General features: G+C 35.4%; 2 protein-coding genes and 1 long non-coding RNA gene across 8 annotated transcripts; 1 reads left to right on the top strand and 2 right to left on the bottom strand.

Annotated features, from left to right (window-relative positions):
• Positions 1-29,072: 29,072 nt before the first annotated feature.
• Positions 29,073-93,754, bottom strand: LOC120628608. Of its 3 annotated transcripts, none has more exons than XM_039897073.1 (6): positions 93,535-93,754; positions 38,465-38,585; positions 36,125-37,736; positions 34,914-35,689; positions 33,252-33,378; positions 29,073-32,920 (listed from the first exon to the last, which is right to left on the bottom strand). In XM_039897073.1, the coding sequence occupies exons 2-6, from the start codon at positions 38,550-38,552 to the stop codon at positions 32,872-32,874; spliced, it is 2,652 nt and encodes an 883-aa protein (XP_039753007.1). In that variant the 5' UTR covers positions 38,553-38,585; positions 93,535-93,754; the 3' UTR covers positions 29,073-32,871. The 3 variants fall into 3 exon arrangements, with proteins under 3 accessions (XP_039753007.1, XP_039753014.1, XP_039753022.1); XM_039897080.1 differs by lacking the exon at positions 93,535-93,754 and adding an exon at positions 69,186-69,345; XM_039897088.1 differs by lacking the exon at positions 93,535-93,754 and adding an exon at positions 57,466-57,617.
• Positions 93,755-113,575: 19,821 nt separating this feature from the next.
• LOC120634813 lies at positions 113,576-117,939 on the top strand. 4 transcript variants are annotated; one of them, XR_005659260.1, is made up of 5 exons: positions 114,548-114,668; positions 114,775-114,866; positions 115,762-115,846; positions 116,860-117,004; positions 117,483-117,939. It is a non-coding gene; the product is annotated as an uncharacterized LOC120634813 (long non-coding RNA). The 4 variants fall into 4 exon arrangements; XR_005659258.1 differs by having other exon boundaries at positions 116,860-117,007; XR_005659257.1 differs by lacking the exons at positions 114,548-114,668; positions 117,483-117,939 and adding an exon at positions 113,576-114,062 and having other exon boundaries at positions 116,860-117,095.
• A 2,713-nt stretch (positions 117,940-120,652) lies between these two features.
• On the bottom strand, positions 120,653-124,106 carry LOC120632821. Its single transcript, XM_039902847.1, has one exon. The coding sequence runs from the start codon at positions 123,773-123,775 to the stop codon at positions 122,003-122,005; it is 1,773 nt and encodes a 590-aa protein (XP_039758781.1). The 5' UTR covers positions 123,776-124,106; the 3' UTR covers positions 120,653-122,002.
• Between the last annotated feature and the right edge of the window lie 20,073 nt (positions 124,107-144,179).

Raw genomic sequence — 144,179 nt, 5'->3', positions numbered from 1 at the left:
TTTGGGTTTATTGGACTTCAATTTAGTCCGTACACCCTCGTCAGCGTGGACAAGGCCCAATTTCTGACGTGATCCGGTCACGTCAGAAATGGGGAACCTAGAGTTGATAAATACTTTCACTAGCTGCGCCTTGCGGTGTTCAGTTTGTTCACGTAATTGCAGTAAAAAGTAATAATGTGTTGTACAGACATAAAGTTTCTGTAAACCACCCTAGGGAATTTGATTGTTTTCCAGGACCTAACCTATGTTACTCTCCGTCCTTTTGGCTAACTCTATATTCGCGTTACTTAGTTGGAGTATGATAAAGGACAAACACACTTTGGCATTTATAATATTTGATAGGATTAGGATTAAAATTACAATACCTAATCTGTCTTTATTTTTCAGCAACAAATTGCTCATTGGCTCTTCAAAATTTATGCCCACGCGGCCTGTCAAATTTTCCATATTCATTCCATTTCATTTTTAAATTACATTTTCTAGTCAACATACAGTATCTATAGCCTTACTTACATTAATAGGTAATTTTCAACTTATAAAACTATCCCGTGCCCACAACATAACCTTGATCATACGAGATTGGTTACGATTCCCGTGGGAAGCAAACGACTGTTACAAAAAGTTATTACATATCCCGACTAATATCATAAAAGCGAGTTTGAGCTGTTATACCTTCTTACCTAATTTTTTATTGTATGTATTGTAGAAGCTGCCTTTCAAGGTAAAACAATTTAAGTTACGCAGCCATAAACATCACTTAACTTATTTAATTTGCCTCGTTTAAGATGTCTTTGCAATGCGATACATTTGGATTAATTTTATTTGTAATTTTGCATAGCTTAGCCTAATAAGCTAAGCTTTGCTGCAATCGCACTGTATGGTAAGCGGTGTAAAACCAAAAGAGATTAAAACGAGCCACATACGAGGTCCTTCAGATGTTAGCGAAGTACCTATTTGCAGTGGTCAACAAAGTGCAGATCCTTATATCGAGACACGGAGTTCTATATATTTATAGCTTCAAGGGAAGGACTAGATCAAATGCCTTTTGAGCACACTACCCAAAAAATACCCATAAAACAATAGAACAATCATATTCATTGCATTACATCTACATACTCGTAGATCCTCGCTAGAATGGCAGCCTTAGCGCAATGGTTTCGTGTGCAGACGATTTACGGCAGTTAGAAATTATTCAACCATGGAAAATGCATTAGGGACCTATAACTTTGTGTAACTTACGAGGCTTATGATTAATTTGTGTGGCAACAGTGCCTCCGCGAATTTAGAATTTGTAGTGCGCAAAATAATATAAGTAAATAGTAATGAGACAGGAATTAGTATTACTATAAGACTTCTTTTATTTTTCGTTGATAATAATACTAATTGTTAATTACAAGCAACCGCGCTTGGCTTAGTTAATTTTCCGGTGTGTTTTCCAATAAAAAATATGCCATACAAACCGTGTCTTGACGATCACGAACTCAGAAAAATAGTAATCAAATCGATTGAGCTGTTCTGATGTGATGATCTTTCGTGCTTACGACGGTATATTTTTATTCATACAGTTAGATAATTCATAAGAGGAAACGCAATTGCGTTATCAAACCGAAATAATACATTTGTACGCTGTATACAGATACAGACCCTTTGAAGGTCACACTGTTCAAAGCATAATACCATGCATCATTATCCTCAGTGATTCTGTTCTAATATTTGCGAACGTATACACTGTAATAATTTTAAAATAATTAATAATAACTTTTTTTTTATCTCTATATAATATCGGTTGACTAAATAATAATTTAAAAATAAATCTAAATCAATACTTCTTTATTCGAATTTAACGGATGCTTGCCAATAGCAAAAAACCGGCAAAGTGCGAGTTGAACTCGTGCGCGAAGGAATCCGTACCATTATATATAAAAAAAGGCAATCAAATCAAGCCTGTATTACATATTTATATCAGAGTATTTGTTTGTATTTGCTTGGCGATGGACGGACTGATAGATAGATAGACGGACGGACAAGGGAGTCTTAGTCACATTCTGAGAGGAGAACCCTGCCCTGTAGTGGGCCGGTAATGGGTAAAACAGATAATTTCTACCTATAATATGTTATGTTTATATATTACATAGTTTTAATTATTATGAAATAACGACTCAATATGTGCTCACCTTATTCATGTTCGTAAATAAATAATAACAACGTTCCAACCCAAGTTTCCGTTTAGAAAGTTTATTATAAACGATCTGTTAATGTTGTTTCATTAATTATATCTTCCTGTGAGCAGTTTTGATCGTAAAACACGAATAGGCGAGGGACACACAAAAATAAACCATCTGTTTTTGGTATCAATGGCGGCCATTAGAGCCAGGGCGTCTAATAGCAAAGACTCCGACGTTTCGACGTTACCTTTTCCCCAATTAAATAATAGCAAACTAATTTGCTTCATGACAGCGACTACAATATGTGGTCATATGTTCATGTTTTTGAACTTTTTATAACTACCCTGTTGGTCTTGTGATTCGCATTACATATCAAATACGATGTTCCAGATTTGATTCCCAAGCCAGACTATACATTCTTAAGTACTCGATTTTTATTAGAACAGTTTCTCAGTAAGTAACCAGCCTGGAGTTGTAAACAACCTGCGGAGTAGAAAATTAATATTATCGTTTGATTCACTTGCATTTGTTCTACTACGCACATTGGAGCAGCATGGTGGTTTAACTTCCCTTCTTTTAATAGAATAGGCATAATGACAATAAAAAAGAATCGCTAAAATTTATAATATTATTAAAATAATAATTATTCATCTTTTCGTCAAAAATCCCTCAGTGCCTGAAGACGAAAGTCTTCGAACAGTGCGTGTTGCCAGTGATGACCTATGGCTCTGAAACATGGTCGTTAACTATGGGCCTCATAAGAAGGCTTAGAGTCACTCAGCGGGCGATGGAGAGAGCTATGCTCGGAGTATCTCTACGCGATCGAATCAGAAATGTGGAGATTCGTAGAATAACCAAAGTTACCGACATAGCTCAACGAGTCGCGAAGCTTAAGTGGCAATGGGCCGGGCACATAGTTCGGAGAAAGGATGGACGTTGGGGTCCCAAGGTGCTGGAATGGCAGCCCCGTACTGGTAAGCGCAGCGTTGGTCGACCCCCAACGAGGTGGACAGACGACATTAAGCGCGTCGCAGGTAGCCGTTGGATCCAAGCGGCTCAGAATCGTGGAACTTGGAACTCCCTACAAAAGACCTATGTCCAGCAGTGGACGTCTATCGGTTGATGTGATGAATTATTTATAGTATATGATTAATTTATTATGAAACGTGTATTTATTTATCTACAATAATTATTAAAACCTAACTGCGAATATAAACTCTGCAAAATCTAGCGATCCGCCATGACAGGTGAAACGACGAATTCAAAAAAATTTGGTCACGTCTATATAAACAATTGTACCGCTTGATCCTCTAAAATCGTTGTACTTGTTATTTGCGTCTATCAAGTATTTTGTGAACTATCAGTTGATGAGTTTTTTGTTATCAATAGCAAAATCATAATAAGTAGGTAATTATATAAAAATTATATTATTATGTAATAGCATCCTCGAACTAAAAGTTTTATAATCATTATTGTACTTACCTATTACGAGAGGGTAATATAAAATTGCAATCGCCATGAAAACAATCGACAATATAAGGAAATTGAGTTGGTGTTACGCGTCGATGGTTGCACACCTTTTGTAAGCTTTAGCCATTGCCTATTATAACCTTGCAGTTTGAATTCCATTTGAGTAGTGTGTATTTAATTTTATTTGATAACAGTGACATGTTATCGTTGAGCTACGGTTTCATCTCTACTGGAAACGTCTGTCATTTTCGATTTTTGTTTTGACGTCTGAAATTCAAATTTGTCACTTGAAATGCCAAAGTGAGTCAAAGATTTGATTTTGTCATCAAATATTTGTTGTTATTTAAAATCTAGAATGCTCAATTTTAGAATTCTGTGTTTACATTCCTGTTAGGGGCTCCAGCCCAATCTTGGGCTTGTCTATAAGTATTTGTATAGAAGTTGAGACCGTGGGGAGTTGAAACCATTTTGCAGAACTGACATCAGTAGGGAGCTAGGTCAAGGGATAACTTTTAAAATATTTTAATTTATAAATTCTATTTTTTTTTTCCATTGCATAGTTATTAATGATGAAAAATGTCAAACCCAATTATCAGCAAAGTATGAAGATATGAAATTAGTAAGAAAAAAACTAAGCATTTTTATAACTATTATAATATATAATAATATAAGATAATTTATATTGGACATGTAAGTTTATCTAAACGTGTAAACATACAAGAAAGTGCAAATTTGTACCAGCGAATTTTAAGTCAATGAGCTATCGAAACATATCACCGAAACCGTTACAACGCCGTGCGCCTTGAGTTCCTGTAGTGTATTTAGAATTCTACAGACGACGGGCAGCAGCTGAATTGTGACGTCTCCAACCCGGTAACTAAGTTCCGCAAAGTTCTAAGTTCCGCAAAATCAGAGCCGTTTCAAAATACCTCGGTCTCCCCTATACTTATATTTCGAGAGAATCCACTCATTGTGGAATGCAGGCCATTGTGTTAACCTTTATCCTGATGCTATGATATCCTCGCCACGCCTAGGTTCGCCAGTATCCGAGCATGGATGACATTTAGCCAGTGAAAGGCTGCAATGTATAAGCGTCGCCCTAATCTTGCGTTCACCAGCAAATACTATGCACGCATTCCGCACAGCGTTACGTTACTAGATGATACCATTATCCCTCGTAAGGTCGATGTACTTATCTGTACCACAGAATATATAGTCTGTACTGGTAGTAGGCAGGTAGCACGCCTGCAAAAGATTGAATTAGTTTTTATAAAAAAACAACATTTTTGATTGCAAGTGTTTGTTAGTCCTCTAATATAAAAGTGCGACATTGTGTTTGCTTGTTTATACTTCCTACTCGCTAAAACTAAACAACCAATCAACTTGATTTTTGGCAGACTAACTCTATCTGAGTTGAAAGGACGGAGAGTAACATAGACTTTCATACCCGAAAAACAAACGTTAAGAAACGTTTGTAGGATTTGTAATAAGCACGGATGAAGAATCAGCTAGTAAGGAATATTTAGGAACGGCCCTACGCTATTATAGTCATATAACTCTAGCGTGCCCATTCGCCATTAAATTGAACACATTTCCTTAATACATAAAGTGTCATCATCGGCTTAAGTGTTTTGTTGAAATTATGTATGAATTGTTGTGCTGAAATTTAAATGTTATTTTGTTTATGACGTATTATAAAAACAATTTGCAGAAATGGGATACACTGTCGTAAATCGATATTTTAGTATCCACTACATATAAAAGCGTGCCTACATTATGGCGCATAGTTATAACAGGTCTTCTACTAGATGTTTCCTTAATCTTTGGTTACTTACGCGGTTAAAAAAGTTAATGTTGTGACAAAAACTGTCTTGACATGAAACGGGCCGCATTGAATACATTATCACAGCGGCGTACCGGGACCCCATATCTTGAATGCGCATCATCGACTGTCCACATTACGCGATCATGATACGCGTTTGATACGTGTTGGCGATACGGACAAAGTCATCAGGTCAGACATATCACATACTCGTATCTAGACCTGGTTTATGACTTCATCGTTACGTCAGGTGAAACTACTTCCCACTACTGCATGGCCAGGTAAAAATGTATCTTGTCCTACAGCTTTATCAACTCTCAGAGCACTGGTGTACAAGTGGAATTAATATCTAAATAATAAATATGTGTAATAATAAACGGGGGTAAACTTCTCCTATTCCGTGTCATCCTGCTAAATAACGGGAAAAGGGAATAGGAGAAGTTTACCCCCGTTTAATATCACATATATATTATTGGGATATTATTTCCACTTGTGTGTTAGTGCTCTGAGAGTTGATAAAGCTGTGGGAGAAGATCACTTTTTATCCTTTCCCCGTGGATATAATTGTATTTTTAATCTTGCCCATGCTAGCCGTGCTGGGCGCAGACCCTCTTATGGTTTTAGAGCATAGACCCACCAGGCTGCATCTCTTCTGGTTGTTGGGCTTTAATGAGTATTTTACACACTTATCGTAACCGGGACCGGTCGAACCGCTAATTCCCGAAATCCGACCCCATGCTGCAAATTCTTTAACAGAAAAAAAAAACAAAATACTTTAAGATTTTTGGCGGGACCTAGGATTCGAACCTCCTGAGGTGGCATTCTTTGTGGTGACTCGTATAACATGCTAACCACTACACCAACGACGCAAAATGAAAACAAGGAAACTGCAGTAAGGCACCAAAATTTTCATAGAGAAAAGACGAAATATAAAGTGAATTTACTTCGATGTAGAAGAACTCGATGTTCACCCGTCCAACTTTAATATTTTTACAAAGAAACGTCTTACAATCCCAATTGGTTGCGTCAGACCAATATTAAAGGCTATCATTGTAAATGATTGCTACTCGAAGAGCGGCCTACTTAGCCTTGCCAAATGGAGTTTTACAAAGCTTTTCTCGCTCACCCTGCTTTAATAATACGAATATTGAGCCAAGGCAGTTTATTTATTAAGTTGAAACCCAATAAAGTTTGCTTGATTCATCTGTTCTAGTTACTGTTTTGGTATTGGCATGAAAGGATAGGTTGTGCCTACGTTCGCCTCACTAAGGCATATACATTGGATGTTACTAATCGTTTTGCATTAATTTTGCAATCTCACTTGTATCATGATTATACTTCAATCATTGGAAAGAAGCAAAGGACGAGGTGCCTACTCTCTTATCGAAATGGAGAATTTAGATCTTACAAAACAACCTAATACCCTACACCTACCTCACAATTTTAGTCCCATCCGGACCCAGGATCTTTTGATCCTTCGTTGAACATGCGAACTGCGAGATCAAGTAGGCAGTGAATTCGAATGTGAATTATTTATGTTAACTTAGAATTCAGACAATGATCCAATCGTAAAATAAAAGATCCATAGGAGATATCAACATACCTCAAAAAGTTATTAAGCTAAAGTGGCAATTGGTGGGATACGTAGTAGTCGACCACCCTGGCGCAACGGTGAGCGCTCGGTTTTAAGTTGGAGGTCTCAGTTCGATTACCGGCAGATGAGATTTGGGAATTCATTATTCCAAGGGTGTTGGAGTGCCCCCGGAAAACGCAACGTGGTGCGTTGGTAGAGTCGCAGCAAGCCTCTGGAAGCAAGAAGTGTGGAAATCCCTACAAAATATCAATACCAACAGTGGACTTCCATCAAAATGTCTTAAGCAAAATATTGCTTAAAGAAAACGATGATGAAAATAATATAACCTACTTAAGGTAGTTTAATCAAAGTCATTTCTTAGAGGTATATTGTTACTGTATTATATAAATGAAACATTTTAGGTTGACCTTTAGGTTGTCTGTCATTAAGTCTGGAAAAACCTTGTATCTTTATATATATACAAATAAGAGATAAAAAGTAAACCAATACTGTTGTAGGTACATAAACAGCTCAGAGCGAAAATTAATTAACAGGTCTAGAAGTAGTTCCACCGTTAAAACTTGGTTCTTTATGGAAGAGTATAGCCAACGAGTTCAAATCGATGAGGGTAGCACTATTTTTAGAATTACTGTTTAGTTTAGTTACGAGACTTGTGTCCAAAAGATTCGGCACGAATATCCAAAATAGTTTTATTCATAAGTAAATAAACAAGTGTCTGTTTTCCCTTCGTGACCGTTCGCCCTGAGCGTCGTGTCTGATCGTAACGAGATACGGGTGGAACCGCTGCGGAACTTTAAGAGGGAGTGCCGTTGTTTAGTGTAAAGGGCATCGTTTAATTGTGCACTGATCGAATTATGTGCCCTTGTATTGCATCGTGTTACTCAACTTGTTGGTAGATAGATAGTAAAGTTATACAAGACACTGATAACGTCAATGCTGACGTATGGAATGAGTTGGATTCTATTAAGTCAAGAGTATATCGTCAAGTCAAGTCAATAGCCTATAACAGTCAACTGCTGAAGTAAAGGCGTCGTCCAAGGGGATAGTTTCCATAATCACCACCCTGGGTAGACTGGGTTCGTGATCGCAGTAGTTTGTAGTAGTAGCACAGAGGATTCTGCAGCCCGTTCACGTGTTTATTCCCTTAGTAACCTCGTACAACAAACGTGGGAAGGGGCCCCTCCTCTTGGTGACCCTGTATTCTAATCTGCCGTCACATAGCAAGAACCCTTAGTAAAAGATGCGCTCGCTCGCAATCGACGAGTCGCTATCACGTATCAAAACACAACACCGTCAAATTAAAATGGGCGATACCTACTGCTACCTGAGCGTTAAATCGATGTGACTGAGATAAATTTTAATCTAATGTTATAGTGTTTCGATACTGGAAAACGTTTTTCAATTGCAAAAGAGCGAGAGTTGAGCCGATCAGCAAAAAATATGAATTATATTTGAATGAAAGGTTTTCTGTGGAGCGTTATTTTGAAGGTTTCCTAGGTCCGGCCGAGTCTAATGATTGAGGAAAGAAACTAATTCCTCACCTATTAACGTTAAGTTAATGTAACTGTTGAGTTCAGTCCTCTCAGTTTTTCATAGGAAAGAGGTGTTAAGAGCATAGACCCAACACGCTCATTAGAAGCGGATTGGTGAAGCGTCTATTATCTGGAGTTGTGATAAAAGGCTATTACAATATTATGCCGTTTAACATACGCTTTTGATAAGGTTAGCTAGGAAATTCTCTAACGCCTGACCTAATCGAAAATCTTCTGATGGCTTTCCTGCTGGGTAATATAGAAAAAATCAATCAAGCAACAGAAATTTGCTGATATATATAAATTCCTAAAGCACAAATTGAAAATTGATTATGGAAATGGAATTTTTCACTTTACTATCATAAACTGTTATTTTAATTATACGTTACAGCATCCTTAAGTCTGACATGCTAGACACCGCAGCTATTAGTCGTTTTAATAAGAACTGATAAGAATAGATAAGGCATTAAGTTAATTTAATAATCTCCGTACCGCTTGGCGTGTTCCTTGATTATAAGCGATTTATTTTAATTATGTAAAACAGTTTATAGATTAACGAGTGAATTCATCCGGTGCTTTTAATAAATGTTTATTTTTAAATGGGTAACGTTTTTCATATCATACAATTTTAAATCGTGCTTATATTTTTTTAGAATCGATGACAAGTTAACGCCTGATGGAATCTCACGTCAGGATAACTGACCGTCCTTCAGTTAAATAAACATTGTGAAACATATTTACCTTTCTAATTATAAAAAGTTGCTGATCTTAATAGTTTTCCTACAGATCGTCTTCATTGAAAAACAACTTCACTTGACAGTATTGGTTGTCCACTTAAGAAATGGCAAGTCAAGTCTTCATCGGATAGAAAAGTTATTGAATGGGACAACTGTAATGGGTAAGGGAACTTGCAGCATCGTATTGGAACTCTAAATTTCTTTGCTAGAAGGGTGAAGAGCTGCTGCCGAAGCAAATCGGAGTCAAGGTTGTCTACGTGCTGTCTAAGTCTACCAACTAACTTAGATAAAATAAAATATATTCTTAAATAAAATATTATATGATTAATGCAAAAGGGGTACCTAAAATTTAGTACGTGCGTTTATAAGTATGCGAACGAGTTTTTTAGGTAATTAGGTAGGTGCACGTAAAAATTTTCACATTTTTTCCTGATATCTAATCGACTTACCTAATTTCATTATCATGTAAAAATTACGACAGGCTGTAATGTACCCACTATTCATGTTGATGTCTGCATTCCAGAATAGGTACCTTCGGCCATTCTTGGAACCGCATAAGGTGAACCAACATAGCCCTTATCCCAAAAGCAATAGAGGCTATAACAATTGTCTATTAAAGGCCTACCTATTATTTGATTTCGTCAGTAAGCGGAAGCTATTGCATGGAACAACATACGCGGGCAACATTGCATATTTCCAGTTACGTCGATAGTTAAAAGATAACCGATTTTGTTCGATCAGATGTACCGCAACCATTATTAGAAAAATAATTATTCGGGATCATATCTCCAGTCAAATCTAAGCCGATTTGAACTATTTATATTTATTTTGACTATCCGTTGCCTGAGTTTATTCGGTATTTAAAAAATCTCGTAGAAACCGTTTCTTTCCCAGGCACATAAAGCTATGTTACTCTCCGTCCTTATAACCAGCTCTTTGCCAAAAGTGAAGTCAATTGGTGTCTTATTTAGGGCGTAAAGCGAGGACAAACAAACACATTTCGCAGTAATAATAATAGTAAGGATTTGAGAGGATAAACAGACTAATCCCATCTAAATTTAATGAGTATATGATAACCTTCAAGATGTAGGATGGAACTCGTCGTGTTTATTGAAAATCTTATTATCATTTAACACACAGCATACAATAGGAACATGGCTGGACTAAACCCTTGGTGTCGATGGTTCGATAAAACTTGTAAAGACTTGCAAGCTCTTACGAGCTCTCGGAACAGTAATTAATATTAGTACCGATAAAATTAAATATTTTTGTAAGTTTACGTTCCCATTAACTGTTTATGTGGAATGCCGCATATTAACAGCATGACACATATTATACTTAAAATAAAAGCAATAACATATTTTGACTTATATTATTAAAAAACTATACATCAGAAGAAAAAAATATACCTAAATTTAGTTTTTTTTGAACGACCCTAAATCTATACGAAAAATTAAAATATGATAATGCAAATACAAAATACCACACATTGTGACAAGAACTATAGACAAGTTAGGATATATGAGTTGCCTAGTGAAAATCGATTGGTGAAACGTAATTCTTAGGAATAGTGTTTGATTAGGCGTCACTTACTTAGGCATTGCCTGGTCTTTTGTTGGTAAAAATGGGTATTAGAGTGGTATCTGGGCGATTCATTTTTATTATAATTGGTACAGATAGATAATGTTAAATCTTACACCTACAGAAATGAAACCGGAAAACGCATAATAAACGAAATTACGATATCTGTGAACTATTCTATTATTCGGATTTCAGTTAGCTTGAGCATTTCTAAAGTTAAGAAATGAAGCAATGTTTGCAGATTCTTAGTCATCATCCGCAACCTATTAACGTCCCACTGCTGGGCACTGGCCTTGTCCCTCATAGTAGATACGGTTTTAGAGCTTACGCCCACCACGCTGCTCCGATGCAGGTTAGTGGTTGGTTTATTCTTAGTAATCTTCCTTAAAAGGTTCCGAGTATCAGAGATTCATCTCAGTTTTTTTATTAACGCCTAAAGTAATATATATTTAGTACTAGGCGTAGAAGATCAGTAGTTAATCCTACGGCATCATCGTGTACCTTTTCTACTGATTCTGTTTAAAGCAAATGAGGTTATTTAAAACCGACAAACCAATCATACATCGCGGCGTCTGGTGAATCGTTCAATGCGTATGCACTGAAGCATATGTGTAAATTAACAGCCACGTGTGTGTGATGACACCAAACGACATGCTCTGTTATTTTGGTATGCGTTGAGTAATAACAACTAGATTTCTTTAAATCGATACCGCTATTACGATACAAGAAGTAGGACAAATCTACAATAGTTTTACAATATATATTAGGTGTTATACAAGCGGCGATAGCCCAATGATTTAGACTTCGGCTTCACTTTCGGGGGGATGAGTAGTAGTAATGAGTCTAAGTTACGTGCATATTCATAAGTTCAAAATAAAAGTATTGCACTTGCTTCGACGGTGAATGAAAACATCGTGAGGAAACTTGTATGCCTGAGAGTTCTCCATAAAATATTCTCAAATGCGTGTGGTGTTCACCAATCCGCACTGGGCTAGCGAGGTGGACTACGGAATAAACCCTAAACCCTAATGTAGTGCACCGGTAATGGGTTGATATGATGATTATGAAGTTTAAATAATATACGATTAGTAAGCTAAAGGGGAAAGAACATATATGTTGCAGAATGACCAAGACTGTTGCAGACAAGTGCCACAACGGCTGGTAGTACAGCGTAGGAAGTGTGGTACTCGCAGCGTAGAACTTCCTAGCACGACCGGAAATAATCCATGCTTATTTCTGCCGCCAAGCACCTGAAAAAAAAAATAAAGCTGTAAATTATCTCTTTAAATTTTAACAATCATCCTAGTAAATGATCAGCTTATATATGCATTTTTTATGAACTGTTATTACTCATAAAATAAACCCCATATTCCTATCTAACAACGTTTAATCGTTTAAGGTAAACGTTTAATTACATGGCACATTATAAACCCAAACATCAATCTATCTGAACTTATATCTCACTGATAATTAACTTCAAAGAGACAACTTCTTCAATCTCCCCTTGACACCCCTCTGTACCTCCATTTTCCGACCTTCCTTTTTGATCTGGGTTCCTGTCATTTTGAATTTCTGCTCCAACTTAGACGGACCACAGTTTATGCATATTTTGACCAGTCTGAACGAAGATACCTTTTTATTTTTAACCAAATGTACATACAAAAGCAGATTTGCTAACACTTATTACACAAATCAAGCATTAAATAAATAAATATACTCCGATAATACACACACCGCCATCTAGCCCCAAAGTAAGCGTAGCTTGTGTTATTGGTACTAAGATAGCCGATGAATTTATATATTATATATATTCATCTCAGATATATATATTTATGAATACAATACACATGAATACTTATAATATACAGATAAACACCCAGACACTTTAAAGCATGAATGTTAAACAAACAAACATTTTCCAGTTGTGGGAATCGAACCCACGACCTTGGACTCAGAAAGCAGGGTCGCTGCCCACTGCGCTACTCGGCCGTCTCAAGCATTGTAAACCTTGTTTATTTTCATAAATGTATCTTGAGTGTATAGAGCAACCAACAATGGCACACTTGCCTTACTGGCTAGCAGTAGGTAGTAATATACTATGAATTTCATATTATGTAATGCTCTGTTTCCGTGTGTACGGCGTGGTTGCCGAAATGTACAGGCACATGAGGTTTAACACTTACGCCTCAGAATGATGGTCACAGGGTGGCAAGTTGCTCAACGTTTTTCTTGCATGCCTTACTGTTAAAATGACTGAGTGATCTGATGTATAATAGTGTGCTCTCAGAAAGGTCTACAGTTGACAGTGAGAGTCTTTTCAGTCTGTTGATTGACTGATTGAATACTTACCTACTTAAATATTGGGATGCGGAGTTATGTTGTGAATCTGTTACAGACACCTAAAAACCAAATAGGTTGTGTTAAATATTCACAAGGGGCGCGGATATCGTCAACTCAAAAGTCTGTCATGAATTCCAAGTTGTAACGTTATTTTTTTGCCTTTTTTCTGCATTTCAAAATTTAATATTTATAATGTTACTAGCTGTTGCCCGCGACTTCGTCAGCGTTTGATTTTGTTTTTGATATGGCGTTCAATTAAGTTGTAGTTAAAAAAAAATTAAAGTATTCAGTATCGCTAAATGAGGGGTTTGCTGGCGTCCGTTGAGGAGTTCTGTCCTCTATCTCCAACGACATTCAGATCTACACAAAGTTTGGACAAAATTAAACACATATTATAACCTCTATAGTACAAAAATAATTATTTAAATCGGTTATTATTTTTCGGAGTTATGGTGTAAAATCGTCAAACACTTTCATCCCCTCTCCCAAAGGAACCAAGCCTAATGTCGGGATAAAAAGTATCCTATATTTCTTCTAACACTTCCAAGAATATGTGTACAAAGTTTCATGAGTATCGGTTAAGTAGTTTTTGCGTGAAAGCGTAACAAACAAACTTAAATAAATGAATGCATAACAAATTAAAAGATAATTGAAACAACAAAGCTGATTACCTAAACCAATTCACTAAGTTAATAAACATAAATAATGATTAGACGCAAATCCAAGGATAACACAATAAGTCAATCAAGCACAAGGGTAATTTCGTAAATGAGATGCTTATTACTCTTGATTTTCTGTAGCAGAAGATAATATCTGACCTAGTGTATTGGAGGTCAATGTGAAATCAATATCAATTCGCTTCATCCAATGAATTCCCACTGACACAGATGGTCTAAATTGGGAACTTGAATTATTATGTATTGGATTTCCGTGACTTCCTATTGCTACATTACTTCTTTTCGCTATAAACTCTCTGGCGTACTTTTAATGTGGAAATGTAATAATAATAATTTAATAGCGTAAACAAAACGTTGCTAGTGCGTTAACAGGGAATGGTCTGAGTGTGGTTACTAAAAGACCCTTCGCTAAAGGGTCGAAGAAATCGGAGCGAACGTGAATCTAAGGGCGCGATGTTCGGACCTTACTTACAAACTTAGGGTGAAGCTGGTAATAAAAGGAGATTAAGGAATGCCAGGCAAACATTCCTTTCCCAGGGTATCAAAAAACAGTATCAATAAAAAAAAGACAGATTGTTTTTTGTTATAGTTTCATAATTGCGATTTCACTAGTGGTGATGTTTTATTCAGTCTTAGACTGCATCGAAAACATCTGGAAGCCATCTTAAAAGGAAAGTGCTCGATAGTTTAGTTATTTAATCTTAAACACATATAATCTCATTACACTGATAATCCTTTTATTTCCCACTTCAAGTAATTTGCAATCTCACCTGCTGGAAAGTAATAATGCAGTCTAAGGATGATGATGGGAAAATGTTAGAGGTATGTGATGATTGATAGTACATGACATGATTCTCCATGACATTTGGAACGCTGCATCGCTTAGCGATTCCTACGTCTTTGTCTGAAGGGGGAGTCCTCCCACCAGACAAGCTAATAATTTAATAGCGTAAATCGTGGATAGGCGGGGAACTTGGGACCTCGCACTTAAAATCACAGCGCTCACGCCTACCCATCAAGGTCGTCGCAAAATCTATACAAATGATGGTCTGTCACTATTCCACTGTTTGCTAAAGCCTGGCCTTTAATGTGATCAATCTATTAAAAAATTTCAGATCGCAGATTGAATTTACGTAGCACTACAAAAGTCTACCCGTCATATCAGGATTATCAAATATATTTTACCAATATTGAAACGCGACAATGCTATGCTAGTCGCTATTAATTGTGCCAACGTAAGTTTTATGTGTTTTTTCTAATTTAGGTAATATGAAGTTTTTGACTCTTCCATTACAAATACGTAATACGAAAGGTTTTAATTCATTAAACTTGCTACATAAACAGAAAAGAAATACAACACGGAAAATTAAATAACCAGCTCGAATTACATAATATATCATTACAAAATTTGATTCCAAGATTTTTTTACTGTATTCTTTGTCTTCGGTTAATGGTGTAAAGCCGCAAAAAATATAAAAGACCAATTCATTCTTTCCAGCTGGCTGGCGTGATTCATTTGTACAAGGTCACAACTTTGATATAAAACAGATGCTTCTATCCATATTTCCATACTATTATAAGTGCGAGAGTCTGTTTGTTTGTTACCTATGTTCGCCTCAGTCGTATTACCGATCTTGATGAAATAGCATATTGGCATAAAGGTTGCTTTTTGCAGGGCTGGGTACAATATAATATAAATTTTTATTTTATGAAGTTAATGCCAAACAACAACGAAGAAGGGTGTCATCGTCGTCACCCTAAATCGTTATCTCATATGAAAGAGAACTGTGTTCAGCAAAAGAGCAGCAATACCTTGAGGATAGTGATCAAATACCAAGAATTCGGGATCTACTCACTGGGACTCACTTAGATTTTTTCATCCCACCAGATTTTTACTAGTGTTAGTGATTATACAGCCTAAGATGGTAGCCCTTATGGATGGAGCCTAGGATAGTGCGCTTGCCTAGAAGATGTTCTTTCAATTTTGATTTGAACGTACTCATATTTTAGGTGGTAGGGATAACAGAAGTTGGAAGGTTATTTCAATATTTGGAGGTGAGGAAGCAAAGCGGTGTACGTGTGAGTGAGATATCAATATCGTAACAATGCGCTCACAACGCCTAGCAGTTCGATTTTAAAAAGATGAGATAGAAGCTACATCTCATGTTAAGTACATTCTCCAAAATTCATTTGTAGAATACTAATGCTCCAGAAAGCACAGAGCGTGCTTACCTGGAAAGTATTGCTTTCTGAGTCCAAGGTCGTGGGTTCGTTTCCCACAACTGGAAAATGTTTGTGTGATGAACATAAATGTCTTTCAGTGTCTGTATATTATAAGTCTTTATTGATAAAAATATTCATTAGTCATCTTAATACCCATAACACAAGCTACGCTTACTTTGGGGCTAGATGGCGATGTGTGTATTGTCACAGTATTATTGTGTATTGTTTATTTATTTATTTATATTTTCCACTTATTTTTTCCATTTTATAGATAATTAATATGTCTTGTATCGGCCATTCTTATGATTTTGACATGTTTATTTGTAACACAATTTTGATTAGTTCTTTCCTTTATTTGCTCGGCTAGGATAACATCTTTTGCCAAATTTATTTTCTTTCCCACTCAATAATAACTTAACACAGCGTAGTTCCCACTTTCAAACAAGTGACAACCCTAGACGTAAAAACTCGAATAAGGTCAAATATTATTTACATTTTTTGGCAATTCTATAAATGAAAGACAAAAAGAGAGAATATACCAGTAGCCCAGCTAAGATCTGTTTAAAAAAGGCCAAATGCGTAACGAGGTCTTACATACCTGATGTGCGTTTTAGTCTAAATTTAATAGAAAACATAAATTTGAACTTATGAGGCGCACTTCCCTTAACGTTACCACATGATCTAAATACTTATACTCATAATTTCTCAACAGTTGTTTTTAAGTAGCCCGGGCTCTAATTAGCTGTGTCATTACATTTCAAAGTAGATATGCAGCAACAGTAAACGCGGACATACTAACTGTAAGCCAATTATCTTGATTCCTCAGCTAAAATTATATCTGTGTAATCCTAAAACCGCATTGCGTAAACGTCATAACTGTTTCTGGAAGGAGGGGCGATGTGTCCCTTTTATATTAACGGTTAATGTCGCTCTTAATGCATGACAATTTCCGTTTGCCGCAACCCTGACGACTTCCTCCGATATCAGCATTAGTGTCGCAAAAATATCGCTCAAATATTGACTACGCGAGGTCGTGGAAAATATAATGACTTCGCTACGTTAGCGAAATCAAAGGGAATCGAAATAGAGCGACGGTTACGGTAAAATTTCTGCAAATTCATTTTTCTATGACGTTTTATAAATAGACGGACCATACATCGAAACTGTTTAACTAGAAATACACAAAGGAACGCGCTCCTTGGCAGCAACTCTTAACTTTATCTATCACTGTTAAACAAGAATAAACCACAACTCTCGCTTAATCTATACAGACAACAAGACGCCTGGCAGATATGAAACTTAACTATTTTGTACAGAAATTGTGCCTAAATGGTATTAATGAAACATTTCGATTTTCCTGCAGGAAAAATAACTGTATTTAAAAGTCCAATGAAAGGGAAACTCAATTTTATATCGCCGGTCTGACTCGCGGCATTAGATTTACACATCAAAATTTTTTGCTTTACTTACAATTCAAATAAATTTTGCATGAAAGGAAAATTTTTCATTTCCCTTACCTACGTTATTATAAATCACAAGTCAAACAAAATCCCAGGGAGTCATTTTATCTAAAAAATGAATGGTTACGAAATTCTTCATAATTACATCTAATGTCGAAGCATTTCTTGAATGCCGAGCAATAACCTCAAACTTTTAATATTGCCAATGTAAATCGCAGGCTATTATCATTTACATGGAGCAGCATGGTGGGTCTATGCTCTAATTCCGTATCTCGTATGAGAGAGGAGTCCCGTGACAAACAGTGAGACGTTAAAAGGCTGATTATGAAATAAGGATGGTGATGATTATATTGAGACCGTAGGTAATCTAGTCCTAATAAAATATGGCTCAGAAGAAAAAATGCAACATCCTTGATAACTTTTAACCTTGTCAATAACGCCTTCTATTACTATGGCTTGAGTACATAATATACTACTTAATAAATCTAATTATACGTAATTATACATAATTTTATTAGTTCTAACTTAGAAACCTCATCATAATCGCATCGACAGTAAAATATCAAGTAAATTTTGGAGTCGCAAGATTGTCATATTGAATGACTAACGGTGGCCCTTCAGGATGAATACCTAATTGACGTAGATGTTAAATGAATATGCAATTTTACTTAGGTACACAAGTATTAAGTTATAGTTAAGGAGTAACAAACCAGCTTTTAATATCACCAACTGATGAACTAAAGTACTGAAGAAGACGGTTTCCTTTCCTCGATATTTTTAATAAAAATATTTTTCGTTAAAATTTATGAATATTTATTGAAAATTCGATAAAAGAAAGACGCAATACGTTTTATATTTAAACATAATATACCTACCTTTTATCCTTGAGTTTCTGTTACCCTCATATATTTAAATGAGCTCTTTTGCAGTAGGTACTTGACGTCTATTACATTAAATAGAAAACCTTTTAGAATAAAAGCTTGACTGTTCAATTATGTATAAATGTTCTCTGAAGATATATGTATCTTTATGTACATTTGAACAAACTGTAAGGAGCCCTTTAGATAAAGCGCGGAAACCATTTATAGGAATAGAAAGGAAGATAGAAAGAAATAAGTATCTTTATTATTACATTATGCCACACATTACAATTTACAACACGTGCTCATTATGTAGTTATTTTAGGTCTAACCTACCAGACGCTTCTATTACATGTGTAAGAGAATCGCCAGGATTAAGCATGTAATGTGTGGTACAACCTACAAAAAGGGTCCAGCTCAGCATTGTGCTACTTACCCTGCCCGGCATAAAATAATGCAGCGGTGATTTTTAGCTTAAGCCCTAGTCCAGGTAATGCCACGGAAATATCTAAAACAGTTTCCTAATCTAATCTAATCTAATTTAATGCAATCTTTCTACGAACGTATGTTCTTCTTCTTCTTGCCCTTATATCACGCTATGTTGGGTCGCCGCGACATCATCTTCAAGCTTGAACACAGGTTCAAGAATTTTCGTTCAAAATAGGCACAGAGTGACTCAACGGGCGATGGTGATACGAGACCAAAACAGAAACGAGGAGATCTGTAGAAGAACTAAAGTTACAGACAATAGCTCAACGAGCCGCGAAGCTGAATTGGCAAGAGGCGGGGCAACTACCTCGTAGGACCGAGAGATGTCGGGGTCTCATGTTGGAATGGCGACCCTGCTTCGGTGAACGCAGCGTTGGTCGACCCCCAACGAGGTAAACAGAAGAGATGAAACAAGTAACGGGGAACCGGTGATCACAAGCGGCCCAGGATCGAGGAATTTGTAACGCCCTATAGAAGACCTATGTCCAGCAAGCGTATTATAATTTGTGAAAATTTCATTAGCTGCAATGAGCCATTTTTGTTAGGGGAAGAATTACATATGGGTTCGCGTTAGTGGTGACTTCGTCATGCTCGTGACGTATCGCAATGCGTAGTATAGCAGCCTGTATACTGCATTCGACCATATACCTGTATGACTCTTTTATGGGGTATAATCTTGTGATTTCCCATCGCCGACTGATTCAGGTTTTATTATTGACCTTAATACAATGTTTTTAGGTTTTTTTTTCATTTTTGATGCTGTTTCGGTTCCCCTTATCAGCAACCCTCGCATTTCTTTTACAGTTCTTCTCTTTTGCAATTGCTGATGAACAATATAATTAATAACTGTGTCAGCTACATTAACATTGTCTGTCTCAATTTCCAATTTTTGATTTCATTATTTTATGCATGTTACGAATCAATAGACTATCGACTGTTTCTTACAAAAACTGTCAGTAAACCCACATACGGCAAGTTTATCAGTTTATGTTGGTTTTGGTCATACAAACATCTGGTTGGAAATATCGTACAAGTACATAATATATTCATACATGCCTTCGTTACGTAAATTTGCGTAATCTGTCCCCGTTTCTACCCACTTTTATTAAACGTCGACCTTTGAAAAGTTGAAACTCTATAAAATCCCTGAGGCCTCAATGCTGTGTCATTCTCATTACAGTGTTGGGTAAAAGGTATTTCTGCAGGCCATTACCGCAATGTGCCGCCGCTCGACCCACTTGCTATTGTGCTAGACAATGAGATGATTCGGCCTTTTGTTGTCACTTTCCTTGCTACCGGGCTGAAAGCATCTATTCTAAAACTACGTTAGTAGTGGTTCAACCCTTTTAAACCCCACTGGCAGGTTTGTAGTCTTGGCAGCCCTAGGTTCCAGGCCATCTAGTACCTAAGTATAAGTAGCAGCCGCCGTTTCACATCATAGAGTCCATACGAAAAAGTACGAAATAATAAATTAAATTCAAAATTCATTTATTTCAAGTAGGTCTTGTTTATAAGCTTTTGAAACGTCAAGTCAGTATGTTTAAAGTGACTCTACCACCGAGAAGAGCCGGTAAGAAGCTCAGCAGATTGCTCTTAATATATTTACATTATAATTTATAATACACTAGAACTCATATAGATATGTAATGTATCTGTATTTCATAAATAAAATGTACGAAGGTGAAGAAAAAATATTGTTATAAGTACGATGCCGTGCAGCTATAGTGTTTTGTGAGCGAGCGTTTCGAATATACGTATATTAGGTACTTAATTAGTGTTATATCTTGGTATCATCAGTGAGTTTTTTGAACCCTAACTATGAGAACGCGCTGTAAGGCAAAAAGTTACCGTTTTCTTCTACGATATTCCCAGCCTTTTTATATCCCACTTCTGCGGAGAGGCCTCTTCTTTCATAGGAGAACAGACTGACGATTTTCAAGCTTCATTTTCTCATGTGTTATGATGTTATATCAATAATTTATCACAACCGTTTGATAGTTCCAAATGTTTCCCGAAATTTGCTATCCATTTCCTTCAATCACTTCACTTTACTTAAATTTCAATAGGTAACTATTAAATATTTCGTTAACCTTTACGTGATCTTCAAGACATGGGAGTACATAAAGAAAACCGATTGCTGGGGAATTCTTGGGACGTTTTTTTAAGGAGGTGTAAGGATTTCTTGTTTATTTATGGGTTCAACAGCGTTCCAACACCGTATCAACGCCAGTTCTACTTCATCTTACGATTTCAGGTCAACAATTCGTCCAACGGTCAACGTCCGTTGGACGAATCGTGGCAGAGTGATGAGCGCTATAGTCTAAAAGTAGGCCCCGAGTTCCATCCTCGGCAGGTGAATTTATTATTTCTAAATCGTATCTGGTCTGGTCTGGTCTGGCGGATTGCTTCGGCCGTGGCTAGTTACGACCCTACCGAGAAAGACGTAGATGTAGATGCGGGAGGAGATTAGGGTATGGATTTAACACCTGCCATACCAGGTTAGCCCGTTACTATCTTAGAGTGCGTCACTTACCGCTAGGGGAGATTACTATCAAAGGGTAAAATTTAAATTTAGAAAAAGATTAAAATGCGTGTTTTTCTAAATACACATTTTAATAAGTGGTGGATAACGGCCACTAGTTGTCGATATTTAGTTTAAAACAAATGCAATAAATAAATATAATAATTAATATTAACAAAAAAACATTTTTATAATAATACTTAACCGCTTTTTCAATTTATATCAATAGTGATTTCGACAACCGTATGCTCATAGGAAGCCTACAACTTACTTTATGCAGCACGAAATAAAGCTCACTTTTCCATGTTCTCGTTGAGTTAAGTTGGTGTCGAGTAAGATATGGGAAACGAAGGTCTTAAAAGTGTCCATGCTATTAGTTTTTTAGCATTCACTTCCCATTTTAATGTTCGCCAGCTATTGTGTCGTACGGAAGAGCGCTTCCTCCTATTACTTTAAATTGCAAATCCGTCTTATGTTTGAATACATACATACAAAAATATTTTTAATTAAAAATAACGTGTGTGTACTTATGTACACGCGTTTGAAGTTATACTTTTTTGACGACTTTCGACAAGATAAAAATCTTTTAAATTTTTTTATATTTCGCCTTATTCTACGTATGTAGAAAAAACGACACTAAAAATAGAAAAAAGGTATCATCGAAAATTTTATTATAACGCATTAAAGAAATGGGTTTAATAAACACAATTAAATTTGGAATAAATAGACTCATTATCTGACAACCATGTTTCACTCAACATTAAAATTTGAGATTTTTGTACAATTGAATAAATTGAATGACCCGAAATTCACTATGAAAGTGTACACTGTCAAACCTTATAGCTAACTTCAGAGTGTCGGTTTTTGCGACTGTGTGCGCGCGCATCGTAATTTTTTTTCCCTGACGCGCCAAAAGAAGTAAATCTTAAAAAAAAACTATTTCAAAAGCCGTGTGCACATCAATTTGTACGGCCTGGTTTATTTAATTTTAATAATTGATGGACCAATCAGATGGCCAACCTGTTGGGAAAACAATCGCCTACAAACAGAACAACACTTCGGATACAAGAAACATGTCCATAAAGACGTGCTGGCCTGTGTTCAGTCACCTGAGACCTCATGTGCACGTTGAACCGACAACCACGACCTTCAGTCCAGAACACAATGCTACTTGGCATCAGGAAGAAATATGGTTGTTGTACTTTCCCAGAGAGCTCTACAAATACTGGAAAAGTTCAACTTTATTTTGTTTTACAATATTTAAAAGAAAGGAAAGAAAATACATTGAATCAAGATAAGTGCTACATTTTAATCTTATCTTAATGGTCAAAGCATCCGATGTCTAGCTAAAAAATGTATGTTGGAACATAAGGAAATACCTGTCATGTTATTATTATCAATCTAATTAAAATCTCAATATTGGAATCAGGTCAATCTCACAAATGAGAGCTTAGACCAATCACGCTATTCATATGCGCACCTATTGCCGGGCTTAGATAACGTTCTTCTACTTCTTATCCCCTCATTTTATCAGGAGTTGGTTATATTAATTGGAAACGCTCTCAAATGCACGGAGAACCTAGCCTCTCTTGTGTGCCCCTGAGAGCGATCGAAAAATAGAAATCCAAAGTCTTGCAATCACCGATTAACGGACTTGAATCAACGTTGCTTAGTCAATTCAATCGATCGTCTTACGCTATCTCAACCAGGCAAGCGAGACTATTAATTTATAGCTTTAAAAAAGCTTTTGAAAAATAATTTTGACTGGCTTTTGGTCATTGCAGGTACAATACCTACCCTAAAAAGTTAATTAATAATTCTTCACTGCGCTCTAACTAGACCTTTTTTTTCACGTAGGTACAAGTTGGGTTAACTTGAACGTGAAAAAAAAAGAGTGGTATCTAGTTAGAGCGCAGTGAAGAATAACTATATAAATTGTGGTTGAGTGCAATCTCACTTGCTGAAAATAGATGATGCAGTCTAAGATGGTAATGGATCTGTTAGGGGTTTGGTCGTCATATTATATCCATACCCCTACACTTTACATCAAATCCTTCAATGAATACTTTAATACTATTAGCTATTAATTGTTAACTGACGTTTGGAAACTTCGCGCCTTTAAGTTAATCTATGAATATTTTTATTCGATGTTAGGTTACTGTTATAGTACGAGTATGTAACTGACTCGAGTACGCCAACTTCGGCGTACCTAGTATTTTTATCGCACTTATTATATCTCATAATCTGGCGGTATATAGTAAGTGCACAGCGAAGACCAATCATTAATCTAAGAAAAACCGCATCTGTCTTTTTGCCGTACACGTACAAAGAGATTTATATTTAACTCTCCAATAATAGCAGCAATTACGTACGGTTTTTTTACAGCGTACAAGTAGTACATGTCTCCTTGATTGATATCCTGGAGGCACGCAGGAATCGACGTCGCTCATCGTCACGCATCATTACGCTTGGATAGGAATTTATAAGCATGTCACACGATTTTGTATTTTGAGAAATACAGCTATTATTTTACGCTTATTCTTTTATTTTATCTGGTGACAACTTCGGCCTTTTGAAGTCTACAATATTTTTATTTTTAGTCTGTCACCATTATCAATCCATTACCGGCCCACTACAGGGTACGAGTCTCATCTCAGGATGGATGAGTGTTGGTCGTACTCTACCACTCTTGTCAAATGCGGATTGGTAGAATTTGCAGGATTTCTCACGATGTTTTCCTTTGACGTTAAAGCAAGTAATATTTAATTGCTTTTAACGCATGAAACGAAAAGGTGCGTGCCGGGTATTGAACTCCGTCTACCTAAAAGGGAGGCCGAATAAATTCAGGGAAACCCCCAGGATATCACTGACTTATCTAGCTTTTAGAATATAAGCGTCACAAATTCGATTATTATCAGAATTTTTTAGTAATAATAAGTGTTTGATAGTTAGTTACCACTATAGGGGTTAAACAGAACTACTTTGCAGAATTCTATGATACCTACGGGACCTACGGGATCAAAAACTTTAAAGAGCCTGGTATTTCGTGTGTTGCCGAAGAAATTAGCTGCAACCGAAACCTCGTAACAAACCTTATAAATACCATCGGTGGGATAGCTGATAGGGAAATACTTTTTAATCATTACAATTATCACCCTATTAAATAAATAACTAAATTTGTATTACTAGAAGAATTCTAGATAGAAGAAGAAAAGAACTACTAGTTTAGGAGGGACACTACACTGCCCCCCCCCAATTTAGGTATCTCATTAAAACACATTATTACAAGATAGAGAAATAAAAATTGTTAATGTTGAAAAAGAGCAACTGCTGATTTTCTTTCAGACTTCTTTTCAGTACAATCTACCTTCCCAACCGTTGGTTGAGCCTCTTCAAACAGACAGACTTGACGTTTTGAATTGAATTTAACGCGCTTGACTTAATTTCTCCATTCAGTATGATCTGCTATGTAGACAATCGAGAGCTTTCCTTACGGTTCGTCCAATGCTTCGGGCTAAGTGCTCGTTTCATCTTTTATTCGATCCTTCCTCTAAGCTGTTCACTTTCCTTCGATCTTTTCTGTTAACTTACCTGCGAGCATTGGCGTAGGATGACGACGTCACTGTTAGATAACAGAAGCTTGAGAAATAGGAACGTTAAAAGGTAAACACAAAGCACCAGAGAGGTCGCGCTTTGTTAAATATTTTGTTTGTGAACTAAAAAGTTTCCGTTAATCACTTATGTTTGGGAACACAAAAGTTTACCCGTAAATTACGTACCTTCACAGTAAAATGGTCTAGGTAGCTTTTGAGGTAGGGTAAATATTAAATTTACCTACTCTCAAAGTTATAACTCCCAAGATGACAATACATTGTTCAGGCTGCCAATCTTAGGGACCCGTAAAAGCATTTCCTTGTTATTCTGTTATGAAAGGGGAAACATTAAATCCTTATTATTCATTTACCTACCTACGGAATTACTTATTTACATCAGAATAGGAAGATACCCAGCTGGTGCCCGTGACTTCGTCCGGATGTAATGATATATTAAGTATGATAATTTAAAAAAAAACCCATACTTAGTAATTTCATCACTTTTCGGCATAAAATGAATTCTATGCCTGATTTAAAGGAACCTGTTTAATCTATTCGTCTGTTTGTTCAAACTACTCTTAGCGCAACCGTTAGTGTAAAATAATACACCTACAAATAACAATCTTGTTCGCTGTTTCTGTATCTCGCACTTGTAAGAGATTCTTATCAATGCGGAAGGTAGAGGAATCGATACCTTAGTGATGAAAAACAATAAATCTGAACACCCTCTTTTATCGGTCTGATATACGAAGCTTCCTTTACGGAGTGTTTTATAGACTACGAAATTGCAATTCTGAGATTGATTTGCACGTAGTAAAATCAAATAACGATGGTTACTTTTTGACCGGTGCAGCGGTGTAGTGTAATGCCTAAGCATCAAGTCGCAGGATTTCTGCCGCGGCCTATGTGTTATAATAAATACACGCAAAGCCGATTTAGCGTTCAAGGAACTGGAAATATGAGTTTGATAAAATGCCTAATACCTTCCTTTTATCTACCTACCTCTACCACTGTTAAAGCTGTAACACTGTGGAACTAGCTCCCCTGGGAAATACGTCATTCCTAATCCATTCACCTGTTTAAACATATGTAGCTTAAAAAAATATTACTTATCTATATCTATGTAATTGAGTATTATGTAAGTTTATAATAGCATACATTTATATCGGTATTTTGGTAGTTAATATGTAAATGCAGTATGTATGTATGTTCATGTAAATTTATTTTAATTTTTGTAACATCCTTTGTGAACCACCCACTTTCCACTTTTTTATCGGCTTCGTACGCTCAGGTTGCCTAAAAGATCACTTTTAGTGATAAGGCCGCCTTTGCACCCTAGCGCTAAGTACTATTACTGTTTTCCTTGTATTTTTCCTATTGTGTGTTGCAATACAGTTTTTTTATTCTATTCTATTTTATTCTATACCTTCTAATGAAAATATACAACTGTGTGTGAGTTGATAGTGGATATTAAACGTTTGTATGTAAATAAATAATATCCACCGCTATAAGGATTCATATATGGGTCAATTCCTCAGAATGAAATAACTATAAGTGATAAGGCCGCCTTTGTTCTGTTTTAGTTATTTCTGTTTTGTTCTTGTGCGCAATAAAGTGTTTTGGATTTCATTTGTTTTTATCTGTTCCTCGTGTAGCGTTCACCACATTACATAACTAGATGGCGCTACAAAAATCCTGCATCGCGCTAGCGAAGTGTTCACTAAGAATGCCTATATATACAACTTCCAAAAATAAATGTTCGGACCTCGGTCCCCGAGCACGATCACCCGCTCGGAGGAAGATCTTCCTATTGTTACGGTCAAGCGTATCACCATAGCCCTCGTACACTCGAATTTATTTATTTATTTAAGGGACAATCAACAGGTTACAACAACAACTCTTAAAAAGTAAACAAAAAATGAAAAAACATATAAATGTAATATTGTAGACCCACTTAAAGACTGCCACAATTTGCAAATAAAAACTATATTGTCAGTTAGAAGGGGAAAAAACGATTAAGAAAGACATGAGAGTACTTATAAGCTATAAGATCCATCAGGCTGTGACATAAGCTTGACGAATCTAACACCGCGAACAAAAACATACATTTAGAATAAATTAAAAAAACAAATACCTAAGTTAATTATAAAATAATATTAAAAATGTTGACAATATATACTATAGAACAAAACTAGCTAAACTAACACAAAAAAGAGTAAAGGAAAAAAATAAAAAAAAAAAATATCGAATTCAAATTCAAAGATTATTTATTCATATTGGCCTATCACAGGCTAAGTGCCTGTGAAGCGTTCATACATTATGTTTACATAATATAAATAAATAAGTAAGTATAAATAAATAAGTAAATGTACGTGGATAGTAATAACTACGTTTGCCAACTTAAGCTACGAAGCGTGCTCTGGTCTAAGAAGAGCTCGAAACAAATTTATCACCATCTTACTCTCAATTTTTTGTTATCACCATCTTACATTCAATTAACATTAAGCTATAAACTTAGAGCAATTGATACCCAATCACTATAATAGGACATTTCTGTTAACTGACGTTTAAACTTTGAATTTATTTAAAGACATCTGAAACATTTCATATACAATAATATACAATTTCCCTTGAATTAGCAAATAATTAATATCAAGTTTAAGTCCGGTCATATTATTGATCCTAAATTGAAATTCCTGACACGTCAGCCAATATTGCGATTTGCATTTTAAAATGTGCAGACAAAAACAACAGATAGCTAATAGCGACATCTCATACACTTTTTAAGTACTGTTTGCTTAAAATTCCCTTGCCAAGCGCTTTCCTCATACTAAGAATAATAATGCGAATGGCCGTAGTAGTTCTACGTATTTCCGATAGATGTCACTTTCAACCGTTCCCACCCCGGTTATTACCACGTTTCGTAAAATATTACAAGTTCGTATTCGTTTACCAGATTAATTATTTCAGATTTAATTCTGAATAATAAGTATCACTAATAGAAACGTAACTTATTCTTTGCTTTTAATATATATCTCTCTTCTTCTTGTCCTTATCAGCTATCCCACTACGTGGGTCGGCACATATAGGTATTCTTTAAAATTCAAGATGGACAAGACGTTTTGGGATTTTATATTTTTTACGGGCGAACTCATCCTTTGCATTTAATATAAATTTAAAAAAAACAATCCTATCCGACTAGCCCGTTATAAGAATTTAGTTGCAACTTTTAGTACCTATTGATACGCAGTGCATAGTTTCTCATCATAGTTATCTTATAAGACAGTGTATTTTTTGTGGATAAATAAAAATAATAAATATACTACAACAATACACACATCGCCATCTAGCTCCAAAGTAAGCGTAGCTTGTGTTATGGGTACTAAGATAACTGAAGAATATTTTTATGAATAATAAATACTTATGAAATACAGATAAACACCCAGACACTGAAAACATTCATGCTCATCACACTAACATTTTCCAGTTGTAGGAATCGAACTCACGGCCCCGGACTCAGAAATCAGGGTCGCCGCCCACTGCGCCAATCGGTGTCAATGATGAACACGTTGTTGTTTGTTAAAGTAAATGACATCGTAGTGCAATTTAAGACATGTATTCACTCTATTCGTGAAGCAATATTTAGTAAGCCCAATTATTGGTTGTATCGCGATTATAAGAACAGTGCTTGAAAAAAGTAAAACCGACTCAAGATGGCCGTATTGGAGTTAGTGTTGGAGTCACGTACTAAGCTAGATATTGTCACTCTCCATTACATGCCTTTATATTTTACGAAGATGTTCAAGGACTGTTAGGTAGGAGAAAAATCAAAAACAAGTTAATTTAAAGATATTTTTAAACAATTTCATCATTACAATATATAATATAATGATATGTACAATAATATTAGCTATAATAAACAATCATTTCAAGAATTCTATTCTAACTACAACAGTATCTAAAAGCCTAATAATAAACGCATTGTTTTGAGTTTTATATATTATTACCAATACGATGACGTTATAAATTGACAAAGCGTTCAAACATAATATCAGGGGTTTTTATGGGTATCAGAAATAATATGACTATGACACCACGGGTACTTACTTATAATATATTTTTTTACATTGCTTGAATAGTAATCCTTAGTAAGTAGGTATAACATTTGAACGATTAGTCGAAACTGTAGAGGAACCGAACCGGACTTTTACATAATAATAACCGATAGTCGGTTTCGACCATCAATACTCTGTGACATCAGAGTAAAATAGAATTTTGTTGTAAAGCTCAAATTCGTCCACAATTCTACAGTAAGCGCGTTTTATCAAAATACAAAACAAGATTACAAAGATTGCGCGCAAAAGTAAGTAATATTAGAGGTCAATTTTGCTTTGACGAAATAATTATAATGTCTTCGATACTCAAAATCGACGACAACATTATAAGCATGCAAATCCTATCTTATAATAAGTGTACAGATGGTTGTACCTATACTTAATTTTGACAGCAAAATGTACTTATTTCACGTACTAAATGTTTACAGAAGGTTTATTATTGATTCCTATCTTTATAGCGGAACTGAATACATATTCGTAGGTAATCTAGATTATTTACGCTCGTATAAATCGACTACTAGATTGCTTAATCTTGCCAAAAAATGTTATACACTCATAAATTGTACACACAGCTTCTGAATAATGTTAGTATTACCCAAGTTCATAAATAACGGTACGCAAACATAACTGTACGTCTTTATTTCCCCAATTTTTGTTACCGCTTTGAAAATCTTTGTCTTACACTTGGTGTTAATTTGTTCTTAAACTATCACAGTGATCAGATCATTAATAAAATATTATAAACACTTTTTTGGTGCCTTTGTTCAATATTTGATTGCAGTTTTGAATAACTTTTCTTTAATATTTGTACAAAGTATTTGTTGTCTATTAATTCTAACGTACGACATCTGTCCTCTAAATACAATTTTTAATCTATGTTTTCTTACTTTTTGCAAAGCATGTTTTAAAAATTATAAACAACATTATTTTAACACACTGGTTTGTTTTTCTCACATTAAACTAATAATAAAGAAAGGTCAGATAAACCAGAGGGATTATCCTTTCTATTTAGTCTGTCCCTATCTGTCTCCCGAAAAATAATTCGGGGGGACATATCGGAAAAAAATTGTTTGATCTGTCTCCTCGTCGGGAGCGGGGGGACAGACCGGACTTTTAATTCCCATTCCCTGAGGGGACAGAGCAGGGGGACAATATGAATAATTAAAAAATATGAGAATATGAGAAATTAAGGAACATATATATTAAGGGATAAGTTTCTTTAATTTCAGTAACATACTGAACCAGTTTGGTAAAAAAACTTTTACATTGTTTCAATTTCTATCCGTTTAGTGCAATATAACTGTTAATTTTTCTAACGTATTATTGTGCTCAAAATTTTGTGAGCAGTTTATTTTTATTTGTGGCTTCAGGTAACAGAAAATCTTAGTAGCTGGAGGCACATTTCACATACTTTACTCTCTCTTTAGGTATGTTGACTATGCTGCCTGCCCTAGCGTTACTTATCAAGTGGAAAAACTTAATAAAAATAAACGTTGGAGTTACATTAATCTGTAAAATTTGTATGACGTTCGGGGCCTCCATACAAAAAGGCATTTCGTTTTCATGAAAAATTACTAATGCTACAGCTCTATGCTCGTGTTACCATCTATAAAATTTAGTTTAAAACACAATTACGTATATCTTTGTTCCAAAACAATTTACAAGTAGTATTTTAATAACTTAATATTGACAAATTACGTTAATGAACTTTTCCTATTTTAACCATAAATGGATTAAACATCTTGCGTGACAGTTTTATTCACTTCATAAAATGACTAATTTACAGTAACGCGGATGTTACGTTAGTTTTTTCATTTAAACTTACAACTTAGTAAATAAATAATTGTAAGTTCATCATCAAGTTTGTGCAGGCATCTTCAAAACAACCAAGTTATGAAGTTACCAAACGTGGCACTTGCGTTAATCCGCTTATTTTCCGCTTATAGATCTTTCGTCCGTCCCGTCAAGCAAGTTGAGAGATTTACGCCAATGTTACGTTTAGTTCAAACGCAAATACCGCAGTGTAACTTTTAAAATAAATAAGTATACGTAAAAAGGGCTTTTCAAACATGATTATTAACGTTGTGATAAACAACTTTTTTACATGTTCAATATTTTCGAACTTTCTAATGGGAAGTAGGTTATAAAAATAGTACCTACAATTATCGACATAAAAAGTAGGAATGAAAAATGTATAGGTATAATAATTGATATAACCAGAGATTTTTTAAGGTAATTAAGGTAGGTATACCGATTAATTTAATGTTTTATGACTTTCACTAAGTAAAACTGTAGGACAGGTAGGAAAAAATTTACTTTACACTAATGTTACATTTAAAATTTTACGTAATTCTATCAATTTGTATGGAGTTTACCTTATAATCTGACCGATTAAATTTCAATTCGTCAAGTTGCCGTGAGTCAATAGTAGATAGATTGTGCTACAAGGGCACAAAATGGGTTTTATGTCCTACACACTCTGCTTTTCACTTCGATTGCGAGGAGTTTTGTTCCCGGGTCAGATCTAAAGTTTGGTAAAGTATTATGCCATTCAAATTTGACATATTAACGTAACTACAGTTTGTCGTTTCTTTTAAAGTCTATATTTGCACAGTTATAGAATAACTAATTCTAGGGTTAAACTAATCTAACATGTACCTATGTATGTAACTATTGTATTATAATTTTTACATTATATATAAAACGCAGCACAGTCTTATAAAAGCCCTAAAACGTTACAGGAGATTACGGGGTAGTAAGTAGTAACCTAATTTTATCTTTGGGATTACCTACTCTTAATTTTAAGTGTGCACAAAGGAATTGAGTTTTATTCTTAAAATAAACAAACTAAAGTCAAGTACAGATTTTAAGTTAAATTTGGAGCAAAGAAGCTTAACAGTTTAAGCCTTATATTTTCAGAAACGGCGTGCAATTTATATATTTAATGAATGGCACAATAAAATACCTGAATAATTATCTTAATATAAACATTCCAAGCTTTCACATCCTGCGATACAATTTTGGGAAATGCAGAATACACATTTTTATTTACTTCTTCGATCAGTGGCGATAATAATTTTGCTATTGTAAAATAATGTTTATTACGATATGTTTTCAATACTCTACATTATAATATAACAATAAATGGAAATATTGTACAAAAACATTGTCTCCATGTTTTTCTGTATATTATAGACCAGTTGAAAAATAATATTATGAAAAATGTAATAATGTATGCATAGTATGAAAAAGTTTTTAACAATAGTAAAATTTAAATTACATAAATTTCATTAGATATTTTTTCGAGCAACATTGGACATAAATAAATGTAAGTAGATTTTATATTTCACACATCTAATCTATAGACATGAAAAAAGTATCTTTCGACTTCATCCGCGTGTTAATTAGGCTATGTCTATCTTCGGGCTCTTATGTACTATATCTATGCGAAAAACTTAGTCAACATGTCACTCCCTTGAAAAATGGAGAAACTAACGTACTTTCGTATTAATATGTATGATTTATTGGTAAGGAAAGTAATGAGTTTTATAATATTTTATGGTTAATTTTAAGACTTTTCCAGGGTTGTCGGCAAATAATTTTATATTGAGACAGTAAGTACCGAATCCCTAATAACTTTAAAATCATGATGAGATACCAACGTAAAAGTTTTTCTCTTGCCCCTAAACTTCTCAGTCATCATCGTTGAGTAGATCTGTGCAAGATTTGGCTTTGAAGGATCTGTAAAAAAAAAGCCTTCGTTTACTTTCACGACCACTGGTATCATAGGTATTAGTAGAACATTATCAAAAATTATGAAATATCTAATGATGGTGGGTTGGCATCAGTTGCGTGCACTTCATACATGCACAAAAGCACTGCCTACCCTAAAATTTAAATATAGCTCTTATAAGAGTAGGTTTTTTGGCATTTTAACCAATTTTCCTGCTGTATGAAACCCAGTGCACGCCGCTGGTTGGCATCTGACAGGCGGTTTAAAATAAAAGTAAACCAAAACAACGGGTTTGTTCTCAAGTTACAGCAGACATTTTGATGTTGAAATAATACTTACTGATTTTTTACTCTGCGGCAAACACGGAGCTCGATAGATCCGCTGCGAACCGCTTTAAATAGAGCTAAAGCTTCTACGTGCGCCAGTTCATGGCAAGCTTGTCCATTTACAGCTAACACTTCATCACCTGGAAATTACAGATAATTCATTGCAGTTGTAGAATAATATCTCTATTAAATCAATGTAGAAAATAAAATAAATTTGTCATTCTATTCTCGGGGCTCAAAGTATCTCTTCGATCCGTTGAGTTAACGGTATAGCTCAGCGAATTGCAAAAATTAAATTAGCAATGTCGAAAAAGTTTTACTTCCTAGCGATTGCGCAATTCTGCACGATGTCGCGTAGAAACCAATTAGGGGTATAGGATTAACATAACTATCTCCCACGGCAAAGGATTACCTCATCTTAGTTCCAAATTAACTGTGCCAGGAATCAAACCCGGGACCTACCACGTACTACAGCACTCACCACTGCGCCAAGGAGGTAAATAAATATCGATTATTATGCCAACTAAATTTGAATGTCATTCCTACGAGTAAAACTACAAAAATTATAATATTAAATATGTTATATCGAACGTCAAGTTGTCTTGCTTAAAATAATTTATTCATTACGATAACAATGTTTGAAATTAATATGACAACTGTTCAAACAGAGATCTTATTACGAACCTCTCATATGTACTTATTATGTATCATAAATAAATTATATAATTGTGAACAGAACTGTACTAGTTTTTTAAATGCTTTGATGATTATTGTCACAATATGTAAGAGCTGTACTGGGACTGATGGCTCAACATGCTATTCGATGCAAGAAGATGGAACCCGCCAGTTTCCTAATTTGGGCTGATAGCAAAGTACTGTTTTTTTTTATACAGAAAAATCTGATACAAATTTTTGTTCCGAACTCGAGATTACGAGATCTGAAGTCGACCATCCTAACCACTAGACTAAAGATGATATCCCAGACCATCCTAACGCAGTTTCCATTATGATCATAATATTATGAGTTCGTTGAACAGTAACAATGTACCTTACCCTAGCCTTATCAAATTGAATTCCTCGAAGTGAAATAACGAGTAAGCAGTGGACAATTCGCATGTTGGATAATTTCCATTCTTATATTCATCATATCAATCCTCACAAAATTAAGGGCTTAGTAAGAAGTCCACCACGCTGGCCCAGAGCGGATTAGCGGACACGCTTTTGAGAAGATTTTGGAGAACTCTCAGACATGTAGGTTTACTCACGATATTTTCCTTCACTGTTGTAGCGATGGATAATTTAATTACTAGAAACGCACATAACATAGTTAGAGGTTTGGATTCGTACTCCGCCCCCCGAAAGTTAAACCGATGTCCTAAACACTCGGCTAACGCCGCATCATTATTATATTATTATTGAGAAAATATAATGTGTCTGTTGGATTTAAGTATTCACGGCTAAACAAACTTTCAAATGAAGAATCAGCTTGCTGCCCGGAAACGAATAAATTACTTATGTTCAGGAAAAAAAATTCTCAGGAATAATAAAAAAAATTAATCTTTAAACTCCTTAGCCTTTTTGAGAAAATTTGGCAAATATAGAAATAGTTTGCAGTCTAGAGGCAAGACATAGAATCATTATTAGCTCGAGATAACAAACGGTTGCAGCGACTTACCAGCTTTTAATCTTCCGTCCTCAACAGCTTGGCCCTGTGGAAGGACGCTCTTTATGAAAATTCCTAAGGGACCTCGAGGGGAATCCCGTCCTCCAACAATAGTAAATCCGAGCGGTTTCTTCCCGTGTCCTTTCTCAAACGTGATGGTATGATACGTGTGCGTAGGCGCCCGAGGTCTTCGAGGGAGCGTGCAAAAGTTCGCAGCGTTTTGGTTTTGCATATTATTATCACATTCACTATCATTTTTTTCCGAAGTCCGGGTAACGCCGTCTGGGACATCCACATCAACAATATCACCGGTACAACTGAGCGTTAGTCCTTCTTTATTTGAGCCGCCGTAACTGACGACCTGCCGACGTAATAACTTGTTGTTCATACTGCTGTAACTAGCGTTATGGCCTTTCAGGAAGCGTGTCTGCGTGTCGGCGGCGGCGTCCGCCTCTGTGGACGCTGATAAAGCGACGCGATTACATGTGGGTTCGTCCTGGGAATGACGCTTGCTAGTTCTGATGTCATATTTATCGCCACGTTTTTCCTTGCCTAATATTATTGCGTTCTCGTAATCGACGGAACTTTCCCGCATTAAAACCACATTCTTTGGCGGCAGCTCCCTTTGTCGCACTTCTGGAACAGTTTTCTCACGTTGTCTACAAATTACAATATCGATTTCGGATGAACCAGATCTTAGTGCTTCCTTAGCTTCCGCCATTGTGAGATCGCGCAATCTTCTACCATTTACATTAAGCAGCTCGTCACCTATGCGTAATGTACCTTCCCTGAAAATAGCCAAATAATTTATCAATTTAGTAATTGTTTACTATTAAACAACGAAAGATTGATGTAAAGATTAGCATGTTAAACTACAGATTACCAAAACCAGACTTAATTCCCGGGTTGTATTAAAAATTGTTAGGTAATTTAATTTTTGATTAAAATATTAATAGTATCAGGCCGAAGTTAGAAATATGCGCTGTGCACCCACATGCACTGGAGGACTTTAAGCCGTTGATCCCGGTTATTATTACTAACATATATAAATATAAAACCTGCCAACCCTAAAATCCACCTAAATTGCTCATATAAGAGAGGAGTCTGCGTCCATTGTCTGTGGAACTACTTTGTTCATGAGGGTCTATGTTATTTGCATCAGCGTCTTTTTCCTTAGGTATATATACAAATACAGTACAGACATAATAATAAACGAAACTTACTTATCGGCTAGTCCACCAGGTACAACGTGTGCTACTAGGTAGCCCACATGACCTTCATCCACAAGTTTAGTTTTAGCTATGAAGATTCCTAATTCATCACAAGGATTTCTTCTCATTATTCTAACGACTTTAAATTCTGACTGCACTTTGTTTGAACAAATTTTAGTTGGTTTGCGACAAGGTGGTATAGGAGGTATTCCACAATTTCCCTGAGTAGCATTTCGCTGACGCATTTTTTGTTTCTCAGTTAGCTGAAGATATTGAGGCTCCGTATGTTCAGGATTCTTGGGCATTCGCCTTAGTATTTCTTTACGATCCAAAGATAAAGCTCTCTGATTTTGCCGAGGTCTAGGTTTAGGATGTTCATTCTTTTCTCTACTTCTCCTACAAGATATACGTGATTTTGAGTAAGTTTGATCCCCAGACACGCTTCTACTGTGACAAGGTCCCTGAGGATTAGAATGCGAAGCAGAACTTTCACAGCGTGATGATATTCTATCACTCTCAAATAAAGATGAAGCTGCTGACTCATTGACTAGAATACCTGAATCTGCGTCTTCACAGTCTGGTATTAAAACATTTTCATCATCACAAGATACTTGGTAAACATCATCATGAAATACAGAATTATGGCCTTTTTGAAATTCATCGAGTCCAGGCAAAGCACCGTATGAAAAGCTTCTCAATTTAGCCTTTACTCCACCTCTTTTTTTTCTACTTTTATTTACTGCACTGGTTGATTTTGCTACGGTGTCGTTTCCAACACTTGCGGCGTCTTCGTCCTCTCCACTTTGCTTATATAGTTTTGAAAAAAATTTGTTTGTGGAGGATTTAAGATACCTATCCGACATAGCTCGAAGCTTGGCTGTTAGACAAGAACTAGGACCGATTGTGTCTTTGTCATCTTTCACTTTATCAGTCTTTTTGTGCGATCTGGCGGAAATCGGTGGCTCATGAAAAGATTCATAATCATCATTAAATATTTGGTCACTCGATTTTGACAGCTTCGTTCCAGCTTTTGGTATAACATGGTATCGATCACACTCAGACCCAGAGCTGTAACACCGAGTTCCTCTATTGGTAAATGATTTACCTTCTCGCCAAGTACACTCCACTGGACTCTTGGCATAGAATACATCGTCATCATAATTCGACATTTTAACCCAAGGATTATGATTTTCAAACTCCGTGTGTTCAGGAAAACTCTCCACGTAACGACAATGTGTTTCCTCAACGTGTCCAAATCCACTGCAGTCACTTCCAGATGTCGAGGCAGCGTCGTCTCCATGCCGCATAGGACCATTTGATTTGAAACATGACAGTTTTGTGCTTTTAACTTTATCGAGTAACGGATTACGTTTTTCACGATACACCACGTACTCTTTCTCTAAAGAGCCACCGCGGTGCTTACGACTAGTATTCTGAAAGTCCGAAGGCGGTGTAGTGGGCCCGCTTTGCAACGATATTCGTCGAGTAACTGGGGTTTCGCAACTCCTCTGACATGAATTGGGAGATTTCTCAACAATTATTATTTGGTCGCTTAAATTGTAGAAACTCGTCTCAACTGAACTACTGCTACTTTTTCGATCTGGGTAGCGCACTGGCGACATATCTGAAAAAGAAAAAGAAATGTTTTAAGGATATGTTATGGCAATAAAATGTATTTAAACGGGGTATCCCACTCAAATAAATAAATAAGAGAAGCTGTAAACGTTTACTCAGAAGGGAACCTATTCGTAGGAATCAAAGAGTAAATAAAATCAAAACAGGTGATGTCATTGGAGTATGGGTAATGTCCGTGTGTAATTTCGCTTTGTTAATAAAGGTATTTAGGAGAAGTAATAAAGTGAGGTGGCTTTCGATTCGATGGCCGTAGAGTGAGTGTATCTCTAATGTATTATGTACAATATGTATGTTATACTAGCCAAATTCGTCCACGTACAACTTCACATAAGTACATATTTCACATATCAACAGCTATCCGCAACTACATCAAATACCTCGACACACGCTTCTATCACCCGGACTTTTACTTCATTTACTTGGTTTTCAAAGTATGGATGTTAAATAGTTTTTAACCTTCTTTAAAATTATCTATATATAGGGCTAACGAATGCAAAAAAGATCCAATCGGTAATTTCAGAGATTAGCTCATTCACATGAAAAAAATAATTATTCTTCGCACTGTAAGGCATGTTCTGAAGACAAGCGATTTTAATAATAATATTTATTTAAACTATTTATCTATACATGAGATACGTGAAGGGAGATAAACGCTAGTTCCAAGGACGTGAACTTAATTATAAGTATAGACTATAAAATATAAGTATAGAGTTTTACCTATTCTGGATCTCCGTGAAGACCGAGGTTCTGTTTCAGGAGAGACAGCAAGCAGCCGCGGCGGCTCGCCCTTCCTGAACCACCGCATCTTGCCACTCGTTACTCCATATTTAATTTGTCACTGGAACAAAAAAAAAACACATAGATTATATTATTCATATAAAAAAAAAATAACGAGGACGAGTTTATTTTTTTTTATATCAAAACAACTTATTTATTAGTATATGTCGTAGTATAATAGTTTAGCTCTAAAATGATGCTAGCGCCAAAAAGGATGTTGTATAGAACACCTATGTTTTCAAAGTTGAGGCATTCACATCTGCACAGTTTCAGATACTTAACATACTTCCGAAAACTTAAACTCTTTTCTATCCCTTCAGGGTTCTGAAGGTATAGAACAGCGAGATAAAAGTTTGTGTTTACTGTATTTTACGTACTATGTACTATATTATTAACTTACTTCGGAACAAGTAAGAATGCAATGATCCGACGATAACTTTTGCATGATGATACCACCTTTTTTCTTCTAAGGATTGAGACTCGAGGCGGATATTTTTAATCGACCATCATAGCAATCCATATTTAACTTAAAAGATACCTAGAAACCAAACCAACAATTGCGAAATCAGCATTTTTGATTAGACTCTTGGCCAAACCGGTCGCATTAAAATTACCGAGCAGTGAAGAAACCGAACCTTTTATTAATTCCAAGACACCACCATTCAGAGAACTCCTAAAAAGTTGTTGCCATTGGATATCGCAATGTGGGCGATGGAGTGAATAAAATTGATAAGTATATACATACTGCATTTACTACGAACAAGTTTGGCAACCTTAACTGTAATAGTAAGTCGTACATCACCTTATATGATTGATAGGTTGCAATTAACTTAAAATACACAGAAACTTGCTACCAGGTGATGAGATGATCTACAGAGGAATTCCCAACTGTTCGTTCATTAATAAAGTTTAACAAAGACCAACCACTTAAAAAAACTGATCTAAGAATATGACAACTGGATTATTTTAAAACTAGTGTTTTTATGAGCTACAGTTGGTGGACGAGTCGCGACATATGCACATTAGCAGCATGTTTCAACATCCTTTGCTTTCCAAGCAACAGAAAACAACACTTCTTATCTGTATTAATAATATGAATAGTAAAAATTAATATTAGTAATAATAATTTTTGATTTAAACTTATATTATTATAGTTCTTCGCGTGAAATTGATGTGTGACATACACATTTTATGTCATTCTCTGATCTCGGAACTACCTCTGTTTTTTTCCGTTCACTGCCATTATCCAACCAACAAAAAAGACATTCTTCCTCTGTAAAAAACCAAAAAACCGTAATAATCGTAAATTTAAGATAAATATTGCATATGTGCTATTCAACACATTAATCTATCATTGTCCATAAACCAGAAATCTTTCTGGTATGCTTGAGTACCTATAAATACGTCCAAACTTGCCCATTTATAATATTAGTAAGTATAGATATTGTCTCAACTCAAATTCAAATCTTTATTTGCGTGATTGCAGGTTAACAAATTTGATCTTATAATAAAACATAACAAGTTCTGTGCTACAATCTGCAATTCTATGGCATTCAAATTATAATAACACCTTAATTATAAATTAAGTTTTCCATTTTATACAAATGCTAGAAAATTAAGGTATCAAAACTGTGAAATTAAATAACAATGTCAACTTAAAATTAAATATTATAAAGTAAACCAAAATATATACCCAGAAACACAATAATTTAATCCTTTGATTTAAGATATTCGTCTACTGAATAAAATTGACGAAGCATAAGGCATTCAGTAATTATAATCTTAAATTTAGGCAGAGGTGTGCCAATTAAAGTTTTTAGTAAGAATTTTATAGTTTTTAGTAAGAATTTTATAGTTTTTACATTTTCTATTGGCTCTTGGTCATAATGTATGTTTAGTAACGGAGGATTTGATTTAAAACAAGTTACCTGCTCATTTTATTGCTCTTTCGTATGTTAAGCACTAACACATTGGCTTTTTCAATAGAAATCAAACCTACTCACTTTACCAATTCGTGAGAAGATTCTCAATGCTCCCGGACAGTTTGACGACCGACACATCTAATGCAATTTTGATCAAAGATTCTAGGTGATTTTCTTAGCCATAGGACGATCTAAAGTTTTAGTATTCTAGCATGAACTAGACTGCTAAAAACAGAAATAAACATGCAGACGGGTCTTGTAAAGTAGTTTTATTAATAAATAAAATAAAATAAAAGCTAGTTTTGCAGCAAAAGTAAGTTGTCAGATTCTTCAGTAAAGTAAATTATCTGGTTATGAAATAATCCGAAGAAAAAATTGAGATGATATTATTAATTAGAATGCAGTTCTCAAATTCACTATTTTTAAGATGTTAGATCTAAATAAAATCTGATTTACAGAGATTCTTATACCTTAACTAACAAAAATGAGATATTTCATTTAAATGTCAAAAATAAGATACCTTAAATGTTTACAAAAACGTTAATATAAAGTGTAATGACGAAACCATTTCTAAGCCGTACCTATTACTCTAATAGGTATCTAGCGTAGCTAAAGCTAACATTATACAGAGATTTCTCGGTAACAGTATGATTGAATTACCGTGCAATAGACAAATACCTTTGCTTAAGCTTAATTATGTATCGATTTCATTTCGCAACGGTACACGTACACATTAACATCATAAAAATTATAGATAAATAACTAGAAAAATGATTCATAATCATCATCATCAGCATTGGATAGCTGGAATCAGAGCATTGAGCAACCTCACTTCTCCAAAGCGGTTTGGCCAGCTTTAACGATTGATCAGATGTGAGTGACAGCTTAACGGGCTCTCCAAGCCTCTCGGTTTGTCAATTTCCTAACTTCGGGCTGACACTAAATATTTCTGGATAGAAACACTCAATGTCATATAACAGACCGACCCGGGAATCTAGAACATTGTGATACGTAGACCACGGAGTACATGCGGCACATTTCCCTCTATCATATTATGAGACAGGAATTAAGAGGACGGCACACAGCTCCAATGCGGGAAAATGAATGAGCTGAATAACCGATACAAACCTTCGGCCGTCTACCTATCAGAAGCACGGAAGCCCTGCGGGGGTCCATTCCCGGGACCTCAAACTTTAAACTACAGCCCTCACCACTGCGCCAGGTAGGTCAACAAATAATGCAACAGTAAGCGCACTTGTTAAATACAAAAATTATTAAAGAATTAGCGACACGGAAACTGGTGACGTTAGGTCCCTTTTGTCTTTGAGGTTATGGTGTACTCCAATATGACTTCACGATTGCTAGCGTGCTTATCTAATACTAAGCGTACTTCTTGCGAGCAAATGTGCTCGTGCGACACTTGCTCGCAAACTAAAGTTTTCGAAGCGAATGCTCCAGGTAAATAAACTGTCCATAAGTTTACATTAATATTACAACGTCCTTCAGACATTCAGGACGTCGCGTCGTCGCGTCGGCTATGCCAGCTGAATTACTTGACGGTAAATTTTTGGTTTGGATTTATACTAGAGCATACTGTTTGTGAGACAAACCAGGCAATATTGAATACATACTTTAATTAAAGATTAGGTTAATCGACTTAATTAATACGATTAATTGGTAATTTGTCCAGACTCACATTGCCGATCGTCATTGTCGTATCATTTTAAGTAGGTAGGTATAAAATTACGTAACAACATCTACTGTCGCTCGTGACAAAACGATATTGTGCAATAGATTTTAATATATTTGATGCAATCGATTATGTCGGATGTAAATAATGATTGCGATATTGTTCTTATCGCGCAGATGAACGTCAAAATGTTAAAATGATCATATAACATGCCGTATCTTTGATAATCTCTCTATAAAGCATTATGTATCGTTTATATACAAAATAATAAAGTAAAAAAAATCTTATAGAAATCGTCGTAATTACTACATATTTAGTGACTAGCTTTTTCTAGGAACTTCACCCGCCAAGTTTTTGTTTTTACAGGAATAAAAGTAGTCCTTATCAATGAATAAAATAAAGTCTACCTCTCTGTGTGAATGTCTACCAATCCGCACTTGGCCAGCGTAGTCAGACTATGACCTGAACCCTCCCCATTCTGAGAGGGGACCCGTGCCCTGTAGTGGGCCGCCAATGGTTTGATCATCATAAAATAAAGTTGATCCATCGCTCCGTTGCTGCATGTAAGTCTATACAACTTTTCTTAACAAATAATTAGATGTCACAGATAAAGATGTCCTAGAAAATCAGGCTCCGCAACAGCTCCTAATATACCGAATAAGCTGGATTATAGACATACCTACTAGAAAAACGCGTAAAATTCAGAGCGGGATCTCACGGTATCAACAAAATAGCTGCACCAAAAGTCAAGGACAACAGTTGACCCGTATTTCATGCCGAAGGAATTTTCTATCATCATGTTAAACTTAATTTTATATCCTAACGTAGAATATGTTAGGCCCCAGGAAGGTATCTTATAGCGTGCAGCGTTGTTATCGAAGCATCAGTCGTTCGTTAACCTTTTGAACCAACTTTACTTGAACTGCAATGGTCCTTAGCGTCCGCGTCATACTGCGGTAATTTATGCATTTTGCATATGCGACCACATCGTTAGATCGAGACCGGGTTATCGAATATCGAGTGTCATATGGCGAGATGCAGATGCGTTGCGATTTTAGACTCTCCAAAGTTTCCCAATGCAAATTGAGGACATGAATATTGAATATATTACAATAATATCATTAGGAGTTTTATGCAGGTTTTATATAATAGATTTAATCGTTTGTAGTTTTTAACAAATATAACACTTTATATGCCTCATCCTGACCGTCCACAGGACATTAAAATGTTGTTGATGTTATTCTTGACCCTATTCCTAACTTAGTCTGACGTTGCACTGCAAAAAAATACTAAGTTATAAAACCTAATATAAATACAACTATTTAAAAGGGATTATTGTTTATTTTGGTTATTTTTAATTTTATTGAGACAACTAAAAAATGCAAAAAAATACGTGGAAATGGAAAAGTGCTTAGAGCGTTTTAGGCAATTAGTAACGTATTGAAATCTAATGTGGTCATCACACCCTATTATGTCCCACTGCTAGCACAGACCTCCCTTATGGAACAGAGAATTTCACGCTTTGCATACACGCAACTCCGCCCTCGGGGTTCACTCCAACCGATTATACCTTTACATGAATTAAAAAAAAACGCAAATAACTTCGACAACGTAAGTCTCTACGTATACCTAATAAAATGTTTTAGGAAATGCTCGATAAATCATGTTCCGCCATTTTTACTTACATTTAATTAGGATACTATAGAAGTTGTCTTGCCTTTAACGTGTAGCCTTAAGATTACATAATACCAAGGAAATAAATATTTCCTAATAAGAAGCACACTTTGTACAGCTCGATCTATGTTTATTTATTAGATAAACACTTGTTTTACCACATTTAATACGTTAGGTAAGAGCCGGCGGAGGCGAGGAAAATTTACAAAAATTTAATCGAAATACCTATATTCTGGACTGTTCCATCGGTTGAAATGGTGATGACGTTGTTAGCAAATGGTAAAAAAGTACGCGGATAAAAAGTGTACGTAGTACAGACTTCGCGGACTTTGTTCTCTGAGACTCTAAGGAGTCTATAGTTCTAGAGACTACTAGAGACTACTATAGTTCGACACCTGCTGCTCCAGTGGCGTGCACAGGAATTTGGACCAGGGTTAGCATTACGAAGTAAAATGGCATAAAATGGTAAAATCCTCCTCCGTTGCGAGTTATATGAAAATGTTAGGGTATGCAGTGCTTTCGTGCATGTATGAAGTGCACGCCACTGTGCTGCTTCATTAATAGAACTTAAAAGACAACACATTAAACAGACAAGCCTAGGGTGCTGGGGTATGGCGTAAACACTCTCACTAATGGCATTCAGTATGCAGGTAATGATGTCCTTACGTGTTTTCCGCGTAAACTCCACCCATACAAGTGCGGAAGTTACAAAAGGAAGGAGCCCTGTGAATACTTACAATGAATTTTGCGCAACATCAATTCTTTTGAGAATGAAGACAATTTCGCAATTAGTACAACGCTTGCAGCTAAATTAATGCGAATTATAGTTTATGTGTGAAGAAAAAAGTAGGTAAGTAGTACAAAAGCTTGATAAGTTCCGGAAAATTTACATATACATGTATAGAATAACATAGGTGAACAAACTATTGCCTTACTCTAGATAAATATACTAGTACGTGCCCTATACACATTGCTGTTAAAGATTAGTTTTGTCTATTAACGGCGGTGTATAAATAATGAAGAAATTATAGTTTTTGTATAAAGAAAAAAGTAGGTAACACTAAAGTTTAAATATAGTTCGGAAAATGTACATGTTCAAAATAGAATAGGTGAACAAACTATTGCCCTGCTCTAGATAAAAATTCTTGTAGGTACGTGTCCTATACACATTGCTTTTAAAAATTGCTTTTTGTCTATGGATGGTAATTTATAAATTATAAAGAAACCTTCGACCTTTAAAATACCCTAGACATTTTTTTACAAGCGATAATTACCGACGCGATTCGCGTTATGTATTTGACGTATTTACATGTAGTTCTTATAGAGTTATCTAAGTGTTAATTTGCAAATGTTTGGGACAAGTATTTATTTAAACCTTAGGTACATAACATAGTAAACTTAAAAACAATTGACTCTTAATCTAAATTCTAGCAAGATAGTTGACATATTAGGGCTTAAAGATGAGCCGTTTTGATTTTTAAATAACAATAATGTGTTAAAATTATATTTTCTCTTATGTAATTTTTTCATATCATATTATTTATGTAATTCTTATAATTGCCTTTATCTTAAGGAATGTAATTTTTGTATAATTTTAGCCTTTAAATAGTTTAGCATCTCACAAAGATTAACATCAATAGACTTTAAAACTAAATTTGTAACAAAAACTTTATTTCTCGTAATATTCCATCTTGGAAAGAATAATTACACTAAGTGACCTACAGGCTTCTAGCAAGGTATTTTTAGGGTCGAACTACTAGTTAGGTACTATGTATAAAGGTGGGTACTAACTATATTCAAAAATTTTTCTGAAATGACGTCTAATCGGGTCTCCCGCTTATTACGCCTTAGCGAGACCCATAATTACCGAGAGGTTGAAAAACTTCAAAACCCACCATACTGACAAATAATTTGATCGCCTTCTTCTTTAAAGGGAACCAATGGCGACATGGCACCGCCAGAGATAGGTACATCTCAGGTCCTCAAATAGACTTGGTTACTAAATTAACTTCCGTTTTGTAGGTGTTTACATTTTCCATAAACTCGTCAGGAAAGGAATGTTAATTACGAATTAACGTTGACAATTTCACGACTGCGGACGTGGAGGGCAGTGGAAGAAGCTTCCGCGTTCGTTATTTCTACTATGAATCATCGCACCCATGCGGCTCTGCGCTGTTTATTCAGGGAAGTGAAGGGTTACCACACCTTGGAAAATGGATTTCTTTCCGACCCCTTTTTCTCCGCACTTAGGCTTGTTTCAGAGTTACGGGAAGTTTGTACGAATAGGCGGCCTGCGGGTCGTCCTTACTCGTAGAATGCGTATTAACATAGTGTTGTTTCTTCAAATGAAAAATTACTTATGACTATGCAACGTTCATCAGTCGAGTCGCTAGTGTTTAGTTTAAGGAACACGGGCAGCTTGAAAGGGCTGCATGCGGAATGTTTCCCGTTCGCAGCAATTCGGTTCACTATAAAACTGATTTATCCACCATACCTCATTGATCTAAAACCCACTGCACTGGCGAAGCTCAGAATCGTCAGTCAAGTGTCGATTACTCACAGTGACGAGCGTTTCCTGGAAATAAGTATTTGCCAGCGCAGCCCTACCATCTACATACGGCCATCGCGGTTAGGTAAATGATGCTAACAACACAATTGGCGCGCTCTGAACATTTACTAGCGCATACTATGTGTACGTAACATCGTCAGTCAAGCTCAGGTCAGGCCAAGTCAGAGAAAAATTAGAAATTTTCAATTCCCAAATCCCGTATCGAGGATCCAACCCGGAACTTACCACTTATATGAGTGCCAAGAGATTCTCTACCTACGTTTACTTATTCGATCGCGTGAACGTTAACTACGATTTATAAAATATCTAATGAGCGCCATTCAGTTATAGACGGTTTCCCAGTATTGTAACTGATGATGTATTGCAGGAAAGCCATCCTATAAAAATCTTAATTAACTTTTACATGATCGAATCTAACCTATCACTCTGTTCACAACGCTTACCATTGTTATGCCTACACTACGTACAATTCGTGAGATGCAAGGACGGGCAGAAGGACAGCTGAGGCTTACTAATAGGATCCCATTGGCACATATCGGGTACAGAAACTTAAAAACTAGATTTACATAAATGTCATCATAGACTGAGGATTGTTTTAATGAATGTGCAAGAAAATATTATGTAAGTTTATTCTTTCAGTATAGAAAAATATGAATCGTCTTAAAAACAATGTCTCGCGGAACTAAACAATTGTCGCAAATGGAAAACAAAACGCAAGCAAATGTTTTACGCCCCTATGTATACATGCACTTTATTTCACACACAGTACACTGTATGAAGCTAAGAATAGGCGCACATTGCATCTGTAAACCGAGCTGAAAAACTTTGGTTTGAATCTACTTCCCATTTATTGGAAATAGGTTCGATGAGTTCGAATGATTTATAGTTATGAATTCATGGATATCATCTGTCATCATGTCTTTCAACTTTTAAGAAGAATTTAGTTTAATTGTTAACCATAATATCCACTATATTAATTGCACAAAAGGCGTAGGCCAATAGCATAGATGACATTGTCGTTAGGTACTATAGATAAAGAGTCAGAGAACTTTGATGTTGGGACTTGAATAAACAAAGTCAAATCTCTTCTCACAGGTTTGACGACCTGACTAACACAACGGTACATGTGTCTGTACAAGTGAGAGATACAGTGTCCCATTCTTATCTAGAACTAATTTTGTGAATGTTAAGTATTCACAAAATTATTCATATACAATAAGTAAACATTTTTATATTAAGTTAACATTTTGGTCTGTTTGTTTTAATAACGTGGCTAATAAACGACGTAACAACAACAAAAAAAAACCCCCAAAGACCTGTTGCCAAGCTATTTAGCGTTTTAGCACTATGTCGTGTAAAAACCTAGGAGGTGGACAGGTTTAATATAAGTAACATCTTAAACTGCATCATCACTTACCAATGGGAATGCAGGCAATAGCTAACTAGCTGTAGTGGAATAAAAAAAATTTTTAATAACTGTTACAAAGTTTTATCCAACCCAGGTTCTATTCTATTACATTCTGTTCTGTTCAGTTCTGTTCTGTTCTGATCTGATCTATTCTATCCTATTCCATTTTGTTCTATTCTGTTCTGGTTTGTTCTGTTCTGTTCTATTCTGTTCGTTCTATTGTTCTGTTCTGTTCTCTTCTGTTCATTTCCATTTTACTCTATTCCATTCCATTATATTCTATTCTATTTTATTCTATTTCATTATATTCTATTATATTCTATTCCATTCTATTCTATTCCTTTTTTATTCTATTCTATTCTTTAGAATAGAATGGCGGGCCCAGACTATGAGTCTGCGCCCGCCCTTACAGCATGCATAATCAGCTGCGACCAAGGAGATAACAAGGTTTTGTTTAAGTAAGCTTGGTAAGGTACAATGACGTGTGGGCAGACATTTTGTGCTAACATAAGATCCAGATAATCCTTGCTTCATAATAGAGAACCAGTTCTTGCTTAATGTTATCCATGCATAACCATCAATGGTCGTAAATTAATTGGTTGCTTAGTTTTGATGTAAAGGAAGGACAAACAAACAAAAAACACACTTCTGCATTTATAACAGTCAAGTACCAATGGATTATAAGTATAGCCCATTTTTTGGATAAGGTTATAAGATATAAAATATAATGCTATGACCCTAGGAGCCAAGAAAACGAAGTAACAGCTCGTGCGGGCCATGGGACGAGGTTGGTCGGGATTTGTGTGGATTTGACCTACATAGAAATCGTAATAAAAAGTAAAGTAGTAAATAACAAAGCAAATCACCATTAATCTTGTTACAAAAATTTATATGGTTGTGTAGAATAGCAGATGAAAGCGGTACGCAAGCTAAATCGCGGGAACCGCTAATCTTTGATAACGAGTAAAACGAACTAGAATCAGGTTATATCGAGGATTGAACTGGAAATCATGAGTGTCCACAGGATATTATTCCTTTTATGAAAATTAACCTTAATATGCAATACTCCGCGAAAAGCAGGAGAATCTGTATGGTGTAATTTATAATTTCTTCTTAAGAATTTGGGACTGTTAAACAGGGCCTACAGCTGACTCCAGCTAGCAGCTAGAATAGAATAGTGCTAAGAGGCGTAAATATGAAAACCTGGATAGCAGTTTAATTTTTGTGCATTATGGAGAAGAGACTCTGGGACCGTGGGGTCCGGAGGCACGAGCACTTTTTAAAAAATTATCGAAAAGGGTTATCGAGTCTACCGGTGATCCTAGAGCGGGCAGTAACCTTGGCCAACGAATTAGTTTGGCCATCCAAATGGGCAATGCTGCCAGGATCTTAGGAACTGTGCCTCGTTGTGGTGGTTTCGAAGACGTTTTAGATTTTATACAGTTTTACATAGTTCATTTTAGGTTATATTTATAAAACATTAACCATTAAAAAAAAACTCTTCGCGCAAAATAAACGATAAATGCGTTCACGTTGTTCGCATATTTTTTTTTTATCATTGTTGTATCTCAGCGTTATTTGATCGATGTTATTATTCGCTACAATCGAATGCATTATAATTGGTGGTTGTTGAGTTCAATAGATATAATGCAAGGCAAAGGTAATGTGTTATCTTCGTAATCCTAAACTGAGTTACGAAATCCCTTACGTTGCATGACGCATACATTACTCACGTATGTTTTACTATATGTTATGAGTCATGATCGACATTAACAACAGATATTTGCTCTATTTTTATTATAATGGCTGAGCGTTATCTGTGCGTTGATTTATATTCATTGCACTATTAATGCCTTCCATTGGATTAAAGATTTAATAATGCCACTAATATTATTACATATTCTGTCATTTGGAGGTGAACCAAATTTGAGTCTTGCGCTGAGAGACGGCAGGACGATTGAATTGTCAAAAGAAAGAATTCTAGTTCTGTGCCACGTAAAGATGACAACAGAATTTGGACTATTACATAAACTGCACTGAGCACATAATCTCGCAATCCTTCCTATTTTCAACAATTTTTGAAAAAAAAAAACTGACATATTTGATAATTGGTTCATGGTAGGTACTCAGAATGTTTTTAACTGTCTACTTGTATTTTTTTTTTATTTTTGGCTAAGAAGTCATTTCTTTGATTATTAATTGGTAGGTAGGTATAATATTGTAAACTATACCGTCAAAACTGCTATAATTCTTGCAAAAAGAGCGTACGATTCTACGAGAGAGAAGTTCTATGCCAAGCTGAGGGTCTATAATAAGCTTATGCCATGAGTTATGTACGAGTAGGTAGGTACATGTAGTTTGTACACATATTTTGAAGTGTGACATAACTACTTATGCAGTCCACCCGCTATCTTAATAAATCGTCTACGACCTACGTCTCCGATAAAAAGCAACTTTAGAAACGTCCATAATAAATAGGTACAATAAAAAAACAAAATAATAATATAGGCTACTTGGTATTCTATATTTTCACCGACTGTTATTTCTACTGTTACATACCCGTTAATGGCGATAATGAAAACCAGGTTGACTTTACAATTTTTCTAAAATTACTCTGTAACTGTTGTCCACCGTAACGGCATAGGCCTGACTTGACCACTTCATACAAAACACGTAAATTGAGTAGTTACTGTTACATTTTTATTAGATAAAGTACTCGTAACATTAATGAAGAAAATCACTTGAAAGCAATTATTAAATTTTGTCCATACTCTCACTTTTATTAGATAAAAATAAATTATCTGCCTCGGTGACATTGTGGTTAGCATGTTCGGCTTTCGATCGATCACAAGGTCCTTCGTGAGATGGATTCCTGCATCGAGTTGTGATTTTTGACCAAGAAATTCTAAGTACCAGCCCGCAGTTAGGAAATTGGCTACGTCCGGCTCGGAGACCACGCTAATCCCATGGCTATTATCACTAACATGTGATAATAACAATCGTTAAAGCCCACCAACCTGCAATAAGCGCAGCGTCATGGGACAATGCTCTTATTCTATCTCGTATATGAAAGTGAAGCTATATGCCAAGCAGTAGGACTTTTATAAGCTTAGAAACATGATGAAGATACGTTCTTAGACAAAGTAGTGTGTCTGGTTACCTCAGCGAAAACACCAAAAAAAGACATTCCGCAACGCGATTAAATTATAGGAGAGTTCGATTCTTTATACTATGTGTCTAAATTCAAACATATGTTACTAATGCGAAAGTATGTGTTCTTTTAACAATGTAGTCCGTACATTATAGTCTGGAAAAACCAGCAGTTCCCGTGGAATTCTGTAAAATACCGTAGCAATGGCGGACGATGTGGTGAGGTAACTAAGTATTTTCAATTAATTCGGACAATTGCAGTAAATTAAATTGAAAAATAATGTTACATTCATAAATACTACATAAATTTAACAATTCTTAACGTAGGATATTCCGTATCGTATCCTAAAACGTAGGATATTCCAGTACCAAATCATCGTATAGTTTTTCTTCCAGACGGATGTTATGGGCTATATTTGCATTTGAATCCCTCATTTGGCTCAAATCCAGGAATAAAACTGAGAGCATAGCTTCCTGTGCCCCACCATTAGGAGAACGCTGAGCGAAGCAAACGGTATGTTCAAGGATAATATGAAAAATGGAAATACGATCACGTGATATGCTTTCCATAATGCATTTTCGTGGATATTTTTAGGTAACTATCATCACGGGATATTTTTAGCCGACGCAAAAAAACTTCGTCTCCAATGTCCTATTACTAAGCTGTAAGATACTACAGAGTAACATAAAAATCGGGCTACGTTTGATGTGGACTTAGTACGGAACCGAACCTGTTCATAGTAATAAATTATAAGATTAGAGCAAAACATAGGGCACGATTCGCCTCTCAGAATGAAAATGATCAAGGCCGTAGTCCACCACGCTGACCAAGGAAAAATTGATCAGGTTTTCTCACGAACGGGAGGCCTTAGCCCTGACCACCTAGGCTTGTATTTTTATTTTTTGTTTTTTGAGGAGAAATCTACGCTGTCGCGTATGTAACTTACTCCTTTTAGGGAGGGAGGGAGGTTAGCTAGGCGGATAATCTGCAACACCTGTACAGCATTTTCTGTAGAATTACTGATAAAAAATCAACATGGCCATCCGAACATGATTCAACCGGCCCGATGGAGACGAAACACGAAGTCTTAATAAACCCTGGTGGATTCTCCCTAGTCGTTACTTCTGTATACGCTACATTTACAGTTGGTTGACGGCCAACAAATAATGCCGAATTCGCGTAGGATGTAAACTACCCCAAATTAGCACATTTCTCAATATCCATGTTGCTTAGGTATATAAAGATGCTTATATAGAGTTACAGCGACATGCAACTTCCTTTAAATTGATTCAATGTTTCAATCTTAATTTCTCAGTCATTCAGCTATAATACTATATTTTATTATGAGCAACCAATGCCAGTTTATTAACATCTTACAAGATAATATCTTATCTATATGTTATACTGATATTAATATTCATTTGCCGTGTTCATAGAAAATATTACATTACTGGACCTTTAGTTTTTAAAATGCCATGTTGTAGGCGGAAGCCCAATCATATCTGTTAATATGATGTAACTGTCAGGGATAACTTTTTTGGAATAACAGAATGTAAGAGAAACTTCCTTATTTGGTATAGATCACGTAGGTAGGTACCTACGCCTGCGATCAAGTATTGGTGTCGCGATGAGGTACGATTTCGAAAAGCAACGTGGAAAAAATACGTGTACCTATATAGACCGTGCAAGACGTGAGATAAATCTGTAATCCTTTTTATTACTATAAATAGTCGTAGGTATATAAACTTAGCATATAATGTAAATTAAAACATTCAATAACAGGAATTTTTTTTTATAGACTAATTTATTATGGAATTTCTATATAAAAAGCATACAAATTACCGATTCTAGTTACAAATCACAATTCAACACTTATTAATAGGCGTATTTTAGCGTTTTGAAATAACCTTGAAGGTATAACATATTTTTGGACAGAACTCCGAGAGTACAATATCTCCTGTCTATACCGGGCAAATACTTCACGCTGACGAAAGCGCAGTAAAACCTAGTATTTTATAGATAGTTAATCAACTTGTCAAGTTAAAAAATAACAAATTATTAAGTGTTTGCGTGTTTAGTGATAAGCCGATTTATCAATGTGCCTGACCTACTTTATAAATTCACTGTTTCAATCTTTTTCAATATAATATCTTTATTAATACCAATCTTAAGCGATTGCGGTTTTTGCAAGACTGTAATTTATAATTTTATATAAGTAGGTATTTGGTCATAATATAATTCGCAACTTCCCCTAAAACCATTTTAATAACATTGTCACATAATGTTATACAAGTTTAGTATTCCTTTGTTGCGAGTTATTGAATTATCTCAAAGTTGTCTCAAGGTTGTCTCTACAAAAGGAAAATTATTTATTCGGTTACACTGTTAGTAAACGTAGTAATAATTAAATAAATTCAGTACGCATAAAGAATCACTTTGTGATTGAGAAAAATGGCTAAATCGGTCTAGCGGTAGTACATTTATTGGCTGATGATGATAATATCAGAACCAAATAGGAAAGGGCCTTAGCGAGGTTTCTAACCAAATTACCTATTGTTAAACCGGTCGTCGAGTACCTAATTGAAAGATGTATTCAGGCCGCTTAATCCGTTAACTTGGTCTTTTCACCTTAGAACTATTGAGTTGTAAGGAATCAATGTTCGACGTAGGTACGCCGACAGAATTCCTAAGAGCCGCGTTCCCCGACGCACGGCGGTGATCCGACCGCAGAATAACAGAGTTATGTCCGGTGGTCGTGGTTACCTTTTACCAACTTTACCTACATTATATTCTGTAGAGTAAATAAATCTTTATTTTAATCTTGAAGTCGTTATTTTTTAATTTTTATTAAAGCAGCAATGGGTGGATGATAATCTCGAAAAAAATTACATTCTACAACAAAATAAGTTCTGTAGTCTATACTTAATTGTTGTGCAGTATGTCTATTTATAAAAAAGTTGTGTATTACAATAAGGCAACAAGTTTTTACAACCCAGCTTGCTTACAAGTATTTACATCATATTCCTACAATCCAGCTGGCATTCCAGGTCTGTCTGCTCTTGTTACTGTTCTACAACTTTTTTTGGCTTTTTCGTTTTTAATTGAACGATGTTTTGCATATAAGATCCTAGATTAGCATTTAGGAATAAAGTAGGAACTCTTAATGCCAGTATTGTACAAGAAAGGTTTTCTAGAAAGCAGAATTTTCATACCTAGTTTTGATTTTACTCAAAACTTGTGACACTTGATTTTTTCCAAGAAAACGCGTCATGATTGCAAATAATACAACCACTTATTGGAATTAATCTAAGATTACCATTTCCTTTGTAAAACAAAGGATACCGTTTTTATAGATCTACTAACTAGCTGTACGCTGCCACGCTTTGCTGTGGCACATTGTGATTGAATGGTTGAGAAAAATAGATAAAAATAATCCTTGATAATATATCATGTTAAAATTTCAGCTCGATCTGTGCGGAACTTTTTGAGTTTTCGAAGCGTACGTACACAAACCAACATAACATTTATATATATATAGATATAAACTAACACTTACTTCTTCCTTAAGTGTCCACGTTTCTGATACGTGCCGCTAAGATGTGGAACGCCCTCCCGGCAACTGTGTTTCCTGCCACGTATAATTTGAGTACCTTCAAGGCTAGAGTGAATAGGCTTTTTCTAGGCAAGCATGCTCCAACCTAGACCTCATCATTGCTTTCTAACGGGCATGATTGTCGTCAAACGCTGGCCTATCGTTAATAAAAAAAAAAAAAAGCTCCGTAAATAATTAAATATATATTCAAATCAAAAATTGTTTGAAAAAATTTCTGATTGAAATGCACGTTAATATATACCTAAATCATGTTTGATTTTATTATGCTGTTGTAAAAAATACTTAATCGTTCTAAATCAAGTTCCATCTACACAATCTTATTAAGTTAAACTTGATTGTAATTAACAAACGCTGTTTTGTCCAGAATGCAATCGTGACCGCTTTGAGGTCACAACTCGTCACAGGCCAGTTACGGTCAGCCAAGATTAGAGATGACGCATCGCAACAATGCTTGATGTCTTGAGATTTATTATCTCACATATCTGCTCAAAGCCTCCACAAATCCAGAAATAAGGTTCTGGTTACATTGTCTAAATATACTTGGCCTATATCGACGTTCTGGTTGTTTTAAGTAACACTCGATATTCTATTTTGATCAGTTTTGAGAGTGGCACTGTTATTTAAAACTGTAACTTCTGAGAGTATTTAAATATGAATAAATTCAGATTTCAATCATTTGATATCCATCCATTCCTTGGAAATGTTAAAGAGAAATAAAAAGGCTTTCAATGGCTTTCGATAAAGGCGCTATTTTGTGCCTACCGAGGCGGTTGGCATGTCTTTATTACAGAACCGGGTTAGGCTTTCACGTCGAAACTGGGCTTTTTACTTCCCGGTTAAAGCGGGAGAGCTATTGAGTGTAGCCCACATTGTGCCTTAGATTCAATGAGCTGCAAGCTGGCGGTTAATAAAACGGATTGTGAAAGAAATACGAGTGTATTCTTAAATGCGTTCAAGTGTTCTCAACGGATTTTATTTTTATTTCGTTTCGATTCACTTTATAGAATATTTTTGCTAGTTGCAATTTAATAGAGATAATACAAACTGTATATTAGCTAACTGTTAATAATATTTGTGATTGTTTCGCTTTTTCACAGAAACCGTTTGTTTCCCGGTCAATAAAATATTTTAGAACTGCTTAAAATTTATGCTATCTCTAAGCAAAAATTCTTTAAGAACGTTGATGTTCTTGAGTCGTGCATACTTTAAATTATTAAGGAAATGATCATTTTCTTATCCTACGGAAACGGTTGCCGAATGCTATGCTATAATAAATTCCTTATCTTTAGTGATGACGGCCGGCGTCAACAGCAAGTGTAGGGAAACCTACCCGAATTTCGGAAAAATGAGCTAAGCCGCTGAGCCATGCATATGTAGGTAACAAACAAAAATACACACTTTGCATTCATAATATAAGTATGGATTCGCTGAATGACAGAAATTAACACAAATTCCAATAGTAATCTTACTTCAGACTCTTATGAAATGTCAAGGCAGTTTGTAGTGGCTCTCCTACCGCCTTTGAAGTGCAGACTTTGCTAAAAATTGCGGACAGAAACCAAGCAGTTGATAAATTTTTTAGAATGTTACAAAACATTTTCGTTTGAAAGCGGAACAGCTCGATGCCATGCGCATTTGTGATTTGGAAATCCAAAAATCGGTAGAATAAAAAAAAAACTCAAAAATATAACTTCATAACTAAAAGGTGAAGTGTAACTAGTAATCTTTTGTTTTATAATTCTTTACCGATTTTCTGTGTATGTTATATTCTACCAATTTTTGCACAAATGTACCGATTATTTATTGAGACTAATTGCCGATTTTGCTACAAATGTACAGATTTTAATTTACACCAATAATTAATTATACATACGGATTTTAATCATGTACATTTATTTCGCATTTCGCGACCCTGTGATCGAATGATTGCATTTTAATCCATATATTAAGAATAAGAAGAGGTGACAACATTTAAATAATTAATGATATATATAATCAATAATAAATATAGATAAAATCACCCAGATTCAATCCACCCTTAAATGATTAAACAGAAATAGAAAAGATATAATCACTGGATTGATATTTTTATCTGGGTTACTATAAATAAATTAGCCACCCAAATGGTCACCTCAAGGCGAAGTGCCCAAGGTGCTGGCATTATTACACCTCTAAATTGCAAAGCTTATTCTTTGGGCCAAATAAGAGCCAAGCTCTCGGGTCACAAGACGCTTAAACTTGTTTTTTTTACACAAGGCAAGGCTTTTTTTTCGTTGCTGATGACCATGCGCCTAAAGTTGCAAACGCTAGCACGACAAATAGGTGGTTCTAGCATATGTTGCCTTACTCATTAATATTTTATTTCATTTCTAGTAGATTTTTTATTCCATATTTAAAAATATCACAAAAGCTCGTTTCCACTGCTATGATAAATTCTAAAAACTCTATATTTAAAAAGTAACTGATAAAAATCCTATTCCAAAGTCATAAAAATAAATTTTAATTAAAATTTACAAAGGTAGTAAATATAAAATCTTTAGTACAGAGACGGGTAACAAATTTCGTTTTATGACTTGTTACTTTATGGCTTCGAGATCTTTTTAAAGTTTAGTATATTTTGTCTGGAAATTTAGCATGATGGTGATAAAATGCGTGTGCGTTGCCAGACAACGTAATTACTTGAACGCATTTTTATATTTGCTTCGTATTTGGACTAGCGTCAATTCTAAGGGCTGAATTCAAAATTCGAATGCGATATTAAAATAAGGATGCGCTCTCATGTAATATGTACGAAAAAAAAACGTTATTGCTGGTTCATCTCAGAATGTAAGTACAAGCATTAAAAGCCAGGTCCAGATGAGAAAAAGATCCTACATCTTTTATAGGATGAGATCACCAAAATCATTCGCCGTACCGAATCAAGCGCCGTATCTCATTGTGGACGGCTTTAATCGCGTACCAAATTGTCCAGTTCTGGTCCAGCTCTCCTTTGACGATCTGAAAAAAAGCGACTCGTGGCGAATCGCGTATCGTATCAGAGCAGCATATCGGCGGATACGGATACGGTGATCGGTTAGTTTAAATAATATATAATAATTGCAGGCAATTTTTTTGAAATAGATCGGCTTGTGTCTATTTCAATGTAAAACTGAAAAGTATAGACGATAAAATGTATTGAAGTGTACAAGCCGATAGAGGTGGTCAATCTATTGCCAATAATGGTAGACCGGTCGTGTGAAGCGTGAGCTTTTATAACCATACCACCTAAAGGAATTGGATATTGTCAAAATCACCTATTCTACATGTCTTGTATCACTTCTGAGTAGGCTCTGGGCTTTGGGTTAAGCTGTTTTATAATAAGTTGCAAGCTACGTTTTATAAAAAAAAAAAAATCTATAACCATTTAAGTACCTACCTTAAAATCTACTCAGCCTGTCTCAGTGCAGTTTTTTGCATTAAACAAGCTATAAGGTACGTAATTGTAAAAGGTTGTATATATTTTAAGGTTAAAGGCCACCACGGGCGCTGTGGATGTTTGTTTTCGTGGAGGTTTTTTTAATTTCTTTTTATGACGTAGGTATGTTATCTAACCAGCGGTTTCCTGCAACTTCTTCCGCGTACAACTTTTGATAAGAAAATCGGTCACATACAAAATTGTTTCTACTATTCCATGATCTAAAGCAACGCGAGCTAGCCGTGCCCACCTTTGCTATTCGGTTTCGCTAGGCGTTGGTTTTTATTTCTTATTGCTCGAATCCTGATGGTTGTTGAATTATGTAAAATAGCCTTTAACATCCCCCAAGAATTTGGCTATCAAACACCAAAAATTTCATCGTTCATATCAATATCATTTCGATTGGTAGTTCGAGAGGTTAGGGCGTTCAAACAAACAAATACACAGATATTAAAAAAAATACAAATAGATGAAACATATCAAACGTAAGCTACTGCATTATTTCATATACCAAGTAATTCTAAATGTAAGTTTTAAAATTGCAGCTGCACGCTTAGTTTCACCGGACTTTCATATTCTTTTAATGTCGCCATTCAAGACATTGTAGCACCACTCTTTACAACTTTATGTACCTACACGATGACAAAGTGTTATTCCAGGGGTACTGACACGTGTGAAATGAATATTCATTGTCTCGTAACGTGTCTATTTGGTAAATAACTTTTAAGTTACAGATATATTTTCAACAAAGACATAACCATGAAATATTCACAAGTCGCATTGTTCCGCGAGATTGTGAAACTCAACCGTAAATACGGGCATTTACAAGATAAAAGGTGTTTGTATCTGTAATGAGTTACACAGTTTGCGATAATTAAAGGGACGGTTTAAAAGCTAGTAAATTATTAGTTTGGTTCTGTTTTTGAATACAATAATATTCTGTACTAATAATTATTATTATTATAATCCTAATAACGTCCCTTTCATAGAAGAGCGGGTTTTAGAGCATAGACCCACCACGGTGCTCTAATTTGGACTCGCGGGGCCTTTGACGATTATTATAACATGCTAGTTATAATAACTGGGACTGACATATTCCTAATTTCGGGTTGGCACAGATCGAGCAAAAAATTGTTTTGGGTTTTCTGAAAATAAATTTCAGAAAACCCAAAACAATTGTTTGCTCGATCCCGGATTCGAACCCAGGACCTCGTGATCCGTACCTTTATGTGCTAACCACTAGATTAACGAGGCAGTTACTAATAGTTAAGGCGAAGAATTTGTTTTTTTATTGATTTATTTGTTTCATAACGCTAATCTATAAAAGAAATTAATTAATTTTAGAAAAAACTTTTTGCATTCGTAGCTCATCTCTTTAAGGAATGTTATACTCTATTTAACGTCATACTACAAGTCTTAAAGAGGCAAGCAACGAAATAAATATCGTAGGCGGGCAATGCGTCGCGGTGAGACGCGGTATGCTGCGTTTGAAAAATTTACTTAGCAGTAGTTTTAAGCGGGCCACGGGGAGCAAGAGAACAGATAAGACATACCACTGGTATAGGATGTTTAATCGAATATCACTGCATTCGGATAATCCCGTAGCAGCGAGTCGGAACTAATGCAAAATGAATGGGCAGTGGCGAGGTTCACTGATCGCTTTCCCGTTCCCGCGCGCCGTAGTTACAGGTAACGTTTTGTTGTTTTATTACGTCAGTATGGTAACGTGATTTTAATGGGCTAAGTAAATGGGTCATCAACTCATCACATAACTGCATAATGGCGGAGCCTTATTGGTTATGCGGTTTATCAGCCCGCATGCGGGTTTATTGACTATATTTTCTTTTAATCATATGCATACCTAAAGAATAGCGAATACGCGTATCAATCCGTCAACTAGTCGGTGTTTCGACACACATTAAAGGAGACAATCGAGACAGTGGAAATATAAGGGACCGTTTAAAATTAGCGTTAAGTAAGTAGCGAGCTCGACTACAGATGACGACCTTATACTACGTGTAACAGAATTACGAAATACTGTTGAAGGGTGCATAAGTATATTTCATAAGGAATCACCTATAATATAAATATAATACAAATATATTAAATCTAAAGAAGCATATTGATTTTTCCATACAAAATAATTCAAAACATTCTAAATATTTACTTATGAAAACCCTATTGAGGATAAAAGACCGAAACGTGCATAGTACCTACGCTACGCGTCGCGAACCTAATAGTGACGGGATTCACTTTATTTTACTTTTGCAGGTGACGTTTGGGCTGTATCTGGTTTCATTCAGTAAAAATATGGCAATGGTTTACTTAAAAAGTATAAGCGTTTCAGATTCATAGATAAGTCTCAGAGGTAGTAAATAACGTACCTCTAAAACCTCTAAAGTGTTATTTCGGCTTTCATTTACACGTGTCAATTAAAAATAAAATATATAGATTTCTTAAAAATGTAATGTCAGGTATTGGGTTTTTCGTTTAAGAAATTCTCTTTAACAGTCGTACCTCACAAATAAAAACCACCTAGAATGACCTCGCCAACCTCACGGTTATAATATGAGCCGAATCACGAGCCGGCACTTGACATGCCCCCGGGTCGCCTTCTTGACTCCAACTTTTTTATTTCATTCCTTGTCCCATGATAGAAGGTGTTATTAGGGAAAAATACTTATATATAAGCACCAATGTGTGTCTTTCTATCTGTTTATGGCCATTAAACGGAAAAAAAACTTACGGTTTTCTATTTGGTTCTCATTTCAGTTTACTTCATCTTCATCTCAACCGGAGGTCCTTCGGTTGAGATTTAGATGATAAGTAACGCCTTAAATACAAAAATACCATTTTTACAAGTAGTCTATGCATAGACCATACCATGTTGTAGTACTGGCTGTTGTACTGACTTGTACAACAGCCAGTACTACAACAGTAAACTGAATGTCACGATCGATTAATTGGTTATGAACCAGTGATATTACATTCTTGTGTTCTGTAACTAGTTTTAGAGCAAATATTTCGACACCTGACCGCACACCTGGGCACACCGCTGCAAATATCGAACATCACGTGATAAACTAAGTAATAATTCACCGTGCTTAAAGTTTTCACCAACTATTTTGTAGGCAATGCAGGCATATAAAGTATTTTTGTTAAATGTAAAAACCATGATAGTTTTCAGTACTTTATCCTCCCTTTCGGAGGGACTGATTTTTCAGAGTTATGTGCGTTTGAAATGAAATTTTAGGTAACGCTGGTAAAAATAAATTCCTCAATGTTTTCTAGAACAGAGTACTGGTCGACATTGTACTAAAACACAAAGGTTTTTAAAACTGGATTGTTTGCAGGAAAACGCTTTTACACTCCTTAGGAAGCTGAACCGACCTACCAAAAGTGAAGTACACTCGAAGAAAGTTTTTTACTGAAAAACGTTGGACTAAAATATATGCAGGTCATGATGTAGGCACCTACCAAATCTAGCAAAACCCCAAAAACTATAACTTTTCCACTATTAGCAAATTGTATCTCATAAGTACGACAGAATAGTAAGAATCCTACCTATAGGTTATTTTGTCTTCTTACTATAGGTACTTACTAACCTAATTAAAAAATCTCTGCATCGTTGGTCTAATGGTATCGTAGTTTAAGGTAAGGTTGTAAGGTTTATATTCAATTTTCGAGTCTGGCCAAATAGTGTTGTTAATTTTTTTTATGACATCCCGAAGTTCGATATTCACTGTTGGTAGCCCTGTCGGAAAGAGTAGACAGCCTACGGGCTACGTGATATTTCAACCAACTCCCTTCAATCGTGCTAGCGTGATTGTGTAACAAACATCCTCTAAACTTTCGCATTTAGGGATAATATCAGTTTAGTATGTACTTAGTAAGAGAGAAACTGCCTGTGCTAATCCGTGAAACACTCTAAATAATCACAACTGCTTAGCCGTGGGACATTAATATGCTGGGAACGCCGTTGATGACATTAAAAAAGAACTTTCGGTTTGGGAACATGGCAATGCAAAAACGCACCGCTTCATCAAAAAAGACAGACCCCAAGGCAGTTTTCTGTGTAATAGGTTTCATACAAATTCTGACCACACAAAACATCCCGGCCCCAGAACACTTTCGTCCCAACTCATGTATGTTTAGGTCTTTAAAGTAACGAGTTAGATAATACCCAGTAGAAATGACAGAGAAAGTAAACAGTTATATGTACATTTTCATTTACTCTTTTGCCGTTATGTGCACATGGTGTTCCCTGTTCGACCGAACTGTTATAGTTTATTGATTTGTCATTCGATCAGGCCCCATTCTAACTGCTAATTCACGTAAATTTTCGCAAAGTTATTTATGCTTCTTTTATTCCGTAGGCTGATGAGGGGTCAACAAACTTTTGGGGTGGTTGGTAGACTTCCGGGAGGTATAGGTACAACGGGTTCCCCAGGCGTCTAACAAAGTCAACAATACCCGTCCTGCCCAAGAGTCGGCGGATTCTACGTCTTTGTGAGAACTGTTTTAAACTACCTCTTCACGCAAAAACAAATTATCGTGATGGTATTCGATATCTTACCTAAGGTATCTTTAAGGTTTTAGGCACAAAACATAGGATACTCTCATCGAGATCCTGAAAACCATACTATATAGTAATACAAACATAAAAATACAGTTATATGAAAGGACGGAGAGTAACATAGGTTTTTTATCTCAGGAAATCAAACGGTAGTTATAAAAACCTGTAATAAACGTCGACAAAAACGTAAGCAACAGCTTGTATGCTATAAAGAAACATCAAAAATGCTAAATATGACGTGTATCGTGCACTTCAGTTTATAGCTGGAGACTATACTAAGTAATTACATTTTATAATTAACATGGTATGACATCAGATATAGTTCCGATATTAAGTTTGCGATAGTATCTATAAATAAATTTACAAGGTTCCACAGTAAATCATTATTTCTGCGGATACATCGGCAGGTAGCCTAACATATCGGTATCTCCCTTATATCTAACATACGGATATAGGGCCACAGACAATTGGTATTTTTTTAAGTTACTTAAAAATGAATGGAATCCTTACTAATATTACAAATACTAAAGTTGGAATATGTGTATTTCTTTACGCCTTGACCAAGCAACTAATCAAACCGATTTTAGGATAGGGTTAGTTGAAAGAACGGTGAGTAACATAAGCTATTTTTTATCCCAGGAAAACAAACGGTTCCCGCGGGATTTTTATAAAACCGTTTTAGACGCTGAAGAATATCGCGGAAACAGTTAAAATATAAGTAGTAAGTTTGTAAGAAGAATAGGCTGCCTGCCTAACATGAACACCCTGTGCAGTGCGCAAGCCACTGTGACTTGCCATATTATGGATTGGTTGTAATAAGGTGATTTATATTATAGTTTACTTTCCTTGGATCTATCTGCACGACTTATCCGAAACGATTAGATACGGCTACTATTCCTGCAATGCTGATGACGTGTGCTCAGAGAAAGTAATTGCTTGGACGTAACTGACGGATTATATTAATGCCGATATAATATGTCGCTCGGTGAAATATGAGGTGGGTCTTACGTATACACTGACAGCATATTGGAATTGGATCGGATGGATATTGGGAAGGAAATATATCAATATCTATTAGTTTTCAACCGACTTCCCCAAAGGCAGAGCCGAGGTTTAAATTCGATACTTTTTTATTAATGTGGGTAACAACCAATTTCTAGAATATGTCTTGGGCAATTTGCTTAAAACTTTATATTAAATTTGGCACAGTAGCTTTTAACTCGACCATCGTAAGACCATTAAAATTCGACTGACGGGCATAGGCCTCCTCTGTAGTTGGATAGCAGGTAATTAGAGGGTTCTCGGGTTTTACAATTATTATATAGTCATGTTATAATATTAATTGAGACCGAATGGTTAATTATGGCATCGTACTCTCCAAGGCACGGGGATACAAACTGTCAATTTTCAAACTCCGTATCGGTAATGAATCTAGACAGAAGAACTCTTAACACTTAGATAGGTACTTGTTCGATCTAGCAGAACTTTAAAGGATCCTAGGATCTCACCCCGAAGACCTCGTGATTCGTAGTCGAACATTCTAACCTCTTAAACAACGTGACAGTTAACTCACTTGGCACACTTGCCTTATTTGATTTAGTTGAAAAAATTGTCAAATAGTTTACAGGAGCAAGAATTGAACTTAAAATCAAAAAATCCTGAGAAATATTTTATACCGGCACCACATGACCTCGAAATTCGTCTACAAATAATATTTATTTTATTGCTTTGTAGTGGGTTTTGATGTCGGTTTTCTGTAAAGAATTTTTATCGTTTGCTTTTCCGATCAGCTTGCTATTTACTCGTACATCTGACAATAAAATTCCAATAGATAAGGTAATCTTGACTACCTACCAGGCTACTCGAAAAATTTGTCACGACATTGGCATTTTCTTATCTCCAGATTAATTTGCTTAGTAATTTTTTATTATGCATTATCAATGCAATTTTTCACCTTTGATTTATTTATTTATTTTAATTAGATTAACATTTTCTAGGTAAGAAGGTACAACAATAAAAAAATCCATGTGCTAGTCTGACCCAAACGCTTTTTTTTTTTAATTTGAGCATGGCTTCTTCAAGCCATGCTCAAATTAAAATTTCATATGAATACATCTTAGGTGAAATAATATTATTCGACTGACCCGAAAACACCAAACTGTTGATCTAAGTTTGTCTTAAAGGGATTAAAAATACTTAATCTCAAAATACTACAAATGTGTGAAATAACTATGTATAGGAAGAAATTCAATTCTTGATTTTATGTTTTGTACAGGATCAATATGAAATAGGGATAAACACCCTGAGGAGCAATTTGAATATCCTAAATGAATTTTGATCAAATGCATAAAAAATATACTCTCATAGATTGGTTTAGTTGTCATGGATTAGATATTTATAGAAAATAAGCTGAATATTCATTTCAAAAATCATAGACTTCCGCAAAGTAACGCTGCTTCTACCCAATATTTGATAGTACTAGTAAGAAAACACATTTTTTTCTAACATAACCAGTTTCCTCGAGATGGATTATGAATAATAAATGAGACGCAAAAACATTTATAGCTGTCACGTCAGTGGTCATGCAAGGCCGGTTTTATTAGCAAACATATGACAACATAGATATTTTAGCCACGTGGAATTGTTTATTACGTATTGTAACCACTATGGATTGTGTAAGGCGACCATGAGCTGATATCTTAGAACTCTTCAAAACAAGTAACTGTAAAATGATATTGAAAAAGAGCAATCCGCTGAGTTTCTTGGCTGCTCTTGTCGGTAGAATCTGCTTTCCGAACCAGTGTAGTTAGTATACAGTCCGACTGACTTGACGTTTCAAAAGTGCTTCTATACTATTTGAAATAAAAGTTTTGAATTTGAATTTTTCATGAGATCAAAACCCCTAGTGTATTAAAATTATCAAGTAAAAAAACTTAATCATGGTAACTTAAATCTATGGAGCTGTCAAATTTTGACGTTTGGTTTTCCACATTTAATGACAGATTTAGCTTAAAAAATTCTTATTAGAGAGTTAGTAACCCAAGTAAACACAAAAACTCACACTAAAGATCCCAAGTCTCGTCTGATGGTTATTGAAGAAACAGTCTGAAGTGTTTGAGCAAAAACATTACAATGCCGCTAGCATTCGATTACCAGCCTAATTAACAGGCCTACCACGTCCATTAATGAGATCGCTCAATTGAATCGCATCTCAGTCCATATCCTATATCGTGTATATCAGGTGTTAGCAGATGATAGACTGAAAATAGAAGTGCTATCTTTTCCTTGTCTTCCTGTAAATACGGCTAGCACTTCTAGTTCAATCTGCCTTCGCAGATTTCGGATAAGATTGATCGTAAGTTACTCAAGACGTTCGCGTCATCCTCACGCTACTATAAAAGTTCTGCTAGATCTTCTGTTTCCGGTGGTATAAAGTTGCCTGGAACACTTCTTGCAAATTTCACTTTCGATAACGATTCAAAGATTTTAAATTGGTTCAGTCATACCAAAAGTTTGTTCCGAGCGTTCTTCAGTTCTTTCAGTCACGCATCGGCATTGAACTTTTTTTTTTTTTAAATTAGCGAGCACACCAAGGGACTTTACTAATACGCGATATTTCATAGTAAGTTTATGGAGTTTTAATTAGACTTAAATCAGCGACTTATTACCTAATAAATTTGCTTATGAAGTTGTGATAACCCGAGTATGCCAGTTTTATTACTCCTGTGCCTCCAATGGTTCCTAGGCCGTTTTGTTGTACTACATTACTAGTAGCGGGTAGTAACTAGTTAAGTCTCTCACCTGACTAAACTCTATCGAAATCTTAGCATATTTGGGAAAATATTAAAATATGAAGCCGACCACATCAGAGATGTTATCGCTTATATAGAATCCCTTATCGGATAGACGTTACCTTAGGGTATTCCGTGATATACGATGAAAAATAAACTTAATTTTATATACTCCGCGAAAAGTAGGAGAATCTGTATTGTGTTATTTTTAATTTCTTCAATCTTTATACTCCATACCAAACAGATCTCTAGACAAGTTTCGCTCTGACACAGGAGCATCCTCAGGAGATGTAGACTTTGCAATGTCTTAACAATTATTCATTGCAATCCCTTATCTCCTTTTTACCATCGAACTTCAATTTGCGAAGGAAATTATAGGAAGAAACCCTATAAATACTTAATTGGCAATCCACAGAATAATAATTGTTATCTGTACAGACAAAGCGCTCCGTTTCCTAGTTTCTAATGAGGACGCAATGATGTGGAATAATCTTCCGGAATCCGTCGACCCTGACATCGGATCTTAAGTGCAAGATTAAATACTAATAAAAGTAAGGCTCCATGTAGTATTCACCGATAATAGAACGATCATATGATACCTAGTAGATATGTATTACGCACCTTTGGCGGTCAAAAGTTGAGGGAAGTGGTTAACCGATGAATCAACTAAAATTGAAATTACGAAAGTTCCCGCTTTGAACAATGAACCGGAATAATCTTTCAATGTTTGAACTTTGGGGTTGAATATCCTACATTTTTACAACCTACTGACTTTATTTATTTTTAATTACATCGATAGTTAATTAATTTATATTGTCGTCTTTATTCTTTATTATTTTAATGACAAGTTAGAAATACTGGCTGGTTGCAAATATAAACATTGAGCAACTATGAATTATTAATGGTGAAATGATAAAATACGTATTTAATCTTAAATTGCGTGCGGATTACTTCGCGTGCTATAAGTTCACATTCTCTGATACAGGTTAATATGTAAAATGGAGGCTTTACCTGTAGGTACACTTATGTGCTCGTTCCAATTGGGTCGATGACAAGCCGTATTAAATACCTACAGAAAATGTATTACGGACATATAGGTATATGTCTTGTATGAATCCGTTATGATAACCAATTTTTACTTCACCATTTTGCTTTTCCCAATAAAGTAACCTAAATGTCCCGTAAAAATCCTAGGTATAAAGTTCTCTAAATTGTAGACAATTATACAATGCAGTTATAAAATAAGACCTATCTAGGTCTAATTTTGAGACTAATCACCAAATCTAGATTGAATGGCGTCGTAATTTCTTTTCGTCCTACATCAGTGTTTCTCTCAATGCCATTGATGCCATGACTAATCGCTCTGAAGTATCGTCACGTCGTCGCTAACTTCTTCGTAAAAAAGCAAAGTAACCAATAGATAAATCAATTCAAGCGATGCCGGCTTGATGAAGGTCTTCACGTGATATAAGAAAAAGAGAGGTCCGTGGAAGCTAGAACAGAACAGTGCTTACTTATGGATGTTAGGGTCCCAAGGAATGCAAACCTGTACCGAAAACCGCGACGCTATTAGATATCCCACTAGATGGACAAACTATATCAAGAGACCCGACAGGAGTTGCTGGTGCACAACAAACACAAGACCGTGCAGTCATAAAGTTGTTCTTTTTAAAGCATGCAGTATCGGAATAAAGTGTTTTGTAAGGGACCAAAGTCTACTTATGTTCAGCGGTGGACGTCTATTAGTGCAGATGATATTGAAATGCATTTGAACTGAAAATGAACTCCTAAAAGTCCTAAAGCACTGTTAACGTTTCTTTAATCAGAAAAAATAGGTATTTTGATGTCTTTCAAGTTTCAATGTTAGAACATAGCCTAACTTGTTTTCGGAATTGGTTTGGCGGTTTGTAAATTCTGGTATAAAACTTTATGCTCGACATTTTCCTCATCTAAGGGGGCAGGTACCTAATCTTGTACCAATTATAGTCGTATCTAATCATGCCAGCGTTTTCCATTAATTGTACTTAGCATTAAATCCGGATAGTCCGGACACATTGCGATTATTATAAAAAAATGTGAATCATCCTCAGGAATCATTGGCGGCCGATTGGCGCAGTGGGCAGTGACCCTGCTCTCTGAGTCCAAGGCCTTGGGTTCGATTCCCACAACTGGAAAATGTTTGTGTGATGAACATGAATGTTTTTCAGTGTCAATGCATTGATGAAAAAAAAAAATGCATTGATTTGTCGGCCTTCATTATTGCATCTCGTTCCAATTAATAAGGTACCTAGTTACTTCTACAAAAAGGATTTTAACACGTTGTCATTGCTTTTCTTACCAGGAGTAGCATAAGGTATTTATACTATGTACTCTAAAGGTATCGGATATATAAAGTAATCCAGTTTTAACAAATTAAAATATTTATTAATTTTGCTCGTTAATTAGCAATAAGCACGGTTTCCTGATTTGTTAAGATTTAGCAGAAACTTTCAAATATAAATTACACTATTAAATTAACAGATAGTGATTGTTTCGTTTAACTATTTAAAATTTTATGATAATCAGTTTAAGTAAGAGTTTTGTAATAAATTAAGCAAATCACAAATATTATTTACTAACGAGAAATTTGAATTCCAGTTATAATTAATATTTTAATGGATTTGCTAAACTGATATTTTTTTAGGTTATTGAGGTACAAGTCATGAAAAAAAACTTGCGAGGATTTCATAGTTGCATCAATGTTATCCAAGAACACATGTTCAACCGAAATCCAAAGTGTAATCTTACAAAAATATTATTTAAAAAAAACTGACCTTTTATATAATCAAGCGGGCCTTTATAATCCAGTAAATAATTAATCACAACACTTGATAACAAATATTCAGAAAAGATTCCTTTCTCTAATATATTTGTCACGCATTGAAATCTATTTGTAAAACACCGCAGACATCACAAAAACATTACCGCGCTCACTCGACAAGAACGACAAACTGACTGAAGCTATTCGACGACATTGTGAATTCGTGACTTGTGAGCTACGCGCGAGCATCTTCTCCAGCCCCCTGCGTACCTGTTTATACGTTTATCATTCATTTCCCACACCTTATCTTAGGTAATATCAATTCCAATAAGTTTTTCTTACTTTCACAGCAATGCATGTAAACCTACGAGAAAAAGTCGACGCAGAGTGCCAGTCGGCCGGGAATTCTCACGTAAACAAATTCGATTCACGAATGAGATTATAAAACCCAGGTGAAATTGTCGAGGCGCGTATATTCCTGTGGTTATATCCCGTGTAAATTGTGGGAATCTTTTATAAAATTGCTTTTAAATTTTCATCTTCCTCTGAAATCGCACCTACGTGTACGATTACCAGAATAAGATGAGATTTCTTTAATAGAAAGATCCAATAAGTCCTTCTGGTTTCTTATTTCAAATAAGATCCAAAAAATTAATCCAAAAATCAAAGAATTGAGTTAAGCCATCAACCATTATTGTAGGCAGTGTAATTATTGTGTCCAAAAACAGTGAAAAAGCCCCGCGCATGTCTCACTTAACACCTGCGGAATGTTGCTCACAATTTTTTTTCCGTTTTCCCATTTTATGGCAAAAGTTTAGAACATAAGAGGTAAACTTAAACGTAAAGCTACGAGGGTTCCATACGGGCCCTGGTCTAAGAAGAGCTGACAACGAACTTAGCCTGGTATTTTTCATGTTATCACCATCTCACAGTAAATTGATATTAAGCTATGAAGTTAGACCAATTCATACCCAAGCTTTTTTATCGTTTAAGTAATCTTTAACTAAAATGTCAACGATATTTCTAATAATAGGATTTCTCTGTAAGCTTACGTTTTATACAAACTTTGAAATTATTTATTGAGAGACTTCTCAAAGATTTTATTTGGTATTTTGTTAATCTTCTATATATATAAAAGACAAAGTGTGTATACAAGTACACCCACCCCGGGTATGTTCCGTATAGGCTCCGAAACGGCTGGACCGATTTCAATGAAACTTTCAGGGAATCTCCGGATTGACTTGGCGATTAATCCTGTAAAGTTTGGTGACGATCGGAGCACTTCTATTTTGAACTGTCAAATACAGCTTTTATTTACTATGATGATATTCTATTGTTGGGTGTACATGGGTGTAGATAATGATCTTCACGCGCTCGAGAAGAGAATGAATACGGAGATAAATAAATGATTTCATATATTATGAGACTTAAATTAAAAATGTAATGATGTAAGTTAATTGTTTAAATAAAATAAAGCAAAATCTAGCCCGGCGAAGCGGGCAGGGTACGCTAGTTTGTTATAAAATAATAAAAAATTACCCTTGAATAAATAAGTAATATTTTAATATAATTAAAGAACGGCATTAACGCGGTTATGTTTTCTAGAAGTCCGAAGTCAAAAGCTTTTTTATAGTAAATGACAGACGAAGTAGAGGACTCGCCTCATGGAGTGATATCAAGTGCACGGAGCACGGCCTTTAACGTGCCGACCTACGTCGGTCAACCTGAGTTAAGCCTCAAGTGCCAGTAACTACGCCGGCAACGTCCTTCAGACCGAAACACAGCCATGCTGCTTGGCAGTGGCCATAAACATAGCGGCAGTACTGTCACAATAAGCTCATATAAATAAATAAATAAATATACTACGACAATACACACATCGCCATCTAGCCCTAAAGTAAGCGTAGCTTGTTTTATGGGTACTAAGATGACTGAAGAATATTTTTATGAATAAGATACATAAATACTTACAATATACAGATAAACACCCAGACACTGAAAAACATTTATGATTATCACACAGACTCCAGTTGTGGGAATCGAACCCACGGCCTTGGACTTGAAAGCAGGGTCGCTAGCCACTGCGCCAGTCGGCCGCCAAAGTTACTACTGCTACTTTTAGCTTATTCAGTAGCTAGCTTAATATGGTTCGATCATTATACTGACGAGAGCGAGAGCAATACGTGTGATATGAGACTGGAAGATATAAGATAAACATGTAAGCAGCACAAATTGCAAACACAACACTCACCAAATGTTTTTCTTATTAATTTGAACGATTCTCAGAAAGCGTGTTGAGAGAACAAAATAAGGTTCTTGTTTTACTAAGCACAATGTTGTTTATATAGCTTAAACAAGCCGATGTTAAATACTATGCTACGTTTACATTTTAAGTGAAAAGAACTGGTTAATCATAATTTTCACGGCACGGGTCTCATCAGAATAAGGTTTAGAAGCCTTTGAGAACAATATCGAGCACTCTCAAGTGTGCAGGTTTCCTTCGGCTTTAAAGCAAGTGTTATTTTAATTACTTCAAAAAAAGCACATCACTCCGAAATGTTAGAGGTGCTCGGTGCCCCCGTAAGAGAGGCCAAATCCTAAACACTAGGGTATCACCGCTTCATTGCCTAAATAGCGATGAATTATTTCTAACGATCATCAAAAACATAATCATTTATAGTTATAGAGTTTAATAACTGTAATACGGTATGTCGGCAGTAACATTAATAAATAAATAAATATACTACGACAATAAACACATCGCCATCTAGCCCCAAAGTAAGCGTAGCTTGTGTTATGGGTACTAAGATGACTGATGAATATTTTTATGAATAATATACATAAATACTTAGAATATACATATAAACACCCAGACACTGAAAAACATTCATGCTCAACACACAAACATTTTCCAGTTGTGGGAATCGAACCAACGGCCTTGGACTCCGAAAGCAGGGTCGCTGCAAACTGCGCCAATCGGCCGCCTAATTAAGCACATATTACTCTGAAATTTTAAAGATGCGTTCCAGTGATCGATTCTGCTTCCCAGAAAAGGTAGCTGAAGTCGTACCAGCTATAGGCAATGGCCGCTTAAGGTCTTAAGAAAAATAAATTAAATTGTAGGTTAAAGGTTTTAAATTTCGAATGTTGTTATCGCCATCATCTTACTTCTATGTATTTTACGTTTAATGTACGCATCCAAAATGCCATCTATGTGCCTGTTTAAATAAAAAAATAGTTGACGATTGAAGAAATAAAATTGTACCTTTTAGAGTATTAGAGCATATTTTAGAGAATAAGCTTTTTGTGCCAGAGCTCGCCCGGGAAAGTACTACCACCATGCTTATTCCGCCGGCTTAACAGCATTGCTGTCACACAGGACGTTACTGTTCAGGACAAGTCTCTAGGATACCGTGCGAAGTTGTGCTCTGTTTATAAGTTACCATCAGGTGAGCCAACTGCTTTGTCAATTACAGTTAAAATAACATATTGATGCCGAGCACAGCACTCATCTCGCATTCGTAATAAGTTAGTAGTATTCAGGGATTCGTTTTTTAAACATTGCTGCTACGCATTGTTGTTTATTACAATCGCTCCCACACCGATGTAATACATTTCAATGCTATTTTTTGATTGTAATACATTAAAATAGTTTTAAACATTTTGCAACATTGTTTTAAAATGTAGAGCAATGTTTAGCTTAGCGAACCTAGAGTATACTCGTCTATGGGCACAAGTAAGTAAGTAAGTTGTAAAGATTACAGCGATATCACTTTGGTGGCTCCTCTGCGGTTGCAGATAAATAAAAAAAATATATACTACAACAATACACACATCGCCATCTAGCCCCAAAGTAAGCGTAGCTTGTGTTATGGGTACTAAGGTAGCTGTTGAATATTTTACACATAAATACTTATAATATACAGCTAACCCCAGACACTGAAAAACATCAACATGTTCATCACACAAACATTTTCCAGTTGTGGGAATCGGCCTAGGACTCAGAGAGCAGGGTCGCTGCCCACTGCGCCATTCGGCCGTCAAATTAATAAAATATGAAAGAGCAGCGTTAATTCGTAAAACTCCAACACCGCCATCATCATCATCATCATCATCATCATCATATCAACCCATTACCGGCCCACTACAGGGTACTGGACTCCTCTCACAATGAGAAAGGTTTAGGCCTTCGTCCACAACGCTGGCCCAGTGCAGATTGGTGGAGTCTACACGCCTCTGAGAACATTATGGAGAACTCTCAGATTTAGCGTTCTGGTACGATGTCGCGTAGAACCGATTACGTACCTATGCGATCAATATAACTAACCATTAAGCAGGTTAGCCCGCTACCATCCTAGACTACATAATTACTTACCACAAGGTCAAGGGCTAAATTATAGTGGAATGAAAAAAAAGAATAATTGGTGTTTTGGTTAAAGCAGAACAATATGCTTTAGTTTAGTTCGTGTTAAACTCACCCTATAACAAGTAGGCGTGTACTTATGCGGTATTTAACAATGTTACTTACACATAAACGTCGTTATGTTATTAACACGTTGTACGATATAGAAGTACTTTTGAAACGAGGTTCCTCCGCGATCTCCTTTCCATATACGGAGAACTGATTTCAGATAGGAAATACGGAACGAATGGGGGCAAAAATAAAGGTTCATTGAGTTCGCTTCTCGATTAAGCGGGGTCACTTCCGGGGATGTCGGGGGAATGACCAGTACGCTTAGTACAAGATTTGCTCGCTCGCAATCGAGAAGTCGTTATCGAGTTTCGCAATACTTGAACATCAGAGTAAAATGGATCTTATCCTCATTGTGTTATGCTCAAATTTGCTTACAATTCTTCAGCTTTGGCTGAACTTTTACATACAGTAATGTATGTAAAAACGAGTGAAATTACGCCCATTTTACTTTGACGGTATAGAGTTTAACATGCGAAAACGACTACTCGATTGCGAGCGAGCACAACTCGTACTAAGACTACTGGAATCCTATTACTGACGCCGTGCCCACTCTTCCGTTCAGACCTGTACTACCCTGAATAAATAGAGCTTAAAAAATTTTGACCTCGTAAATACGGGTTCCTCATAATGGAAAACGGTCATAACTGGACTACAAAGTAAACTGGACAACAAAGTTTAGTATTGGCATCCATTCAGTTTCGCCTGTCTGTCCATAAGTTAAGTGAAATCAAATTGAATACTGAGGGCTGGTATTTAAAGTCTGTATAAAAATCTTCAAATTTCTTGACTAAAACATTAAAAAGAAACATATAACTTTTTTTAACTCTACCAACTTCAATGATACTCAACATGTAAATTATTAAAAGATTTCATTTGATTTGAGAGAGTTAAGCAAATACACTGTAGTCTGTAAATGGCTATAAAGTTGAGCATTGCCCTTGGTTTCCATGGGACAATCCAATGGTTATCCTGACCCTGAGTTGGGGATGATGGGACCACCTGGATAGTATGCCCTTTCAACAAAAAAAAGTTTTAAAATTGGTAGAAAATTGACGAATAAACCCGTAAAAAAAATTACAGGGATGAATTTTTACTACACAAACTTATTATTAAGCATTTGTCACTTAAACATGTGTGAGTGTTTAAATTGTTGCCTAAAAGTATTTATTTAGTAAACTTATTTATGTTTATTAAGTTAGTGTCGTAACGTACATCCTACGTACGTTTGTGATAAATATAGTAGCCTCCCGCAACGTTCAATAAGTTTAGTATTCAATATCCGCGCAGTTTAACTAACAATTTCACTTAAAGTTTAACCTGCGTAGTTGAAATTCTGGGAATACTATAGAGGCCACATTTGAAGCGAAATAAAAGAGACTTTTAATTCATTGACAAAAATGAAAAACACTGGAGTGTTTTTTATTTTTGTCGTTTTATTTCGAATAGAAACACACTCAAAAAAACCAAATTGCAACAATGAACAAACGTAAAGCAAATGGGCATCGATCGGTTCGAGCAAAAACAAAACGGGTGTACTATGGTAGTTCAAAATTATTAGCAACAAAATGCTTAATTAGCCAAAAAATTTAAGCTGCTGTTTTAGATAATTACATGATTAAGTAAGTATTTATATCTAAATATTTAAAAGAGAACGCAGAGCGTTAAATCTGTTTTGCGTCTGTTATGATGACCGATTTTGATGTCGGTTTTTTGCCGTACACAGTTAACATCATCACGGACGGATGTCGAATAATTTTTTTCTTAAATTTAATTACTATGACATAAAGATATATTATGAATTGTTGTATTTATATTCATAGTGAAGTATGTTTACATACTTCCAAGCATTACAAGGAAGCAATCTATATTTGGTAGATGTTTTGACACCTGTTCCACGTTGTGCTTGTTAAAATTCTCCGTAGAGATTCTTTAGCACTTAGTAGATCCGACTTCAAACGATCTTACAGATCTTACTGCCTTGCCTGATTTAAATGAAAATTTATTGCTGCGACTTAAATTACAAACTGATAAGCAGGCGGTGGTAGCGCATTGGTTAGTAGCTCGACTTCACCTTAGACAGCCGAGTTCGAATCCCAGCACGCACCTGTAATTTATCTAAGTAATCTAAGTTATGTGCGTTTTAAGTAATTAAAATATCAATTGCTTCAACTATGAAGGAAAACATCGTGAGGAAACCTGCTCGCTTGAGAGTTCTACATAATATGCTCAAAGGAGTGTGGAGTCCACCAAACCGCAGTGGGCCAGCGTGGTTGACTACGGCCTTAACCCCCCTCATTGTGGGAGGAGAACCTTGCTCTGTTGTGGGCTGGTAATTGGTTGATGTGATGATGATGATGAAGCAGGCGTTCTGTGACAATAAAGTACTACAATATTATTATTTATCTAATAATTTATTGAAATATATTAATTATGCTGAAACAACAAGTTTACTTCTGTCAATTGTACTCGTGCGCAGTAGGTATGCGTAGCTAGCTGGTTGTCGATTGTTTAGCCCAACGACAAACTCTAGCCCCCTTATTAATAAACGTGGCGTAACCTCAGAATAGTTATGCAGTTATTTGTCACACTTCAACTGACAGCACCTTTCGAATGACAGAACGTGACAAAACACTGCGTTACTACTCCAACGCTAAACCACTTTTATTAAATAAGGGGGTAGCAATAACTAGAGGCAGTAGAGCCAGAATACCATATTTCAGAGAAACATTTGGCGGCATCTGGCGCTTGTATTTTTTTTGTCTAATATTTCCATGATCATTCAAGAGATAGATTTCTTAAATACAATCAAAAAATCTTATGTTGATGACCTCCCTGACACAGCCGTGATCGATAAGCGATCAGATCGCACACAGCGGTGAGATCTGTGGTTATAAATTAGAGGCCCCGGGTTCTATTCTCGGCCGGGGCAATTTACAAAATTATAATTTCTGAATTTCAGACCAAAGAGTCTGGTCTGGTGGGAAACGTTGGCCGTGGCTAGTTACCGCTAAGCGATTTAGCGTTCCGGTATTATGTTGCGTTGAAACCGATTAGAGGTATGAGTTTAATATAACTGCCATACTCCCTAACAGGTTAGTCCGGTACCATCTTAGACTGCATACTCATACTCATACTCTTACCACCAGGTGAGATTGCAGTCAAGGGATAACTCGTAGTACAAGAAATCTATAGTGACAAAATAGTAGATAGGTATTTAATTAATTCCTATTGCACATGAATTGCTATTACTAGATTCCGAAAAAGTTTTATGTCGTAAATAGGTACGACACGAACCGAGATGTTTTCAAGTTCTGAAATAAGTTGGATTTCATTAGCACGTAAAGCCGTCAAAAGTAAAGCGAAATAAGTAACATCGTAAGTTACAAAAGTCAGTTTCATAATCAAATAAGTCAGAAACTTTTAGGTTTATGGCATGATTAAACGTAACTGATGACTGGTGTAGAGTTACCAGTTATCCTGAGTATCGGGTAAAGTGAAATTTTTACAGGGTGATTGATGATTTTTTTTAACCTTGAAATTGTTAGGTCTAGAAAACTACATGTTTCACGTAAAATATAATTTTTAAAAAAGCTTAAACTAATAAGGTTATGAAATAGTCTCCGTAAGTACTGATTTTAATCATTTCTTCGCTAAAAGAACGCTAAACTATTGAGAAGTGCTATAATTTATTAAAAAAAAAATTAAATTCTGAGGAAAATTAAATAATCTCACCCAAAGCAGCAAAATTTATTACTTGGCGTGCGCTGAGAAAATTGTTGATCTTATATACAAATTATGTGGTATAATAATTAAAGCCAAAAATTCCGGGTGGGCATATATCTATTTATCATAGTTAAGTCGAAAAGCTGCATTTGTGTTCTAAAAAATTATTAGACCGCCGGTAGAAACAATAGTGGGTAACATCAGTGTCGCTGCATTAATTGTTATAAAAAACCCTTTATTATAAATAGCTTTATAATCCTTGATTAAAACAACTTCTCAAGGGAATATAAATGTAAGGTATTTTTATAACCGTAAAATACTTTTTAATTCATACCAATCGGACATTTAATGTAGAAGTTATCGCAAGTTTAAAAATTTAATGACAACCCCTAAACCAAAACGTTATTTTTAGAGATCCACCGAATTGAAAAGTTTAGTTTTATAAAAACTACACCCGAATTATTTTTCCAACAAACCACAACTTAAAAATGTGCTTAAAAAACAAAAAGAAACGCAAAGTTCGCGGGCTACAGCTAGTTTAAAATAAACTAAAGACATTTTTTTTATTCCTGTAGTTAAGGCGTAACAATGGTGTTATTATATATCAAAAAACCACATGTGATCACCATCGCATGGCATACAAAACTTAGTTACAATATAGGAACCTAATCATAGTTATTTTATAGCTTGTAAGAGCTTTATTTTGGCTTGAAAGATTCGTTCTTAACTAAATGCCTTTTTTTTTTAATTTAAGTAATTTAGTTCCTCAATAACTCGGAAGTTATGGCTCTGGCAAGTGGCCAGAGGAATGATAAAGTGCATTCCCAGTAAATGCGGAGACCTCGTTACGGTCGGGCTTTTGTCTTGTCCAGTCTCAAGAAACTTGAAGATGGAGACCCTACAGTGACGAAACCGCGCACCGATGACTAATAAGCCGTCGGTCCTTGACCCTTCAAGGTTGTGGCACTATCAACTATAGCATCCAGACGCAATACGATTACAATCAAATTGATTTCACATTTGGAAGAGGAATGTTTATTGTGCGTGTTATTGCGACGGGCGGTTACTAACAATTTGATGTGACATTAATTTTATTGCGTTACGCGATTGATGGCACGTCTTTCGAGAAACAATCATTGATCCAAAATTAAAGTTTGTATTAATAACTAATTGAAGAATTAAATTCCAAAATGTACTATGTTTGTCTATGGCACAAAGCGATTCATCCGACTTGTTTGCTTGTTTTGTATATTATTTTAAAAAAGATGCACCTATATATATTATTTCCATTAATGTATTTTGTTATTGGCTTGGCAGTTTGTTAAAAGACAAAAATAAATACTTTTACTAATATTTTTTTTAATATACTTTTAGTACTTAATATATTATGATAAGTACTTACAAAATAATAGTTTTTGTATCTTAATTATTTATTTTTATCGCGTTTTATGCCGTTCACTAAACATTAAGTAAAAAGTTGTTATAATTAAACATTCACTTATAATACCACAAGAGCTTCAAAATTATCGGGTATTTCCCGATAGGTTCGTTGCAAACAAATGAAGGATTTAGGAGGACGACTTTATTTGTTTGCAGGGAACCTTGAGGGAAATGCCAGATAATTTTGAAGCTCGTGTGGTATTCGGGGGATTATTTTTCCGTCCCAAATGTCGGCCAATAGAATTGCACCATGAGACGAAATGTACAGTTAACAAATAAGAATTTCATAATGAATAAATATAGCACAATATATATAGCAACTACCAGAGAAAATTTTCAAAAAATTATCAGTATAATACCATGTAGGTTGTACCACGTGACGTCGAATGGTGCAATTCTATTGGCCGATATTTGGGTCGGAAAAATAATCATCTTTAATTTTGTTATTATGAACTAAGTACACTTTGGAAAATAATTTTATCTACATACGGCTACTATTAAGTTCGCCATCATTTATCGAATCCATTGCTTTGTTTATACATATAGCTTTGTTTTTATATATATATATCCTTTGGTTGTAACCAGCTGCTGTCTTCATTTAAAGATGATGGTCGATAGTTTGGTAAGTTGACAATACTGAAAAATTGACGAAAAAATATTTTAGTATTGTAACCTAAATTAAAATCAATTTATTTTAATAATAAAGAAAAAAAGAGCAACTTTTACACAATCCCAAAAAAATTTTGCCCTATTTTGCCTCTCAGTTATGACACGAAAACAGCCTACTACAACTAGTCTATCTAGTTTATGGGTGAGTACCTAGACGTAAGTATACCAGGGCGCCAGACCCAGAAAGTAGTAATTAGTGTGAAAATCCCCCAACAGGAGTCTCAGTGAATTTTCAAGCACTCTCCAGAGGTTACATGTTAAGAGACTCCAGTACTGCGCAATGGTGCTTCGCCCGCCTCTAATGATGGCTATTTATTCGCAAAACCGTGATCATACGAGAGTGCTCAGCCTTTGTGATGGACAAGGTTAATTTTTATGTGCTTAACCCTTTTGCAGTGACTGTTTTGCTGTGAAGAGACGTACTTTTCGAACACATTTCAGTTTAAGTATAGTTCAAAACACTATGGTTTATTTATGTTTTATTTAGGTATGTTAAACTCTGTAATTTATTATATAATTTATGTAATTTTAATATTATTTCTTTATTATGTTGCTATGGACATATTATGTCCATGAACCTGAAGCGTACTACATAATTATAAGAATGTTTAGCGTATTACTTCATTAAAATAGTAGTAAGTTTATTATACTCTACAATGGAATCGCGAAACCGCGTTGGTCGGGCCCCGAGAGACGATGAGACGAGAGAGAGATGTGGAGAGACAACAACAAACGAGTCGCTGGGAGCAGCTGGAATGAAGCGTCCCAGGACCGTGGATTTTGGAACTCCCTACACAAGAACTATATCCAGCAGTGAACTTCAATCGGTTGAGATAACGATGTTGATGCTAATTCTACAATCTGTCTCCTGCGCAGGTCGATTGTCGCAGGTAGTTTAACGTGACACGATAGGATATCTTTCAACAATAATTGCATTGAGATTAAATTTTTGTGTATGTTTATTTTATTATAATTATTCTAAGAAACACCGTACAGTTTAGTTCCGTCTAAATCGTTTGGTATTAAGTTTTCATGACAAAGGTGTCGGCTCTTCGAAGTTTTCCCATAGAAACACGATTAACGAGCCAATCTTCTTCGTTTTTACTGCAGTGACTAGGCTATAAAACTTAAAATTAAATTTCGCTTTACGTTCATCACGGTCTGCGTTGTACAAAAGGACAAGGGGTAAAACGATCTCACGCTCTGCGAATGGTTTGTAAAATGTTACCGCATTAAAAGAAAATACTCGTTAACTACCTGTTAACTACCTATTTAGATAAAGCTTTTTATAGAAAACGCTTAAGAAATATAAAATCGCTGGTTTTTACAATCTAATAAACCGTGAATGATACACATAATATGCAGACGAAACATATGACAGACAGACAAACATAACTATCCTAACCTATTAACTATTTTTACTTACAACCTACCTAATAGCTATTTTTACATAAATAATTATGCTTAATTATTATTATATAATATAACGTAGGTATTATTGGTATATTGATTATTGATATTTTCACAGTTTTGTACGAAACATAATAATTAAAAATTCACAGACAAAATATAGTGAGGATCATTTTGTTCTCAGTCTGCAATTCTGTTTTTTGCCCACTCTACTATCAGTGGTAGTACTACTATATATACTTTTTGACAGAGCTCGTCTTGGGAAAACACCATGCTTATTTCCGTCGGTAAACAGAATTGTTGTAATGCAATGTTCGGTTCTTAAGGGCCGCAGGCAAATGAGCCTTTATACCTACGCCTCAAATTGATGAACCCAGGGTTGCATGTTGCAAGACGTGCTCCTCGCATGCCCTGTGCAAGTACTGCTCTGTTTACAGGCGATGTTTTTCCACTTACCTACCATCAACTGAGTCATCTGCTTGGACAGTAAATTTTTTTATTTTATTTTAATAACGATAGGCCAGCGTTTGACGACAATCATGACCGTTAGAAAGCAATGATGAGGTCTAGGTTGGAGCACGCTTGCCTAGAAAAAGCCTATTCACTCTAGCCTTAAAGGTACTCAAAGTATACGTGGCAGGAAACACAGTTGCCGGGAGGGCGTTCCACATCTTAGCGGCACGTATCAGAAACGTTTAATACCATAAAATTATCTTTCCGTGTGACTTGGGATGGACCATGACCCTTTAATAAAGAGGTTACTTTAAACCACAGCCTAAAAATTACCCACTGCTGAGCGCTTCGTTTGTAAGAGAGAGCATAAAGCGGGATTTGATTCCCGGATCGGGCCAAAAATATTTAAAAAAAATTGACAAAGACGTGCGGTCTAGCGCGTATGGCCTTATAATAAATTCCAAAAATTATCCCGCTATTATTTTAGACTGCATCATCACATAATTCCAAGGATTGAAGTCAAGGCCAATTTGTAGCGAAATAAAACTTGTATTAATTCTGCCAAGAAATTGTGAGTACCAGCGATGACTTATTTATATATAGGCACTTACGAAAGTTGAAATGGCTTCTATTTTCACGATCGTAGCTTAACGCAATCAAAATAAAGAGCATATCAAACATAATATGTATATTTGATTGTCAAGTTTATGTCTCAATAGATAGGCACCTAACGTATCACATTTAAGTCGTGAAACACATTTTTATAATAACATAGATACTCATAGCTACCAGTAAAATCTATGAATATTTAAGTTGTGTGAACTTCCTAGAAACCTTGGGTTACGTCAGAATTTTAATAATAGCCTATTAATGCCACATATAACAATTAAAAGTGCGAACAGGTTCTCATCTTTTAACCCAGTTTCACAACTCCTTTTTGGAATAAAACAATATGTCATAAGCGCGTGATTTCTATCTTAAAACTATAAACGCTCGGAACTAATAGTTGTGTGAGTGAACTTCAGGTGTGGGGAAGAAACCTCGACAAAGTTCACTGCTCCTCCAGACGCTCTTAAAAGATACGACAAGGGCAACTCTACTCTATTGCATAACAATAGGCTTGCTTTTAGATTAACAATGGATTTTTTATTCAGACAAAAGTCTTTAAATCTGATGGAATGAGACCACCGTCAACTATTAGTTATTAAGTACGTAATTAAGAACATAGCCGAGTAGCTACGACGAATCATGGTTGGTTAATAGACGACGTAATTACAAAGTAATAGAATTTAAGGGCTGGGTCAATTAAGTAAATAGTAGGTACTTAGCTGAGTACCGAACTAAAACTAAATTCGTTATAATATAATGTCAGTTTCTCTGTTTAAAATATCCTTTTCCTAGTGCATTTAGTCAAGTTAAAAAAAAACAAGCGTAACGGCACTAGCGTTAGTATAAATCTGACATTTTTTATATGATTCGCGTCGTGTAATAAACTGAAATCTTACGCTTACTTCATCAAACAGCACACGAGCACCCTTTACGAAAGCTGATGGCTTATTCTCTATATGACGGTTATGGAACGTACTTATTTTGACTCCGCAATCTTAAAAATAGACGTAGTAGGTCTACTTTCCAAACACATGTAAGTTCAGCAGAATACTGAATCCCAGTGATCAATTCTTTAATAAGGAGTAAATTAATAAACTTGGTACGTATTAGCACGATGTAATTACTAATGGTAATTACATCGTGCTATCTTCAAAACAGAGCCAACTTAGCAACTACAACGTTAACGTAATCGTCTGTTTCATGGATGCTGTTTTTATGGCAATTAAGGTCATATTAAGATTTAACTATCTTGTTAGTGAATATCTATTACAATAATAAATGTGTATTAAATATCTTCACATGAACGAATCGAACGATTCCTCATACTTCTGAATTACTTACTGCAAGACTTCTCTTAAATTAGTTTTCATAAGGTTGGAGAGGAAATTGGGCGGAAAATCGTGCCGGAAATTTGCTCGCGGGTTTTGTTTATTCATTTATTTAGTAGAGATACTATACAAATAAAATAAATTAAGGGGTTGTCTTTGTTTTATGTATTTTTAAACAAGTGCCCCTTTCTAACCTTGTGGTACTTATTATGATTATTTGAGCCAAAGCATAACCCTCACGTTTTTAAAATCCCGCGAGGGGTTTGCTGCTTTCAGCTGAGGATTTCTGTCCTTTATCTCTAAACACATTCAATAGATCTCAAAACGAAATTAGGCCAATACTAATGCTGATAGTATAACCTGGATTAGGTATAAAAACAATGATTTAAATTGGTTAAAATTTGACAGAGTTATTGTGACAAATTGCCAAACACTTTCATCCCCTCTCCCAAAGGAAATGAGTTGAATTTGGGATAAAAATTATCCTATGTTCTACCTCGTAGTATGACCTCAAATTGTGCAATGGTTCATTTGTATTCATTTAGTAGTTTCAGCGTGTTGCACGGCCGAGATACAGTCAGACAGGCAGATACACAGACAGACAGAGAGAAATAAATAATAAATATAATAAATATACTACGACAATACACACATCGCCATCTAGCCCCAAAGTAAGCGTAGCTTGTGTTATGGGTACTGAGATAGCTGATAATTATTTTTCTATGAATATAATACACATAAATACTTATAATATACAGATAAACACCCAGACACTGAAAAACATTCATGTTCATCACACAAACACTCTCCAGTTGTGGGAATCGAACCCACGGCCTTGGTCACAGAAAGCAGGGTCGCTGCCCACTGCGCCACTCGGCCGTCAAGAAAGACAAGATTACAGAAGTTACAGTTTTTAAAACATCTTCCATTCGACCCGTTACAGTTTTATTATACCTACCTAAGTATAGATAGATATTCAGTTAATTAATTCGATGATTTTTGATTGTTTCAAATTGAGTTTTAGGGTGATTCGCTATGAAAAATGAGTTAGTTTAATCAATGACAACATTATTATCTGGATTATATTGCTTGAACTCTTTTCGTCGCTGAACCTACGTTAGTATTGACATTTCAGCAACTCAATCCAACTTGATTGCCGTCAGAAACTAGAAGCCCGTCTTTTATTAAGAAAAATGCTGTTATTTATGAAAAATTATTATTAGAATATTTAAAACACCCAAAAATCTAAAGCAAACAACTAAAGAACGGACAAAAGATGTGACCGTTCCATGACTTAGCGAATTCAACAGGTGAGGGTCAAATAAAGGATTAAGGTCGGTGCGGCAGCAGGCAGGCGAAATACAAATATTTTGATAGGTGTTTTTACAAAAGCCAAAAGTTAAGTACCTAGTCGCTTTTCAGTATTTGCTTTGTAGTTAAGTTAGATTAGGTAGGTTAGGTTAACGTTTACCCTAAAGTTGTATTATTTACGGAGGTATATCACAACCGTACATAACACAACTTTGGGGTCAACGAGCATCAATAGGTAGGTAAGCTAAGTAAAATCTCTCTTTTTTATTATTCATAAAATTGTAATTACAATTGCTGGTGATGTGATGTGTGAGTAAGTGTTGATGCAGTCTAAGATGCTAACGGGCTAACCTGTTAGGGGGTATGGTAGTTTTATAAAGAGCCATACCCCTAATAGGTTTCTAGGCGACATCGTACCGAAACGCTTAATCGCTTAGCGGCACGGCTTTGTCGGTTGGTGGCTAAATAGCGACACAGCAACAAGAGAAAATTCAGAAATTATAAATTCCCAAATTGCCACTTTCGGGGATCGTGTCGTTGCCAGGAAGACTAGTTGAATCGGTAAATTCGGTAATCCTATCAGCTAGATATTTGATTTGATGTGTGGTTTTGACTCCTCCAGGGCAAAAAAGTATCCACGAGAACTGTCCATCCGCGCGTAAGATGGAGATTTTTTTTATTTCACAAGAAATAAAACAATATACAAAAGCGAACTTTAAAAAAAACAGCGATGGTGGGTTACAAATACCTATTCTGTATCTTAAAAATAAATAGCTTATTGTTATAAGTAAAAAAAAAGGCAAACAATATGATTTTTAACGTATGTAGTATTCGAATACCAGCACAACGACAAAACAAACTGACTAAGCAATTTGTATTTAGCTGTCTATATCGAAGAGGAATCTTGGAAACCGCACACTAAGCCACAGAATTAAGAACATACAGAAACCGTGTACACGACTAATATTGAAGCATCAAAAACCATTCCACTTTAGTAGTGTTTCTCGAACACGCGGCTAGTCACTCCATTCCATTTAGCAGTTGAGAGTTATTACTTTACCGTAAACGTTTGGAACATAAGATGTTCTGAACATTCCATTTAGCAGTTGAGAGTCATTATTTTACCGTAAACGTTTGAACATAAGATGTACTATAAGATGGGAAAATGGGAAAGTTTGTAAGCCAGCTCATTCCGCGGGTATGACGGTAGACGTGCGCAGGGCCTTTTTACTGTTTTTGGACACAATGCCCTTTGGCACGGGATAGTGGCCGAATAAGGGTTCTGTATGTTCTGAATTCTGTGCACTAGGCAATATTCGTCGGGTACAGTTACAGCCCCTTTCTAATTATCTGTGCAGGTGTTCCAACGAATATACGGTAGGAAGGCGGGTACGGTAGAATTCGTTGATTTAAATTCTGGCTGGAGACAATAGTACCATCAAGATTTCCAGATATCTAAGTTCATAAAACCTCAAGAATAAACCTATTTTCAAATGAACAATGAGTTAATAAATGCTAAGAAATAACGGGACATCGATCCTAAATAATAATTTTTCCAAAGAAGTTTACTATTAGTAAAGCTTATTGTGACAGAGGTCATCTAAGGAAGTATTTCCACCATGCATGTTCTTAGGCTTAACACCTACGCCGCTGGTTAATGGGCACAGGGTGGCTCATTGCAGAACATATTTCCCTTCGAATGTCGCTCTTTTTAGGGGTGATGGTTTGAAGTTATCCTTACACCCAGGTGGCCCATCTGCTAGGTCCGTTAACTATGAAAAAAGACTCATCGGTGAAACTAAAATTTTGGAACATCGTCGCGAGGTTACCTGAATATCGATATTCTACTAAATATATTTTGAAGAGTATGAGCATACTCTACAAAATAACTATTTGAATATTGCTCCAATGCCTTTTAACCATCGAACTGCGAGGCATTATAAAGACACACCGCCGTACAACACTGGAACGTACTTGACATCCCATGGACGGGTACGAGGTATTTCGAACACGCACTGTTCGAAATACCTCGTACCCATCCAAACACAAACACAAAAGATCTGAAATGTGAGTCAAGAGCGAACAGGCAATTACTTGTCTAACAGACAACCATGCTCTTTCTTAGGCTGTATATTCTCATAACGTCAGCTTTGACGGCCAAGTTCAGGTCATATAGGTATATCATCATCATCGTATCAACCCATTACCGGCCCACAACAGGGCACGGGTTTCCTCCCACAATGAGAAGGGTTTAAGCCATTGTTCACCAATCTGGCCCAGTGCGGATTGGTGAACTCCACACGCCTTTTGAGAACATAATGGGAAACTCTTAGGCATACATGGTTGCCTCGCGATGTTTTCCTTCACCAAAAATATATAAACCCCTTAAACCGCGATACATCTGTTAGTAGACTAGAAAAGTTAGAGGTGCGAGCTACGATTCGAAATCGGCCCCCGAAAGTATAGTCCTATCACAGCTTCCAAGTTTATACATTTAAAAAAAACTACCAAGATAGGTACTAAACTCTCAGTTCGCGAGTTTAGCTCTCAGTTTGCCGATTTTTTTGTTCGTTAAAAGCTGTGTAAGTTTGACAGTGATAAATCGTGGGTAAACTTGTGGGTAGACCGATCTATTACGTTTTTTGCTTTTGATAATAAGACAGTGAGAGGCATGGGATAGCATCTTAACATTTTAATTACCTCGTCGATAAGTTTTTTCGATTAAGAGCGATGATATCCTTGTGCTTATAAATTCGGCCTCCATTTCGGGGAAACCAAGTTCGATCCCAGGGAGGAACCTCTAACTCATTAGAGGTATATGCTATTTAATTACAGCAATTTAGTATATATCTCACTTACTTTAGCAATGAATTTAAATAAGTGTAAGGAAATATGCATGCCTGAGAGTTCCCCATAATGTTCTCAAACGTCTGTGACGTCTAGGTGGACTATGCCCTTCTCATTCTGAGAGAATAGATACCGTGGGCCGGTAATAGGTTGATGAACGCAGAATATGATGAAGTCGATTCAGACATAATATCATATTCTGTTGTTTCGTCGCAGAGTATTGGCGTAAAACTGATATAAAATGAAGCTCATGTTATGAATATTTGACTAGCACCTACCAGACCGAAATAAATCAGTTTTAAAATGTTTGTCTTTCTGTATGTCTGCTTCTCCGGATAATCTTACAAAATGTTCCATCGAATTCGGCGGGACTTTGTGAACAATGGGTCGAGATATAAGGGACAAGGGGAATCGCAGGGACAAACACATAACCATCATATTAATGATTGACAAACGCCTTCAACTGCTGGACATGGTACTATCGTAAGGTGTTCAAAATACGTTTTTATGATAAGGAATGTAACCGTTTCGGCAGGATTTTTCAACACCAACAAAAAAGATGACGATGTCGCGGGTAGCAGCTAGTTTTAAACAAATCATCTCACCGTTACTTCCTCACTAGTAGTTCTTAAGTTAAGCTACTTACTTTTATATTATTTTATAAAAATAAGTGGGTAAATAAATAATGGATGATACATTGCTAACTTACACGGAATGTAATTAATAAGAACTAAACTAATAAAATACTATGACGTACAGTGGAATGAGAAATGGACTCGCATAATAGCTTGCGTGATACCTATCAAGCTTTAGTGATGCTATTTTACCGTAATTTCTTCACTGGCCAACGAATTATTGTATTATCATAGCATGCTAATTATATTAGAACCGATTTGATGCTTCCTTGATAGAATAAGACCCTATTAGCTACCCTTACTTAATGAATGTGGAAAACTTATTGGTAGACTTAAAAAAAGGCGCATATTAAATTAATCACGTTAAAAATTTCTTTTGATACTTTATTTACTATTTTGATAATAACATCCATTACGATATAATAATTATTCTTATAATCGTTATTATTCCCTTGCCCCCTGCATATGGGATCACGAAACATAAATTTTTGATTAGCATTAGCAATTGGTTTATACTCTGCCTACACTTTTTCCTTTTTTTCCACGACAAGTTAGCTTTTGACTTAAATCCTTCACCTGGTGGTAAGTGATGATTCTGTCTAGGATAGTAACGGGCCAACTCGTATAAATTCTCAAACAGTTTGAGAATAAGAAGCATACCGGTATAAGGGAGTTCGTCAAAACAATCTCCCTGACGATTTTACTTAACTTTAAAAATGCGATAAATATATTTTATTCACGGAATTTTGCAGCACTGATTTAGAGAAATGCTAATCGCATGCTAAAATACCTCAGAATGCTAATTAAAACTACTCGGTCAAGCTAACATATACCATCTAACTAAGCAAGCGTTGGGTACATTCTTAAGGGTCAGGACATTACCCTGTCTTATCAAACCTTTCTCCTGCAATCTCGTTGCCACATAATTTGTTATATTTATTATTTCCTTTGCAGTTAACGGCCGACAGGATGACGTATCTCGCAAGTAAACCTCATCATGAAGATAGTAAACTTGTCAATAGGAAAGATAGTGAAGTTTGTGTTAGATAAGTGGTGCTTGATTTATAATTCCGGCAGCTATGTTTGTTGAGTTATTATTGACATTAAATAAGAAATGTATCGAAGTGTAAGTAGAGGAAATGGGCCGCATAGTGTTTTTATAATAACGTTCCATCCCTTTATAATATAGAAGTGAATAATATTGCAAAAATAAAACTGAGCTAAAAGATAAAAATCAGACATTAATAAAAAGAAAAAGAAGCCCGCATTGGCGCGACGTCTACATTCTTCCCTACGTTGGCAGAAGAGATATGTGCCCTGAAATGGAATATTAATTAAGTTGATGATTAAGCCAGAATCCCGATACGTTGCCATCCTTGTTATCTTTAATCAAACCAATCGCCGAAGCGAAGTCATATTTCTAATTAATACGAGAGTCAATCGTCCCACAGCGCCGCACAGGTAATTAGTCCGAGCGATCCGTTGAGACACGAAATCAATTTTCCTAGCTGTTTAATCTACGGATAAATCCCTAAAGACATTAGATCAACGTGATGATTGATTTGACGATAAAATTTTTACAGTTGGCTGCTTTTATAGTGTGTTCTTTTTATATCTCATTGTTTGAAAAACGTTTCCGGTTGATGGGATTATTTCCATCGACCTGGTATTAATAGTTTTCATATGTTATTTAATAGGACGGCGGCGGCCATTTATTCTGCTTTTTTAATTTCTGTTTTCTCAATTTTGAAGCGATATATAAAGCGATCCTTAAAAACTCTTACCATTATTCTAAGCTTTATCGTTCATCACCCAGCAGGGCTAGCGCAGGTAGGGGACAAAAATTATATCCCCTGACCAGGAATTGGCCATTGGCCTTAGTAGTTATTAAGGTCTCCACCTACTAAAGCTTGGGAGCATGGAGTAGGAGAAGTTTACCTTCGCGTATTATTACAAATATATACTATTTGGAAATTATTTCCACTTGTGCCTTATTTACATTTCTCCCACTGCTTTATCAACGATAATATTATGAAGTTAAATTTTTATAAGGGGAGATAATTGTCTCCTGTACATGCTAGCCGTGCTGAGCTAAAAATCGTTTATCGTACAAGAGAAGAATTAAGCGTTCGGCTCTCCTCGTTGTTCGAATGGGGGTTGGCAGGATTTAGCGATTATGAACATATTTTATTGATAGTAAACGGAGGTAAGCGTGCTCTGCAAGGCACGGAAGTGCATGCGTGCGGCAAAAGTGTGTGGTGTCAAAGGACCCGTATTGGCCTTAGTAGTAGTAAGACACCTCTAGTATAGCCTCAATATCCTGTTGCGACGCCGTCGCCGACGTCGTCTAGTCTTTGTCTGCATCTACTAATATATCAAAGGCGTCGGACTATTGAGTTTATTCCGTCAGTGTGAGATGGTGATAACAAAAGAACACCCGGCTAAGTTTGTTGAGGGCTTCTTCTTAGACCAGGGTGCGTGTGGAACCCTAGTAGCTTTAGTTTTAAGATTACGAATGTGGTTATCACCATCATCTCACTATCATTTACACATTTCTCATGTAATGTACGCAATATATTTTTGTCATAGACATCGACTATTTTAAGTTGAGACTTGTTCGATATAAATACACACACACACACATGCGCGCACACACACACACACATAGTAGATAGTATTTTATATAAAATAATAAACAATGGATTTTAAAATCCTGCATGCATTTAAAAAGGATGTCAAGAGAGATTCGCAATCAACAGATATGTTACCTACCTAACCAATTGACACAATTAAAAGCACGGGCGACTAATTGGATTCTTACTACCTTACCAAGGACTTCAATAGTATAACGTACCCTACTACTGCCTATTTACATCGGCATCACTTGATACATAAATAATAAGTACTCGTGTGTTATTTTCATACTCCCGTTTTATTGTGAAGTAAATAATTAATTTGCTTTGTTTGGTTCGGTTTATTTTGTTATTGTATTCCTACAACCTCTCTGGCGCAACGGTGAGCTCTAAGATTTAAAGGTCTTTGGTTCGATTCCAAGTAGGGGCAATTTGGAAATTTATAAATTTAGAATTTTCTCTGCTCTGGTCTGGTAGGCTTTGGCGATTTAGAGTTCCGGTGCGATGTCGCGTACAAATCGTTTAGGGGTATGACTAAAATACTCCCTAACAGGCAGTAGCGTGCACAGGGTTTGCGACCAGGGTATGCATAAAGCAGGTAAATGGCATAAAATGGAAAATGTTCCCCTTCAATACTAGTTATATAAAATAATTTGGGTATGCAGTGCTTTTGTGCATGTATGAAGTGCACGCCACTGCTAACAGGCAGTGGCGTGCATACAAGGTGTGCAGTAAGCGGGCAGATTGTATAAAATGAAAAAAAAAACTCCAGTACAAGCTATAAAAAACTTAAGGATATGCATTGTAATAGTTATAAAAAGCCTACTCTTAAGTTTTTATAACTCGTACTGGAGATTTGATTGATATGACATCTTGATTTTATAACATCTGAATACCCTATGTATACCCACTCTGCATTCCACAGCTAACAGGCTACCATCTTAGCCTGCATCACACTACCAACAGGTGAGATTGCAGACCTGGGCTAACTTGTGGAATAAAAAGGTGCTATAATTATAAATTAAATTTTTAATGAAAATTTCTCATTATTTGCTTTTCGACTACTTACTGAAACACAGTTCATACTATAGTCGTATTTTTAATTAAACGAAGTCAACTGACGTTTACTGTGTTGTCAGTTTATGATGAAATAAAAATAGTGTTGTGACAAAGTGAATCATTGAAAAAACTCCTGAATGAATGAAGGCGAATGAGTCGCTGCGCCGCGTTTTGTAAGAAGCCGACAAAAAACTGGTTGTAGTAACTTTTATCAGAGCACTTTTATACAATTTTATTATAAAATATATATGTCTTTTATAGTTTTGAAATAATTAACTATTTACACACATTGTTCATTCATCTGATTGAAAGAAAACAGAACGCATCACTATTACTTTAAATATGGCAACATTACTTTACAAAGTGACATTAGCTACTGTCAGTTGGCTTCGTCTAATTAAAAATACGACTATAGTTCAGTAGTCAATGATGAATTGGATGGTTTTATAATTACACATAGGCATTTGTTATGTAAAATGTACCTAATAACTATAATCTATAAGTATTAGGTATGTACATCAAAATAATTTGTGCAGTTTTTACTTATTTGTAGTTTACTTATATGTGCAATTTAAATTAAATAAATAAATAAACAGGTAGTTTTATTATTTATTTTCATCTATCTACACGCCAGCTCTGGACTGCAATGTCGCCTGATGCAGCATAGATTTTAGCGGGTTAACCTGTTAAAGGTATAGCCAATGACTTCAAAAGATTTATTTCGATGGGTAGCAATTATAGTAAAACGATACTCCTGATAGATTTCTATACGTAAAATACCGGAATGAAAGCGTTTTTTGACCCCAATTGTTTTGAAAACTTTAACGTTGTAAAATAGAAGTCGAAAATTGTAATTTTATGGTAAATTCATGAATTTGTACTACTTAATTATTATAATAACTTCCTTAACATAACGGAAGTTTTTAACTTCTCTTCATTGCGATCATAATTTTTTTTCAATAGTGGTTGGCCGTTATGCAACAATCGGACCATGCAGGGTGTTCTTTAAGCTCCACTTGTTACGTCGATATTGTGATGGTGTCGAAGTTTCAACACATAAAGCGCTGCGACAGCGCCAAACCAGGCCAGTGTAATTGCTCAAACACATTTCGTTGAATCGTTGAAAGCGCTTAACTATACAAAAACGCCGTACCGCACTGGTAAGCAAACAATAGGGGGTTAGGTAGGTACCTACTCACATTGCGGATCTTTTTAACAAGTTAACTACAACTCGCGCAAAACACTGAATGGAATCCTTAAGTGTTTTTATTGTCTATTGTGTTTATACTTATATCCATTAAATGAATCTTCGTTATAAATAACGCTTACATACAAGGCAACTAGGTAGGTATGTATAGGAGGTAGTTGCAAAAAATGTAGCTTAGCCAGCAGCTATAATATTTTTATTGGTATTATTTGAATTCCTTGTATCGACTGAAAGCAAAAAATAATAACAAACTATCATCTGTCCAAGAACTGGTTTGTCGGCGGATGAAGCCGCTTACAGACATAACATGCGAAGCTTCCTTTTTATAGCGTGTTGAACACGGATAAAGTTTTAATGGCATAGGTACCTAACTATTTGTATGAACTAGATAGAAAATAGTTTGAAATCAAATAGGTAGGTAGGCGTACTTTATTAATGACTAATGACCTAGATATTTGTAAATAAATTAGGAAGGTATCGTGACAAAGATTAATTTGAAAGAGATAATCTACTAGGACTTCAGCGTCGAAATTAGGTAGATCGACAAAAATAAACTTTGCTTACCTCCGCAAACAGCAATTAGTGCTGTCGCAAACGGGGCCGCCGAAACCAGAATAAAGCTCCGTATGACTCCTTTCTGAATGAACAACACTGTTATATTTGCAAGTTACAATTGTCCAGTCAAATAACGCTTAATTGACACGAGATTCACTCCACTTTTCTGTCACAATTTGCGACGAAGAGAATAAAACTTTGGCAGCTTATGTGAGACGTAAGCACAGAACGCTCGTTCGTTTCCGACTGGCTCTGTAGTCTTTAGTTAGTCGGTTCGGCGAAACTCGGCAATCGTCACCGGCCGGTGTTTCATGTTTGCTTCGAAGCCTCGAGTCCCTACTCCCTAGTAAGCTCGATGAGATAGGGGTGAACTTTCGACTTATAACTTTTTAGCTGCTACGATTGCAGGGTTCACAGCATGGGGACTATTAAGTTTGGATCGGCTAACACTACCTATCTATTACTTTTTACTGTAGTTACTGTATTATGACCTATCACAAAAGCTACTGACAGCATTGTTAAAAAATTTGAATACTAGGCAAAATATTTCTTAAGTCACTTTGAATTCCCAATCGACAAATCATAAAAGATCTATTTATGGAAACCTACAGATTCTCTTACGTTTACTGAATTATAATATGTAGTGTTATAGTAAAATGTACCTACCTACCTATTTTAATACATCGTTCTAAAGTTGTGTTTTCAGTACTTTTCATGCTTAATTATTTTCCAAGAGTGGACAAACTTATACTTAAAATAAGTGCAATAATTAATAATGTCCTTGTTCCGGTGACGTTACAGTTCTGTTTCGACCTACACAGTTTCTGTACACGAAAACGAGACCAACGCAAGTTATAGCGTGCTTTAATGTTTTAGAGGTTTATTATATCTCTAATATATATTACCGAAGCGGAAGCGGTTATAGCCTAGTGGCTAGGACAACGCTTTCACTTTCGGGGGCCCGAGTTCGAATCACAGCACGCACCTCAAAGTTATGTAAGGTTTGTGCGTTTAAGTAATTAAAATACCACTTGCTTCTATTCAATGGTGAAGATAAACATCGTGAGGAAACCTGCATGCCTGAATAATGTTATCATAGGCGTGTGGAGTCCGACAATCCGAACAGGGTGAGCGTTCTGGACTACAGTCTAAACCCTTCTTATTGTGGTAAAACCCCGTGCCCCTATAGTGGGCCGGTAATGGTTTGATGTGATTATGTTGATTTAACCGTTAGTTTAAGATTAACACCGTTTACAAACCTACGGACTATTTTCCGTTTAAAAGTGACAAAGTAGAACATACTAAAACATTATAATAAAAAAGGTAGTATTAGAGTTAAATGGACCTATTTTAATTCCTCGTTACAAAGTTGTACTTTCTTTACTTGTTCCGCTGCCTGCCGAAATGTGGATGAACAGTCTTATCGAGATTTACTTGTTGTGGAATGATGATATATTAGTTATATACTTAAACATAACTGTCGTTTTCAAGGTTTATTAAGAACCGATTTTCAAGTTTTGGAATTCAGATATTTTTTCAGGAGTTGGCAACCCTGAAAATTGGCTGCTTTAACACCCTCATACTGATTTTTACTCGCCCCCGTTGCGTTTGTAGCTAGCTATTCCTTAACTGCCTAACAAGCACTACACGTGTTTAAGTAGCCGTTGATTGTTGAGTGTTGTAGATTGTACTACTTAAACCCATTGTTAACATACTAATATAGTGGTTAAACTTGAACGAAGACGTCGCGTTATAAGGAAAATAATTAACTGAATAAAGCGGGGGTATCTCAGAGTCCACTTCAGGAAGTGGAAGTCTATCATAAAAATCCTACTGTTTGAAAACTTATGAGTACAAGGCAAAAACTTTTGTAAGTAATTAACGTAAGTACTTATTCCGTAGATAGGTATTATTCATACTTATATCAACTTGTTTATATTAACATCAATTGAAAAAGTTCGACCTGACGCACCTCTAGCTTATCGAAGTTATGCGCGTTCTGCGATCGGAAAATATTACTGACAATATTTTTACCCGTACTTCCACTCTTCAATACCCCCCCGCTCGGTTTACACACACAGGCAATATTATTGTCAAAATGCAGAATATTGTCTGTCATATTGTGAGGGCAGAATTAAGCAATTAAATATCACTATAACATCGTAAGGAAATGCATGTTTAAGAGTTTTCCACAATTTTATAATTTTTTAATTGTGTTTTTACATACACTTGCAGGAAATGACAATTTTATAAATATAAAATGCATAAACAATGTTTTTAATCCACAGGAATTTTAATTGAAAGGCGTGTTAAATCGACCAATCTAAAACTTTGATGTTGGAGAAGAGCAAATTTTCTCGGCTTCTTCGGATTCTTCTCGAAATAATCTTTTCCGAGCCGGCGCGAGGTAGTCATTCAGACTTGTTCTTTTATTAGGCCTACTGGAAATATATCAGTATCGCACTTTAATATTTGAGCATTTGAAATTACTAAGAAGCTTCAGCAATTTTTAATTCAGTAGATATAACAAGTACCTACCTACCTACGAAAACTTTAAAACAAAATACCGATCCATCAACCATTATAGCAATTCGCCTCACTTAAACTTTGAAGGAGAAACTTTGTTTGAAGCTTACCTATCCATTTTGTACGTGCTATTTACAAACTGTGCGTGGGGCTGCACTTTGTTGTGTATATGCGCCGGATATTGCACATGTGCGCACGTCGACGCAAATCCTTTGTTTTGACGTCACTACTATCGACCATGTGCATTGCAGACTACAGATACTGATGATAATTGTAGAAATACATCCATCAATGTCAAACAAAGCAAAAAGGGATTTGCTTGGTTGTTTTATTCAGACGTCTCACAAGTATTGTGACTTAAATAAAACCGCCAAGCAGCCAGCAAATCGAAAAAAAATAAATGTTACAAAAAAAGGATTTTTTTTTGTTTGCTAACATATTTATTATTGTGGTAGGTGTACAGCTCTATAAAGCCTATCGTCATCATCATCATATCAACCCATTAACGACTGACTACAGGGCAGATGTCTTCTCAGGGTTAAGGCCGTAGTCCACCACGCTGGCCCAGTGCGGAGTGATAAACTTCACACACCTTTGAGAAAATTATGGGGAACTCTCAGGTATGAAGATTTCCCCATGATTTTTATCACCGTTGTTGCAAGTGATATTACAATTGCTTAGTACGTCAATAACTTATCAAATATCAAAAAGTTAGAGGTGGGATTCGAACACCCCCCCAAGTTCACTTAGAAATAATCTATGCTTATAATAATAATTAATATTATTTTTAGGCAGTCAGTTCTTTTTTCTAGGCCAAAACGGACAAACAATTGCCTCATGCCTCCATGATTGGCACTCGTCACCGAATGAATTACCAGTCCGAGAAGATAAGAAGGTCCAGTGCTGTGTTCCGTTCACTGCAGATATTCGGCGACCACGATTGGTGGATGAAACCCTGGCGGAAGTGCGGTTATCCCGTACTCACGTACAGTTTTTACCACAGCCCCATAACCCACATAACCACTCCATTTCTCCCGACGAAGAAGTATGCGTCAGGCATTTACGGAAAAGTTCTTCGCTTTGATTCCAGTCCACCCCCGTACATTTAGTAACCTTGACATTAACCCTTTAGCGCCATTTTCACCAGCTGGCTTACTATCCTCACAAGGATTTATTGAACCAGTCTTCTACAATGGTCCTTGCCTTGCCATTATAAATAATACTAGCTGACCCGTGCAACTTCGTTGCACCAAATCGGTTATTACCGGAAAACACAAACAAAATGATGTACTAAATTTCATGAAAATCGTTGGAGCCGATTCCGAGATTCCAATATATATACACAAGAATTGCTCGTTTAAAGATATAAGATTGGAATGCAACATGCAGGAATATCACTTCCATCATTGACAAAGTTTAGTCAAGGCGTAAAACCTTAGTTATAAAATCAAGTTAGTAGGTTTTATAAAAAAGGTTTTACCCCTTAGCTATGAGTAGATACTACTGTACTTATAGGTACCTCAGTTTTACCAATTCTGTTCCAATGACAAATAATAACAATTATGTTATTATTAAATGGTTCCATGGTAAACTTGCAAGCTAAATCTAATTTAACTTTTGGGGTAAAACTTAGTCGTTAGTAAGGCACCTATAATATAAAATTATAAAAATCTTTATTTGGAACAGTTACATTGGCATTTAAAAAAAAAAAAAATTGGCAAAATATAGGCAAGGGCAATCTTTGACTTTAAATGTAAAAACTGTCAGTCATAGTGCACTAACTTTACAAGAGTTTCGTAAACGTTGTGCCTGTGTGTGTGTGTGTATGTGTGTGTGTGTGTGCAAGTTCGTGTGTCTGTGTGGGTGTGTGTGCATGGGTTTTTGTGTGTATTCCCGCGCGTGATTGTTGGTACGTGTGTTGGGAGAGCTTGTTTGCATGTGTATTATATATAGGATTATATTGATATTATAGATACGTTATACAGGATGGATTTTGATGTTATATGTTTGATTGAATGAACTGTTACTTTTGATCATAACTCATTTGCAGTAGCCATGTAGTAATTTTTATAATCAGCAAGTACTGGATTTTCGTTTATCAGCAAACTCTTACCCTTATCGAAGATCACGCTCCAATTTGTATGATACCTACTAACATAACTTAAATATAGGTCACAATGTAACCGATAAGATATACCATTAATCATGATATACAAAATATGATATACGTAATAGTACCAAATTTGAAAACCCCCGTCTTTCAATATAGTGTACATTATTCTATTAGGCAAGCCCTTTTATTTGATACCCATGTTGAGGGAGTCTGAAAAAATATGTATCTAATCCACCATTTTGTGGCAGTGGCCATCTTGGACCAATTTTCATCATACATAAGCTAAAATGAATTAGTGAGAGAGAACAAAATCAAAATCTGTTCATCGGTTTGGTCGCTACGATGCCAAAAACAGACACACACACACACACACACACACACACACACACACACACACACACACACACACACACACCCGCGCACACCACCCCGTATAACTTATAACACCCCGGTGTGCGGTGATAAATTAGTTATTAAAGAACGTAGCGTAACCTACGCAACTTTTTATCCTAGGAAAACACAGTTCCAACTGGATTTGGGAAAAACCATGATAAATATGGAGGGAGTAAACGGGTTTTAGTTTCCCAGTACTGTAACTAGATGGCACACCTTTGATACCATATAAATCGTGGTGTACCTACTCTCACGCTATCGAATAAGTAAACGTGGTAGAAAATCTCTCACTTGGCACTCAGTAACGATTTGCATGGGTATATTATTTTGACGGCCGATTGGCGCAGTGGGCAGCGGCCCTGCTTTCTGTGTCCAAGGCCGTGGGTTCGATTCCTACAACTGGCAAATGTTTGTGTGATGAACAGGAATGTTTTTCAGTGTCTCGGTGTTTATAAATATAAATATATTATAAGTATTTATGTATATTATCCATAATAATATTCATCAGTCATCTTAGTACTCATAACACAAGTTACGCTTACATTGGGGCTAGATGGCGATGTGTGTATTGTCGTAGCATATTTATTTATTTATTTATTATTAAACATATTAATAATACATAGATTATCCATAACTTAAAAAAAGAAATGATTTGTGATATTTTAACCTTTCCTTGTTATTCATAGCAGTCAAAGGACAATGGGCTATAGCCTATAGCCATTGCCATTTGACTGCTATGAATAGAAGACGACATAACACGGATGTAACGAGGACAATCAATCAACAAGGTACCTAGGTAGGTTTATTATTAGTCATCGAACACACAAATCAATATCATTCTATGCTGAGATTCTATATAGTCAGGTATTACCTACCTGCTACCTTTGGGTTAACCTTTTAGAGTTATGCTACGACTTCAATTATATCAATTGATATCGATAGGGGTATGGCAGTACTAATAGACGCATACCTAACCCTTGTCGGTTTTTAAGGGAATTCGTACCGCATCGCTAAATCGCTGGGCGGCACGTATTACAATAACTACAGATTTATTTATACTGACATACATATATAGTTTCCAAAAAAGTGTATCATTATCATGATCATCCGATTGCCAGTCCACTACAAAGCACGGGTCGTCTATTAGAATAAGAAGGGTTAAGGCTGTAGTCTACCACGCTGGCCTAGTGCGGATTGATAGACTTCACATGCCGTTGAGAACATTATTGAGATCTATCAGGCATGCAGGTTTTCTCACTATGATTTCCTTCACCGTTAAAGCAATTGATATTTTAATTGCTTAAAACGCACATTCCTTGGAAAAGTTAGAGGTTCGTGCTGCATTCGAACTCGACAGTCATTCCAGTACATTCCAGTATTAGCGATAAAAGAAAATCTTTGCCCTTTGCTTGGGAATTGGAAGGAATATATGATATATATAAATTTGTCACCATTGTGAAGGTTGTGGGTTATGTATTTTGAATTTTCGAATTTGAATTTTGAAAATATAATATATACTTAGGTACATATTATGGAAAAACTACCTATTTGCAATATATGCTTCATAGTAAAAGATTTGTAAAGTATATAATATGTTTTAAATTTTTTATTTATTTCTCCCAATCGCACATCAACTAAGGATTTATTTTAATTTTAAATTGAATGTAGGTACTTTTAATATTCACCTCGTTGACGATATACAGATTGCAACAGAGACCTACATTCTACATAAATCAAGTCCAATCCATAAGAAAACATTTTTTAGGTCAATGGCAGTATTATCGACCTCTGGCAGGGCAGTGCGATAAAATTAACTCCTCTTAAAAAAATACTGCATCGATGGTCTAGTGGTAGGTATACGGATCACGAATTCCTCTCTAAATGTAAGCATTCGATTTTTATCTCTTCTTTTGATATTATAATTATTGAATTATAATTTGATATGGAAATGTAACAGTACAATAATAAATAAATATTTATTTATTTCATATTCATCGTCATCATCATATCCCATTAATAAACAGGTACACTTGTATGCAGTATACGTTTTTTTCCGCGCTGCTTTAATGTAAACAGGTAGGTACCTACATACCTATTATATCAATATTATTGAGAAATAGATTAATTTATGATCGACCTTTATGGTGTAGACGTTGGTAAATCCTCTACTAGGAGAATATATAAACAATGCCACGTGAACGCCGCCGACCCAAATAATATGGTAGCCAATACATCTAAGAGAAAGTGATGTATCGCCGAGGTAACCATTACGCAATCAATAACGTGGGCCTAAGGATGTTATTGACCGGAGCTGTCTCAATTACATAACTGGTCTAATTTCATTCTTTCTCGTCTTTTTAGAACATTTTTGTAGGCAATTGACTTGTTTGCGATGACTCGTTAAATGCACGATTGCTTTGGGCCTTAGGACTCTCACGCACTATGAGGCCATAACCACAGCTAGTTACGTCATAATGTATATTATAATACTTATATTTAAAAAGCGGCAGAAGGCTCAGAAAAGCGGTAAATAGTTTACACCCTCAGTATATATTCATGCGTTGCGATAAGGACGGTTCAGATGACCAATACTTACCATTTTGATTTTCCGTTGTCTCACTATTGTAATTAATATAACAAATTAAAATAATTGAGGTACTAAATTCAGTACTTAATAATGTTCTTATTTATTTATTAATTTCCGAGCGTTTTTGAGCAACTAATCAATATTATTAAGTATTACCATAGGAGAGACGGACAGTGATTCTATACTAGATAACGAGTTTACGAATGCCAGCGTAGGTACCTACTACCTACGGGTTCCCCGGGCGTCTAACAAAGCCAACAAGAGAGACATGCCGTAGTGGTTTTTAGTTTGGGTATACCCCTTTAGAGGGGTGAGTCCCACATAACCTCCGTGATCCGTCCTGCCCAAGGGTCGGAGGTAATGTGGGTCTCCTACTTCTTCGGATTTAGGAGACCTTTCGCACCCACGGACCCAGCCAGTTGCAGGGGCACCTACTTGAAAAAAGTTTTCATTTCATTTTTTGCTATTATGTATTGAAGAATTCTAACATAACTGAAAACATACTCAACTTAATGGTAGTAGAGGTTTCTTTATTAGTAGTAGAGCTGTTTGTGACAGAGTTCGTCCTAGAAAGTATTACCACCATACTTTTTTCTGCCGCTTAACAGCATTGTTGAAATGCTGTGTTTCGGTCTGAAGAGCGCTGTTGCCGGTATAATTACAGGCACATTTGCAGGACGTGTTCCATACATGCCCTGGTGTTCTGTTTATAGGCGCTAGTTTTCCACTGACCGTCAATAATAATAACAATAAATCTAACCTAACCTAACCTAACCAGCCATCCGTCGAACATGTCAGATTTTTTCCCATTTATTTATAACAACAAAATAATAATACTTTATTCAACTTTTAAACAAGAAAAAGCAAGTTTAATAATTTACAAGATTAATGAAAATGAGACGCGGTGGCGGCAGAACAAGATGCGCACAAGTTAGATCGAGCCAGGAGTCGTCTACGTCGTCGTTGAACGAATTTAAAACCCCACCGACGTCTGCAGGGGATGTGACGCCTCCTCCAGCTCGGAGAACACGCAAGGGCGTCACCACGCGACATCAACATCAAAAATACGACGACCAGCCACCATCGCGTCGGCCAGCTTGGGGCAACAGGAGCTACGAGCTCCCGCGAGTGCTCCCGTTGCCGGTGGTGTAGTGCGTCGCATGATATGATCTCAATCCATCAATGAGAGCTACATGCGTGCGTACTATGGGGCGACAGAGGGGGGAACTAACCTCACTTCGTACCGATCAAGGATGCTGTCTATGATAAATCTATAAAAATAGCAGAATATGAGCACCACCACCTACCTATATTTCATGCAACCTATTTTTATGCAAACCTATATTTCATGCTTCTGAAAAATTACTACAAGCAAGGTGCCAACCAATCCGATCTGCCGTTTATATTTATGCATCTTGCATGCGACCAGTCACAGCATTCTTACTCAAGCGGGCGCATATTGTAATTCGTAGCTGGAACGACGTGAGTGCGATTGGTCTATCCTGCGTCCATGCAGGATAGACGATTCGGCCTTGTCTTGGTAATTGAAAGCTTATAACAATGTGAACGAACTTTAGCATTAATATCGGAAAACTGTAATTTCAGAAATACTGAATGTAATGTGTCCTATATTACATTCTAGTAGTCCTGAAATTACAGTTTTCCGATAACCGAAAACGACTAATGCGGCGTATAAATCTTGAACTAAAGGTACTTACTGCCAAGCGGCAATGCTGCCAGCATGCAAAACTTTTTCGAACAAAGTTGGCGTTCTCACCTAGGTTATAGCGTGCGGGGTCCCTTACTAGTTTATTGACTTTCTGATGTATGAGATTCCAATTTTTGTTTTAGTAAGTAGGGCTGTCCTGAATGCCGAATTAGACACGACTTAAAAAACAGTAAACATAATTATTTTATTTTATTTTTGTCAGCTTTTTCATTTGTTTGCCCACACACTATTGCTGTTTAAAGATAATTATATGAAGTCACCATGAATAATTTAATTCATGCATAATTCGCTATACTTAATCCGTGAAAAGTGCTTTTAGAGTATAAACTTTTAATAAAAAGAAAGTAAATAAAAGCAATTGAAATGATTTCCTATCGGTTTATTGATCCTTCCACTTCGATGTGTCTGTCGTACCTACCTACAACTGACAACCCTGTGCTTCATAAGGTGAAAAACATAGTCGTACTGTGTAAATGAGTTTTGAATCCACACTTTCACCGAATGTTGAGTTATGTTTGATAATTAGTATGTAAAGAAAACGCAAATATTACGTTACTGTAATAGACCTTTTGAAGGCAGTTTTGTTGCGATGGGTACAAAACTGCTGACTAGGTAGGTAGGTTAAAAATTTTACGTGATTTAAGAATTAGCCCACAACAAATTTAGCCGGATGTTATTTCAGTTACTGTAGTCTCACATTGTCTCTAGTCAAAACAAAAAATCTTAAAAATAAGTAATTCTTTTTACTGCGGAAGATGTTTTTATAAACTTATGTTGTCTTATTGCATGACCGCTGATAGTGATGTCTTACCGTATTCTGTGTGACAGGAATAAGACAGGAATGCCAATATAAATCTTCGAGTTATCGGAACGACGATTTTTTTCCAATTACCCTTCGACCATCCTTATCAATCCATTACAAGCCCACTATAGGGTCTCCTCTCAGAGAGAGAAGTTTAGATAATGGTTTTTTTCGTAGATCACAAAGTTGGCCTGAATTGTAGACTTCACACGCCTTTGAACGTATGGAGAACTCTCAGGCAGGCAAGGTTTTCTCACGATGTTTCCTTCACTGTTAGAGCAGGTTATGTTTTATTTGCTTAAATTAAACATAACTCATAAAAGGGCGTGCCGAGATTCGAACTTTTTCTCCCGGAAAGGGAGACCGAAGCCTTTGATCATTTTCCTTTTACATATTATAGATACTATTAAATTTCAATTTTTCCTAGTTAATTAAATGACAAACTGATTGCGGATTACTTTCCGGCTAAACACACAAGGGACGCTTTTAGTATGCTTTGGGAAGTTTTGAGTCCCTAACAAAAAATGAAATAATAGGAAACGGTTGTCAATACTTTGACGTTTTTAAAAAGCCGTCGCAGTAATGAATTAAGTATAGAAGTTGCTTCATTTATGGGTTCAACTGATAAAATCAAGAACAAACAAAGAAGCTTGAAATAGAAACCCCGGAAAATATTGAAAATCTTTTTATAAGAGCAGCGTATTCCAGCAGCGCCAGCTATGTCAATACAAGATGACGCAAGTTCAAGACATCAAAGCAGAACGTTCCGACACGAACAAATAGCAGACAGAAGCCTTGCACTTGAGTCAATACTGCAGGGGTTCAAACACCGACTCGGTATGGCTTCAAGAGCGAAACTAAAACTCCTTGCTTCGTCATAGTCCTAAGGATCGGTTTCAGACGACGTGTGTCGCGTTGGATATTAACTGAGTTCCAAAATGGCGGAGCTTCTCATGTGTTGCGGTTTGTTTATAAGTAGCATTCGTAACTATGTCCTACCTAAATCGATATTTTTATTTAGATCAATCTAACTAACCTTAGCTAATTGTAAACAAATATCGAGTTGTCATAATTGCAACATAAGCGTAATATTAATTTCAAATTCATATAAAAATGACAATGGAGGAAATATGGTCCCTTTGCCACACCTAACGAATCGACCCAAATGAAGAACAGCATCGACATGTGAGCTTTAAATGTGACATAAAGTTTAATATGAAGACTATGCGTGACCGACGCGTGGCCAAACCGTAGTCAAAATTCGTACTTAGGTTACTGACACAGTTGCTTTTATAGCCTTAGATAGGTATTATTGGCCACAATGTCACTCTAATTGTATTAACTACAAATGCAATCGTTAAGTTAGAACTTACGTACTAGATAAGGCTTTAAAAAAAATCTTCAAAACTAGATGGAAATGAAAAAAAGGTAATTCTTGTAATATTGGTAAATACCTTAGTTTTATCGTTTATCGGCTCATGATCAGAAATACAGGTTATTTTTGCAAGCGTGCCTTGTTTAACCCAATACTGTCCATTTTCGTATCTAGGTCATCCGATATCAGATATGAATTCTTACGTTTATCTAGAGGATGTACTTACAGTTGAAAGTTGGTGGTTATGTGCTAATTATTTATTAATTATCAAGCAGCAACCGAAAATTCCAAAAAGGAATATGTTCTTAATTCAGTTCTTTTTGTGAAACCCTAAGGGTGCGAAACATCATAATAGAAAACGGAACCCTCGTAGTTAACTAACAACGCTTTGCCGAAGCTGCGTGGTGAACTCTAGGTATGTAATACTAGTTTGTAGGTAATGGTGGCAATTTGTTTTACAATCTGGTGAAATCTGTTTTTAGCCAATGAGTTTCAATGAGAAGATTAAGGTCAATATTAAGATTCATTTTTTACCATCGAACCGCGAGGCACCGTAAGGATCTGCACCCCTACGTTGTTATTAAACCATGGAATTAGACGCGCATAATTGCTTTGCATCCTCGTTTCTGATTCACATTGCATAGATCTGGAATCCATTCCAGCTTCCAATTCCCCATTACCTTTAATTTGAGTACCTTCAAATCAAGAATGAATAGGCATCTTCTAGGCAAGCGCGCTCCACCTTAGGCAGCATTATCACTTCATCGGTTGTCATGCGCTCGTCTATAATATACCTACCTATATAATAATTAAATAGTTCAAACAAACTAAAAAAACACGCTTGGTATAAAAAACTAAACTAATTTCTTTCTTTTAGTTTATTCATAATAGCGATTTTTTTTAGTTTTTCTTGATCTATTATTTTTATTAGAGCAAAATTAATCGGTAACCCATCCACCATTAAAGAGATAAAATATTTTTTTTTTATTCAGTGTGCCCGTCTCTCGAAATGCAAGTTCTAATTATTATTTAATTATTAAAACAGGCCATTAAAAAGTAATAGCTAACGCCCTCTACCATCTAGTAGCTTAATGTTTTCTGTGGAATTTGTTAGGTACGCGAACGCCATAGGTTTTTTACATTTGGGTCTAGATGGCGCTGTAGTAATTAGTAAAAAATCTTATTTTTTATAGTGAAAATTGGAATAATCTTTTCAGATTAGTGTATTGTCATCGGTCCTCGATATGTCTACAAAGTTTGAAAGAAATCTGACCGTTTAAAGTGGGTCAAAATCGCGCCCAAAGAAGTCGGTTACAAACAAACATACAAGTGAAGCTAATATAAAGCGTGTAAAAAGACAGTGATTTGTAGGTCTGAAATTTAAAATAGTTTAAAAACAGTTTAAAGTATTTTAAGTAACCAAAACACAGTATAACCATTCTGTCGGTACACCTAACACGTTAATTTCATCATCCTTCATCATTAACAACCCATTAAACCGACCCACTACAGGACACGGGTCGCGTCCCAAAATGGGAAGGGTATAGGCCGTAGTGCGCCACGCTAGCCCAGTACGGATCGGCGGACTTCACTTGCCTTTAAAAATATTAAGTTTAAACTGCACATAAGTTAGAGTTAGAAAAGTTAGACGTGCGTGCCAGTGTTCGAATTCAATCCCTCGAAAGTGAAGGAGGCCCTCACCACGATGTTATCACCGCTTCCTTACTTTCGTTTATTTGTGAGACCTTCTTAGGTTGGTATGAATTACCTAAGCATTAAGATATTAAGCCCAATGCACTATAGCTATAATTATAGGCATATATATAACCTAGGCACCTATAACAGAATTTTTATTTGATCTAATTACATCACATCTTACGATCCAACTAAGTTAGGTTGATGCGTCCCTTACCGACATAATTGCTATAATCCCAAACAGTTCCTGCCTTCATTACTTCACGAGCTATTACGCGGCTCGTTAGGTTGTCACGTAATTCAAACGTTATTTTATGCTCCAGCAGGAAATAAATTATGGGAAGATCTGAATATAAGGTAGATAATAATAATGTGATATGTCGCTTCCTTGTACATACGTGATCCGCCTCAAGGCGTATCATTAGAGATAATTAAAAAAATGTGTTTTGTTACAGTAAATTTATAAAGTGGGTAAATAATTAAACTTTTGAGAACTATAAATTCATATTTGCCAGATATTTATGTTCATGACATTGAGTTGGTGGGTATTTTTATATAAATACGACTGCATTATCGATGCACCGCAGTCCTAGGTAGGTACATGGATTCGAACGATGCGAAGATACTTCCCGGTGTCTTAGTCGTTTATCAGTTTATTACTTTCATTATTAAATATTTAGGTACTTTATAAATTATCAAGCGGGCTCTTGGCAAAGTTTGATATTTACCTACACCATTAAAATAAATGTTTTAAGTGTATTTTTAATGGAACTTTGAGTCCCAAATAACATCGGCGATGAGTTTGTTTATTTATTTTATTTTATTACACAAATTACTAAAATTAATATTCATCACATCTTGAAACTCACATGAGTTTGTTTGTTTTTGATAGCGACTTAAATCTACTGAACCGCTTTATCATAGATATTTTTATCATACCTAGATAGGTAAAACAATCCCATTTGGGATTACCTACACAACATGGCATAAAAAAGTCCTCCTTTTTTTAACTAGGTTAAAAATTGAGCTATAGCTATGATTTCAGTGACTTGCTCAGATTTTTTGATACAGCGGTAGGATCAGGACACAGTAGTAGTAGTAGTAGCCTCATGAAACATACCGGAAAAATCACTCTTTAAACCGGATATCGTTAGGGTAGGCAGTGCTTTTACGAATATATAAAGTGCATGCCACTGGATATTTCCATAATCACGTTAACTCAACGAACACATGGAAACGTTATACCCGCGTCAGCTTGCTAGCGTTTAAGGTACCCCACATTATAAAATGGCTTCAATAAACATTTATGAGTTGGGAGACGACTTGCCATAACTTTTTAATTAGCTTTACCCCTATACCTTTTATCTTTACGATCAATATTTGTACCGTGTTGTTTAAATCGTTAAAAGTTTCGCATACTTACCTGATATCCTGAGACCAAGAAGTCTCGAGTACCTACCTGACTAAGTCCGAAGTCTTGTGGTGCATTGGTAAAATGGTAAAGGGGAAAATATCGAATAGTTCCTGAGCACACACTTCAAAATAAATCCTTTAAGACTGCAGAGGACAGGCCACCTTACGATCATTAATTTCTGAGAATTGCGTTGTACCTACAGATTAAGGGTAGGATTCTAGATAAAACGCCCTAAATGCCCTCAACGTATAACGGGCAATTTTTCATGAATACAAGCGAGACACCACCGGTGCGTTCTCAGTACTAAGAAGTAACGTGGAGGATCAAGACTTTAATCTTTCTCTCCTATGAATGAAGGGATCCTTGCCTGGTTTTGGAAATAGACTGAGAACAATAAATTGGGTCACTGCTACTTAGCTGCGAAGATTCGTCGCTTCTCTGGGCTACAAAAACTTGATCTTCGTACGTTGGCTAATATCTTTTTCTAACAGGATAAGTATATTTCGAAGAGTGATGTGCTAAGAAGCTATGCGATATTTTTGCCTTTAACCTTTCAACCATTACTACAATAAATCGATTGTGTTTTCATCAGTATATTTTCAATATCCCGAAAACTCGTATAAGTACAGCGGTTTACTAGTTATGTGTGCATAGGGTTTGTGAAAATCAATGTTGTATTTGGTTTGTATTTGGTACCTTTCATTCAAACAATAGTGAATAGGCATCTTCTTATCAAGCGCATCCCATAATGGGCCACATCTACTATTTCCATAAGTTGAAGTGAAATTCAGTGGAAGTCCAGTCTAATTGCCGATCTAGAATGTGCACATGTCAAAGTCTCAGAAGAAAGGTGGACTATGAACAAACTCGCTGAACTTGCAACCTGATGCATTGGCCAATGAGGACGTGACAGCATCCGGCCTCGTATTGTATCGAGAAAGGAGAGACGTGCTTATGTAGGTTAGGTCAGTGATATGTAATTATTTCTAAAGTTATAACAGGCCCATTGATTAACAGGTGATAGAAGGACAGCTAAACTTTACCGCCCCAAGTACCTCAAAGCCTTACCTATAGATTTAATGCGAAAATAGGCTGTGTCAGAAAGACAAAGACGCCAAATATGATCCTCTCGGATCCTTTGTTTCTTCATATCATGTTAAGAGCTACGAGTATACGAGAGTTATGAATGCTCCAAGCATTTATTTCTTCTCGCATCTGACTTTAGTCTGCCGAGAAATACCTACTGTTATAGGTTGAGGCTGTGTCTGGGAACAAGGACATCTATTTCAATGGGTTTGACAATTAACACTCTAAAGTAGTAACATCTTACTGCGTTATGCTTGCAGTTTGACACGTGTCACTGCGGTTAGGGCACGGATAAAGGAGGTATCAGATTCGGTTCTTCTTGAACGCGTCGGTTGGTTAAGGCATGAAAGTTTAGACAATGAAATTTCGAGCAGTTTGTATAGAAAATCTGTCTAATATCCCCCAGTAAGGTTACCTGAAGATTGTTAATAATATCTAAAATATTTTCAACTTGCACGTAATATCTTGGTACCGTGACATTCTTATTTTTCGATTCAAACAATAAGTCGGTACCTACCGTTAAAGTGCTGTAAAATAATCATCGTCTACCCAGAGCACGGGTCTCCTCTCAGTGTGAGAAGGGTTTAGGCCAATTGAGGACTGGCAGACTTTCCACACTTCTGAATACGTTATTGGAAACTCTCAAGCATGCAGTTTTCTCACGATGGTTTCCTGCATGTGATATTTAATTGCTTAAAAGCGCACTTAACTTATAAAAGTTACAGGTGCGTGCCGCGGTTCGAACTCAGCACCCCCAGAAGTGAAGCCTCAGTCAAAACCATTAGGCTATCACCGCTTTCCTGAATTAATACATTCTTGAGTTATTTACAATCGTGAACTAGGTAGCCTAATATAAAAATGTTCAGTAGCTCTTTTTGTATGTAACAAATGAATTAGAAACAAAACACATATCGGCGAGTAATCCAGAAAAATTCCAGGAAGCTAAATCGGGCATCCTGTACTTAAAACAACAAGATGCAATGTTTTTACAAAGGTAGGTACAGCTGCATCCTTTTCTTCAGTCAAGAAATATTTATCTTAAAAGGCTTCGATTAATTTCTAAAAAAAGTAACTCATTTGCATCCGGTCATCGGTCGGTAGATTGTTTATGTCTAGTGTCTACTCAAGGAGTTTTACTTATTGCAATTATTTCATATTCAAGCAGAGATTCCTTCTACCAATGCTGGTTACGCAAAAGACCGTTTGACAATCCAATCCTCCTACTTTTATACGGCTCAGATACCGTTTACAATGTCGACTTTAAATATGATTGGCTTGTTTTGTTGTTACAACAAGACAAGTCAATCATATTTAAAGATATAAGTTTCATCTTAATATATTTTTATATTAAACTAAAGAGTTAAAACATTAAATATTTGGATAAGAATAATTTATAATGGAGTAAGTAATTTAAACAAAAAAAAATATCAATCAAATTTAATATCAATCAAACTTGTAGCGGCGACACAACTTATAACGAAGAAGCCTTAAACTGAAATGTGACAATATTCAAAACATTACTGCTTGCAAATCAATGCTTATTATAATTAATAACTGAAAAACATTACGGAATATCTGTTTAATGGCCCTTTATTATAAACAAGTAAGACTGTCCATCTAAACTCTACAAATAATTGTACAATACTAGTTTTATATATGAAGATTAAAATATACATCAAATAATCCGATAGGGCCGATATTGATACATTTTTATCCTTGACAGTTATATTATAAGATCCAACCTACCATTAAGCAGTTGTTTATCATTTTTTAATGTAATAGTATATGGGGCGCTGGGAAGCCTGGTTTTCGTTCGTAATTTCGTTGGTAAAAAACAATGGGGTTCATAAACTGTTGAAAAAAATTTAAAGTTCTTATGTCAGACTTTCATACGATATTTTTACTGCTATAATAAGTAGCTAATATTACTTCCCCTTTGTTTTTTCTATGTTTCGTAAGGTTCCGTCAAAATCAGTTCAGCAGTTAGAAAGATGAGTCCGGACACAAAGACAGAAAAAAAACATCCGTTTGTGTAGGTCGAGCCATACTATCATCGTTCGTTGGGGTTCTAAATGGGATTGGAACTAAATTGGTAGGAAAACCAAGCAGGGAGGAGACAAAAATTATATACTCCGATTTTATCACCTGCACGGCTAGCATGGGCGACAATTATCTGCCGGTGGAAAGGATATAAATATATCGTCTCCCACAGCTTTATAAACTCTCAGAACATTGGCGCACCAGTGGAAATAATATCGAAATAATATATGTGTAATAATAAACGGGGGTAAACTTCTCCTATTCCATATTCCCTTAATTATATCCCTTGTCTGCTTGTGTATACCAAGAGTTGATAAAGCTGTGGGAGAAAATATTTTTTAACACGCTTTTATTAGCTTCACCTGTATGTATGTTTGTATGTATGTTTGTAACCGACTCCTTTGAGCTCGATTTTGTCCTACTTTGAACGGTCAGATTTCTTTCAAACTTTGTAGACATATCGAGGACCGATGACAATACACTAATCTAAGAAGATTATTCCAATTTTCAATATAAAAAATAAGATTTTTTACTAATTACTACAGCGCCATCTAGACCCAAATGTAAAAAAACCTATGGCGTTACCAACAATGTAAAAAACCTATGGCGTTACCAACAGATTGCGTTCGCGTACCTAACAAATTCCACAGAAAACATTAAGCTACTAGATGGTAGAGGGCGTTAGGACTTTTAAATGGACTGCTTTAAATAATACCCGCGAAGGGACTGTTATGGTAGTTACGTCTTAATATAGATTCCTGAGTGGGTAATGGGGTTCTTACCGTACACATTAATAATTTGGAAAATAATTACAGTTACTTAGAGATATCACGGAATTGATAGTAGATTAAATCAAATAACAGTTTAAGATAAACCAAACTAAAAAGTAGAAAATAAATAATAGTTTAAAAAAAACTAAAAAACAAATATATTTTATTTAAAACAAAGCGTAGGGTGCTTTTTACGATATTATCAAAATAATCATAATTCTACTCATATTTGTTACCACCATGACTTTTGACACCATGCACCCCACGCTTATTTTACAATAAAATATTTTTTTTTATTCACACTATTATTAATTTATATTTATTGAATTTTTTAACACTATTCTTAATTTAAATTTATTTTCTATTTTTAGTTCGGTTTTCTATAAGAAGATTGTTTTTTTAGTTTTTTTTAAACTATTATTTATTTATCCTTTACCCGGGGAGATAATTGTATCCAGCCCATGCTAGCCGTGCAGCAGGGCTGTACCTCAGATGACTCTAAATTTAGTTAACCACTTTGGAAGGTTGTCATCAAATAACGCCCAAACCATTATTATGCATTACGTTTGATACTCAGTTGAAAACTTAAGTTTCAGAAAGCCAAATCGGGATTTATTTAACACGTTATTCGGTGGCAACTTTCCACATTGGCTAGCAAGTTTGGTGGCAACGGAGATACGGAATCAGTCTGCAGTTGTTTTAGATACATAAGACACAATTTTATGTTATTATAATGTACCTATCTACCTATAACATGTCAGTTTACTGTCAATCGACTTTCAGGGTTAGATTTATTATTTTACCATTATACAAGTGCCCGTTTTCACAAAACTTTTACCACACCGATTAAGCAGTGCGTAATGTTTAAAGAACTCGTAAACTGACACTTGACAGATGAAAGGTTTTTTAAATACCTTAAATCCATACGAAAAGTCAAAATTTTATGATACAAACACAAAATATCGCACTTTGTGACAAGAATCAATGATCATAAGAGTTGCCTAGTGAAAATTGATTGGTGAAAGGTAAATGTTTGTCTGGAATCATCTTTGACTACCTACGCATTACTCACTTCGGCATTGCCTTTTTCGGCGTTAGTGAAACCGTAAAAACTGTACCTACTTATATTTTAGGCAAAGCGCTTGCATATTATTTGCATGAAAATTTTACTATGAAGTCAAAAGTAAAATTGGGTTGGTTCCAGGACCAAAAATATCTTTATTCAAATCAAAGATGGCACTTTTGATGCGTACATTGCATCTAAAAGGGTACCTACATGGTGACGAGATGACGGCGATTACTAGGTACATTCGTAAACATCAATAATTCTTAATTTTCGTGACGTGCAATTCATAGTGAAACATGCAATACATGGTGCTAAAGTGCATTGCCAAGCAGTTCACGCGTAAAGTTAAGATGAACGGCGCATATAAATCAGTTATAGAATTAATCTGTGGTCAATATTAATCGCATGTGTATTACTTTTTCTGAAATGCTTTAGAAATTAAAGGCACTTACCTCTTATAAATATAATATTAGTAGTCCAGCGTAATATATTTATAATTACGCTGGACTACTAATAAACGTCTAACTATAGTTTAATAGAGGTCAGTGCAGGGCATAACTGGTCTGTGATTGAGGACTCTATGGCCAAAAAATAAATAAAAAAGTTACAATAAATAAACACTCCAAGAAGAAAATAAATCAAATCGATTAAGAATGAAGTATGAATATCCATAAATCAGGAGCTTTCTGTAAAAAAAATATATTATAAATTATGATTATCTTAAATTAATGGGAAAACGTTTTGTGCCAAATGAGCCCAAATCCTGATTGAAAATTATTTTCTCAACTCATATAACTAACTGACTTTCAATCTACAATCTGCAGAACTAGTTTAAGAGTCAATGATTCTTATTTAATAATGATAGCCAAAATCGCAATCTCCTGCACAGGTGATTGTTTGCAAAAAAATATTCTTTGGATTTTTTGAAAGAACCCAATAAGGTAAATAGAATGTTTACATGCTGATAGATAAATTAAAAAGACTTCGAATCAGTCCAAACGAATCTACAAGGCAAGTAAACGAGCTTTCTTTAATTTGCTTAATTTTTGAGCAATATTTTAATTATTTTAAGCAGACTAAGTAAGTCACAATTTTCCTTTCTGTGTTAATGGAGTGTATTCCACTCTGGTGTGAGTGGAGATGGAATTACATTCACACTTCACACAGTATTAAAATAACTCCTACATACAGTATTCCAAAGATTCACATAAGTTATCTATCATCATGGTCATCATCATCATCATAATATCAACCAATTACTGGCCCACTACCACCCTAAAAGATAACTTATGCATTTTATTTTAAAAATTACGACAAAACCTTTTTTAAAAAAAAAAGATTGAAGCATCAATGATCATCAACAACAGTTGGTCTATTAAGACCAACTTTTGGTATATGCTCATTTAATTTATTTATTTATAATTACAGCTATTTAAAAAAAACATGTTGATCTCTAAAAGAATAATAAATCTATCCTATGGGAACTGTACATGACGGGATGCAACATAGCCTATATGCTATTCCAGACTGTACTTAATCTCATTCAGGTACATTCAACCATTCTGCCTTGCTAAAACCCTTCCAAATTTTGGCATTTATAGTATGAGTGTAGGTTATATTTATCTGCTTAAATATTTCTGTTAAAACTTTCAGAAAATGTTCTCTGACATTGCCTACATGTTTTGAGAGCCTACAAGATGCTGTAGTGAGTTATGTACAAACAATATTTGTATAATAATATGAAGGTAAATATGGTTTATTTAGAACACTTTAAAATTTTATTTAAATATATAACAAATACAAATAGGGTTGCCAGGACCCCATTGCTAATAAATAGCCAGATAAACCTGCCAGTTTGGGTAAAAAGGTGGGGCACTTATTGAGGATTTCATGTCTCAGTATAAAAAGGTAGGACAAAAAAGAATCAAATCAATTTTTTGATTAAATTACCAGTCACAGTTGACTCGTATGGGCATGGGCATGGGCATTCAGCGCTCACTTTTCTGCGAAATGTAAAAAACCTAAGAAAAGCAGGTCAAGCTAGACACAATTTATTTTGGTCGGACACAATAAAAAGCCTAACTATGTCTGCCTTTATCAGGACACCTGGCTATGCTATATACATATATGCCACACCTATAACATTAATTAATTAATAAATATTCTTTTATTGTAACTTTTAACATTAGTATGTTTTTCAAGGTAAAAAGTAACCTGTGTATTAATAATTAATAAACTCATAAATAAGGTTAAAAAATGTAAAAATAAATCCTAAATGTTAATGTGGATTATGGAGTATAAGCTATAGATTCTCAGAATGACACTTAAGTCCATTTAGTTGCTTTTGCCTAATGTGTGTATAGACAGACACACAAAACACAAATTAAATAAAATCTGTTTGTATTCTATATAAATATTTAAGCTTACCCTGATCAACATATTTATCTACAACACTTGGCACGGTCACACAGTTACAGTTACATTATAAATACCTCCGGATTTGTCCCCTCACAGGCTTCCTCTAAAAAGAAAAGAGGCATTTATAATATAGTCTCCACACATGCCTGCTGGCTCAGTTGTGAATTTGAATAGTGTACCTATATTACGAAACAATATAATATTAGTAATGACACTTTTCAGGTCAAGGGTTACAATTCTTCAGCAGTAATGTGTCCAGCAAATGAAGATCTTTAATAATTGTTAATGGTTTTAGAAACTTACAAAGGTTAGAATCATACAACTTTTCTTTAGATTAAGAAAATAACCTCAATAAGTAAATTCATAATGTTAATAAACAAAAATTACAAAATTGAATTTTTCTAGTAAAGTTATCAAAGGTCTCAGGTACCTTTTGATATGTGAAAATTGATGTAAGAAGTTAGATTGTACTTATTTTTTAACTCCATGTATATTATTATTCCTAAAAGGTTTTTTTCTCCATAGATACCTACTTCATCATCATATCAACCCATTACCGGCCCACTACAGGGCAGTAACGTCTACAAAATATTATTGTACAAAAATCTCAATGACCACTAGTAAATAAAAAATATATAAATAAATAAAAATTACAAATTATTACTTTTCACACCTTTTAGTACTGTTATATAATTTTTTCCTTTATTTCACATTAAAGATACTCACATTACATTTAATTTTTGATTTCAGTTTTTCATGTTTATTTATTTCATAATTTTTGATTTTGTTTATTATTTACCTCTTCGATGATTTTGTATTTCTCGATGTAAAAAAGTTTGTGTTAATGTAAAAATATCTTTTGTTTGTTTATATATTATATTCTATGTTATTGTCCTTTTTTATGATTATTTTGTTATTGTCTAGTTGCGAGGATTCAGTGACGACGACGAAGATAATGGGGCTGGCTGAAAACCAGTACTGCGCGTTTTAGTATGCAGCTATACTGAGCCAGCTCCTTTGTCACACATTTTTTTTTGTTTCTATGACACAAATGTGTGACAATAAATACGATTTTTCTTTATTTCTTTTCTTTCTTTGAGGGTCTCATCCCACAATGAGAAGGGCTCACTGACCCAATTGATATGCTTTTTTGAAGATTATTTTCCACCTTTAATGACAAAAGATATAATTTGTGTTTTCAGTATAAATGCATAATGTATTAAACAAATGTGTCATTAAAATTAAACTAACTTTTAAATTTTTTAAGAAATGTTTGTTTTATAATTTCCATAAGCGAATTGGCCTTTTTTTCTCTCGCAGATGCTGTGCCTTGCGATTTCTGTTAGATCTCAGCTCCATGCACAGTCAATATCTAAGGCGAGGTCACTCATCAAGGATATTTATGTTTCATCCCTACCTATATGTGGTGTAGTTTTGACCATATACTCCACAAGCCTTTAATACAGTAGTATAGTCATAAAATTTAGTATAAAGCTTATCATAAATATATTTAAAGACCCACCTGGCACAGCGGTGAGCACTGTAATCTTATAAGATTTTTTTTATTCCACTACAAGTTAGCCCTTGAGTACAATCTCACCTGATAAATTCAAATTAAAAAATGTATTATTAATGTAGACCCTTATTACAAGCACTTATGAAGCGTTCATAATAGAAGATGAAGAATATCGAAGTGATGATGCAGTGAGAATCGAACCTGGAACCTCGTACATAAATTCACAGCGCTCACCGTTGCGCCATTAGTACTGCATCGCTGTCGCTATTTATGTTAATGTTACCACCCGTTACCTTCCTGTTCATGGCTGTAGCCGCTGTTGTGATGCTACGCATTCCGCCTGAAAGACAGAATTGTGCTTACTGAGCGCTTTGGCGATGTTTATTTTCTTTATGTTCTTCTATTTATTTACCTATCTCTTTTTCAGGTTCTCACAACCCTAAGAGATTCGAGCCTATATATATTCCATTTAACCGACTTGCAAAATGGAGGCGGTTCTCAATTCAGTTTTATTAAAAAATGAACCGACTCTGTTATACAGATAAAAATAAATAAATATCTTCTCCAAAATTTTTAAGTTTGCCAACTAAAATGTAGATACTACTGGTTCTTTTCTTGCTTCTATACAAAAGTTACCTATACGAAGTATATGATCTAACATAGTAACTTTCTACATTTTACTTGCTTTTTAGTTTTATAACAAAGTCGGTTCTTCTTTGTTAAATAAATTTTCCTTATCTGTCTTTTTATGTCAGAAATCTTTTACTTTTTTTAATTCTGCCTCATCCTCTGATAGGACCTGGCATTAAATAATATGTATGCGAATATAAAAATTCAGGCATGTAGAAATTATATAGTAAACTATTTTTGTAATAAAGTTCTTATTAAAAAGTTTCATTTTTATTAACCTTTGATGTCACACACCTAAAGATTTCACTCTATTTACTATTATTCAAGTAGGAGAGACCAGGGATGATCATGAATTTTCAATTTTCTATTATTATATGATGACGCCGATGTTCAAGATTTTAAGACAAACGACCAATTAAAAAGGGAATATGTTACTACCGTCCACATGTGCCCAATGTCCATAGCTGAAACTCTAGTTATTGCATTCAATTTTTATTGGATCTGCTGTTCCAAGAGGGTTCCATGCAAGCTAAACAGAAATTCTACGTTGGATTATTTTTATCCTCAGATATTGTTGCTTCTTTTGTTTTTTATTGTTTTATTAAAGTAAAACTTCTTTAGGCGCGACTAGGGAGTAACTTTTCTGACGGAAGTAACTACTTTCCGCTATTTAAAAATAATAATTTTGATTGGTCCTAAGGACCTATATGTCATATACTCCATGCTTCTGACTTCTGACCAGCTAGTGGCTAAAATCATAATCAATTAAGATTATTTATTTCCAATGTTTTTAAACGGATCAATTATGAATAACAAAGTGAATAAACAACAGTTTTAAAAAATATATTTTAAATTGCAAAGTTTTTGATAATCTCTAAATATACTTGTTTATTTATTACTCTTGTTATAAATAAATTTTCGGACGATTGCGACATTCTATAATATTTAATGACAAGGTTATATTAACATGTGCTAACGTTCATTTTTCTGAAATGAAAATATTTATAAAATGTAAATTTTAAATAGAATATAAAATGAAAGTGAATATTAAATGATATGGCGGAGTCCCAGAAACATTTTACTCTTTCAACTTTCTTAAATTTATTTACTCTTTTCGCTTTTTTCTTTTTATTCTTGAATCAGTAAATCAGTATCGGTAAATAGCTGAACAGGTTGATGAATTGTGTAAAATTCTCAAATGATACTGATGGAATACCCACATCTGCCGAAATCGTTGTCGACAGCAAGGCTAGTGCTGCTACAATCCACTCAGGGGTCCTTTGCAATACCTTATGTTTGTAAACAACTATCAATAGTAGTGTTACTGGTGGTAACGGTGATACATTCCCCGATATCATCAACCACAGACTCACACACTCTCTAGGGGCAGCGAATGGGTTGTACAAGTAATGATGATGAAAAGGATTATTCATTGGATTTATTGGACCACTTTGTATCTGGATTGAGTCTGGTTGAGAAGTTGCAATATTTTCTACTTTTGACAAGTAACGAAGCTGGTAGATAAGTCAAAATCTTAAACTGGGATAAAAGTAACAACTTATTACTTTCATCCCTATATAAAATCCTACATATATAATTTACCGAATTTGGGAAACTAAAGCCCATATCTTAAAAATCCGTTAGTAGAATACCGTTTCGAATGCCAAAATAAAAGGATGAATAGTTATGATATGAAAGGTACTGCCACTTGATAAGCAAGCTGTAACCTACCATCTTAAAAACAATCACAGTTGAAAAAAATTGTTAAACCTTTTTTGTTGGTAGTTTTGCGCCACCGACTCATTCAAATTCAAGGGTAATTTTTTTTGTTAACACCATCTCACAGTACATTAATATTAATGGGGGGTTTCAAAATGGATGAGTTTGGTGATACAGGTATCAGTAGGCACAGATAACATAACTTTTTCAATAACTCATTTGTGTTAGCTTTGTAAAATTCATTTGAAATTTTAGGAATTCGATAATTTAAAAGGAATAAAGATTTTAGTTATTTTATTGAATAGTTTAAAGATATAATCATCACAATATTTGACTTGCCGCGAGTGTTTATGTCACGTAACAACTGTGGGTATATTCGTATGAATATCGGAGCGATTTGATACAAACCCCCCCGACGACGTCGTCGAGTCCTAGGGCTCTTCCCATGGCGAGCTCTCACCAGCTCTCACGCTCCCCTCACTCCCCCGATGACGCCGTAACAACCCCGCGGGTGGTTATCGACAAGCATCCGAAAGTTTATTAAAACTTCAGTCTCTTAACACCTTAGAGACTCTGCAACCAGTCAGTGAATAATCTCTGGTATTCAGGATGTAGATTTGATGAGTAGCGTCAATTACGCCCAAAAAATAATGCCTTAGATTATCTAAAAATAAATAAGGTTAATTAATGCTTGTTGTTGTGGCGGATGCCCGCCATCTTGAATATTGACAGCGAATTGCTATTCGCTCTGATATTAAGCTCAGTTTGTGATGTTGTAGGTAATTTTACTTACATTTTAATTACGCGAGTAACATTTGGTTTGAGTTAAATAAAAAGATGTTAAGATCATTTGAGTAATGCATCACTAAATAGGTACAACAACTGATATTTAAGCTGTGACTTTGAGAGTAGGTGATTCAGTTAATTATTGTCTGAATACCTTCAGTTTTAAGATATTGTTTGATAATTGTCAAAAGAGATGACATTTGGTACGTTCATGCTGTGTTACTTTGCCTCCCTGGTGGTATTACTTCCGTTTTCCACTATGTTCACAAAACTTAGAAATGATAATTCCCAAATCATCCCTGCCGGGATTAGAACCTGCTTCTACAACTTATAAAACTCCACCGCTCCAGGGAGGTCATCAACTGTTAAAAACAGAATAGCCATAATAGTCTATGTGAAGAGTCGCACATAGCCTATCATGGTAGGAAGTAGGTAAATAAATTTCAACACATTATGCACAATTATAATCATTATTTAATAGTCAGACTACAATACAATACAAATACAATATAATTTAGGATTAGTACTGCTAGGACCTTATTGGTTGCAGTGTGGTATCAAGTGATAAAAGTACCCAAGTTTTATCAATAGTACCTACCAATATAGTTTAATTTTTTAAACATTAGGCTGGTACCTTCGCTTGGCGGATATCAAACCCAATACATACAATAAAATGAAAATATAATTTATATGAATGAAAGAATACGGTAGAATGACAAGTATTTAAACAATATTATTGTTTGTTACATAAAGCAGAGATATAAGAATATCTTATTTGATTGATTTCACTGCAAAACTAGTTTGCAGTAAAATCAATCAATTGAGATGTAGATCATTAATTTTTCTGACAAACAACACCAAAACTCTTGAATTTTTAATACAATTCTATTATTTGTTAGAGCAGCAATACAAGTACTTACAAACTATTAAAATTTCAACTTGCAAAACTAGTTTGCAGTAAAATCAATCAATTGAGATGTAGATCATTACTTTTTCTGACAAACAACACCAAAACTCTTGAATTTTTAATATAATTCTATTATTTGTTAGAGCAGCAACACAAGTACCTACAAACTATCAAAATTTCAACTTGTATTTCACCAACAACAAGTTCCTACTTTAGAAGACAGTAATAAATAAAAGGATACTAAAATATAAATATTTTTTAATACCACTACTAATGGTACTTTAACATTCACTTTACTTCTTAAATATGAATTTTCTTTAATAAATCAGAAGTTTAATGAAGGATCTAGAGCAGAATAATTGATTGATTGAGTTCAGGCTAACCATTTATTTTTAAATTGTATATAATGCATAAGTAAGCATAGCTCTACAAGTATGCTTTACTAAACAATATTTGTTGGGGAAACACACCAGAAAACACAGCATTGGTGTTCCCCAATACTCCCTAATTAGTCACAATAAGTCTAACAATATGGACTGACAACATTCAATATGTAGCAGGGAATTAGTGGACTTAAGCAGTTTAGATTTGGAATTAGGAAATCCTAAAAATATCTAATATTCTACCAGAGCACATTGTTTGAGATCATGAACTCAACATACAGATAATATAGTATGATACAGATAATAAGGAATTTTTGGTGATTCAATTAGAAGAGGGCAAATTCAAATCCTTGCATGGGTAGTTCCCAAACTGTTCTGTGGAATATAGGACTATGTTTACAGAACACATTATAAATATTAAATATAAAATAGGCCTTCCGCCGAGAGGAAAAAGTAAAAAAAAATAGATACTCATTAAATGATTACATTATGTTTTGTAGAACAAATGATAACTAATTATGCTTACAATAAATTCAAATGAAATACATCAGAAAAAGGATCACATATTAAAAAATTGTTCTTAAGTATCTTTAAAAGTATCTGCCTTCGCCTAGGGCCCCATGGGTCGCTAATAGTTTGCATAATTTTTTTTTTACCACTGCAGGATGAATAGACATACAAATACATACAGTATAAGGTTTTACAGCTATCAAACACAAGATATGGATCAGAAAAATTTTTAGTATCTGTATCTAATATGTGAACATTTTCTAATGTTTTACTGAGACACATCTCTTCAAATAATTCTCGAAAATCAATACTTCTATCAATCAGTTGAAAATTTTTAATAGACTTACTTAAAGCTATAGATTTGGTTATAGAAGCATAACATGAACAACAGGAATTAGCTTTTACTGACAATGTAATAAGTTTATCACAGCTACTAAATAGAATATTAAAAAAATCTACATTATAACGTATGTGACCACTTAAACTTAAATAAGTTAATTTTTTCAAATACTCACAGGATGAAGACAGGGTAACAGCACTTTTGATATTATTTTCAAATAGGAGTGACAATTGTATATTACTTTTTTCTTGGAATGCAATGTCAAAATTAAGTAAACAACTTGGAGCAGCAAGTCTTTTTCTTTTGAAACCCAATGGGGGGCTTTCAGGTTTTCGCTCAATTGCTTGAGGAATGGTAACATAAAGGTCATAACCAGAAGCTACTGGAGTTTCTGGTAAAGAATCAAAGTAACAAGGAAAAAAGGGTTTCAACTTACACCACAAATTTAAGAAGAATTTTTCGTCAAATGTTGTCATGCTTTTGTTCCATAACATTAAACACACATTGCCATATAAGTCAATCATAAAATTATTTGTAATGTTTAACTCAATGTTCTCAAGTAGGTGTGGGTTGGAATATTTTTTTAAAAAACTCTCAAATAAAGGGGAAGCATAACACACAGGTTTTGTTAGGCAATGCTTTCTGATAATTATAATTATTTCATATTCTTTAAAATCCAGTTCATCAAAGGGAGACATATTATTCAGGGAGCCATGGTTTTGAAATTCACCATGTTGATTTGCAAAATGATGTGACATACATGCCGCTGACATTTGAATCATTGTGCTTGAAATATATACTGTAAAGTTTTCAAAATTCATATCATTTGTTTTTTCAGGGTTTCTATCTAATGGGTTACAATCGATTATTGTGTATTTTAAACTTTTTAAATGAGCAAATCTTAAGATAATACTGGGTAGATCGGAATACAACATAATGCGGAGATTACCCACAAAGTGGACATTCACAAAGTTTCTGAACATATCTTGATATTGCCGAAAGTTTTTAAGATACAATGATACCTCGTGTGGCTGAGTTAAGGACTTTCCAAATGAAAAATTAATACTTATGTCTTTTATTGTCGGGCATAATTGGTGTATGTGCAACAAGTCTGTTATATTGATTTTGGTGTGTGTTACATCTAGGGTTTCCAAACACTGCATCCTCTTCACGACCGGTATGAAGACAGTCTTGTAAAGTCCACACATTCCACACAAGTTAAGCTCCTTTAGATTGGTTGATAATTTTTTGAATAATGGCAATTTGAATGTTTCTGGTTTTGCCGCTGCACTCAGACTCAAGTTACAAGATTTTATAACTCCATAGGTAAAAATAATATTCCGTACACGCTCGAAAGCTGTACATATATTGTTTAATGAGCTTATGTCCAATTTTTTGATTATAAAAATAACAATTTCATCTGGCAAGGTTTCCAAAAAGCTCATTTTGTTGAGTAGAAATTCACTAATGTTATTGGATGCACTTTGTCGTAATTCGAATCACAGATTAAGAATCATTAAAATATCAGATACATTAAGATCAACTCCAAATAATAAATATTTATTTACATTTTACTGATTCAATCAGACTAGAATAATCGTGAATGACCTATGGCGGCTGATGCCTTGTCCTTAACCTTTCAACACAAAAACAATCAATCAATAACACTGACAGTCGACAGATCAATACCTATTAAATCATAGGTAAATTGCGCAAAAAGGGATGTTACATGGCAACCCAGAAATCCACCGACTTGATAAAGTTGTAGATAAATAATGGATAGAACAGTCTTCATAAGTCCTTGATATTATAATCCATAATTAGGTAAGTGTATTATAAATCTGTAACTGTACTCTATCTGCACGTTAAATGTAACATACCATAAATTAAAGCAAAGAGTTTGTATATTGGCCTCTCAGATACACGACCGATTTGAGATTTGTAGTATTTGCTGCGACGGCTACGTAGACAAAGAAACTTTATTACGTAAAGCATAAGAAAGAAAGAGATGCCAATTGTATTTTTGGTCCTTACCTCCGTGGCCTTTTTTTGTTGCCCACAAATGTCAAATATGACGTATGTGAGTCAAACAGTTGTCTTCGAAAAAGCTTGTTCATAAATCAAAAGAAGAAGAAGAAAAAGCTTGTTTTTATAATTCACGTGTTTTTCAGTTGTCTGTGATATTTACTTTCATTTTAAGTCAATAAGTTTTGTGGTGTGTGCACTATAGAATAGTTTTTATGGCTGCTAAGGCCCAGCGCACATTAATAAGCTGGTGTAACATGCACTCATAATTTATTTGTGTTCATAATTACTGAATAGAGTTTTTATAACGTTGGAGATATTTTTAGAGATATCAAGGATAGAGACTTCTTTTTGTTGAATATTTTATGTAAATAATTTATATATTTTTTAGATTTCTTGTATTTTGTATCGTCTTCAGGCACTTTTTGCTCCAAGTACGAGTCCGAGTGCGACGGCGCGCAGGGTGGCAACCCTACGCGCCGACGCACTCGGCACGTTTTAGCGACAGATGATTGTCGATAACTTTCAAACTATATTCTCCGATTACTTAGCTCAAAAAGACAAAGTTGTACTTTAGTCAATGTACTTTAAATATGGTGACTCAACCACAAACAGACGGAATTGACGTTTCTGGCGTACTTATGGAGTAATTGTACTTAAATAAGTTTAGATTTATTTTTAATACTTGTAATAAAACAACAAACGGAAGTATTTTTTGTTTTTATTTTTCCTATATCAGATACTATTTTATAATTATGTTGTTTATAATCACATTATAATACAAAATTTTATTATTTATTTTATAAAACGTTTGGCAAGACAACCCAGCACACAGCAACACCTAACTTCCAAGCGAGAACGACTGTACTGGCTACGCGAGTTCGGGACCTGTCATAGAAAATACTTTTGTTTGAACAACTTATGACCATTGAGAAATCTACCAGCTTTGCTGGACTCCCCCTTTCTCCAGTAATAACGAATTTGGGTCTTGATAAACAAACTGTAGAGGCAAAAACTAAATTCAATCAAATAATAAATCAGAATTTGTCAGACTATCTAACTGTTTTGCGTGACACGGATGCGTCCAAGTTGTCTAACGATGGTTGTGTTGGGGCAGTTTGCTGGATTCCCAAATATAGTATAAGCTTAAAATTCAAGTGCCTACCGTAATCCTCGGTTTTCACTATCGCAATCCGAGTCTATAGCAATCCTTAAAGCCATCCTTTTTGTAGAATCTTATAACATTAAGTAATCCATTATATTGACTGACTCCATAAGCTGTATTCAAGCTCTTCAGGCAAACCCTTTTCGAAGGAAAGCACTTATCTCCATCATCTTTCAAATTAGGAATGGACTTCCCATAGGATCCATGCTCTTGCCAGCAAAAAGGTCTATCTGTCACTGTAGCCTGGATACCAGGTCACATGAGTGTAAAAGGTAATGAGACTGTTGATGTGTGTGCGAAACTTGCCATTGAGATGGGTTCTTTAGTCCATTTTAAAAACTTCCCGCAAGATCTACGTTCTCTCGCAAATACTCACCTTCGAGATACCTGAAATGTATGTATGACTTTTAAAGGCAAATTCTATTCATCAGTTCAACCAGATATACCACGCAAACCAAGTGTTTGACGATTTTAAACCAGGCTTAGCTATTCTAAATACATACTGACATATATATCTATACAGTTGTTGTTGGTAGTGGGTTTACTGCAAACCATAGTAGGTACTGTCAGTCGGGAATGGCAGAGCGTTGTTATCAAGTTACTCAATATAAACTGTCAGAACCGCCAGTAACACCCGCTGTCGGCGATGCCCACGCCATCTTCCGCAGGCCATAGTTCCTCATATCGTCGCCGTCGCTATATACGCTGGCGCGTTGTCGCTTCAGCGGGGGTGGTTGTAGCTCTTAAAATATGAAAACACAGCACAGTTTGCGTGTTGGTCCCATAGTTCCACCAAAGTAAACTAGATGGCGCGCAAGTCATTAAAACAAATTGAAATGCATTGTAATATATGCCGCGCATTCGTTTTTAAATATATATTTTCTGTTACTTGTCTATATAATAGTAGATTGTACTACAGGGCATAAAACAACCCATTTTATGACCAAGTTACTCTACTCTTCACTTAGAATGCGAGGAAATTTATTTGAGGTTCATTTTCCGGGTTAGATCAAATGATACTGAAGTGAACGATAAAATGGGTTTCATGACCGGGTTTAAGCACTGCGTTTTCTTTCGATTGTGAAGAAATAAAGTCAAAAAGTCAAAGTCAAAGTCAAACATTTCTTTATTCAAATAGGCACATAGATGGCACTTTTGATGCGTTATTATATACAAAATGTGTACATAGCAGTGAGTAGTGTTGGCGATAACTACAATCGTAAACTTAAAACTAAAGCTAAGAGGGTTCCAATCGCGCCCTGGTCTAAGAAGAAGCCCACAACAAACTTAGCCGGGTGTTCTTTTTGTTATCACCATCTCACATTGTCATCAGAAAACATTTAAGAAGCAACCTGGTCAGAGCAATTGTTTACACCCAAGCTTTATTATCGTTTACGTAATCCTTTATACTATAATATTTGTTAGTAGCTGTTCATAGCTGTTCTTAATACTACAATAACTGATCATTATACGTTAGTTCTGAATTTATCGAATCTCAAAAGGGAATTAAGATGTCCAAAAATTAAAACCATAATCGATTTTAATAAAGCTTTAAATTGTCTGGCCAACAAAAATATTAGTTCTTTACTCTTTTGTGGCGACCCTGAGGTTGTTGTCAACCAGTTAATAAATAAAATTAAGGAATCCCTGGAAGAAAATACTAAAAACATTCCTATCCCCAAGAGTAAACGTATAATCAAACCTTGGATTACTCCAGGAATTTTACGCTGCATTAAACACAGAAATAAATTACAAAAGGACCTTCGTTCAGACCCCACAAACGAAACATCTAAGTATATATATAAAAAGTACCGAAATTATTGCAATAAATTATTAAAAAAACTAAAGCGTAATTATGAAAAAGAGCAATTAACTAAATCAGCTAAAAATTATAAAGATCTTTGGAAAAACATAAAAGGCTTTACTCATTTAAATAGCTTTAATAATAAAAATATGGATCTTCTGAGTGTAAAAGCAACCCCAATTGAGTCAGTTAATCATATTAATAGCTATTTTACTAACGTTGGAAAAGATCTGGCAGAAAAAATCCTACAGAGTAATCCCATGAATCGCTCATATGATCATCTAACAGCACCCTACTCTCATCATTCATCCTTTGGCCTCTTTGACACCGATTCTCATGAAGTCAGTGCCATTCTTATGAACCTAAGATCGGGAAGTGCATCTGGATGGGATAACATCCCAACAAATTATCTGAAAATTACTAAGAAGCTCATTTCTCCAATCATTGCTCATCTTGCTAATCTTTGTTTTAACAGGGGTGTATTTCCTGCTGCGCTGAAAAAGTCAATTGTTACTCCAGTGTATAAGAGTGGGAACAGTGATGATGTGAGCAATTATAGACCCATCTCAGTCTTGCCTGCTATCTCAAAAATATTAGAAAAAATAATTAATAACAGACTCCTTAACTATCTTGATCAACGTTACATCATATCTTATTCCCAATATGGTTTCAGACGTGGAAAATCTACTGAAGATGCTATCCTGGCTCTCAGTGGTTTGATAACAGAGCAGTTAGATAAAAAAAACAAATGTGTCACAGTATTTCTAGACCTCAAAAAGGCCTTCGATACTGTTTCTGTCCCTATTCTTCTACATAAACTTGAATCAATAGGGATTAGAGATACACCATTGTCCTTGTTTCGTAGTTACTTAAGCGAACGTACTCAGAGGGTAAAAATTGGTAATTACTGTAGTAATGATATTGATATCACTTACGGTGTTCCACAGGGAAGTGTTCTTGGACCGACTTTATTTTTAATATATATTAACGAGTTATGTAATCTAAAGCTTCACTGTGGAAAAGTTTTTTCCTTCGCAGATGACACTGCCGTTGTCTTTACTGGTAAATCCTGGAAAGAAGCTCGTAATCATGCTGAAACTGGACTCGGTATAATAGTAAAGTGGCTAAACTGGAACCTCCTGACTTTAAATGCAGCTAAATCGAACTATATGTGCTTTACCCTCTGTGAACGATCTCAGCCGGAACAAGGTTTTGGAATAAAAATTCACACTTGTTCCAAATTGCAGGACGATGGGGTTTGTGAATGCCCCCTTCTAAAACAAGTTTCTACCGTAAAGTATCTCGGTGTAATGTTGGATCATCGACTGACTTGGTTTTCTCAAATCGAGCTAGTATCCAACCGAATAAGAAAGCTCATATGGATATTTAAAAACCTAAGGCATATTTCATCTAAAAAACTACTGAACACCATTTATCTTACACTAGCGCAATCTGTTATCAGCTACTGTATTCCTGCGTGGGGTGGGGCTGCTAAAACAAGGTTTTTAGATCTAGAGAGAGCTCAACGTTCTCTCCTCAAAGTAATGCTTTTTAAAAATTATATGTTTCCCACAACACAGCTGTACAGTTTATCTGGGCTGCTTTCAGTAAGAAGCCTGTACATTTTGCGCACAGTTCTAAAAACGCACAAAACCCTGCCACACTCAATTGACAGTCTTCGTAAACGTCGTAAAGACATTGTAGCCAAAACACATCCTGCCAGGACTAAATTTGCCCGTAATCAATTCCAACGGCAATCTCATTATTTGTATAATTTGATTAATAAGAAACTCAATATAAATCCCTTAAACGTACATGCCTGCAGAAAAATTCTTGTTGAGTACCTCTCATCTCTTAGTTACGAAGATGTGGAAAACCTTTTAAAGCGGATTATATAATCACTTGAAGCACATCTATTATTCGTATTATACACATTCACACTCTCACTCATTACACACACACACAAACACGCAGACACACTCACTCACACACACACACACTCACCCACATATCACATACACACGCGCACACACGCACAACGTTAATTTGCTTAAATATATAATATTTTAATATTTTAAAACGCAACTTACTTCTTTTACGCATACAACGGATATTGTTATGGAAGAGCGGAGTCTTCTGATACAGGTGTAGTACTACTACATCTAAAAGAAGGTTCCAAACTTGCAATCTTGTTAAAACTGTAAAAATTTGGAAAAAAAAAAAAAAAAAAAAAAAAAAAAAAATAAACTATTTATTATTTATTTATATTTTTTTTTTTTTATTTGTTTGAACTTCTTTAGTGACATCCCCAAGATATCTACCGGTAATTTATTGTAAAATTGTATACAATTTCCTTTAAATGAATTGCTTATTTTGTGTAGTCTAGTGTACTGCACTGCAAGTTTAGTTTTGCTTCTAATGTTCAAATAACTAATAATAATTTTAATTCATTTCCGTTGCCTTTTATTGATTCAGGTTTATAGACCTAAGAAACATCAAGGATTGAATGAATATTAATAAGAATTAGGAGAAAACATTTTAATTAACTACAAAAAAAATAACTTAAAAAAGTAACGTCTACACTACAGTACGACTTTAAAAGCATAAAAAGTGAAAAAAATCCTTATATTATTTTTAGTGTAAATTACCTATGTTTTAGAAATAGAAATAAATCATACAAAATAAAGAAAAAAAAATTGCCTTTATACATAGTGTAACAGAATTACGAAATACGTAATATAATAATAATATAATATAGTTGGGTGAATAAGTAAATTTCATAAGGAATCAAAATTAAAAATTAAATCAAAAGAAGCATATTTATTTTCCATACAACCTAATTCAAAACATTCTAAGTATTTACTAATCACAACCCTGTTGAAGCTAAAAGACCGACACGGGCATAGTACCTAAGCTACATGACGCGTACCTATGGAGGGTAGAGGTAAGGAGAGTCATCTGTGTATATGAAAAAGTGTCGTCAAAATGTATTAAATTAGGATGGCGCCACATTTGCATCAGGGTAACTCTTAAAAGAAGCGCCAAATATAAATATTGTTAGAGTAGGCTTGAAAAATAAGCAAGGAAGTATGGAGATACAAGGAAGTAAGGTTATATTTACCACAATATTTTGTACAACGTAAGTTGTTGAAATTCTCAATAATTAACTACTTTAGTCGATAATGACATTAAATTTTTTAACTCGGCATACTTCAATTCATCTACGATTGCTACATTCATACCATACCCTGTGCATCCACCAGCGCCATTGTGGAGGATTTTTGAACTGTTATTTAGCGCATACACTGGACACTTTTTCAACTTTTCTCCCATATAAGATGACTCTCCTTACCTCTACCCTCCATACGCGTACCTAATAAAGTGACAGGAGATACTATGGCAATGGGTAACACAAAAACGATTAGCGTTTTGGAATCACAGATAAGTCTAAGAGACAGTAAATAATGTATTGCTAAAGCCTTTGAAGTTTTATTCGGTCTTGTATATGTACTAGAAGTTGCCTGCGACTTTTTCCGCGATTATTTTTGTTTTTAATGTATATTTCAAAGTATTGTGTTCTCATAAATTGTATGCTACTTCGGGTTGCAATATTGCAACTTTCTTAAGGATCTCCAATTTAGTTGAAACTATGTTACTTTCTTGATAAGTTAAGATAAAAAAATGGTTAATATCAGTACAGTAGGTACTTTCGGAGCCTATTGGGTACAAGACGTGTGTGTGTAATGACTAATGTGTATATTATATTTAAAAAAAAAACAACTTTACATTACAGACGTTTTAATAGAGGCTGGATAGACTTATTATAAAGAGACACAAGGTTACCATTTACATGTGTATATATCTATATTATAATGCAACAAAAAATTTACAAAAATAAAATAGTTACCCTACAGGATGTTATTTTGTTTACGCCTAAGGATCAATATCTGGCAGAGCCTTTGCACTATTTTTAAAACTCGAAGACACTACGGCAACCGGCAATCAAGCAACTAATTTGTTTGTGTAATGCTTACCGGGAAAACGACGTAGGGTGACAAAAAATAGCAGCGAATGCGGAAATTACACAAACTTCGTGTCGAGACTCGTAATTTTCTTGCTCCAAATTTCACTGTGAATGAGTGATGGTTTCCTTTTAATCGATGAAATAATAAGTGGCAAGTGTTTGTAGCACTGATTATTTTGGTTTTAAGAAATGGTTTAATAACACAACGTATTTATATGCATCTTTTCATAATAAAAAAACTACATAAACAATTGAATTTTAGTTTGTTTGAATTAACCTACTTAACATAATATAACGGTAAATCTTAGCTTGCAAGCCAGTAGGAGATATTTTTTAGGGGCAACATGCGATTGGATAAAAGGGAAAGAATAGATAGATAGATGGATAGATAGATCTTTATTTATACAAACGTTTTATATTTTAAATTATTTATTATATGATATTGAGAATTTCTTAAATTAGAAACGCACATTTCGATAATAAGAGATAGATAGATATATAAAGTCTTTATTGAACAAATTAAAAGAGACAATAAGAAATAGCAAAAACAAAAAATATGTATATTATACAATGCGCAAAAGCGGTTAATCATTGTTACGCACCTCTTCGTAATAACAAATAACGAAGCTCTAACCACTAAGCTATCAATGCTAGTTCGCAGCTTATTGGTATGCAATCTCTTGACTCTCCTCGCGCCACGAGATTATTATTCTGAAAATTCTAATTCTGAGCCAAAGGGGCGGTTGGAGGGACGGTCGAACCGATATAGTACAGCAAAGTAATCAAGGGTTTTCTTTTCTTGATAATCAGCTCTCTTTTAGATTCATTATAACAGAAATCCTTAAGACCTTACATAATAAACATGTCATAACGTCGGAATAGTTCGGCATTGTGTTTTCACGCTCTGATATTTGAATGATGCAGTCAGCAGAAGTGTGAATTATTTATCCGGATGTACCGGTCACTTTACCACGCGGTTACGACTCGCACTTGACCGGTTTTTTCTATGTTGATGTCTAATTTTCCTGGGCTATAATGTCGACTTCCGCAATATATCTTGCGTAGTTAGGCGCAGAAATCACGGCGATGTGTGCGCTTGATTGAGTTTTCTTTCCCGCTGTGCTCCATTAACTAAATAGCTTTCCCTACGCGCCCTACGTTTCCTCAAGACGCCATGTGTTTGCGAAAAATTATATCAGCTATTTTTCTTACTTGGCCTAATACAATACGTGATTTTATTCAGACAATCCATAAGATGTTATTTATTGATATAGGGATTGAATTAATATGCAAGACTTCAAAGAGAAGAAGCATAACAGAAAAGGATACAAATAGGCATACAAAGGCGGCCTTATTGATACAACCTTCGAATTAAACAACCTGCGGTAATAGAGCGAAAGAAAAAAAGGTACCTAAGGTAAAAGTTTAACTAGAGAGGCTTATATATTATACCAAGCTAAGTCAATTGAATTTAGTATTCAGTATGCCTCAACTTGTGATATCTGAATTTGTAAGTGACAAAAAATTTACTTTTTTTATTTTTACTTTTTTATACAGAGAAAATACCTGACGCCCTCGTCTGGGGAAGTACTAATGCTATGCTTATTTCTGCCGCCTGGTAGCATTGTGGTGTTCCAGTGTGAGCTTACGGGCACGACCTGAGGCTTAGCTAGGTGCTAAGATTGATGGACACAGGGCTGCAAGTTGCAGCACGTGTTCCTTGCATGCCCTACTAAGTGTTGCCCTGTTTATAGGCGATGGTATGCCACACCATCTGGTGGAACATCTGCTTTGTCCGACAATTTTTGACAACTATAAAAAAAAAACTTGGCCAGCATGGTCGAATACAGCCTAAGCCTAAGCTTATGCACCGACCGAGTGTTATTGACGGCCGAGTGGCGCAGTGGGCAGCGACCCTGCTTTCTGAGTCCAAGGCCGTGGGTTCGATTCCCACAACTGGAGAGTATTTGTGTGATGAACATGAATGTTTTTCAGTGTCTGGGTGTTTATCTGTATATTATAAGTATTTATGTGTATTATATTCATAAAAAAATAATTATCAGCTATCTCAGTACCCATAACACTAGCTACGCTTACTTTGGGGCTAGATGGCGATGTGTATATTCTCGTAGTATATTTATTTATTTATTTATTATTTTATGCAAAGCCTCGTAATGTGTTGATGAGGATGATTATGTTAAAGATGAAAATTAGAAACCCGCCACGTACGCTGATGTCTTGTTTTGGTGTTACCTCCAAACAAGACATAATGCACAATTTCACAAGTGAAAACATAATTACGAAACAGGTAGGCGTTTACGTTTTACGAATTCATGAAATGAAAACAAAACGGTGGAATGTAAAAAATTCCACATTCTGAAAAAGTTCCACATCTAAAGCGCCGGCTGTAATGCGATGAGAAATAAAAATAAAAACATTTAAAATGGACGGCATTTATGGAATGCTGCATGATATTTCATATAAAGAGAAAGTAAATTTTCCACTCTTTTATCGGCTTCGTACGCTCAGGTTGCCTTTAAAAGATCACTTTTAGTGATAAGGCCGCCTTTGCACCCTAGCACTAAGTACTATTACTGTTTTCCTTGTATTTTCCTTTTTTTGTTGTGTTGCAATAAAGTTTTTCTATTCTATTCTATTCTATTCTAAATATTATAATAACTCATAGGGATACATAGCTTGGATATTCAGTGCAGTTTTAAAAAAGCCTGTTTTCATATGTGATTAGCCTAGTCCTAAATAATAAAAAAGTAACACAAGGGATGTGTAAACAGTAGGGCGATGATCTATATTAAACATTAATGACAAATACACGCTTATTTCGTTATAATAAATTCACCCTCATCGTTTGTATACCTACGGAGGGCCTGTAGATTATAACATCCGAAAGCCTAAAGTTTTTGTGCTCAGATAAACGGGTTATTATAAGACTAAAGTATGCCAATGGGGGATGCTTCTTGAACTTCTTAATTAGTTTAGAATGATTTTTTGTATGAATACCCTTAAGGCTAAAGATTTTTTGTTAAAAAGAACGGCAAATATTTAATTATTAAAATATTACGCACATTTACAAAACTCAGCACTATGTAGGTACTTGGGAAGGTTTTATAAAACCATATACGATGCACATAGACATATAAATAATATTTTATTGGCGGGCTGTGTAAAACGGCATTGGTGCAGCATTTTATTATTGGTGTACTAAAAATGAATCTGTATCTAGTGAGAGATTTTCCATTTTCATTTCCATTTTCCATTTTCCAGTACTGTTTCTTAATATTGTCACTAGATGGCGCTCTCTCGATTCTATATAAATAGTAGAAAATCTCACACTGGGCACTCTGTGATTGCAATAGGTAGTTTTATTTTCGGGACATCGCATGAAGAAAAATCTAATTTAATGTTTACTTATTTTTAATAATTTTACCTATAAGTTCTAAAATTATATTTTTATAATACACCGGGGGATAATCGAAAAATACTGGTATTGCTATATGAGTGTCTCTAGAAATGTATACTTAATACCATTGTATTAAGAAAATACAGAATCCTAGGTTAGGTTAGAGGTAAATAATAACAGTCAACAGCTAAATAGTGACTAACCGTTTGTTCGAGAAACCAATCTAAAGTGGAGTGGTTTTTAATGCTTCAATATTAGTTGCGTACACGTTTTCTGTATGTTCTTAATTCTGTGCTCAATACTTATTTCTTTAAAGAAAGGTAAGAAAAAGGAAAACTTTAATGTAGACTATTGCAGCCCAATCAATCCAAAAAGCGGCAATCGCTTGGTTACGTCTTAATAAAGTCCTTGACCTTCAGTATGATATGTGAGAATAGGGTTTCATCCAGCAATGGGATACCCCATTGGGCACATCAATGGTTGAAGTTAGGCTGAGGATTACGATGGTATTTCAAAGAGTGTAGCGCATTTAGTTAGTAGTAGCGTTAGCGCAAATGCGGCACTGCTCACTCTTCCCGTCCAATTTCGTCCTGTTCCGCCGACTCGAGTCATTTGCATCACAAAAACACAATGTCGGTGGAATGCGAGAGCATTAATCACGCGTAGCGGAGCATCAGCGCATCCTGAAAAGCGTCAACTACACGCGAGTGATTCAGCCGGTTGCTATTCACATATAGCGCGAGCATACGTATCGCGAAAATTCGTATCACCGAACAATGTACGGGCGCGAGTAACACTAAATTTTGGCGCAACTAATCCTTGCGCGCTGTAATAACTGAGAACCGAACAAGATGAGAAATACGTGAATACAAATAAATTCAGTATTAATTTATTTTATCCATACCAACCCGTCCGCCCAGTGGGGTGATTATAATGGACAAATCCCGTTGGCAAAGGCCTTTATTCCAGCAGTGGACTTTTGAAGGCTCATCATCGTCATCAACCCGTTAACATTGGGTTTAAGCTTTTATCTACCACACTGGCCAAGTGCCTTTGTTGGCGAATTAAATTGTCGAAAAAAAATATTTCATAATCTAAATAGGTATATAAAAGAGAATTTCGAACCAACATCTCTATACTCCAAGAAATCGGCATTAAAAAACGTCTTTCGGCGTTAGTACAGAGTCGCATCTTAAAATTCTTCGGGCACGTCTCCCGGCATGAGAGTGACTCCATAGAGCGTCTTGTCGTGCAGGGAAAGGTGGAGGGGCACTAGAGGTCGAGGAAGGTCACCCATGCGATGGACCGATCAGATTAAGTCTGCTGTGGGTGGCCCTTTGCACGAGTGCACCAGGCTTTCGGACAGCCGTGAGAAATGGCGTATGCTCGTGGGGCCCTCAAAGACACTTCATGATGACCACGACCACTCTGTCAATAGGTTAAGAACAAAGAAGAAGAAGATATAAAAGAGAAAACCACTGACTCACTCACTCACTGACTTATCACGAAAACTCTACCTATTTGACCTTTATTTGACCTATAGAGATCTCTTACAGAGATAACCTTTCTTTGTACACTTCACGTATCATACGTTCTCATTCACTATTTATGTTACATAAATAATAAATAAACAAAACTCAGGAACTATAAATACTACAAAATTGAAATTTGAAAAGCAGGTTCCTTATAGAAAGTGTGAGCTTAGAAACGGTTTTGAGGAATTACCTCCATATACAGGTTCAATAGGGGTTGGACGGGGTAGAAGTTTTTGAAGGCAACAAAGAACAAATGGCATTACATTCAAACAAGACAAAGCATTTAAGTTATCAGTTTTAATTAATAAAAATCTATGTAAATTGTTAAGGAAAATCCCGCATTAAGGATGACGTAATCCCGCATAAGATAGTGCTTTTTTAAACTTTGCTTTTTTAAATCAGATGTAGTTAAACTTGAGAGTATGTATTTCTCTCTGATTTTGACCCGATAACGTAATCATGTAACTGATTTTGAGATTCTGCTGGGGATAGGCGTAGACGGTCCCGGGATTTTTTCTAATTTCAGGACAAATTCAAATTTCATCGCGGAAGGAGTCGCGGCCAACAACTAGTATAATATGCTGTCCAGACGAATATCCTATTGTCGCCGGTCACTGCTACCTGCATGCTTGGTATATTTCCATTCCTTTGTTTGACCTTCAGCTATCACTAAGCAGTCAACTGCTATTCCGACAGCGTAAAGTTCTATTCAAAATTATCTTATCTTTGGAAGTTTTTATGTGCCAGAACAAGCAGACTTTATTTTAATTGCACTCCAGAAAGGGGAGAGATGAATGGAATGAAACGGCAGCCAACCGCTCTACCTTATTAAAACTTACCTCTTACTGAAGAACGTCTTCTATCGCAACTCCGCAAGTTCCATCAGTGCTTTTAAAAAACGACCACCCTGGCGCTGTTTTCAGCGCTTTACTCTTATCAGTGAAAGGGCCTGGGTTCAATTTCCGGCAGGGAGAATTGGGGTACTTGTATTTTTTAATTTCTCTGGTCTTTACTAGTGGGCTTTGGGAGTGGCTTGTGGTAATTTAGCGTTTCGGTACGATGCCGCGTAGAAACCGTAGGGATGTGTGTTTAACATAACTTTAATACTTCTAACAGGTACGCTACACTCTTAGACTGCATCATCACCATGTGAGTACTTGTAAAAAAAAAAAATGGGCGATCATGATATGTGTTACAGGACTTGCAATTTAGTTAACAGATATATTTATCTATATTGAGTAACTTAGAAAATATCAATTATAGTTAAATAAAAAATAACATTTTACAAACATAAAATAAACGCAAGCTATGCGTAACCCTAAATATTCTCTTATTATCAGGCAGAAGTAACATGCTTACACAAATAAAAGATATAGATTTATTGAAATAAAAATACCTATAAGATAGGTTTCGATATTTTCTTGACAACTCTTATTGCCTGAAAAAGTGCATAGTTAGGTGACCTTGCGATATCTTGATTCCTAATCCACTTAATGCATTACATATGATTTACTCTACATAGCATATTTCGTGCTTTCGCTTGGCAGCATGTCTTTATCGATAGAGTGGCAACTAAACACGGCCGAAGCCTCCCGCCAGAGCAGACCACAGAAATAGCAAATGCCCAAATTGTCTCTGCCACGGAACGAACTCCACTCAGATGATCGCAGCGCTCACCCCGTCAGGGTGTTCGTCAAAAATTATTCAAGCATTCGCATGGATAAATTATGGAAAATATAGTTCTATAAAACATCATCAAAAATTCTGAGCCCGTAAAACATTAAACCTTCTACAAAGAAATACATTGTCACTTCATATTTGGTGTTATGATCTGAATGTTAAAGCGAAAAAGGGATGTTACTTTCAGATAAGCACCTCCGAGAATCTCTCCGTGCGTATAGTTCTGATACCCCGCGAAGAACTCTCTGCAAACGAGCGCTAAGAAAATATTCCATTTGTCCCACGAGCCAACAAATCTCTCACTGATCCCTTTTATGTTCACCCATTCTACTGGCATGCTTAGAATGTACCATTTACTAAAATAATAGTGTACCTTTTGCACGCTTTGTTTTTCTACATAGCATCCTAAATAATAAGGTGACTTATCTCATAAAAAATTTCATTAGCGAAGAGCGAGTTAGACTTAGGGTTCCGTATCTTAAAAGGGAACGTATATATTCGAACGAAATTTATCATATATGTAATGTAACATTTATTAAGATGTAGATATAACAACTTGCAAGAACCAGAATTTAAATGTTAAAATGTTATTTTTAAATAATTTAATTATTTAAAAACAAAATTGGCTTTCAGCCGTTCCGAACGAAAAAGGAGTCTCTAGCTACGGAATACCAATTCGAATTTGGTCTAATTGAAATTTTAATACAGAACCTAATGCTGGCTAGGTATTTAACAAATTATTATTATTAATAATAATAATAATAATAAAGCCTTTATTTCCAACTTTAAGTCAATAACAATTTTTTGTGGTACATAGTAATTCATACATTTATTCATTGTAATTTTAGTCAGTTTGTGTATGTCAAAAATTTTACAATCATTTGCTATCTTAAATTTAATCTTAATTATTTTTGTTATTTTTCTTTGTCATTTATAAAATCGTTGTATGTCAATGTTAGGTATTTAATGTCAATGTTAGGTATTCTACGTCAATTGGAATGCCCATTTTTGGGCATAGGCCTCCTCCATCCTTTTCCATCTGTTTCTCTCTCTCGCCAGCCTTGTCTAGGTAGCCCCAACAGCCTTGATAATATCGTCACTCCAGCGACGCCGCAATAACAAATTATTAGGGGTCCCAAATTTTAAGTTCTGCCTTACGAACTTCTAAACAATTTTGGCAAAAGAGTTAAATGCCTGAGCCTTGGTAACCCAATCTCATTTAAGATAAACGAGTTGTTCTTAATTTATAATGAGAGCCCCGATGGGGAAACTTGCTCCAGTTAATTAGTTCGAAATTTGAGTAATGAAGGTGTACCTGTTTTAAAAGTTATATTTTTAAAGGCTGCTTATTTACAAAACGATAAAAGCCCAGTCTGGTTGGTCAATTGAAACATTTTAGACACCAACGATCAATAATCATTGTCATTATGTCAAACAACGGACGTTCACTGCTGGGCATAGGTCTTTTGTAGGGATTTCCAAATACCACGGTCTAGTGCCGCTTGGGTCCAGCGGCTTCCCGCGAATCGTTTGATGTCATCTGTCCATCTCTTTGGGGTCTATCAACGCTGCGATTACGGCGCGAGGTCGCCATTCCAGCACCTTTTTATCCCGATGAATAATAGTGCTAGATTAATCAGGTCCAGAAATACGTCGCTCAACACACATATATAAATTTTTATGATCTTCTTATATTTGGGGTCGCAGCAGGAAGCGGAAGAAAAGATTTCTCTAAACGATACTAAAACGACTTAATTTTTATACTCGGTATCATGGAATCGGTTATCGAGGGAATGTATCTTACTCTTTTGAAAACTAGAAATAACAGTTAATGTCACGATGAAACCAAGAGCTTTTGCAACGGAAAATCGAAAGATTCAAAATTCATTTATTTCAAGTAGTCTTACACTATAAGCACTTTAGAAAAGTCAAGTATGTCTGTTTGTAAGCACCTTACCTATGCGTTTTGACTTTAAGTGGACTTAGATAGCATCACCAGCAGGTGAGATTTCAGATATGGGTTAACTTGTATAGTGAAAAAAGCCTAAAAAGCCTTCCTCAAAAGGTGGACAATCAAATGCTGAAGATCTTTCTAATCCAACTGTATAACTTTAAGTGAATAAAATTGAAATCAAGAGTGCTCTAAAGATTAAAGATTTTGAATTTGCGCCATTTTATTATTTCCTTCTCATCAATTATTTGGAGATATAATTAGCTCGATTAGAAGAAGCGTTGCGATGTGAAATTAATATGATCAGCTACAGTTACTGTGGTCGACCAAGAAGAAGAATTTTAAACAAATTTGAGATGATTGTTTAAAATTTATTTCGGATTTTAAATAAAATCTTCGTTAATCATAATATTTCACGTAGCTATATAAATTTCATGATGTCGAATGTCGCTTAACGTTTCCTCGCTGCACTGACGACACTCCATTACCCGATGCATTATCTCCGCTCTATATACCATCTACCCTTGGTGCAAATGTTTTTAAAATATTTATCAATTTATACAACCAAAATGTATGGACTTTTGTGTCCAAACGCCATGAAGCCATTATCTTTTTTTAAAATATATAACTATCTTTACCAACCATAACCCAGAACAGTTTTATATGTTTAAACTCGTTCATTTCTGAAACTACCAGCTAGATTTTTTGCATCACTCAATTCTTAAAAAGGCTATAAGCTAAGCTTTAAAAAAAACACCTCCATATATTATTAGGGATAAAAGTTTTTATTTTCCGCAATATCGATGAAAATTGGTATGTAGATTGAAAATTAAATAGGGAAAAACCGTATTGCAGGATTTTTCAAATATCCATCCCAAAAGAGGTGTAACATGGAATTAAAGTGCAATCGTTAAACGGTTATGTCGAGAACTTACTGTCAGATTTGAGCAATATTTTTTGCATTTGATAGCTAAATTCTTTAACAAGATTGTTGTTAAGAATCGACGATCCCTTTACAGCATCGTTGATTTATGTTGACGATATATTTGTAAATATATTTATTTTATATATTATTTAAGCCTAATTTTACCAGAATAAGAAATATCTCTTATCGCACATAATAACACTTTTGCGTGATTGTATTACATTAAATAAGTTGTTTTTTATAGTTTTGTTATTCATATGCACAACAACAGTATTTTGTAGTAGTTATACAATAATCTTACTTAGATTATTGTAAATAACAATGTTTTGCTATTCTTAATGTTAACTTTAGCCAGTTAGTAAACTTAGCATTAAGACATTATGTAAAATACGATGGCCATATTATGATAGTTGTATAAATAAATAGTTATATCTCAGTACAGTGCATCAATACCATAATTTTCTTATCATCCCATGTATTTCAATCGCGAATAACTAAGACGAACAGGTATATTTTTCTGCACCTGTTTTTGTTAACTCACTCTAATTGTATTTCATCGTTGTTCTATAAGAAGCATAAGTATTGTCATTTCACCCTAATTGTACTGTTGCCCTTTTTAAACATTGTAATCTGGTACTTAAATAAAAATAAGGACATGCGCTCGCTTGTAATATAATAAAACTTCACTCGTTGACTCGGAAGCGAATCTCCGGTAAAACGACAACACCTTGTTGTTTTATTTTCGCCACTGTGGACTGGACCCTCCACAATCCTCCACAATTATAAACTGCATACGATCACTTTACAACTCTTAGGATCCGAGCAAACTAAGTAATAGTGCAGGCAAGCTACACGACGCATCTCACTAGTATTTTTGTAATAGCAGATGGAAGTCCGCATACTTCGCCATCGTAAACCTATGTTTTAATCGGCAAAATTCACTCTCATCAGATATTTAGAACGCGGCAAAAGTATAACTCCGAAAATTCAAATTCAAAATCTCTTTATTCATGTAGGCCTATCACAGGCACTTATGAAGCGTTCATACATACATGCTTACATAATTGTAAGGGGATTGTGATAACTTCGTTCGCCAACTTAAACCTAAAGCTACGAGGGTTCCAAACGCGCCCTGGTCTAAGAAGAGCCCAAAACAAACTTAGCCGGGTAAATTTTTTTTTGTTATCGCCATCTCACAGTAAATTTATTTAGCTATGAAGCTAGAGCAATTCACACCCAAGCTTTTTTATCGTTTAAGTAATCCTTAATATTATAATAGGATTTTTCTGTAAGCTTAAGTTTTATATAAACTTTGAACTTATTGAGAGAAATCTCAAACATTGCATTTGGTAATTTGTTATAAAATAAATACAATCGCCCTTAAATGAATTTGCAATTTTGTGTAGCCTAGTAAACCGCACAACGAGTTTATTTTTGCTTCTTATATTAATCCGGTTGCTTTATTGCTGCGTTATCGATGAACAAACCAACAAGCACGGTTTCGTATTTATAATATGAAGTAAATGATAATATGGAGTTAATTTCACGGTGAAACAAAGCTTTATTTCAGCTTAAACTCATAATCAGATTATGTTCCGTACTCCGAAACCTCTCACCGCCAGAATAAGGCAATGATCATATTTAAGGCTTCTCTAGATTTCAACTAATGTACCTTTGAGCGTATGATGTCACCGCCATTTTTAGCTGGGTTAGAACGGTTTTACGTCCGAAGGATACAATATGATTACGGGTTAGATCTTTAATAATCCTTCTGTGATTATTTTTTCAGAATTCACTGAATCACTGAAGGATAGATGATATAGACGTATGACTATAATATGATGTCTACTGGACATCTATTCATTTTTTTATATATTTGTTAATCAGGAAAAGATTTTATAAGTGGGATCGTGAAATTTATATGCCACACATTAGATTATTCCTTTAGGAATATCTATTTAGATGAAATAACAATAAACTTATACGATATTTTATATAAACCCATTACCGGCCCAATACAGAGCACGGGTCTTTTCCTACAATGAGAAGGGGTTAAGGCCGTAGTCCAACACGCTGGCCCAGTGCGGATTGGTGGACTCCACACATCTTTGAGAACATTATGTAGAACTCTCAGGCATACAGGCTTCCTCATGATGTTTTCCTTCACCGTTGAACCAAGTGATATTTTAATTACTTAAAACGCGCATACCTAAGAAAAGACAGACGTAGGAGCTGGGTTTCAAACTCAGCTCCCGAAAGTGAAGTCGATCTCATATCCAATACGCTATCACCGCATTAAGAAAAATTGAAGCGGTATACGATATGTTATATAAATGAATTAACACCTGTACTGATCTTAATAATATTTTTTAAATATACTGATAGCATCTTGGATATGGAACATAAGATTTTCATTCTGGAGAAGCAACCAGGAACCTTTTCAGTTTGTTACCTATGAGCGGCTTAGCAGTTGCATAGCGACATTGACAAAAAATTGCGTAAGTATCGCCGTAATCAAAGTTCCATTTGTCTATGAAATAAAAGGCCAAGTGCCACAGTTTGAGACAACAGTGCCAATTCTGTTGTACAAAAATCTCAACACTAAATCTTTATTAAAATAAATGCACAGGGTAAAGTAACATAATCCGTTTTAAAATGCTGTAGCAAAGTATAGTCCTACTTTAGCCCTGTTCTGTCGTACCTACCTGACTTATTTAAAAAGATCGTGATCTCTTACTAAATAAAAGAAAAACCATTACATAATCATGTACATGGATACCATGTATCAAGAGGTAATTGGTAAGTCGCTTTCGCTTACGAATGTATAAATTAATTACTTCATAACACGGTTATTCGTGACGAGGGTCCGAAGAAAATACGAAAGCACATCCCTTAAACCTCTTAAAGGGCTCATTAATCTCCCACGATTTTTGTGTTTAATATTATTGTGTAATTATTTAATAATTATAGTGTCTTTATAATCGCAACTTTATATTTTAGCCGTCGACATATCTGTGTTTTCGTACTCAAAACGTGAAACGTGATAGCAAAATTCGTTTTTAAAATAATGCTGCATTTTTCTAAAATAGCGCATACTTTTTATCTCTAAGTTTCCAAGGAAACCGAAATTAATATCACAATGATAAAATAAATAACATAAATATCTTCAACGAAATTAACTGACTTTTGAAGTGGTGATAGCCTAGTAGGAGTTGGACTTAAGTTTAGGGGCGATGAGTTCGAATCCCAGCCTATAACTTTTCTAAGTTATGTGCGTTTTTAGCAATTAACATATCACTTGCTCCGAAGGTGAAGGAAAACA

The sequence above is a fragment of the Pararge aegeria genome, chromosome 2, assembly GCF_905163445.1.
Source record: "Pararge aegeria chromosome 2, ilParAegt1.1, whole genome shotgun sequence".
Lineage (NCBI taxonomy): Eukaryota > Metazoa > Arthropoda > Insecta > Lepidoptera > Nymphalidae > Pararge > Pararge aegeria.
Note: the sequence above shows the minus strand (reverse complement) of the source record. Positions and strands in the feature narration are given on the sequence as shown.

Bases quoted from the DNA above. Each gene is read 5' to 3' on its own strand.
- LOC120632821 (XM_039902847.1), bottom strand. From the start codon at position 123,775: ATGAGCTTTTTGGAAACCTTGCCAGATGAAATTGTTATTTTTATAATC.
- LOC120628608 (XM_039897073.1), bottom strand. From the start codon at position 38,552: ATGCGGTGGTTCAGGAAGGGCGAGCCGCCGCGGCTGCTTGCTGTCTCT. The intron at 37,737-38,464 runs GTAAAACTCTAT...TTTCTTTTTCAG, and splicing joins TTCACGGAGATCCAGAATAG to ATATGTCGCCAGTGCGCTAC. The intron at 32,921-33,251 runs GTAAGTATTATT...TTTTTTTTACAG, and splicing joins TGCCGCAGAGTAAAAAATCA to ATCCTTCAAAGCCAAATCTT.